Raw genomic sequence first — 117,751 nt, 5'->3', positions numbered from 1 at the left:
GTAGTGAGATCCTTAGTCTTGGTATGTTGATTTTCCAACTCTACTACCCCACTGGGCACAGACATCAACTGAACGTCTATTCCATGTTGGTTCAATGTACAGTTGAAGTCGGACGTTTACATACACCTTATCCAAATACATTTAAAAACTCAGTTTTTCACAATTCCTGACATTTAATCCTAGTAAAAATTCCCTGTCTTGGGTCAGTTAGGATCACCACTTTATTTTAAGAATGTGAAATGTCTGAATAATAGAAGAGAGAATGATTTAATTCAGCTTTTATTTCTTTCATCACATTCCCAGTGGGTCAGAAGTTGACATACAATACACTCAATTAGTATTTGGTAGCATTGTCTTTAAATTGTTTAACTTGAGTCAAACATTTCAGGTAGCCTTCCACAAGAAGTTGGGTGAATTTTGTCCCATTCCTCCTGACAGAGCTGGTGTAACTGAGTCAGGTTTGTAGGCCTCCTTGCTCGCACATGCCTTTTTCAGTTCTGCCCACACATTTTCTATAGGATTGAGGTCAGGGCTTTGTGATGGCCACTCCAATACCTTGACTTTGTTGTCCTTAATCCATTTTGCCACAACTTTGGAAGTATGCTTGGGGTCATTGCCCATTTAGAAGACCCATTTGCAACCAAGCTTTAACTTCCTGACTGATGTCTTGAGATGTTGCTTCAATATATGAAAATTAAAATTACGTGAAACGTTGATTCAACCACTGTGCCCAGTGGGACACTCCCACCTACTCCAATGTCCTCTTCAGTCCAAAGAATAACTTATAAGACTGAAGAGTTAAAACATTTAGGAATTTGTAGTTTTTGGAATTTGAGCTAAGTGACAGAACACTTGTGTGAGGAAACACATTTACAGAATAGATCACACCATTCCTTGGCTGCATTTAGACAGCCTGCCCAATTCTGGTATTTTCTTTTACACTAATTGGTCTTTTGACCAACCACCACAGATCTGATTGGTCAAAATATCAATTAGTGAAAAAATATATATCCGAATTGGGCTGCCTGTGTAAATGAAGCCCTTGACAGTTATGGTAACAGATACATGAAAATCACTTATGGCTTGTTGTACAATTCCCTGAGTTTACTAAGTTATACACCAACTTATTTACAGAATAAAGGTACTTTCATATACTCGTGATATAAAACTGTCTATTTTTTAGAGCATTATTTAAATATTTGTTGGTGTCCTTTCCCCAATATCAACTCCGCATGGACAGAGCCTCTGTAGCCACTCAGTGGCTGATTGACTGTACTCAATCCGTTTAGCGGAAATTCAGCTTTACAGCGCAATTGAAATTTAAAGGCAATGTTCCTGCGTTGTCGGCTCAAATCGGAAATGTACCTTTACAGCACGCAATCTGTAAAAACAGATTTGCGTCGAGTTCCCCATCTTATGTGCAATAGGAGAGCATTGAAAAACAGAAATAAGCAATAATGGTAATATGGACTACTTTTTATAGTATTGGAAAATCATTCTGGCTCTTCCAGTAGAATTTGAAGATGAGTGATGTGATTTTATATACACTTATGTTTGGTCTTGAGTGCTGATTTCAGTGCGAACTGTATCTGAACAAAATGTATGCATTTAATTTTTTTTAAATGTTTTTTTAAATGCAGTACTCCTATGAATAAATTGAATTACAATGGTTTATTTCTGAAAAATGCTTCAAGAGTCCAGTAGATATATTTATTAATTTAAATTTCCTTCATGCATTGTAAAGAAAAACATACTTGTTTTATCTCTAGACACAGTATTTTTTCATTGTAATTCACAGCATATATATTTTAGTAATAAAGCATGTATATTCATATGAAATACAATATATAAATGGCAACATACTCATTACTGGAATGGAATGAAAATGACTCCCTAGGAATACTTAAACTATAATCCTTCCAAAAAGTTTACTTACAATTTTTTTTTTTTTTTTTTTTTGAAAGATACTTCAGGATGTCAGTTTCAACATGACATTCAATGGCCTAAACCAGCCCAAGATGGACCCATGGAATAGGTTGATTACAAAGTAGCACAATACACTTTTTAAACAGCTTCAGGGACCGTTTCCTCCATTAAGATAACATACACTAGGCTAGGAATGAATGGCGATTCAGTTTGGATTCCCAGGCTAAACATACAAACATCAGTCGCTACAATCAGTGTTAGATCCAAAACAGCAGTGGGTTTACAATAAATATATTTTTCTATCTTCATTTACAGCAAAGATTGTTACGATTGGAGTGTAGTGTTAGGAGGTGCTGGCCATGCATAACCTTCTAATTAGAACCAATTTAAAAACTCATTATTGCACTGGTGCAATGTTTGAACAAAGTACTCTTGTTTAGTTTCACAAATGAATACAAAAGTGCAACAAAATGGCCTATTGATTATTGTTGATATAGCACCAAAACAGTGGCATGTCAAGTATTGATTTGGCAATGTCAAACCTAGTTGATATACTATCAATATGGAGTGGGAACCTCTTAAAGGAAAAAAGAAGAAAGACAAGTACAGTTGTAATAAAAGTCAATGTTGAACAGCAACACAGAGACACTGACATACCAATCCAGATTTGAACAAGGCAGGCCAAGCTCCCAGTTCTGATTGGCTGTAGAGGTACAGGTGGAGTTCATCACCCACAGAGCATATGAACAGTTATGGTCCTGAAGATAAGATGGCTACCCAAGAGGACATCACGGTAGCCTGTGTCGTCAGTACTCATTCAGCCACAGGTAGCCGTTTGACACAATGAAGTAAAGGCACCATCTTCAGTGGAGCAGCAACCGTTTTGGCTTTCAGTCCTGTCTGTACATCTGTCAGTGTATGCTTAAAAGGTCAGTGCAGAGAGGAAAAGTCAAAAATCGGCAAAGATCTCCTGTTGGTCTGCAGTGAGAAAGTAGGGTGTCTGTGGGGGGGTGAGTACTGGCTTGAGCTTTGTGAACTCCTCGTCAAAGTTACTGACGTCCCCCGGCGTCTTGATGCGCGGGAAGAACGGAGGAACCACTTTTTTGTGAAGCAAGGCTGCCCAGTCCACTCCCTGGGAACATTATACATCAAATGTACTATACCAAAATCTTGGTGATGCTCAACTGAAATTAAATGACACAAAAGCCCCAAATTAAGCTAGTTTTTACCTGGAAGAACCTGTGTTTCTTGACCTCGTTGGCATCCGGCTCTCCTGATCCCAGCCTTCTCTCAGGGTTCTTTTGTAGTAGCTGCAGCACAATAGGAAAGCCTGGCTCAGTCTATGCCCCCCCACTATGCATCTTTGTATGTTTTTTCCCACTCGTAGTTTTCATTTTGTGTACTTGCAATGCAGTTTGTTGTTGATTCAGACAACGTAATATGATTAAAAAAAATTATATAAAAAGAGGTAACCTGTATCCAGACCTGTACAAGGCAGTATACTGAGTGATGGCCCACATACCTTCTGGGTGATGGAGACAGACTCTGGAGAGAGGAACCTGGGGTAGCGCACCTCATCATTCACTATACTGTCAAACACCTCCTCCTCATCGTCACCAGGGAAGGGAGACTGCCACAGAGTCGAGAGACGAGAGAGAGAGCAACAAAAGCCCAACCAACCTCACTCTTTAGCATCCGAAAACATCTTAATTCTAGCAAGACCAATCATCAGAATAATACTTAATGGGATCCCAATATGATTGGACATTGTGAGCCAACTGACCAGAAACATCCTTTAGGTTTCTCTATTCATTTCTCTGGACCAAACACGTAAATTCAACCAAGACCTCAAAATACTTTCTAGATTCACCATAGGAGTGGACCTGTGAGCCAACTGACCAGAAAGATCCTCTAGGTTCCATTATTCATCTCTATTTTACTGACCTCTCCCACCAGCATCTCGTAGATGAGGACACCCAGGCCCCACCAGTCCACACAGCGGGTATAGTTGTTGTCTGTCAGCACCTCAGGGGCTAGGAACTCTGGCGTGCCGCAGAACGTGGAGGTGCGGTCTCCATGACCCATACCTGCACACACGACAGGGAAAGATAACTTTAACGGGATTGGAGGGGTGTGCATCAAGACAGCAAGCTTGACGCTGTTGTCCCACTTTTAATAGTGAGGCGTTGCTTAGCCCAGGGTTAAAAGCAAATGACTGAACTAAAGTGCAACCTAAACCTAATAACACTGACTGTTCATTTGATAAACCAAGTGAGTGGGTGGGACAGTGGGTCTCAATGGGAATGCCATAATGTACTGTACGTACCTTCCTTGCACAATCCAAAGTCTGCTATCCTCACATAGCCATCTGCGTCCATCAACAGGTTGTCTAGCTTCAGATCCCTGAAAGAGAAGAGAGATCAGTAACAGGTCGTTTAGCTTCAGATCCCTGAAAGAGAAGAGAGAGATTAGTAACAGGTCGTTTAGCTTCAGATCCCAGAGAGAGAAGAGAGAGATCAGTAACAGGTCGTTTAGCTTCAGACCCCAGAGAGAGAAGAGAGAGATCAGTAACAGGTCGTTTAGCTTCAGATCCCGGAGAGAGAAGAGAGAGATCAGTAACAGGTCATTTAGCTTCAGATCCCGGAGAGAGAAGAGAGATCAGTAACAGGTCATTTAGCTTCAGATCCCGGAGAGAGAAGAGAGATCAGTAACAGGTCGTTTAGCTTCAGATCCCGGAGAGAGAAGAGAGATCAGTAACAGGTCGTTTAGCTTCAGATCCCCGAGAGAGAGGTGAGAAACATGACAGGATGAAATGGAACAAGAATCAACTGAACCTGTATATAGCTTACTTACTTTCTTTCTTGTGTTATTATTTCTAGTGTGTTTTTGTTGTACTTGACTTAATGTTTTATAGTACTATTGATAACTGCATTGTCGGGAAAGAATGACCCACAGGTAGCTTCTTTGGTGTGTGAAGGCGGAGGGCTGGAAAGCAGTGCTGAGAGAACTTACTCACCGGTAAACTATCTTGTTCTGGTGCAGAAACTCTAGTCCCAGCAGCACGCAGGAGGCATAGAACCTAAATAAGGCACACATATAATGGTGAGTTTAGATACATCAACTCTAAAGCTCGTACTCATTACTGTACCCTTTTGTATGAGAATTAGACTAGCCTGAATTATCTATTTGTAGTCACCGGTAGGTACAGTTGAAGTCGGAAGTTTACATACACTTAGGTTGGCGTCATTAAAACTTGTTTTTCAACCACTCCACAAATTTCTTGTTAACAAACTATAGTTTTGGCAAGTCGGTTAGGACATCTACTTTGTTCATGACACAAGTAATTTTTCCAATAATTGTTTACAGACAGATTATTTCACTTATAATTCACTGTATCATAATTCCAGTGAGTCAGAAGATTACATACACTAAATTGACCGTGCCTTTAAACAGCTTGGAGAATTCCAGAAAATTATATCATGGCTTTAGAAGCTTCTGATAGGCTAATTGACATCATTTGAGTCAATTGGAGGTGTACCTGTGGATGTATTTCAAGGCCTACCTTCAAACTCAGTGCCTCTTTGCTTGACATCATGGGGAAATCAAAAGAAATCAGCCAAGACCTCAGGAAAAAAAAATTGTAGACCTCCACAAGTCTGTTTCATCCTTCGGAGCAATTTCCAAACGCCTGAAGGTACCACGTTCATCTGTACAAACAATAGTACGCAAGTAGAAACACCATGGGACCACACAGCCGTCATACCGCTCAGGAAGGAGACGCGTTCTGTCTCCTAGAGATGAACGTACTTTGGTGCGAAAAGTGCGTATCAATCCCAGAACAACAGCAAAGGACCATGTGAAGATACTGGAGGAAACAGGTACAAAAGTATCTATATGCACAGTAAAACGAGTCCTATATCGACATAACCTGAAAGGCCGCTCAGCAAGGAAGAAGCCAATGCTCAAAAACCGCCATAAAAAAAGCCAGACTACGGTTTGCAACTGCACATGGGGACGAAGATCGTAAGCCCTGACCTCAATCCCATAGAAAATGTGTGGGCAGAACTGAAAAAGCGTGTGCGAGCAAGGAGGCCTACAAACCTGACTCAGTTACACCAGCTCTGTCAGAAGGAATGGGACAAATTTCACCCAACTTATTGTGGGAAGCTTGTGGAAGGCTACCCAAAACGTTTGACCCAAGTTAAACAATTTAAAGGCAATGCTACCAAATAGTAATTGAGTGCATGTAAACTTCTGACCCACTAGAAATGTGATGAAAGAAATAAAAGCTGAAATAAATCATTCTCTCTACTATTATTCTGACATTTCACATTCTTAAAATAAAAAGTGGTGATCCTAACTGACCTAAGACAGGGAATTTTTACTAGGATAAAATGTCAGGAATTGTGAAAAACAGTTTAAATGTATTTGGCTAAGGTGTATGTAAACTTCCGACTTCAACTGTACATGTTCCTGTAGCAAATGTATACGACCCTTGCATATTTTGTTGCCTTACAGCCTGGAATTGCAATGCTTCACACTCGGGTCGCTGTCATAATGGGGCCTGTGTGTGTGTTGCGTAAGGCTTACTGAGCCTGTCTCTCAGTGAAGATGCTGGTGTGTATGTGGGTCATGAGGTCTCCCCCGGGGGAGTACTCCATTACAAAGCACACGTGGTCCACCGTCTGGAAACAGCCGTGCAGATTCACCAGGAAGGGATGGTGGGAGGAGTTGATCGTCTCGAAGATCCTCTTCTCACACATTAGACTAAAATCACAGACATGTGCACACGAAAGAACAAGCACAAAAAAAAAAAATATATATATAATAATAATAGTATATTTTAGGTGGAACGCAACTGCTAGTCTTTCTGATCCGGTTCCCTCAACCTGTGGTATGTCTGAATCCACTCACTGTGCTCTCTCACCTGTCCACTTCATCACGCGTCACGACGTCCCCTTTCTTCAAGGCTTTGATGGCATACAGTTTGCCTGACCTCTTGAACTCTGCCAGCAAGACCTTGGGGCAGTGGGGAGGAGGGAAGGATTTAGGTGCAACACATAGTGAGAAGGTTGTGAACACCGAACAGAAGAAAACAGGGAAGAACTACTTGGACTTTTTGTTTTTCTTTGCAAAACATTTTAATGAATACAACTCAGTGTAACTAAATAAAAGGTTCCATTCTTTAGGAATGAGGGCCTTGGGTTGTGAGTGTGACAGTACCTTTCCAAAGTGTCCACGCCCCAGAACCGAGATGCAGTTGAAATCTTCCATTTGCATCCCACCATTCACTTTCCTCCTGAACACAGAACAAACAAGGAGGGAACGTGAAAGAGGAGGAGGGAGGGGGGTTAGATAACTAGGTAACAAACATCACTTCCAGTCCTGACAGGGCTTAAACAATAAGTAGTGGATTTGGGTTACTGCTGTGTGTGTGTAGGTGGTGGTTATACTGAATGAGAGAGACATACTTAGGAGTGGGCTCAGATACAGTCTTTGGCATTGGCCTGTTATCCTCTGTTGAATGACCTTTGGAGGACTAAGGGAAGGGAGAACAAAAATAACCTGAAGACGGAGATATTTGATACTCCAAAAAAAACATGAAAGTGGACGAGCCCCTAAATGCTGTAGAACTGCAACGTCACTGTGAAAGTAAGACCATGGAAACAGAATGTCTAGAACACAATCCTATTCATATGAGTGAAACTATGAGCGGAGACTTTTGTAGTACTCATGAAACATATAATAGTTGTAAAAATATTTTATTAACGCAACCTTAAATAAAAATAAAAAGTCGTTTTTCCTGTTAGTCTCCTACCTGAGAGAGAGTGGTTTGCCACATGGATTCTGATGCGAGAGTTTTCCCCACATTGTTCTGCAGGGACTTGGTGGGGCGTTCCTCACTGAAGTCCAATTTCACCACAGCAGAATCTCTACAATGACAGAACTAGCCTTCAGAAAACATTTCCATTACTGTAATCAATACCAGTGTCAGAGTTTTATTGTCTCATGCACAAGTATAGTGAAATGCTTGACTTTCAAGCTGATCTAGGATCAGGCCCTCCCTGTCCATACTCCGGTCATTATGATCTTAAAGACAAAAGTGATCCTATACCAGCCCTCCTACTCTGAGACTATTTGTGAATGTGGGCCACAAAATCAATGTTACAGTTGGTCTTTCTTAAAAAGGGCGCCTGGGTGCACCCTCCAACTTACCTTAGCGGAGGGGGCCTGGGTGCACCCTCCAACTTACCTCAGCGGAGGGGGCCTGGGTGCACCCTCCAACTTACCTTAGAGGGGGGGTAGACTTGGCCATCTTCTCCATGGAGGGGGGCGAGGTGATGGCCGTGTCGGAGCCCACCAGTGGGGGGCTCATGGCCTGCAAGGAACCATTGCAGGGAGGCAGAACGCTCATCATCAGACGCCCCCACGTGGCAAAGTTCATGTTCATCTGGGCCGCCCGCAGGAAATTCTTCCCTGAGAAAACAGGATGTGATGTCAGAAGTAATTTACGGGGGGGGGGCATGTATGCACATATGACTGGATAAAAATGTCTGCTAAATGGCATGCATATTATTATATATAGCCAAAAGCTACGCTTATTGAGGTGTGTTGAAGCCAGGTTGTGGTACAGGGTAAAGGCAGCTAAAGACAGTTTGATCGGTTTCCAATGTCATGATATACTGAAAAATATCAGGAACATATACCTTTTTCTTTAGGGAATATGCGCTTCTGTCTCTGAAGTTTAGGATGCCACTCAATGACAGGGTTGATGAACGTCACCTACAATAAACAGTAAAACATAATCGTTAACTGAGGTTGTAGCATCAAGTAGAAAGTGCAGTGGTCAATGTTGTGGTCAGGTAACAATCTAGAAGAGATGGTATTGATTTAATATCAAACAGAACGCATATGGTGATTGTAACAATTATGACAAAGTCTAATGGCGATTGTGATATAAATAGGTGATTTAGACATTATGACCATTAGGGATTGTCACATGGTGATTGTAACATAATGTGTAATAGTGATTGTGACCATTTCTAATGGCGATTGTGAAATATTAGTGATTGTGACATTAGTAACATACACTCAGTGGTCAGTTTATTAGGTACACCACCCCGTTCACAAAAATGGTTTGCTCCTACAGACAGAGTCAAGTGGCCATGGCTTGCTATATAAAGCACGCAGACAGGCATCGAGGCATTCTGTTACTCTTCGACTGAACGTTAGAATGGGCAAAACGAGGGACCTAAGCGTCTTTGAACGTGGTATGATCGTCGGTGCCTGGCACGCCGGTAGCAGTTTACAGAGAATGGTGCGACAAACAAAAAACATCCAGTCAGCGGCAGTCCTGTTGGCGAAAACAGTTAGTTGATGAGAGGTCGAAATGTGCACGCTAACAGGCGGGCCACAAACCGGCAAATAACAGCTGAGCACAACAGTGGTGTGAGGAAAGGCATCTCGGAAAGCACAACTCGTCGGTCCTTGTCACAGATGGGCTATTGCAGCAGACGACCACACCGGGTTCCACTCCTATCGGCTAAAAACAAGAAGAAGCAGCTCCATTTACATAAGTATTCAGACCCTTTACTCAGTTGAAGCACCTTTGGCAGCGATTACATCCTCGAGTCTTCTTGGGTATGACGCTACACGCTTGGTACACCTGTATTTGGGAAGTTTCTCCCATTCTTCTCTGCAGTTCTTCTCAAGCTCTGTCAGATTGGATGAGGATTGTCACTGCACAGCTATTTTCAGGTCTCTCCAGAGTTGTTCGATCGGGTTCATGTCCGGGCTCTGGCTGGGCCACTCAAGGACATTAAGAGACTTGTTCCAAAGCCACTCCTGCATCGTCTTGGCTGTGTTCTTAGGGTTGTTGTTCTGTTGGAAGGTGAACCTTCCTGAGCGCTCTGGAGCAGGTTTTCAATCAAGGATCTCTGTACTTTGCTCCGTTCATCTTTCCCTTGATCCTGACTAGTCTCCCAGTCCCTGCCGCTGAAAAACATCCCCACAGCATGATGCTGCTACCACCATGCTTCACTATAGAGATGGTATTGGCCAGGTGATGAGTGGTGCCTGGTTTCATCCTTATTTCTCATGGTCAGAGTCCTTTAGGTGCCTTTTGGCAAACTCCAAGTGGGTTTGCCTTTTACTGAGGAGTGGCTTCCGTCTGGCCACTCTACCATAAAGGCCTGATTGGTGGAGCGCTGCAGAGATGGGAGAACCTTCCAGAATGACAACCATGTCCACAGAGGAACTCTAGACCTCTGTCAGAGTGACCATGGGGTTCTTGGTTGCCTCCCTGATCAAGGCCCTTCTCCCCCGATTGCTCAGTTTCACCAGGCGGCCAGCTGGTTCCAAACTTCTTCCATTTAAGAATGATGGAGGAACCTTTGGTACCCTTCCCCAGATCTGTGCCTTGACACAGTCCTGTCTCAGAGCTCTACGGACAATTCCTTTGACCTCATGGCTTGGTTTTTGCTCTGACATGCACTGTCAACTGTGGGACCTTATATAGACAGGTGTGTGCCTTTCCAAATCCATTGAACTTGACTCCAATCAAGTTGTAGAAACATCTCAAGGATGATCAATGGAAACAGGATGCACCTGAGCTTAATTTGAAGTCTCATAGCAAAGGGTCTGAATGCTTATGTAAATAAGGTATTTGTTTATAATAAATTTGCAAAAATATCTAAAAACTCGCTTTGTCATTATGGGGTATTGTGTTGATTGATGAGGAAAAATATAAATTTAATCCAATTAGAATAAGGCTGTAACGTAACAAAATGTGGAAAAAAGTCAAGGGTTCTGAATACTTTCCAAATGCACTGTAATGTCTAATGGTGAATATAATAGGGATCAATCAAATGTATTTCTGAAGCCCTTTTTACATCAGCAGATGTCACAAAGTGCTATACAGAAACCCTGCCTAAAACCCCAAACAGCAAGCAATGCAGATGTAGAAGCACGGTGCCTACGGAAAAACTCCCTAGAAAAGGCAGGAACTTAGGAAGAAACCTAGAGAGGAACCAGGGTCTAAGGGGTGGCCAGTCCTCTTCTGGCTGTGCCGGGTGGAGATTATAAGAGTACATGGCCATTAAGGCCAGAGATCGTGACATATTACTGATTGTGGCATATTTAATATTGACTGTGACAATGTCTTATTGTGATCGTGAAATAAGGGTGCTAGTTACCTCAGCGAATAGCATGCCCTGGGGCTCCAGGTAAAGACACATGCCGTGGCGCTGGTTGTCCAGGAAGTCCTCTAGACGTAGGAACTTGACCCCACACAGAGCCCTCCAGTCCCGCCAGTACACCCCAATCTCCAGCTCCCTGGACTGGAAACAGACTTTTAGTTAGTAATTTTTAGGGAAAGAAATGCAAATAAATTTGCAGGGAAAAGGGAAAATGTTTCCAGACTACAACACCTTATCTTCCACTTAATCTTGTTTATCTTTAAAAACGCTCCAGCCTGAGGCTTTCCGCAGCACAATCCAAAATACCAGTACAGCGCCACTCAGATGTGCCATTTTAAGACTCATAGTGGTCATCTATGAACATTTGAACATCTTGGCCATGTTCTGTTATAATCTCCACCCGGCACAGCCAGAAGAGGACTGGCCACCCCTCATAGCCTGGTTCCTCTCTAGGTTTCTTTCTAGGTTCTGGCCTTTCTAGGGTGTTTTTCCTAGCCCCTGTGCTTCTATACCTGCATTGCTTGCTGTTTGGGGTTTTAGGCTGGGTTTCTGTACAGCACTTTGTGACATCAGCTGATGTAAGAAGGGCTTTATAAATACATTTGATTGATTGATTGATTGAGAGGATGGGGACAAAGTAGTGTGTGCCCTTGAGCTAGGAGCTGAAAGTAGTCTTAGAGCTCAACCATTGCCTCCAAAAGCCTGGCATGGGGCTATGGTTGAGATTAGTGGAAAGTGTTAAAGGATTAGCAGTGGGATTACATCTGCAGAGTGGGAGTGGAGGCATGAGAGAGGGGCGATTGCTCACTGCCTTCCCAATAGCTGAGAGTTGTTAAAGCCAGCAGACTCTTGCTTTAAGCATCGATGAGACAAGAGTGCCATTGATAGATCAACTGTTTAGAAGTGGCGTACCGGTAACTTTGATTTTGAGATGTGTAGGGGGCAACTGAAGGCTGGGGGTCCTCCCCATAATTATTCTTGCAATCTAAAGCCAATTTCCTGCACTTCTACACTATTTAACATGACTCATGGCACCAATAGAGTGTTACTTTGAGAAAATACAGTTTCCATGCAAAGGAATAGAATGTGTGAACTGCTCCTACTGGTGTTAAACGAAACACTGACCCGCTCCAGCTCGATGCTGAAGCTCTGGTCCCAGGCGTCCTTGCTCAGGGCTCTCCAGTGTGTCCGGCCCACCATTCTGTTGTCCACCTTCAGCACCGCAATGATCTCCGCTGTGGACAGCATACAGTGGCACAGATAGACAGTCAGTACACCTCCACAGACACACACTAGCTGTCCCAGTCAGATATTGATAGGGATACTAAATTACCACAGCCAAAGATACTGAGTTTAATGATCATATGCCTCTCATTCCAAAGAGAATAGAGCCATATCCTTAAGCTACTTTTCAAGGTGAGGATTTCTGCTCTTAGTACAGGCTATCTGCAGGTTCCATGAATTTGAATGTAAGACTGACCTTTTTAAGTGCCACTTGCAATACAAATGTTTAGGTCTGCATGCACCACACACCTGCTAATATTCCTCTCCTAAAGTGAGCCCATATTGGCAATAAGTAGTATTTCAGGGCTGGTTATAGCCTACATGGCTCATATCAGGCAGGTGTGCTATTTTAGCAATTGGCATTCTTCTGTAGCCTAACGAATGTAGTAGCATAGTGGCTAGGCTATAGATGGCTGAATCATGAGGTTGCCCATCTGCATTTATTTAGGCTACCCATTAGCTAGATCACAAACTATGTTTTCAGAATTACCAATAATGTTATCAGCTTAGTATAACGATACTCAATACGATACCCCTGTGAAACAAATGCCTTCAAGTCAAATTTACAGAACTGTTACTCTATAAAACATGTGGTCAACTCTCCATCTGGAGAGCTAGGCCACTGGGTGTGCAGGCTTTTGATTCAGCACTGCTCAAACACACCCAAGTAAGCTTAACAAGGTCCCGTTGAGCAGTTGATTTGTAGAATCAAAAGTCTACACACCCAGTAGCTCGCTTGGGAGGTACCGTGCTAAAACTGACTGCAATCAAAAAGTAGAATTCAACAATTCCCTCATTCAGTGAATCAGGTATCAAAGAAGCTACAGTTGAAGTCGGAAGTTTACATACACTTAGGTTGGAGTCATTAAATCTCATTTTTCAACCACTCCACAAATTTCTTGTTAACAAACCATAGTTTTGGCAAGTCGGTTAGGACATCTACTTTGTGCATGACACAAGTCATTTTCCCAACAATTGTTTACAGACAGATTATTTCACTGTATCACAATTCCAGTGGGTCAGAAGTTTACATACACTAAGTTGACTGTGCCTTTAAACAACTTGGAAAATTCCAGAAAAATGATGTTATGTCTTTAGAAGCTTCTGATAGGCTAATTGACATAATTTGAGTCAATTGGAGGTGTACCTGTGGATGTATTTCAAGGCCTACCTTCAAACTTTGCTTGACATCATGGGAAAATCCAAAGAAATCAGCCAAGACCTCCACAAGTCTGTTTCATCCTTCGGAGCAATTTCCAAACGCCTGAAGGTACCACGTTCATCTGTACAAACAATAGTACGCAAGTAGAAACACCATGGGACCACACAGCCGTCATACCGCTCAGGAAGGAGACGCGTTCTGTCTCCTAGAGATGAACGAACTTTGGTGCGAAAAGTGCAAATCAATCCCAGAACAGCAGCAAAGGACCTTGTGAAAATGCTGGAGGAAACAGATACAAAAGTATCTATCCACAGTAAAACGAGTCCTATAATCAACATAACCTGAAAGGCCGCTCAGCAAGGAAGACGCCACTGCTCCAAAAGCGCCATAAAAAAGCCAGACTACGGTTTGCAACTGCACATGGGGATAAAGATCTTACTTTTTTTTGAAAAATAGAACTGTTTGGCCATAATGACCATTGTTATGTTTTGAGGAAAAAGGGGGTGGCTTGCAAGCTGAAGAACACCATCCCAACCATGAAGCAAGGGGGTGGCAGCGTCATGTGGGGGTGCTTTGCTGCAGGAGGGACTGGTGCACTTCACAAAATAGATGGCTTCATGAGGATGGAAAATTATGTGGATATGTTGAAGCAACATCTGAAGACATCAGTCAGGAAGTTAAAGCTTGGTCGCAAATGGGTCTTCCAAATGGACAATGACCGCAAGCATATTTCCAAAGTTGTGGCAAAATGGCTTAAGGACAACAAAGTCAAGGTATTGGAGTGGCCATCACAAAGCCCTGACCTCAAACCCATAGAAAACTTGTGGGCAGAACTGAAAAAGGCGTGTGCGAGCAAGGAGGCCTACAAACCTGACTCCAGCTCTGTCAGGAGGAATGGGACAAAATTCACTCAACTTATTGTGGGAAGCTTGTGGAAGGCTAACTGAAACGTTTGACCCAAGTTAAACAATTTAAAGGCAATGCTACCAAATACTAATTGAGTGTATGTAAACTTCTGACCCACTGGGAATGTGATAAAAGAAATAAAAGCTGAAATAAATCATTCTCTACTATTATTCTGACATTTCACATTCTTAAAATAAAGTGGTGATCCTAACTGACCCAAGACAGGGAATTTTTACTCGGATTAAATGTCAGGAATTGTGAAAAACTGAGTTTAAAAGGTGTATGTAAACTTCCGACTTCAACTGTAGCTATTTAATCCAACATGTTCAGGGACTCCAGAATTATCAGATATATTTTTGGGCTCTTTAGAGATTAATTTGCTTGCATGTTTTTGGTGCATATTGGCCAAGGCTATGCAACATAATTTACCACCTGAGGAAGTAGGAACTCAAAACATAAGCTACATTGCTAACTCTAAATATGATATTGTTGCTAGATTGCATGCAATTGATCAAACAGTAAATGTAATGTACTACAAAAACTTTTCTTTGGTAGACCTATATAGGCTACTTGATGTATTCACCACAAATGGCACGCTCAGTATCATCTCAATTACATCATTAGTAAAGTGGTGTCATTTCCCCTATATGGACTAACAGTAACAGTAGTTTTAAAAACGGACTTTCCCGTAATTACATTTGAAATGTTGCTCAACTGTCAGTATGCATCTTTCACTTCACTTCATGTGTAAAGGGGGGAGAAGGAGTGAGCACCAGCAGCAAAACAGGGACAGGGAGATACTTTCACTTCATGTGTAAAGGGGGGAGAAGGAGTGAGCACCAGCAGCAAAACAGGGACAGGGAGATACTTTCATTGCAGGAAGCAGGTTAATTAATGCACATTACTGTTGACCAAAGAATGGTTTTAGAACCAAAAAATCTGTAGAAACGTTGTGTAGCCCAATCACTGACGTAATCAAAATTGCTTCGGTAAAAAAGTCGTTGTCGGTAATTTTTGGTTTATCATCCCAGCTCTAGTTAGTCTATAAAATTGTACATGCTACCTAGCTCTTTCCTCTGGCAACAGCCTGACTCACACTGGCTCACGCACATGTACACACACAGAGACAGGTGGTTGGATAGTTCTCTAACATCTTGAAAGTGTGAAAGTATTAGAGGTTTTTCACTGTGGAAGAATTAAGCAGCAGCACAATATAACGGAAACACTGTAGTCATCTCTGTCGCAGACTTTAAAAACTCAATTTAAGACATTTTATAACTTAAGGCTTTTAAATCAGATAAAAGACTACGACTCAAGGACCTGTGGACACCCTGCTAGTAAGTAAATTACCACTCCTTGTTCCTGAACGATATAAAAGTACGAAACATTTGCATGTTTTCCATGACTTGTATTTTTATGGGAGTAATTAAAATGTAAAACAACATTTGCATAGGACTAGTGTAGACTCACTGGAGAGCTCATCGGTCTTGGTGATTTTGCCGTTGGTGCTGCGTCCGGAGAGACCGGCCCTCATCTTCAGGGACTTGGCCTCGGAGGGGCTGCCGGGGGTGGAGGTGATGCAGGCCATGCGGCACCGACCCGGCACTGACTCCTGCAGGTCCTGGCAGCCCATCAGACGCACCTCCAACCGACCTGGAGAGAGAGATGAGACAACATACAGGGAACATTAGTTCAGGCTTACTGCCCTGAGAAGGCAATTCAAACTCCATGTCCTTGGCAGAACTTTATACAAGGGCATACACACATTTTGTAACGGTCTTTTCATGCGAGTAATTTCCTTCAGGGTCACATCAATATACTATATGACAACAAAATATCAAAAACCATACAAAAATAACACAATGAGACCAAAAAGTACCACACACACATATTTTGAATAGTTAACTAAATCAGGCCGCTATAGCATAGAGTAACAACGCTGTCAGTTACCTGTGAGAGTGGCAGGTTTGAAAAAGGAGGACGACGAACAGGAAGAGGTGGAGTTGAGGCGCTCCAGCTGCAGACCCAGGGAGGGCGAGGAGGCACCCAGTGCGAGCTCCTCCTTGATAATGGACAATTTGGGGTGGTCCCCGGGGAGCTCGGCTAGACGGCGCTCCAGAGACAGACGCAGCAGGTCCAGCTTCTGGCACGACTCCTGCAACCTTGTCTGGGCCTGGGGGACACATATACAGTCAGATACATGAGAACAAACACACTTTTAGATTTTCCTTGTGACCCACCAGGTACACATAACTGTTTCCAGCCAGGAAAACATTAACCGGAATCCTTAACGGTGAAACTGCCACGTCCGTTTGCAATATTACAACAACAAAGAAGTTACTGCAAACAAATAACAATTTTTTCCTCCTCAGTCATCATTGCATAGAACGGCAATATAAGTACAGCATTTTTTTTATTTTTTTTACCTTGATGCACAATGCTCCCCACTTCTGCTTCGTCAAAAAAACTAAAACAATAACAATGTCTGTGGGACGGACAGTGGCGCCGTTTCCCCCTAATGCAGATTCCATCTTTAAGCTGCAACCCAAAAGGAATCAGACCTGTATTTACCAGATTTCCTCTAAAGACCTCAGCTATATCCTGGTGCCCTACCTCTGCCAGTGCGCGGCGGTCCTGCACCTTGCGCCCGCCCAGGTGCTTGACCACATTCTTGGCCCCCTCTGCCACGGCAGCCTCGATCTTCAGGTGGTGCCGTAGCTCAGCCACCCGCAGCTCTAGAGGACTGATAGTCTCAGTGGGACGGCCTGCAGGGAGGGAGGAGGAGGAATGGGTGAGCATTTGTTCACCAATGGACGAACAATCAAAAGAACGGCACTGGAAAAAACACTAAATGTACAGTAACACATGCACTACATGACCAAAAGTACGTGGAAACCTGCTCGAACATCTCATCCCAAAATCATGGCCATTAATATGGAGTTGGTCCCCCCTTTGCTGCCATAACAGCCTCCACTCTTCTGGGAAGGCTGCTTTCCACTAAATGTTGAAACATTGCTTCCATTCAGCCACAAAAGCATTAGTGAAGTCGGGCACTGTTGTTGAGCGATTAGGCCTGGCTCGCAGTCGGTGTTCGGTAGGATTGAGTTAAGGGCTCTGTGTAGGCCAGTCAAGTTCTTCCACACAGATCTCGACAAACCATTTCTGTATGGACTTTGCTTTGTGCACGGGGGCATTGTCATGCTGAAACAGGAAAGGGCCTTTCCCAAACTTGCCACAAAGTTGAAAGTCATTGTATGCTGTAAAGTTAAGATTTCCCTTCACTGGAACTAAGGGGCCTAGACCAAACCATGAAAAACAGCCCCAGACCATTATTCCTCCTCCACCAAACTTTACAGTTGGCACTATGCAGTCGGCAGGTAGCGTTCTCCTGGCAGCCACCAAACCCAGATTTGTCCGTCGGACTGCCAGATGGTAAAATGTGATTCATTAATCCAGAGAATGCGTTTCCACTGCTCCAGAGACCAATGGCGGCGAGCTTTACACCACTCTAGCCGACGCTTGGCATTGCGCATGGTGAACTTAGGCTTGTGGGCAGCTGTTCGGCCATGGAAACCCATTCCATGAAGCTCCCGACGAACAGTTCTTGTGCTGTCGTTGCTTCCAAAGGCAGTTTGGACCTTGGTAGTGAGTGTTGCAACCGAGTACAGACTATTATTACATGCTACCCGCTTCAGCACTCGGCGGTCCCATTCTGTGAGCTTGTGTGGCCTACCACTTCGCGGCTGAACCGTTGTTACTACAAGATGTTTCCACTTCACAATAACAGCACTAACAGTTGACCGGGGTAGCTCAAGCAGGGCAGAAATTTGACGAACTGACTTGTTGGAAAGGTGCCACATTGAAAGTCACTGAGCACTTCATTACGGGCCATTCTCCTCCCAATGTTTGTCTATGGAGGTTGCATGGCTGTGTGCTCGATCTGAAATAGCCAATTTGAAGGGGTGTCCACTAATTACATACTTTTGGCCATGTAGTGTATAACCAAGACAAAGACATGGCAAAGGACAAACAAGCTCACACACACAATCTGTGTGTGTGTATATATATCTCTCACCGTCTGTCTCTGTGGCTTCCCGCTCCCCCTCTCTAGCTTGGGTGACTTTGACAATCTGCATGCGGAGCAGCTCAATCTTGGTGCGGCTGTCCTGAAGCATCTGCTGGGCCATGGACAGCATCTTACGGTCCTTGGGAGGGGAGACCACACAAGACAGTTCTACCTCCAAAAATATCCAACTAGTGCACAAGTCAGCCATGTCCTGTACCTCACTTGTCCATGATACAGCAGCCCTTAACAGCATTGGCCACTTACAGCAGTCCTAGTGCCCTTGTTCATTGACATGCATGGTGCTATTTTTTATTTAACCTTTATTTAACTAGGCAAGTCAGTTAAGAACAAATTCTTATTTACAATGACAGTCTAGGAACAGTGGGTTAACTGCGTGTTCAGGGGCAGAACGACAAATTTACACCTTGTCAGCTCGGGGATTCGATCCAGCAACCTTTCAGTTACTGGCCCAATGCTCTAACTACTAGGCTACCTGCCACCCCGTACTAGCCAACACCCATCTCCACTAACACGCCTTCCCTCAAAGTCCACGACAGCATGATGAACGGGGCCCTCGAGAACTCTGCATTGCAAAGTTTTAATTGACAGCTCAGCCAACCCTTTACAAGCAGCACCATTCCTCTGATGTGAACACTCTCGGGAGGTGTCCCCATAGGATTTCCAAAGTAAAAGCAAGGTGGTGTAACCTAGCCAATCCTTTCATTCTCATGAATGGAGAAGATGGGGAAGGGAAGCGGTGTAGTTACCGCTTGGGTCAGATGCTGCGTTAGCAACAAACCAATCTAAATTGCAATTCAAGGCAGGAAAGTGTGACAGGTGATCAACCTACTAATAAAGAAGAGTCACTCGTCTGCTTGTGAAAGTGAGGTGCTCTCTGCAGCACCGCACCGTAGTTGTTAGTATGCAGATTTACTCACTGTTACAGTAAATCGTGCATACCTTACTCATTTTAGGAACCAAGCATTAACGTAGGCTTAAATTAAGTATAACATCTCATGCTGCAAATGTTAGAAATGAGCCCTCAGGTGTTTTACTGCATGGCTGGAACAAAAGCCTGCACCCACACATAAGCCCACTTTAACTCCTTTAAACAGTCACATTTCATTGGTAGCACATTTTTGCAAGAATTTTTCCCTTTACAAAAGTCCTAATTTATTAATGTCCTCAAGACCCTACGGGTCTAAAACCCTTAATTTTAGGATTACAGCTGGTAATTGGTTATGGCTAGTGTTACATTTTTAATCACATTCGTACAGAGTACATCGTTTCACAAGCCGCTCTCTGGCCTCACCTTTGAAATGCAAAGAGGTATAATGGGTTCACACTCAAAAAGATGTCGCATAAAGCTTACTTCGTTATTTTCACTGCATCAGGGATAGTGTACACAGACGTTTCGGCTTTATAGCCTTCAGTGTGTGTAGGCACAATTTTCTTTAATTCATAACAGCATTTGTAAAGAATATGCGATATGTTGTGAGAGAGAGAGAGAGTGAGAGAGAGACTGTGTGTGTGAGAGTGAGTGTGAGAGAGAGTGCGTGAGTGTGAGAGAGTGAGTGAGTGAGTGAGTGAGTGAGTGAGTGAGTGAGTGAGAGAGAGAGAGAGTGTGTGTGAGAGAGAGTGTGTGTGAGAGAGAGTGTGTGTGAGAGAGAGTGTGTGTGAGAGAGAGTGTGTGTGAGAGAGAGAGTGTGAGAGTGTGTGTGTGAGAGTGAGTGAGTGAGTGAGTGAGTGAGTGAGTGAGTGAGTGAGTGAGTGAGCGAGGGTGGTGTGCCTGAGTGTGTGTGTGTGTGTGTGTGTGTGTGTGTGTGTGTGTGAGTGAGAGAGAGTGAGTGTGAGAGAGAGAGAGTGTGTGAGTGAGCGAGCGTGGTGTGCCTGAGTGTGCTTGAGTGTGTGTGTGTGTGTGTGAGAGTGAGTGAGTGTGAGAGAAAGTGAGTGTGTGAGTGAGTGAGTGAGTGAGTGAGCGAGCGTGGTGTGCCTGAGTGTGCTTGTGTGTGTGCAGGTGGTGGGAACTCCATACACAAGCAGAGTCTGAAACGCACAGAGCAGTGGAGGCATAAATCACTAGCTGCCAGTGCAGTTCAACAGTGTGCCTAATGAACATTCAAAATGACAAAACAAATGGGAGCCTTGTGTCTAATATACAAGCCACTACATTAGACAGCATGATGTATTCTGCTCTTCAACAGAGTCAATATCACCCAAGGAGGACTTTAAAGGAGTGTGTGCGTCTTGGGGGGGGACAGAGTGCTAAAATCCTTCTGGCATTGGTCCAAAACAAAAGTGCTGAAGCACTATAATGCCTTAATTGAATTGGCTCTACGTTCATGTGGTGAGTATAGTGGATTCCCGAACATTGACCTTAGTGGCATGTGTTACATGGAAAGCTCATTTGACAGATGCATAGTGTAAATGTGTGTGCCAAACCTTGACGGAGCTGCTGACGTAAGTCTGGATGATGTTCTCGGCCCCCTGCTTCACCTTGGTCTCCATGGTGAGCTGTTTCTTCAGGGCACAGATGCGCCCGGCAAGTGGAGATGTCACCTCCTCCCAGCGACATGGGTCAGGCGATGTGCTGTCATCTGCTTTGACAGAGACACAAGCAGTGAGTGACAGGACAGAACGTTTGGGATACAGTTGCTGAAAAAGCCTATACAGTGATCTATTAGTCTTAGTCTATTCCATAGAAGTCAGCTTCACAGAAAACCCCAGATCTGAGAACAGTCATGATTATTACCTGTGGGGCTGTCCTTCTGGGGCTTGGGGGTGATGGCACGGGTGTTGAGCTCCTGCAGCTCCCAGTGCAGTTGCTCCAGCTTGCGGCTCGACGCCCTCAGCTGGCCCTCCACTTCGGCGGCGCTCTTACGGTTAGTAACGGCCCGCCGCAGCCGCTCGGCCGCCTCCTTGATCCTCAGCTCCCGCTGGATCTCCTGCCTCAGCAGGGTGCGTGCGTCCTCCAGCCGCTGCTGGAACTCCGGGTCCAGGATGTCCCCCTCCAACCGGCCCGCAGGCAGGTGCTTTGGGAGGGATGGAACTTTTGATGAATGGAATGTGGCAAGTTGGCAACGGTTTATATAAGAGCAAATTGCAACAACCGGGTCAATATAAGGCAATGGGTTGTGTTTGCATGTGGCACCAGTTTTTGTCCAATCAGAACACTTGTAGACGAAAGCTCTATAGAAGAACAACCCTCCCTGCCTAAAAGCTAAGGGAAACACTGAATCATCTGACCACATTTCTGACACACCCTGACATCCACCAGCCAAATCAGAATTAATACTGTAACTACTCATTTATGCTTTTTAGCACTGGATATTTCAAGAAAGGTACATTGTAGTGTTATGGATTGAGAAGTAGAGAACCCGAGAGTAGATATAACTCTCCGGCATGTCTGCCAATGGAGTTGATGGCTGGTTACAAGTGGAAAAAACCCTGTCTGACTGTCAACAGTAACACGAACCATTGAAACAAACAGGTTGATATAGTTTGCTAGCTACTTTGATATTTCCCAGGCTGCATTGTTGCATTATGAAAATGTAATTGATAAAAGCTAAGTGGGGAAACCAGTTTAACCAGAAACCCTCCATTGTCTGGTGCTATTCACAAGGATTTTTCACGAGACAGTGGTAGAAACACATCTTGATGAGAGAGAAACTATTGCAGATAGTAAATTGACGCTAGCAAGCTAGCCAACTGCTCAGCTAACTGAACCGATAACAAAAGTTGTGAAGTTAGCAACCCATTGCTTCTTTCTACTAGCTGAAGAACAGTTCGATAAAAGGCGCACAATTAGGCTAAATAAAACAATCTGTGCTTACCTGTAGTGTTAAACCTGCCATTGCAGACTCAAAATGTCTGAAACGCGATTATGGATTTCAAACTGGGAGGGTTGGGAAAATAGCCATACACTGACCACTGCTAAAGTAAGCGTCTCGTCCAGTTTCGCTCGAAAGAAACACAATTGAACAACTTTATAACCAGTTAAAATAACGTGAACAGATTTTTTTTTAGTTACCACGACCGACAACTAAAAGTTACAAAAAGTGACCAAAGCGCAGTCCATTGAATATATTTGGTGGCAAAAGCAAACTGTCTGGACTTCCTGGCATTACACACTGCTGATGGTTTGAATAAACATCGACTCCTCCCCTTCCAAAATGTCGATTGGCTGAATGTCCTGTCAACCAAAGCACAACCACAAGAATGTCCAATCAGACCGTCTCCCGTGCTATTTTGGATCATCCTTTTTGTGCACCTGCCAAGGTAACTATTTTTCTGAAAACAAAATTCTATTTACTCAAAACTGTTTACATCATAACAGATTTCCATTTAACAAAATAGTCCAAATGTGCTGGAAAAATGCAGTATTGTTTTCAATCAATAATTACTAACCTACTGGCACTGACAACTTGGATGGAAAATTACTTAGGATGGTATGGTAGCGGACTATATTGCCACTCAGCCGATCTGTCAGGCTGCTACCGACCGTAAACTTTTGGAAAATATTGTATTTGCCAGATACAGTGCTATTTCACAGAAAAAAATTAACAACTGACTTTCAGCACGCTTATAGTGAAGGACACTCAACTTGTACGGCACAAACAGAAATTACTGATTATTGTCTGAAATAAATTGATAAGATTGTGGGAGAGGTTTTGTTAGACTTCAGTGCAGCCTTTGACATTTTTTATCATAGTTTGCTTCTGAAAAAAACTTTTATGGCTTTACATCCTCTACCATATCGTGGATCGAGAATTAGCCTACCTACACTATATATACAAAAGTACGTGGACAGCCCTTCAAATGAGTGGATTTGGCTATTTCAGCCACACCCGTTGCTAACAGATGTATAGAATCACGCGCACAGCCAAGCAATCTCCAAAGACAATCACTGGCAGTAGAGTGGCCTTACTGAAGAGCTTAGTGACTTTCAATGTGGCATAAAATGCCACCTTTCCAACAAGTCAGTTTGTCAAATTTCTGCCCTGCTAGAACTGTCCTGGTCAAATGCTCAGCCGCAAAGTGGTAAGCCACACAAGCTCACAGAACGGGACCACCGAGTGCTAAAGTTGCAACAGTGCCTCTGGAAGTAATGTCAGCACAAGAACTGTTAGTCGGGAGCTTCATGAAATGGGTTTCCGTGGCTGAGCAGCCGCACACAAGCCTAAGATCAGTGATCACCATACACAATGCCAGCGTCGGCTGGAATGGTGGAAAGCTCGCCGCAAGTGGAAACGTGTTCTCTGGAGTGATGAATCACGCTTCACCATCTGTCAAACGGACGAATCTCGGTTTGGCAGATGCCAGGAGAACGCTACCTGCCCCAATGCATAGTGCCAACTGTAAAGTTTGGTTGACGAGGAATAATGGTCTGGGGCTGTTTCATGGGCCCCTTAGTTCCGGTGAAGGGAAATCTTAACGCTACAGCATACAATGACATTCTAGACGATTTTGTGCTTCCAACTTTATTGGCAACAGTTTGGGGAAGGCCCTTTCCTGTTTTAGCATGACAATGCCCCCGTGCACAAAGCGAGGTCCATACAGAAATTGTTTGTCGATATCGGTGTGAAAGAACTTGACTGACCTGCACAGAGCCCTGACCTCAACCCCATCGAATACCTTTGAGATTAATTGGAACGCTGACTGCGAGCCAGGCCTAATCGCAGCAATGTTCCAACATCTAGTGGAAAGCCTTCCCAGAATAGTGGAAGCTATTATAGCAGGAAAGGGGCGATCAACTCCATATTAATACCCATGATTTTAGAATGACATGTCGATGAGCATGTGTCCACATACTTTTGGCCATATAGTTTATCTAACATAACACAGAGATTGTTCCATTAAAGAACACCCTAACGTAAACCAGGTAGAGTTTGGCGTACTTCAAGATAGGTGTCTTGGACCTTTTAAAATATTTTTTACTAATGACCTAACACTAGCATTGAGTAAAGCCTGTGTGTCTATGTACGCTGATGACTATACACATCGGCTACCACAGTAAGTGAAATCCCTGCAACACTTAAGAGCTGCAGTCAGTTTTAGAATGGGTGGCAAGTAATAAAAAAAGCTAGTCCTAAATATATACAAACTAAGAGCATTGTACACTGAACAAAAATAGAAAAACGCAACATGTAAAGTGTTCATGAGTTTCAAAGTTTCATGAGCTGAAATAAAAGATCCCAGACATTTTCCAGAAGCACAAAAAGCTTATTTCTGTCAAATTTTGTGCACAAATTTGTTTACATCCCTGTTAGTGAGCATTTATCCTTTGCCAAGATAATCCATCCACCTGACAGGTGTAGCATGTCAAGAAGCTGATTAAACAGCATGATCATTACACAGGTGCACCTTGTGCTGGGGACAATAAAAGGCCACTGTAAAATATGCAGTTTTGTCACACAACGCCACACATGTCTCAAGTTTTGAGGGAGTGTGCAATTGGCATGCTGACTGCAGGAATGTCCACCAGAGCTGTTGCCAGAGAATTGAATGTTAATTTCTCTACCATAAGCTGCCTCCAATGTTGTTTTAGAGAATTTGTCAGTATGTCCAACTGGTCTCACAACCGTACACCGTGTGTATGGTGTCGTGTTGGCAAGCGGTTTGCTGATGTCAACGTGGTGAACAGGGTGCCCCATGGTGGCGGTGGGATTATGGTATGGGCAGGCATAAGCTACGGACGTCGTTCATTTCCCCCCTCATCTTTTCCCTTAAAGTTTCCTTAACTTTAAGTCAGTTGCACATAACTTTGTATGGGGAATTTCCCCCTTAAATGAAGTGAACAAGTTAAGGGTACCCATGAGGTCCCTTGCTCCTGAGTGGTGCGGTGGTTTAAGGCACTGAATCTCAGTGCTGGAGGCGTCACTAGGGTTCACTACAGACCCTGCCTGTATCACAACCGACCGTGATTGTCCCATAGGGTGGAGCACAATTGGCCCAGCGTTGTCTGGGTTAGGGGTTGGCCGGGGTAGGCCGTCATTGTAAATAACAATTTGTTCTTAACTGACTTGCCTAGTTAAATAAAGGTTAAATAAAAAATCAACTACTTCATTCAGTATGGATATCAATGTAAACAACATTTGTGGAGGTGAATGTTGCTTAATTCTACTCTGGTTACAAAAGGAAAACATCAATCAGCTAACTACTTAGCTAAACAATGGAAGGTGCACAAACCTTGGCTACAAAGCCAGCTTGCTAGTTAGCTATAGCTACTCTGTAAGCGAGCTTGATGTACTAGAATGTAATATAAACAAGTTGAGAGAAAAAAGTAGCAAGGAACATGGTTTATTATCTTCTTAAGTAATTTGGTTATCCTGTCTTGATTGTAGAAGTTCTATTTTGCTATCTCACAAAATGAAAGCCATCTCTTTTGATGTGACATTTAGTCAGTGAATCAAGCCGTCTCGATGGTAACCAGATACTCTTTCTGCCACACATGCCTTCAAAACTACCGTAAAAACCCCTTAAGCATGCCCTTACCTAAGGAAATATTTGAGAGGCTCTATGCAACGCCCTTAATAAATTCCCTTTAGGTAAGGGAAAATGATTCCGTAAGGGAAACACTTAAGATGCGTTATGCAACGGGCCCTGGCCCTTAAATGTACACGGATGGCTAATATCAGTAACATGCATGTCAAATCTCTCCTGGCTCAAAGTAGAGGAGAGATTGACTGCATCACTACTGGTCTTTATGAGTATTGATGTGTTGAAAGTACCGAACTGTCTGTTCAAACAGCTAACACACAGGTCAGACACCCATACCTAAATTCAGCTTAGGACCCTGTCTTTCAAAGATAATTAGTCAAAATCCAAAATCCAAACTTCACAGATCTTCATTGTGAAGGGTTTAAACACAGTTTCCCATGCTTTTTCAATGAACCATAAACAATTAATGAACATGCACCTGTGGAACGGTCGTTAAGACACTAACAGCTTACAGACGGTAGGCAATTAAGGTCACAGTTATGAAAACTTAGGACACTAAAGAGGCCCTTCTACTGACTCTGAAAAACACCAAAAGAAAGATGCCCAGGGTCCCTGCTCATCTGTGTGGTCCCGTGTGGCTCAGTTGGTAGAGCATGGCGCTTGCAACGCCAGGGTTGTGGGTTCATTCCCCACGGGGGGACCAGGATGAATATGTATGAACTTTCCAATTTGTAAGTCGCTCTGGATAAGAGCGTCTGCTAAATGACGTAAATGTGAACGTGCCTTAGGCATGCTGCAAGCAGGCAAGAGGACTGCAGATGTGGCCAGGGCAATGTCTGTACTGTGAGACGCCTAAGACAGCGAGACAGGACAGACAGCTGATTGTCCTCGCAGTGGCAGACCACGTGTAAAAACACCTGCACAGGATCGGTATATCCGAACATCACACCTGCGGAACAGGTACAGGATGTCAACAACAACTGCCCGAGTTACACCAGGAACGCACAATCCCTCCATCAGTGCTCAGACTGTCCGCAAAAGGCTGAGAGAGGCTGGACTGAGGGCTTGTAGGCCTGTTGTAAGGCAGGTTCTCACCAGACATCACTGGCAACAATGTCGCCTATGGGCACAAACCCACCATCGCAGGACCAGATAGGACTGGCAAAAAGTGCTCTTCACTGACGAGTCGCGGTTTTGTCTCACCAGGGGTGATGGTCGGATTCCCGTTTATCGTCGAAGGAATGAGCGTTACACTGAGGCCTGTACTCTGGAGCGGTATTGATTTGGAGGTGGAGGATCCGTCATGGTCTGGGGTGTCAGCATCATGTCATTAGAGCCATGAATACATGTAACTCTCTGCCATATCAAGTAACTCAAGTGAGTAGTATCAGATTTAAAAAACAGATAAAACACCAAGGCACAACGCGGACTGTGAAAAGACACACACACACACACGCTTATGCACACACTTTAACACACACTGTAGTTGTGGTATTTGTGGATTTTATATTGTACATTTGTAATAATAGAGTAATAAGGTAATGTCTTGTATGATGTATATTTTTAGACGTAGGCTGTTGTGTTTTGCTGTGATGTAATTTTATTTATTTTTTGGGGGGGGGGGGCATCCTCTTCTGGCTGACTGAGCATCATAACCACTGGGAACAGAGGCAGTCCAGAGACACAGCGACCCTGTCCGTAAACACCTCCCAACCACCATCCCCACTGGAAGGAACCGGTCAGTCACAAGCAACACAGCAAAATACCCAAGGTGGAGCCACCACTAAATCATCCACCCGCCCAACCAACACCCCCAGATCTACACAAGTGGCCCAAAGGCAGAGGCCAGGGGCTACCCTCAGACTGAGTCTATTATAGGGGTTTTCCATTACAGCACCACTGTGTTGCCAGTGATTATGTTAAGGTTTTTGGGGGGAACGGTTTTTCCATAGCTAGGGTTGACACTGAAGACTTATGAAGAGCAGAATCAACAACCTCTGCATCATCAACACAATTGCTTTGTGAGGTGTTAACAGTGGAAGGTGTTAGCCAATGATTTATATATACACTAGATGACTGATAGGGGGCACTGTATTGAAGCCACCTTGCCTCCATCTTGGCACTCCCCCACAATTGTAAAACATTTTGGAAGCTATAGAAATGAATTTATTCATGTCTACATTCATTTTTGACATGTTTATTCTATTACATACACCTTAATGCATACTTTAAAAGTATATGTGAGCTAGATTACTAATGTTACTGTCCCCACTACAACAAAAAAATACTGAAATACATGTAATTTTGTCCTTGAAACATTTAATTGAAATACTGTAGAATTCCATTCATTCCAAAGGAGGACTGCTCCTACTGGGGAGTGCCAATATGTCTGACCGGTGACTTCAAAGCCTCTCAACGGGAAATACATTGTTATGTAAATGCCAGCTGAAAAATACCAGTGCCCTTGCCTTGGTCCCAAGTCAGAGCAGGTCCACTGAGGCCATGGTCCAGAGCCGGGCTGTGGAAACACAAAAGTCTGAGCCTTTTTGGTAAAACAATGGGGTGAATCCCCATTATGTATCAGTAAGTTTAGAAATCACAATATATTTACATTTTCTCCCCTGTGCAAGATACACATTTGGAGATTGTATTTTGTACCATGCATGGCATATTCCCCTTAAATGATGTGTAAAGTTTGTGGAGGTGTAGGGCTGTGTGATGACTATCATCCCTTTGTCTTGAATTTGGTGGTCTTTCACAAGCCAGGTTGACCCATACTGACACCTATATGATATTCATAAGTACTGCAGGGTGTAGGCTCACTTTTCATAGAGATACCGGCTCTGCCAGTAGCTTTCATCTCCCCCACAAACACACCACAGCTGCCATCCTTGCGCAACAGTGACAAACAGAAGCAAAGTCTCTGTCTCACTGGAAATAGATTATTTAACTAATTTTCACTATGTTCTTCTCACTTCTATTGTCTGGGATACAATTTCTAAGCATTATAAAATATGTTGCAGGTGTCAAGTTTCATGTTCGGTCATGTTTTATCCCATTTGAAGTCTGTGCCTCCCTCTCCCACCATGTCAATGATGAGGCCTGGTTGGTACAGGCTGGGACAGTCATTGATCCTCCATTTGCTATGCAATATCTATGTATAGTGCTTAAGATGTGAAGTGATTCAGATGTGGTCAATTCAAACCAGGACTCAATACAAAATGTAATATTGAGTTACTTTAAAACATAAGCATGAATACATTTAGCTTTACATTCCTTCAACAAAGATGTATTATTCTACAAAAGGACAACAATTGTTTTCAATTACATATTTTTTCAATACTTTTCTAAATATAATCAGGATTTAGTCTGTATGTTTTGTAAAATATTTAGATACCAGGAATGAGCTGTTTTGATTCAAAAGAGACCATCTAAAAGACTAATATATAGATACTATACATTTCAGCCTAAAGCAATAAACGGGGGGACCATGTGCAGTGCATTTCAAGTTTACAAAAGCGACGAGTCCGATTGCCTGCTCGTCAATGCAAGAGAAGGAGCTACATTTCAGGCAGTATGGAGTGGTATCCTTAGTTGGAGTACAATACTAGACACAGCCTTTTCCATCCTCTTGTGGACAGAATATATGGATTCAGGCTCTGATATTTGCACTAAAGCAAAAGTGTAAAAGATAACTTATTTTTGTGGAGCTGTGCCAAGCAGAAAAAGCCTTTAGCCAAATATTGACAACCATGTGTCATCATGTTTATGCATATAATTTCCCCTTTATAAATACATGCAGTGAGGGGACAGTGAAGACTAGGGAAACTGACACTGCCTAGTGAACACTGGGAAACATTGACAGGGGGAATTATGAGAAAATGTGTTTTTCAGAACACTGAAAGCCCCAAACTACTAATTTCTCCCTGAGGATGGACAAAATAAATGACTTCTCTCTCCATCCTCTGAAAACTGAGTCCATGAATCAAAAAGTCAATTCATGGATCTCAGGTAAAATAAGGCCTTCAGCATACAGGACAAACAACTTTTGAGACATTAAGCCTTACAACAAATAACATATCAGCCTCGATTCATGCTCCATATAACACTTAAAAGGTCCAATGCAGCCATTTTTATCTCAATTTCAAATAAGTTCTGGGTAACAATTAAGTACCTTACTGGGATTGTTTTTAATTAAAATGATCAAAAATAAACAAAAATAGCTTCTTATCAAAGAGTAATTTCTCAAGCAAGAATTTCGCTAGGACTGTCTGGGAAAGGTCTGAGTTAGGAGGGGAAAACCAAAAATGTGCTGTTATGGGCGGAGAGGTTTGGAACTCTTTATTGGTCTATTAACTAATTTACCGCATGGTGATGTCACCATGGAAGGCCAAACTCCATCCCACCAAAACAAGCTGAAATTTCAGGCAGTCTTTTCAAACAGCTCCTATACTAAAGGTGCATTATAATTTTCACAATTTCACAGTATTATTCCAACGTCAGTGTGGAAATATACATATAAAACACAAGGAAATATTGTTTTTGACTGCACTGGGCCTTTAATATTAATCATTTCAGTCAAATGTATGATTACATTTGCAATCCCTCATTTGATTTCAGTAAAAAAAAAAAGATTCAAGTCTGGTTAAAGAAAGTTCAAGTTAAAGAAAATGACCTTAAAGTGCATTATTAAGTGTTTCTTGTTTAAGTGCATTGAGAGGAAGCATGGTGGTAGAAGTGTTTGCTCATTGCAGTTTAAATGTAATGGAGCAAAACGAGAGACCTCATGCACACAGGTCCTCATTCACACAGACCATTGCCCTGTCCCATTGCAGATATTTTTCTCCATTCTGCGGCACTGGGGACAGAGCACTCCCACACTTGCTGATGCGGTGTCTCCCACTGCACTGCACTTTGACTAAGGCTGCACTACGCCACCACGCCCTTACAGACTTATTGAAAAGGAACATGGAATATCCTGCACCCTGGAAATTCACACATTTACAGACTGTAGACTTCAGGTGCAGGGAAGGTCCGGAGGAACAAATGTCAAATCAGGACTTCCTGTCCGAAATGTTAAACAGGTAGTGACAACGTAACACCCCAAACCTTGATCAATAGGTAGGCTAATCATTGTGTGTTGCATCATAATTGCTAAATACAATATATAAACAGTTGCTGAATATGTTGTTATAGTATTGTAACTAAACTTATATGCTAGCAGCATCTATTATTTTAGTGCTGCCTGTACGGACCACATTTAAATAAATATCTGGTTACAATACGAAAATAAATTAGCATCAAGACACACACATCTTCTTACCAGCTGTTTTAAGACTAAGTGGACAATAAGACACTATGGGCATTCAACCTGTATCACCTTTTCAGTTCAAATCAGTTTAACATTCTTATCAAGTCAAACAATGAGAAAAAGGAAAACCACAGTTTGGATTTCTTTTGAATGGGGCAAAACAATACAGGAATGAATCAGTTAAACCAAAATTCTGAGTTGAGGTTTTTCTCTCTCGAGACAAATTTGCCACAGCTAGTGCCCTAATAGTTGCCGAATTGGGGAGTGCTGCGTTAAAGGGGAACAGATAATACATAAGAACATTTTAGATGACAATCAATAAAGCCCTTTGTCGTGAATTGGGCTTTGGTTGTCTTTCACAAGCCAGATAGGTTAACCAATACTGCCACCTATAGGATAGTACTATGGGACGAAGGGTCAAACATTTACTTGATATGTGTTCCCCCAGTTGATTTTGTCAGTCCCCAGTTCCCACAAACCTGCCACAATGCAACAGTCACGAACAAAAGCGGCTTCTTGGTCCCTAAATACATTATTATTAGCAAACTTCAAGCTGGTTGGAGAATGTTGGTGTTCCAGTGAAGAGATTGCTTTTTAGTTAACCTGGGTCTTCGTGTTTGATTTAAAAAAAAGCCAACAGTGGACTCATGGTGAAGTGCCTCTGGACTGATAACAAAATAACACATTAAATAATGATGATTAAAGGTTACATCTATGAGAGAGGATCCCCATACCTCCCTCCAAGTCACAGTGTCCATCCACATCCGTCCATCACTTCTTTTAGTCCAAAGTTCTCCAACCCTGTTCCTGGTGGGGGGGTTGGAGCTACCCTCCTGGAGTTTTTGCAGGACGGTAGCTCTCCAGGAACAGGGTTGGAGAACCCCGTTTTAGTTGTTAGTGTTGTAGTATATATCTCCCCCTTCCATCCACCTCGACCCACCTGTCCTCATAACATTCACAGAATGAGACAACGTTTCCAACAGTCCCAGCAACAACCCCTTCTTTCCTAGTCACCTGCTCCGCTGCTTGGAAACTCTTCTCACTCAGTCTCCTACTCCTCGCTCTCCTCTTTTTCTCTCCAAAAAGAAAAGCAAAAAAGAACCCTTTGGCTTTTAGGGGAGGAGCTCCCTCCCTTTCCTCCTGGTCATCACCGAGACACGACCCCCAAGCTTATCTTGAGGTTCTCGTAGACCACGTAGCTGATGCTGACTGCTGGAATGACCTTCATGAAGTTGGGGGCCAGGCCCCGGTAGAGTCCGAACACACCTTCAGTCTTCACGATGTGTTTAAACAGCCCTGACATGGTCATCTGGGGACCGCCCTCGATGGTGGCTGAGGGGACACAACATGAGAGGAAGATGGATGAGAGACAAGAAATACACATCAACACTAGGGGTGTACCGATCTGGAAAAGTCCCCCAAAAAATGTTGGACCTTTATTAAACCAGGTAAGCTAGTTGAGAACAAGTTCTCATTTACAACTGCGACCTGGCCAAGATAAAGCAAAGCAGTGCGACACAAACAACAACACAGAGTTACACATGGAATAAACAAGCGTACAGTCAATAACACAATAGGGGAAAAAAGAAAGTCTATATACAGTGTGTGCAAATGGCGTGAGGAGGTAAGGCAATAAATAGGCCATCGTAGCGAAGTAATTACAATTGATCAAATTAACACTGGAGTGATAGATGAGCAGATGGTGATGAAATACTGGTGTGCAAAAGAGCAGAAAAGTAAATAAAACAATATGGGGATGAGGTAGTTAGATTGGGTGGGCTATGTACAGCTGCAGCAATCGGTTAGCTGCTCAGATAACTGATGTTTAAAGTTAGTGAGGGAAATATAAGTCTCCAGCTTCAGCAATTTTTGCAATTCGTTCCAGTCATTGGCAGTAGAGAACTTGAAGGAAAGGCGGCCAAAGAAGGTGTTGGCTTTGGGGATGACCAGTGAGATATACCTGCTGAAGCGCGTGCTACGGGTGGGTGTTGTTATCGTGACCAGTGAACTGAGATAAAGCAGAGCTTTACCTAGCATAGACTTATAGATGACCTGGAGCCAGTGGGTCTGGCAACTAATATGTAGCGAGGGCCAGCTGACTAGAGCATACAGGTCGCAGTGGTGGGTGGTATAAGGGGCTTTGGTGACAAAATGGATGGCACTGTGATAGACTGCATCCAGTTTGCTGAGTAGAGTATTGGAAGCTATTTTGTAAATGACATCGCCGAAGTCGAGGATCGGTAGGATAGTAAGTTTTGTTTGGCGGCGTGAGTGAAGGAGGCTTTGTTGCGAAATAGGAAGCCGATTCTAGATTTAATTTTGGATTGGAGATGTTTAATATGAGTCTGGAAGGAGAGTTTACAGTCTAGCCAGACACCTAGGTATTTGTAGTTGTCCACATATTCTAAGTCAGAACCGTCTAGAGTAGTGATGCTAGTCGGGGCAGGCGGGTGCGGCTAGCGAACGGTTGAAAAGCATGTATTTGGTTTTACTAGCGTTCAAGAGCAGTTGGAGGCCACTGAAGGAGTGTTGTATGGCATTGAAGCTTGTTTGGGGGTTAGTTAACACTGTGTCCAAAGAAGGGCCAGATGTATACAGAATGGTGTCGCCTGCGTAGAGGTGGATCAGGGAATCACCCGCAGCAAGAGCAACATCGTTGATATATACAGAGAAAAGAGTCGGCCCGAGAATTGAGCCCTGTGGTACCCCCATAGAGACTGCCAGAGGTCCGGACAACAAGCCCTCCGACTTGACACACTGAACTCTGTCTGAGAAGTAGTTGGTGAACCAAGCGAGGCAGTCATTTGAGAAACCAAGGCTGTTGAGTCTGCCGATAAGAATACGGTGATTGACAGAGTCGAAAGCCTTTGGCCAGGTCGATGAAGACGGCTGCACAGTACTGTCTTTTATCGATGGCGGTTATGATATCGTTTAGGACCTTGATTGTGGCTGAGGTACACCCATGACCAGCTCTGAAACCAGATTGCATAGCGGAGAAGGTACGGTGGGATTCGAAATGGTCAGTGATCTGTTTATTAACTTGGCTTTCGAAGACTTTAGAAAGGCAGGGCAGGATGGATATAGGTCTATAACAGTTTGGGTTTAGAGTGTCACCCCTCTTCAAGAGGGGGATGACCGCGGCAGCTTTCCAATCTTTAGGCATCTCGGACGATATGAAAGAGAGGTTGAGCAGACTGGTAATAGGGGTTGCAACAATTTTGGCGGATCATTTTAGAAAGAGATGGTCCAGATTGTCTAGCCCAGCTGATTTGTACGAGTCCAGGTTTTGCAGCTCTTTCACAGAACATCTGCTATCTGGATTTGGGTGAAGGAGAAGCTGGGGAGGCTTGGGCAAGTAGCTGCGGAGCTGTTGACCGGGGTTGGGGTAGCCAGGAGGAAAGCATGGCCAGCCGTAGAGAAATTCTTATTGAAATTCTCGATTATCGTGGATTTAATGGTGGTGACAGTGTTACCTAGCCTCAGCGCAGTGGGCAGCTGGGAGGAGGTGCTCTTATTCTCCATGGACTTTACAGTGTCCCAAAACTTTTTGGAGTGAGAGCTACAGGATGCAAATTTCTGTTTGAAAAAGTTAGCCTTTGCTTTCCTGACTGACTGCGTGTATTGGTTCCTGACTTCCCTGAAAAGTTGCATATCGCGGGGACTATTCGATGCTAGTGCAGTCCGCCACAGGATGTTTTTGTGGTGGTCGAGGGCAGTCAGGTCTGGAGTGAACCAAGGGCTATATCTGTTCTTAGTTCAATTTTTTTTTAAAGGGGCATGCTTATTGAAGATGGTGAGGAAATTACTTTTTAAGAACGACCAGGCATCCTCGACTGACGGGATGAGGTCAATATCCTTCCAAGATACCCGGGCAAGGTCAATTAGAAAGGCCTGCTCGCAGAAGTGTTTTAGGGAGCGTTTGACAGTGATGAGGGGTGGTCGTTTGACCGCGGACCCATAGTGGATGCAGGCAATGAGGCAGTGATCGCTGAGATCCTGATTGAAAACAGCAGAGGTGTATTTGGAGGGCAAGTTGGTCAGGATAATATCTATGAGGGTGCCCATGTTTACAGATTTGGGGTTGTACCTGATGGGTTCCTTGATAATTTATGTGAGATTGAGGGCATCTAGCTTAGATTGTAGGACTGCCGGGGTGTTAAGCATATCCCAGTTTAGGTCACCTAACAGAACGAACTCTGAAGATAGATGGTGGGCAATCAATTCACATATGGTGACCAGGGCACGACGAGAGACTTATTTCTGGAGAGATACATTTTTAAAATTAGAAGCTCAAACTGTTTGGGCATAGACCTGGAAAGTATGACAGAACTTTGCAGTGTATCTCTGGAGTAGATTGCAACTCCTCCCCCTTTGGCAGTTCTATCTTGACAGAACATTTTGTTGTTGGGTATGGAAATCTCAGAATGTCGACAACTATCTGATATGGCAACTATATATAAAATACACTACCCCTGTACCCCTCTACCAGTACGGAGACAGACGTATTATGCATCCCCAATTAACACATTCCATTGTACCACCGATTATGGTTGGTCCATGAACCAACACTGTCAAAAATTAATTCTATGCAAGTGATCTAATGAAACTCCAAATAGAAATGGGCAGAGGGCGTACCTTGTGCCTGCATGCGGGTCCTGACCAGGGCCAGGGGGTAGCTAGCCAGCTGGCCACAGGTGCTGGAAGTGGTACCGCAGGCTAAAAGGACAAACACCCCCGGGTCTGCACTGTCTGTGGCGTAGCGCTGCAGCCACGAGTTCTTCAGAGTCTGGATGAAGGGAGGAGATGGGAGAAAGAAATAGACAATGACGTTAGTTGTAGAGAAAGTAGATGTGTGGTAGCAAGATATAAGAATGACAGTGAAACTAATAGTATTAAACAACTTCCTTTCAATTCCCTCCATTCACTCACTCACACCCACCCACCTCGTAGACGGCCAGGTCAATGCCAGCGTAGGGGATGATGCCTATCAAGTTGGGAATGTAGCCCTTGTAGAAGGCGGCCATGCCCTCCTTCCGGAAGATGTGTTTGGCGCAGTCAGCGATGCCAGAGAACTGTCCCGTCTTCCTCAGGGCTAGGCGGGTCTTTAACACCTCCATGGGGTAGATGCTGCTCTGAGCGATGGCTCCAGCCAGGGATCCAGCCACAAACCTCTCCAGGATGCCCAGGGTCTCCTGGTTGCTGCCTATCAACCGTTTGATCTGGACAACAACAACTATTGTTAGTGTCAGTTCTGAACAACTAGGACATGAGGACCTAGTTAAGACAAACTTGTTAACTTCTTTGTGATAGGGGGCAGCATTTTCACTTTTGGATGAATTGCGTGCCCATAGTGAACTGCCTCCTACTCTGTCCCAGATGCTAATATATGCATATTATTATTACTATTGGATAGAAAACACTCTGAAGTTTCTAAAACTGTTTGAATGATGTCTGTGAGTATAACAGAACTCATAATGCAGGTAATCCAAACAGGAAGTGAGAATTCTGAGAGTGGTCGATGTTAAAGTCATCGCCTATTCAATTCCCTGTAATATATGGATCTGTTTGCACTTCCTACACCTTCCACTAGATGTCAACAGTCAGTAGAACGTGGAATGAAGCTTATGCTGTGTTGTGGGACCGGATGGGAGGTGTTTGAGTCAGTGGTCTGGCAGAGTGCCAGTTCTTGGTCACGCACTTTCCTCATGATATCGCCATACGTTCCATTACTTATAGAGACTGAAAAGAATGCTCCGGTTGGAACGTTATTGGATATATATGATAACAACATCCTGAAGATTGATTCTCTACTAAGTTTGACCAGTTTATTCGACTTGTAATATAACTTTTTGAAGTTTTCGTCCGACGTTTGCCTGCATCTGCGTGAGCGTTTGGACACGTGTACTACACATGCTAGCAAAATTAGTTAATTGGACATAAGTAATGGACATTATCGAACAAAACAACAATTTATTGTGGAACTAGGATTCCTGGCACTGCATTCTGATGAAGATAATCAAAGGGAATATTTATGATGTAATTTCGTATTTCTGTTGACTCCAACATGGCGGAGAAATGTTGTTAAATCTGAGCGCCGTCTCAGATTATTGCATGGTGTGCTTTTTACGTAAAGTAATCTTTAATTATATGTAAAACATGTATCTCTCATCAAAGTTTATGATGAGTATTTCTGTTATTTGACGTGGCTCTCTGTAATTACTCCGGATATTTTGGAGGCATTTCTGAACATGGCGCCAATGTAAACCGAGATTTGTGGATATAAATATGCACATTATCGAACAAAACATAAATGTATTGTGTAACATGATGTCATATGAGTGTCATCTGATGATGTTCAAAGGTTAGTGATTCATTTTATCTCTATTTCTATTAGTTGCCCGAAGGATCGTAAACTACAGAGCTGTTGGCTTCAATTGACAACACTAGAAAGGGTCCCATCATGTCAAAGTAAGGGTGCTGAACGATAGGTTTACCTGCTCGTAAGCCATGAACTTGATGGCCGACTCTGGGGCAATCTTGATGACGTTCATGCCATTGCCTCGCCATAGCGACCTCATGCCGCCCTCACGGATCATGTGGGTGAAGCCGCCAGCGATGCACATGCTGTTGGTACGGGTGGCGTGAACCTGGAGAACAAGCAGAGAGACAATTTATTTAGTCAACACAAAATTCACATTATTCAAATCACCACGTTGCCTGTATACTCAAGTTATTGAACTGCATTGTAACAGGGAGGAACTGGATGCAACTTCACATCCTAAAATCCCCTTATAACATTGTTCATATTTTCATGTCTTTTGCCGTTATTGTACTTACCCTGCTTATGCTATAATGAATGAGAATTTCTCTCTGCTCATAAAAAAACTGGATGTGAGTGAAAAACCGAGGGATGAACAGATCGAGAAAGAGGGACAAACTCCGAGCTGTTATCTATGCCAGTTTGCTGTAAGGTTGAATAAAAAATGAAACGTGAGAAAGCTGAACTCTGCCTCCTACTCTGCCATGTCACCCATATGTGTCTCAATCCCTGGTGCATCATATCAGTGGAATTGCACTTGCTAGCAGAAACGGTGTCCTAAGGATAGACCTTATGCAATTGGCTCTCTGCCATAGACGGGTTAGCTGACAACATCAGAAGTCTGTGTTGTTGTGATTCTGGATGGCCAGATAGCTAGCAACAATGACAAGAAGCTGCCATGTAGGGAATCGTAGGTGGTTCGTTTCATATAGTTTTATCTTGTTCTTAATATCATATGTTGTTTTGAGGTGTTTTGACTGATGTCACATCTATGCTAATATGGCAAAAATTCACTAGCTAGCTAACCAACAACTGTCACGATGTAAGCGAGACAAGTGCTCATCGTGCAAATATATTTATGCTGTCAATAAACAATCTAAGCCAACCCCGTCTGTTTTGCGCCATAGTTGCGCACGCACCCGTCTATAGGACTAACACATAGATACGTGATATTACTACTGTTTATGGTAGAAGTAGGGTCTCAAGTTTGTTTTTAACGTGAGACAAAATCCTGACTGGCTGTTTAAAGTTAAAGTGAACTAAGAAGCGTTGCATTAAAGGGGATCTGGGTTCACTTGCAATGTGAACACAAAGAACCGAGTTATTGTCCCTTTTGTGTGAGGTCAGTTCTTGACATATCTTCTCAAAGGAAGTGTCCTTACCTGCATGAGCACTTTGAGCCGGTCCAGAGGTGCTGTGCAGGTTCGAGACACGGCGCCAGCTGCCCCTCCAGCCACTAGGTGTCGCCACCACATCCCAGTCTTCTTCTCCTCGGCGGTGAACTCATCTGGGACCATCAGACTCTCCCCAACATCGAAGATCTGACGGACAAACAAAGAGGTGCAGGTAAGATGACCGGTCAATGGAGTTTCTCCTCTGGCCTAAACTATATCAACAAAACTGTAGGCAAATCCATTTCAAAATGACCATGAACACTGTCAACGAAAATGTGTCTTGCGATGTTCGACAAGGCATGTAGGTATTTACATGGAAATAACATAAGCAAGTACAGTGTAATAATCACACACATTACAGTGCATGTACATTGTTGAGTAGTACCTCAACAGCTCTATCAGACGTCTGTATACTTTTAGAGGCTAAAACCAGAGGGGTATTATATGGGGCGGGGGGGTTTGATGTTTGTAAAAAAAAACGATACAATAATTATATTAGATACAGAGGCCCATTATCAGCAACCATCCCTCCTGTGTTCCAATGGTACGTTGTGTTAGCTAATCCAAGTTTTTAATTTTAAAAGGCTACTTGAAAACCCTTTCGCAATTATGTTAGCACACCTGAAAACTGTTGTCCTGATTAAAGAAGCAATAAACTGGCCTTTTTTAGACTAGTTTAGTATCTGGAGCATCAGCACTTGTGGGTTGAAGAGGCGACTCCGGGATGCTGGCCTTCTAGGCAGAGTTGCAAAGAAAAAGCCATATCTCAGACTGGCCAATAAAAAGAAAAGATTAAGATGGGCAAAAGAACACAGACACTGGACAGAGGAACTCTGCATAGAAGGCCATCATTTGATTTGTGAGACGTCTGTTTCTCAAACTAAACACTCTAATGTACTTGTCCTCTGGCTCGGTTGTGCACTGGGGCCTCTCGCTCTTTCTATTCTGGTTAGAGCCAGTTTGCGCTGTTCTTTGAAGGGAGTAGTACACAGCGTTGTATGAGATCTTCAGTTTCTTGGCATTTTCTCGCAAGGAATAGTTCTTTGTTTCTGGACATTTTGAGCCTGTAATCGAATCCACAAATGCTGATGCTCCAGATACCCAACTAGTCTAAAGGAAGGCCAGTTTTATTGCTTCTTTAATCAGAACTACAGTTTTCAGCTGTGCTAACATAATTGCAAAAGGGTTTTCTAATGACCAATTAGCCTTTTAAAATGATAAACTTGGATTAGCTAACACAACGTGCCATTGGAACACAGGAGTGATGGTTGCTGATAATGGACCTTTGTACGCCCATGTAGATATTCCATTGAAAATCTGCCGTTTCCAACTACAATAGTAATTTACAACATTAGCAATGTCTACACTGTATTTCTGATCAATTTGGTGTTATTTAAAAAATTTCAAAATCTTTAAAAAACAAGAACATTTCTAAGTGACCCCAAACTTTTGAACGGTAGTATAGATTGTATATCATATAGACTTGTCACAATTATCTCTACAAGTAATTTCTGGTCTTGTATCTGAACAATGTAACATTGCAAACATGATGCCCAAGACTATTGTCTGTGTGTACCATTTCAAGGCAATGATCATGACCTAATGACTGCTATGCCTTGAACTGGCAGCTCTGGGCCTTGACTGGGGCATTAGATGAGCATTGAAGCACCACATCCGGTCTGGGTAAGTTCTATAAGACTTTCTGGGACATGGGAGGGATAAGGAGCAGCACAGGCTGCTCTGACATGATAAGAGGGAGGGAAGTACGATGCATACACACACTTCCAGCGAGGTCCAATGATTGACATACAGAGTTGTTGGACTGGTGGGTCTGCTTTCCTTATTCTACCCTGTGACCAACAGTATTATGCAATCATCATCCAGAATGGGGTTGGACGGTATCCACATTTTCATACAGTTTCTGTACCATACTGGGGTATATGGTATTACTCAATGTGCACACAAGGGGCACTATTTCTTAAATTATATTTAAAATACTACTATTTAGGCAACAGGGATCTTGATCCAGGAGGGGATTGAATGTTTGTAATGTTTATTTGTGTGTCAATTAATCCCGTAAGGGATGGGTTGCCAACTGGCGATTTCTCTGCTGTAACCAAGAAGCTTGATTTTTCCACTTAGCTAACAAGTTAGTAAACCAAATGCACAGCTGGAGCCCTGAGCTGCATATCATTTATTTGACACATCTTAGATTCTTATAGTTATACTTAACTTCTAGTTAAGTTCTAAGCAGTGGCGTAGCACGGTATCATACCCCAGTATAAACGCTATTTAAATATATAAGCAAACGATTGGGAAATCTTTTAACTTTGTTGACAACTGTAGAGGGGGTTCCTCCAAGGAACGAACAGAAGCATCAGGGGTTTTTAGAAGAAGTTCCACCTCCTGCAGAGAATTAGCCAGTCGGTACCCTACAATCATTTAAACAGGAATGTCCCTTGAAATTAAGTTTGAGCTCTTAAAAAGGGGTGGGGGTCACGACAAATTGTGAAAACACCCACTGTATCTCAGCTGCAGAACCGCTTTTAACCCCTTCAAATCCCCTCAAGTTTAAGTCCACTTAGCGCTAGTCTTGTAATTTATACTGGTCCCCCAAGTGGGGCTCCCGAGTAGCGCAGCGGTGTAATACACCACTGACCCTGGTTCGATTCCAGGCTGTATCACAACTGGCCGTGACAGGGAGTCCCATAGGGCGGCGCACAATTGGCCCAGTGTTGTCCAGTCAGGGTTTGGCCGGGGTACGCCAACATAGTAAATGAGAATTTGTTCTCAACTGACTTACCTACTGTAGTTAAATAAATGTTAAATAAATGTTTTTTATCAAAATAAAAAATAAAAACATTTGTCACATGCAAACGTACCGTGATGGCAGGGCGAAACGACCAGGATATAAGATTCACCGTGATGGCGGGTCGAACCAACAAGGATATAAGATGCACAATGATAGCGTGTCTAACCGACCAGGATATAAGATTCCTTGTGATAGTAGTTAAAAGGCATCCTGCTCTAAACTCTAATTTACATATAAGTGACGGTACTCCTTATGGTCCAGTGTTTACCATATATACCACATACTGGGGTATTTGGAAATAGCCATGGGATCGTTTTTTAATACTGTCAATACCGTTGAAACTATTTATTTGAAGTGTTTTTTTAAAATATGTGAATATTTGTAGCTGCTTTTAAAGTAAATACCTGCAGTCAACTTGTGCAATATGTTAGCAGATAAAGAAGATTGCGTTCATTTCACCTGTCATGATTTTTCATTATGAAGCTTATCGGTAGTCCCCAGTCACGTGGTGTTTACAAGCACACAACGACGAGAGACCAGAGCCTTGGGAGTCACTCAGTGTTGTGCAGCAAGCGCCAGTTGTAAGATCTAATTACAGTATGGACTTGGGGTATCTGTCCTGCAAATAGTTTAGGTCAAACACCGTATAAAATGTTCACAAGGCGTCAGGATAAAAAGGTATGACAATCTGGATACCGCCTAAGCCTAGCTCCAGTATGTGGCTCGTTTTAAGAAACTAGGCGTATGTTGCACATCACTACTTCATAGGAGAGGCATTTGAAACCCACATTTTTATTTTTATTAAAATGCGTTTTTTGGCAGAAATGCCTTCTGGAACATGCAAACTTTCATGTGCCTTAATAACAAACTTGTATGCCATCTGTAAATATGAATAAATTATGAGACTAGTTTTAGCCGCGGAAAAAGATGGGAACTTTCCCGCTAGCCATGATTGGCTGGCATAATGGATAGGCTGGACATGTCGGGAGATGAGTTCAGATTGGTCTGCCATGTAGCATGCTTCTGTCTATAACATGAGCTGCTCAGTATGTGTAGGTAATCCTGTCTAACACAGCTTTTTTTTTTTAAGAAAGTCGTTTTCATTGAAAGTTAAAGCATACTGTTAGCTAGCTAACGTTATCTGGCTGACTCGCTAGCCAGAAACGAACAAAAACATTGTTTAGAAAGTTGCTTTTAGTTGCCTCATTTGCTAGATTGACTGGATGGACTTATTGGTGTTAAAATACACCAGTTATTCCATTTTGGACCACCAGGCTGCTGATGTCATGCAGCCTGTCGTTTTTGTGTTTATACTTTTTCATAACGACAATGACAAGTTTGATAGAATAGAATGTTCATAATGTCACTGCGACAACGGTCTACAGACATGTCGATAGACGTAGTATAAACCAGACTTTAGTCTTGAAATCTTTGGTTGTTTAGTACACTACCATACTCACTCTCTTTAGCACATGGCCTCATGTGAATCCTTCAAGAGATGGGTGGGGCTAAGGCTTAAGAGGGTGTGAACGATGCAGAATGGGCGTAGACAAAGAGCTCTCCACTAGGTGTTACAAAACATTCAAGGACCATTTTCTCAAAAGTGGGGTTACAAATGTATTAACTTTCAAAGGAGAATGACTTTCCCATTGTTCCTCAACTATAGTGTATGATATACAATTTTCTAGCTCTCAGTCCAATGTAAAAAACACAATTTCATATTTTGTGTTACATAAGACCAAATCAAGTAAGTCGGTCACATATGGACCACGAGTGTGTGAATGACGAGTGTGTGAACTGAATCTCCACTACGATCTTTGTCAGAGACTCCAGTCACCCAAGTTATAGACTGTTTTCTCTGCTACCGCACAGCAAGCAGTACCGGAGTGCCAAGTCTGGGACCAAAAGGCTCCTCAACAGTTTCTACACCCAAACCATTAGACTGCTGAACAATTCATAAAAATAGCCACCGGACAATTTACATTGACATATAGCCTCGTTATTGTTATTCTTATTGTGTTACTTTTTATTATTACTTTTTATTGTAGTCTACTTGGTAAATATTTTCTTCTTGAACTGCACTGTTGGTTAAGGGCTTGTAAGTAAGCATTTCACAGTAAAGTCTACACTTGTATTCGGCGCACGTGGCAAATAAGTTTGATTTGATCTACAGGTCTGACTGTCTGGCCTAACGGGATACGATAGCAGAAAGAGCAGCTTCTTGACGTCAGCAGTAGCTGCTTGGTTGATCTGGTCTGGTTAAGCAGGATCACAGTGACCCGTTTGGCTCCTCTAGGGAGACTTCCCGGGAACCCTGGTCAGGGCCTAGATGGCTAATATGGTTGGGGCATAGAGAATGTGTTTGTATCTGTGGGACTATTAATAATATATGAACACTACTCTGCTATTCAATTGGAAGAGAGGACATAAGACAAACGTGTCAACATACAGTCCTAGTAGTTTTAATATTGGTATAGCATGGCGTTCGCGCAGCCATACAGACGCTTTTATCCAATGCAAATTACAGTCATGCGTGCATTTTTACGAATGGGTGGCCCCGAGAATCGAACCCACAACTCTGGTGGTGCAAGCACCATGCTCTACCAACTGTGCCATACAGGACCACTAATTTTACTTAAATGAAAAACAAAATTTAAACAACCAATGAAAAACAAAATTTGCTTTTGAACAACCCTGAGAGGAAAACATACAGTTTTTCCATCTTACCGTAGAGTGTTTCCAGTACAGGATGATCTCAGGAATGTTATCAGCAGGGTGCAGCAGGTGGTAGTCTCTCCACTCGTTCCAGTCGATGGTCATCGTGCCGTTCTTGTCCATGCTGTTGACAGAGAAAACAGAAAAGACCAGAACCATTACAACATAGCTTTTTTACAGTGCCTCTTCTCTTTTGTTTCACCAGAACGTCTATGTGTGGGCGTGTGCCTGAATTCAGTGTCAGTAAGCTCACACATGCACAACTTTTTGATAAAATTATAAATGCTTTTAAGTGCTCCTTTTTTACTTTCCAAATTTAAGCATGCCATGGGCATTTTCTGTGTTGGGTTATGGGAGTCTTTCAGTAATCTTCTTAATTTTGGCTTTTTTTAAGCAATTAAAGGGCTGCCGGTTTTTGCGGTGGCTTTCTTTGTAACAATTAAATAAAACTTGAGAGGGCAGAAACAAAGAGTCAAATACGAAGCGAAGAAGACGATGTGCGTTTGTGAGGCAGGGCAAGCAGACGGAGATGATTCCATTACTTACTACATGATAGGGGCCCAGACAAGGCCCTTCCTTATTCTGAGACCAGCAAGAGGGCGAAAGAGAAGGGGAGAGAAAGGAGAGGGGAGGCACAGAAAGGGGGAGGGCAGGGACATGCACATAAACACACAATTAGAACGAGGGGGGCTCTGGTGGTGATGTCATAATGCTCACCCTAACTAACGCCTGAGGAAGAATCTTTCAAATGGATGGAATAAAACCAACTACTCTTAGTGATTTCATGATATCCATATTGGACGTGGTGAAAAATCGCTTAATATGTAACATGCAAGTAAAATAGATCTACTTCCTGGTATTAAAACAACTTCCCTGTCAGAAGGACATAACGCTAAGTTTATCTCAACTAGAGTAAATCATTGTAGTTTCCTCCGCTTATCAATATGCCTTGCACATATTAAACGTGTGGGTCCTTAGAACTGTAAAAGGCAGGGTTCTCCCCAAAGAATTTAAAAGGGGCGCTGCGCCACTATGTAAATAAAAAGTATATACAGAACCAGTTAAAAGTTTGGACACACCTACTTATTCCAGGGTAATTTCTTTATTTGTACTATTTTCTACATTGTAGAATAATAGTGAAGACATCAAAACTATGAAATAACAAATATGGAATCATGTAGTAATAAAAAAAAGTGTTCAACAAATCAAAACATATTTTATATTTGAGATTATTCAAAGTAGCCACCCTTTTCCTTGACAGCTTTGTACACTCTTGGCATTCTCTCAACCAGCTTCATGAGGTAGTCACCTGGAATGCATTTGACAGGTGTGCCTTGTTAAAAGTTAATTTGTGGAATTTCTTTCCTTCTTAATGCGTTTGAGCCAATAAGTTGTGTTGTGACAAGGTAGGGGTGGTATACAGAAGATAACCCTATATGGTAAAAGACCAAGTCCATATTATGACAAGAACAGCTCAAATAAGCAAAGAGAAACGACAGTCCATCATTACTTTAAGACATGAAGGTCAGTCAATGCGGTAAATTTCAAGAACTATTCAAGTTTCTTCAAGTGCAGTCGTAAAAAACCATCAAGCGCTACGATGAAACTGGCTCCCATGAGGACCACCACAGGAAAGAGAGAGACACCAGAGTTACCTCTGCTGCAGAGGATGAGTTCATTAGAGTTACCAGCCTCAGAAATTGCAACCCAAATAAATGCCTCAGAGTTCAAGTAACAGACACATCTCAACATCAACTGTTCAGAGGAGACTGCGTGAATCAGGCCTTCAAGGTCAAATTGCTGCAAAGAAACCAATAATAAGAAGACTTGCTTGGGCCAAGAATCACGAGAAATGGACATTAAACCAGTGGAAATCTATCCTTTGGTCGGATGAGTCCAAATGTAAGTTTTTTGGTTCCAACCGCCGTGTCTTTGAGACACAGAGTTGGTGAACGGATGATTTCTGCATGTGTGGTTCCCACCGTGAAGCATGGAGGAGGTGTGATGGTGTCTGTGATTTATTTAGAATTCAAGTCACACTTAACCAGCATGGCTACCATAGCATTCTGCAGCGATACGCCATCCCATCTAGTTTTAGCTTAGTGGGACTATCATATGTTTTTCAACAGGACAATGACCCAAAACACACCTCCAGGCTGTGTAAGGGCTATTTGACCAAGAAGGAGAGTGATGGAGTGCTGCATCAGATGACCTGCCCTCCACAATCACCGACCTCAACCCAAATGAGATGGTTTGGGATGAGTTGGACCGCAGAGTGAAGGAAAATCAGCCAACAAGTGCTCAGCATATGTAGCAACTCCTTCAAGACGGTTGGAAAAGTATTCCAGGTGAAGCTGGTCTGCAAAGCTGTCATCAAGGCAACTTTTACTTTGAAGAATCTAAAATATAAACAATATTTTGATTTGTTTAACACTTTTTTGGTTATTACATGATTCCATGTGTTATTTTATAGTTTTGAAGTAATACTTCTGTGGAATGTTCTGGTGGACTTGGGTTACCCAGTCGACCCAGGCAGTGGTAAATGGACGACACTGCCATTCGGGAATTAAAGATGAAATAGAGAAATGGGTAGAGAGGATTTCTCCCCAGAGGATCTTCAAATGAAGATTACACAGGTTCAACATCAGTAATGTTGAACCTGCATATATGATTATATGTACTATTATTACTCCTGAAATGAACTGTATTTCATTATCCTCATTGCATTGTACTGCATTTACTGAAATGCTGTACCACTATATTGCTGTGGCAAAATCTACAAATTGTATTTCAATATCCTGTATTTCAAAATTATTTCTGAATTTGAGAGGAGAGAGAAGTAGAGACAGTCAGAGACTAAATGCATTCTGGACACTACGAGCCATTAGTTTAGACAGGAATGTTGGTGAGACGGGAGACTCGTCAGCCCAGGTTGACAGCCTCACCTTTTGAGGATCTTCTCAGCCTGCTGCTCAGAGATGTTAACCCCCAGGTCTCGAAGGGACTGCATGATTTCCTGCGAGTCAATGTGACCTGTGGGGCAAAAGAGTAAACATCAACCACTCGCAATGTGCTTGAATTATGATGATATCATCTCATTGACCAGATATTATATCACTAAGCTTTTAATACCAGCTTATATAATAGTACATCAAATGTAATAGACCTAAATGCAGAATTTCCTCAGTTACAGTATGTCATTATGTATGCACAGCTTAACCCAATGCATAATTTTCCACCCAACTGCCCAAGTGATTAGTACGTTATAAACAGTGGTTTAAGTGTAACTGATAGTAATACAAGTAAACACAGGCAGTGGTTGTGTGGCTCCAGCCTGTGTTCCATCGTACCATCGTTCTTCTTGTCCAGGCTCTTGAAGACCAGCCGAAGCTTCTTCTCGTGGTCTCTCAGGTAGTGGACAAACTCCTCAAAGTCCAGCTGGCCGTCCAGGTCCTTGTCTCCCGCTTTCACTATTTTCTGTCAGATGAGAAAGAGGCATTTTACATTCAGATAAGGATTAAATATCAATTTACATACAGGTTGAAGACAAGACAGGTGAGTCAAGGACAAAAAATAAATAAATTGATTCTCGAGGAAAGGGGAAATTATAGCCTAAATTTAGTTAAAACTATGACAAAGGTGAGCCACGAGAAAGAGATGGACCGAGTGATTTGAGGACAGGCGTGTAGGTCAGTGAGGGGAAGGTGACAGCTACAAGCCATCTGGGTCTTGTTTGCTCCAGAGTGGTCATATAGTGGATATCACCTGATCCATTAGTGTGGAGTGTTTAGACCATCACAGCCACGTTGAACTCTAACTCAAGCCTGGCGGAAAGAGCACACAGGCTGCCCGAGCCATCGAGCTGAAGGCGTTGAGAAATGCATGTGGAGCTGACTGCATTTCAATCATTAACCCCTACCCCAATGGGCTCTGAGCCAAGGAGAAGCCTCTATTAAAAAGGTGAAGCTAGGCCTGGGAGTTCTTCTCAGCGATTTACAGTCAATCTTGACTCACAGTTATGAACTTTGGGTGAGGAGTTTATGAGTGGGTCTGGGCCAGCTGAATCTATGAGGACTGACTCACATGGTTGTGTGTGCATTTCCATGACTATAGGGGTGTGTGTATGGTTCTGTGCCTTTCCAAAAATATCTGAACTGCTGACCTTTGGGGGCCATGTTAGGGGACAGGTGAAAGAATAACCCTTTGTTACCTTAGTGTAACTCCTTATGTTAAACTTTTAGGTTATCACATCAGGTTTATAGAGTAGATTGCCTAAATACAGGTCCAATATATCGATATATTCTAGGACTATTGTGTTTCTAACAGTCCAGCCCCTTTTTAACTCCTACCTAGCCTCTGCCGTGTCCCCAACAACCGGATTCATCCGGTTTTCAGGGGAAATAGAAAGAGAGCCTGTGACGAGACTTCCGCTTTTGGACGTTAACAAGGTGACACTCCATCTTAACTCCTCCTCCACATTTACTGGATTGGTTGAACAGTGCAGAAGAGAACCTCCAAACAGTTATTTTTTTAATCTTCTGGTCAAGACCAGTATGTAGGGGGATCTAGTTTCAGGCGTTTCTTTTACGCCTGCTACGTTAGGTTAACTCCTACCAGTCCTTTCCTGAGAAGTGTGTGTGTGTGCGCGCACACATCTCCTCCTTATGATTCAATAAATAGAGCAAATCTTAGGTCTACTTGAGCAGTTGGCTGATGGCCAGCAGTGGCTTCTGGGTAAAACGCAGCCAACAGTTAAAGATAGATGATCTTTCGCTACCTAATGCCTCGTGCCACGCTAGAGTGCATGTGAAGTTCTTTAAGCCGGACACTAACCTGCCTACCAATATTCCTACTTTTGGGGACAACTGGGCCATCACTGGGGGAGGGGGAAAAGTGTCCTTCCCGTTGCAAACTAAGCATGATTCACGTGTCGTCATCAAGATAGGTCCAAAATTATTGGCACCCTTGATAAAGATGAGCCAAATGTACAAAAAAAAATACAAATACTGAGCTATATTGTATACTCAAAATGTGAAAATTATATTATTTTATACAATTGCTCAGAGAAAGATACTTTTTTTAAACAAGTAAAACTTTTTTCTCAAAAAGATAGGGGTGCCAATCATTTTGACCCCTGTTTTCAATAAAGGAAAGGGCTATACCTAGTCAGTTGTACAACTGAATGCCTTCAACTGAAATGTGTCTTCCGCATTTAACCCAACCCCTCTGAATCAGAAAGGTGCGGGGGTCTGCCATCAATACCTCACATTGCGAGGATAACGGCACTGAGCCTTTTTCTCAAATGTTTTATGAGATTGGAAAACACATTGGGAGGGGGATCTTAGACCAGGGTTTCCCTAACTAGATCCTGGGGCCCCCCCTGGGTGCACGTTTTGGTTTTTGTCCTAGCACTACACAGCTGATTCAAATAACCAACTCATCATCAAGCTTTGATTATTTGAATCAGCTGTGTCATGCTAGAGCAAAAAACTAAACTTGCAGCATGAGAGGGGGTCCCAGTACTGACTTTGGGAAACCCATTCCTCCATACAGAAACTTTCTAGATCCTTGATATCCTTCGTCTGCGCTTATGGACTGTCCTCTCCATTTCATATCACTGGTTTTTAGTGGGGTTCAAGTCTGGAGACAGATGGGCATTGCAAAATCTTGATTTTGTGGTCAATTAAGCATTTCTTTGTGGATTTTGGTGTGTGCTTGGGGAAGAAAGATTAGGCTGGAAGATCCATTTGCTGCCAAGTTTAAGCGTCCTGGTAGAGGCAACCAGGTTTTTGGCTAAAATGTCCTGGTACTGGGTAATGTTCATGATGCCGTTGACCTTAAAAAGGACCCCAGGACGCAAAATAGTCGATCTTCCAGCAAGACAATAACCCCAAGCACCAATCAAAATCCACAAAAATAAGCTTAATTGACCACAAAAATCTAAATTTTCAATGGCCATCTCAGTCTCTGGACTTGAACCCCATTGAAAACCTGTGGTTTGAATTGAAGAGGACAGTCCATAAGAACAAACAAATGATGAAGGATCTGAAAATATTCTGTATGGAGGAATGGTCTAAGATCCCTCCCAATGTGTTCTCCAATCTCAAAACATTTTAGAAAAGGCTCAGTGTCGTTATCCTCACAAGGTGAGGTATTGAAAACAGGGGTGCCAATCAATTTGACCACCATCTTTTTTTAGAATAAAAAACATTACATGTTAAACAACATTTATTTATTTGACACAGTATTTTTTATCATCTTTATTAAGGGTGACAATTTTGGACCAGACTATTTTTTTGAACATTAGGTTTTATACTGTATTGAACAGTCTGTTGTTGGTAGCAAAAAGGCGTCAAAGAGTGGATTATAGTGCCAAGTGGAAGTTGACTGCCATAAACTAAATCGAGTGACAGCAATTTGAGTATAGTATTATATAGAGATACTTTGAGAATAGGAGAATGCAAATAAAAAAAATCGAATAACCAGGGTCGGTCAGTAGACCCAGGAAACAAAGCTAATATGGGTGTTTGCGAACTCAGACGCAAGACCATGAGCAATCCTTTTAACAATGGTTTGTTTGCCCTCGAAAAGAAGGAGACAGCTTTGACTGAACATCCGATAAACTCAACCATGTGCACTAGCTGGCCATTTCTGCAAGCTGAAACCTAAAAACAGACCAGGAGCAATTGACCAAAGTTAAGGGTAAAACTGGACAGATGTCCACTAGTTTGTTTATAAAATAGTGAGTTTTACAGATAATAGTCTAATTATTGAGGAAGTACAGAATTTTTGGGCAATAACAGAAATTAGTTCAAAGTCCAGTCTTAAGAACTATAGTGCCATTTTCTCACTCATCCCTCAGAATACATTTAAATTAAGTTATTTTGACAACAAGCAAATATCAACCAAAGCATTAGCCTACATTCTAAGAATTTTTGACGTCACTAATCTGGGCTTTCTTAGATTTTCTAGACATTTCTAGACTCTTCGTTCCACAGGGAGCGTCTGAGCCTTCTTTCAAGGATACCTGCCAAACCACTGACTTAACCTTAAATGAATAATCTAAAGAACCAGTTCAGACTCAGAGTCAACAGTAGTCTAGCGTCGGCTCCCAGGCTTCACTCACATACAGAAGGTGAGGTCAAAGCCTGTGGCAGAGGCTAAATGAAGTCTGACTACATAGCCACTGGATAGAGTTTGGAAGAACATAAATTAAAGACAAACTCATGGTTATGAAATGAATTGTCTGAAATATTTTGTTGGCATAAATCATTAAGGCCATATTTGACCCCTATGAAAAAGCAAATGACAAAATAAGGACAGTGCATGAAGCACATTAAAAAGCTATATCCTAGGGGGTTCAAAGGACAATGCATTGCTGACAAATGTTCAGCAGAACGTTAGATTATATATAACAAGAAAGAGTTAATTAAAATTCTTATGAATTTACAATAATTTCCAAGTTATTATTCAGAGGCAGAGAGCCTGTCTACAGACTGGCCACTCACACAATCAATCAAGAAGCGCATTCTACAACTGTAGGGCTGTCTGCCAGTCTTGCCATATGAATGAAAGTGCTGAATGAAATAGCGAAATGCTAACTGGAATGCATTCAAGTGTTATTGCTATGATCACATAAACAGAATTATACAGCTATAAAAAGATTCCAGATTTAAAAACGACATATCTACCTTCCGCCAGTTTCGATATGTAGAAAATTCCTGAGAAGGAAGAAATATGCTCAGTTTGAAGAGAGACTTGAGTTCAGCTGGTAGTCCATTTGATTCAAAATACTCAAATTCAGTGTGTTCTGAGTTTGGAAAGGGCATGCACAGGCACACGCACAACATGCTTCTCTTAGGTAAGTGTAAAATACAAATAAATAAGTTACATAGAAGTAAAAAAAAAAAAAAAAAAGTTTGCCCGCTCTGCAGTGCAATGCTAAAATGCTGGTAGGCAGAAGACACATATGGGATAAAAGGACTCAAAAAGGTCCCTCCCACACAGAGGTTGCTAGGACCAAGGAGCAATCTCATTGGATGCCACAACATCCCGCCCTCTTACTATCTTTACTCCACAGGCTGTCAATATTTCAAGAGAACCAAACAAGACTACATTCCGACAAAGGAGCCCAACAAATAGCCCCCAACAAATGGCCCCTTCATGAAAAAAATGACTTGTGCACTTGAATGAAATTAAGGAACCAGATGTGAACTTTCCGGAAAACCCTTTAAAGCTCCTCTTTCTTTCAGTACAAATGCTTCTTATGTGTAATTAATTACAACGGCTTAAATACACAGGTCACCTCCTACCGTACTGGAATGTGACCAACTGTGGCAATATTAGGAATCTTCCTCTTCCTTACACAGAGGAAATGATGAGATCAGCATTACAAGGAATCAGATCTTGGGACCGAAACTGTGGTGCACTGTATGATCAACACCTTTAACTGGGTTATTACAGAGAAGTGTTACCCAACCCATTATATCAAGGGGGATTTGATAATTAAACTAGCTGAAGTTTGACAATGATGACCATCTCCTACAGTACAAGGTCATGCACAAAATCTGTGTTTCACTAAAGTGCAGTTGTAATTGTTGGGCAACTTTGAAACGTCTAACATCTTCCTTTCAAGAAATGTTACAATTTTTTATGTCTAACAAGATGGCTAATACACTGGATATTAGTCATCTTGTTAGAAAACTGGTTGAGGCCCACTGATGTGCTCAGGAACTTTGGCGACACACTACCACACCATTAGCATTGATGACATATTTTATGAGACTGACTGCAATAGACCATCCCAGCTAATACACTACCACTACGCTAATACTAACCCAAGGAGTACTAGCAGAAGCACAAATGCTAACCCAAAGTGTAGTCAAGAGGGATTACATTTGACATTTTAGTCATTTAGCAGACGCCCTTATCTAGAGCGACTTACAGGAGCAATTAGTGTTAAGTGCCTTGCTCAACTGTCGCATCGACTGATTCGAACCAGTGACCTTTCGATTACTGGCCCAATGCTCTTAACCACTAGGCTACCTGCCTCCCAAGGGATGAGGTTGGTGGATTTATTACGTTTAGCCTATTTGAACTTAGTAGCTTACTCTTGAAATGTATAAAGGTAGGCTTACAAATGGGCCCTTTAAGTAGAACACTTAAGTAAAAAGCAGCATGAAACTTCCCCTTCTGAAGAAAGAACATGTCCCTGTAGAATTAGGACTAAACGAGAGGTTACCATCATTCCAGACTGTATTGTGTGTCAGTAATAGAGACCACCATTGACGTAACAGTCTGCTCCAGTAAAGTGTCCTCTGTCAACGATAGAGGTGGTGAGAGTGAGGAGTGATTCAATTACAGGCACAGGAGATTGGAGAGTCCCAGAGACTGCCGGGTGCCTGACTGCAGCAAGCCTGTAGAACCCACGCACTTGTCCACTGCCTGCTAGAGGAACCACCTGTAAAGCTATCCCACTGAAGGGGTGGGGGTGGGGGGGCGCAGGTGAGTCAGAAGGGGGCATTTTCAGCCAAGCAACTCTTGGGTGACCGCCAGGTATCTAGCTCTCGGTCTTCCCATTTCACTTGGCCAGCTATTTCTGGGTGAGTCACTCGGCTGGAGTCCAAGGGTAAAGGAAGAATGGCCGCTGACGAGAGGGGTCTTGGTATGGGGGGTCTGTGTGTGTGTGTAGGTAGGTCAAATCCACGGTTCAAAATAACGTACGCACATCCAGGAGCTGTTACACGTGCATGCAAGGAGAATACCTGTACAGAGTTTAGATACTGCTAGATCTTTAGATCCTAAAACATGGTAGATTGCTCCTAGATTATAAAACATTGTAATATCCACTAAACCTAGTCATCCCTTTAGAGTTAGGCTATAGACATTTACAAACGTCTGGTCAAAGTCATTACGGCCATAAGGCCGTCAATGATTTGTAGGGTAAAACATTTCAGTCCCTTTTACTCTGCTTTGTCCAGAATTCACGTGGCTGAGATGTAAGGTAAGACTAATGCACCCTTTACACATAACACGCTAATTCAAAACCAATTCAAAACGTGCCAGTGGCCATCAAAGGTAAACATTTGCCCACTGAAGTCGGTTACGATGCCGAACTGCAGTCAGGCCAAGAAGCTGGTGAGGACGACGAGCACGCAGATGAGTTCCATGAGAAGGTTTCTTACAGTTTGTGCAGATATTCTTCAGTTGTGCAAACCCATAGTTTCATCAGTTGTCCGGGTGGCTGGTGTCAGATGATCCTGCAGGTGAAGAAGCCAGATGTGTAACCTTGCCAGCCGAGGACCTCCACGTGGTCTGCGGTTGCACGTACAGCCAAATTCTCTAAAACGACGTTGCAGGTAGGGCTGGGCGATATCGCAAAAACATAATTTCACAGTATTTTTTTTTTATTTAAAAAAAATGGACAGTATTTTATGTTTTCGAATAAGTTCTACATTTGCTTTATGAGTAGTGTGTGCCCCTTGGGTGGCAACACACATTCTAAGTGACTTCAATGGGTCTTTCTCCATTCTGATTGTTTTATACTGTTAAATGCAACTTCAACCTAAAATACTTTCAGCATTTAAAATTTTTGCATTTCCCGCACTCATTTGAGATTATTTTTACACTGCTACATAGGGGTGCACGATATGGTCACACAATCTAGGCCTTATTTTACCAAATGTTGCAATTGCAATTTGACTTGCAATTTACAGCAAAACACTTTGGAATAATGGAAATAAAAGGATTATTCTAATTATATAGTTCGAATATAATAGTGGGCACTGTCAATACAGTGTGGATGGACATGACAACGAATGAAAATGCCAGGGAGGAGGTATTGTGACAGGGTAGGAACCAAAGTGTTGATAAGTGTTTCCTAGGGCACCCTATAATCTTTGGCTACATTGAATGTTTTCTCAGCTACTTCATGTTGCAACGTTCATGCTTTGCGTATTCCTTTTTAATTGAGAAGATACTGTTTTACAAACATGCTGATTGAGGTCTACACTATCACTGGTATTATCAGGATGTATAGCTAATTAAGTTTGCTCAGACTCAGTACATTTATAAGATAGCTAGTATGCCAGCTAACTAACGATTAGCATTTGCGGCTAACAAGATTTAGGCCCAACTTGATAAGAAAAAACAACTAGCTTAAGCTGTTTGCAGATGTAAGAAACAAATTAAGTATAATTATAGAAGGCTAGTGGATTTATATTAAAACGCAAGTGTCTTGTGCTCGAGCAACAACAAAATGTGCCCATTGAGTGACAGGGGGCGGGGATAGGTCTGTGTGGATAGCAGCATGGAGTGAGAGAGAGATGACTCAAGTAGCCAAGTAAACGATAAAAATGGGATGTTACACACGGAGTATCACATTTAACAAACCAAACACTCAAATACCGTTTTAGAAGGTAAAGTAAAAAACCCAACCGGTCCGTCAATACCGGTATTACCATCAATACCAGTATTTAGTCAAATACGGTATACCGCCCAGCCCTCGTTGGAGGGGGTTTATGGTAGAGAAATGAACATACAATTCTCTGGCAACAGCTCTAGTGGACATTCCTGCAGTCAGTATGCCAATTGCACACTCCCTCAAAACTTGACACAATTTCTGCGATCTTTTATTTCAGCTCATGAAACATGGGACCAACACTTTACATGTTATGTTAATATTTTTGTTAAGTGTATTTACAGTATAACAAATGTGATTCCCTTGATATAAAGTTAAAGGAATATTAATTCAAAAATGTCATGCTCTGATCCAGTGGAAACGTCATAAAATAGGCCTACCTGATTACTTCTTATGGTACTGTTTATATTTAGGTGCAATAGCTACACAATACTTTTGAGCAAATATTCTATAAGAGGAACAGGAGCTCAAGCAGTAGAAAATGTGAGGTGCCAGTACTCCGCTCCGGTGAGCTCTTGCCCAAGTCAAACACTGCTTCTTAACCCTTGCGCAAATAGCTACAGTTGTGTCTGTCCCAAGCTCACTGGCGTGGGAAACTGAGGGCCTAGAATATTTTATACAAGTTCTCTAGTGCAAGCTTCAGGCCAGACCCAAGTTAATAGTTAATACAATACTCAAGTTTGTTGCAGACAGGCCATGCATAGCCAACGCGCTTTATATGCAACATTTTTAAAATGTTTAAATCAGGATATTTTCTAACTGCAGACTGCAATGTTTTTATGTAGGCAAAAAAAAAAATTATACATAGAATGGCAATTATTACTTTTTAGGTTTGTATAACTTTAGCCACATGACAATGATTTTGAGATAAATATGAAATTAATTATAAATGAATTATTATAAATAAAATTAATTATAAATCAATTATTATTATTATAAATGAAATGAAACTGTTCCATGAACATATGATCTGCGTTCCAGTTCGTTAGAAATGGTAAGATAAATTGGCATTCCATATGAGAAAGGTAGCCGACTCAGGAGAGTAATGGTAGAATCTGCGAAAGCCAGCAGGAGCGGTATGAGAATGGTTGAATGGCGCCCACAAGTCATTTGTGTCTTATTTCATCAAACAGTAAGCTTAAAGCATCACACATGCTCAATCATAATAGTTAATTTGATTAAAAACACATAGGGTGTGTGTCTATATATGGAAAAATACTAGTTAAACATTTCTGACCAATCGATTGGTCGAAGGAACACACGACTTTCGGTCAGCCAAGATTTTTTTTCCTTCCCGGGGACAGCTCTACCACTAGTTACCACAGCCACAAAGTCATGTGTAAGAATTCATTAACATTTTTGGTTTTATTTTTTTGTCTTAATTTAAGGTTAGGCATAAGGTTAGCAGTGTGGATAAGGTTAGAGTCAAGGTTAGGTTTAAAATCACATTTTAAGAAGATAAATTGTAGAAATAGGCAGGGTTTATGACTTTGTGGCTGTGGTAACTAGGGACGATCCTGGCAATGGGACATGGGGTCTTACAGCTGTAGGGTGTTCATTTGAGCCAGTTTGATACAGCAGGAAAATAATACTGCCGCAACAGGAAATGTGAATTATAATTAAATGTACATTTTTGTAGGGGTTGATACATTTTTTCATAAGGGAAAACCAAGTCTGAAATTTGTAAGTGGAAATAAACTTCAGAAGCCTTTTAAAACCTCAAAGTTCTCCTGAAACAGGGTGATCAAATTAAGATCCTACATCTGTGGGTAATGATAAGCACAACAGAAAAACATGTTTTTTTCCTTCTCCATTGAACATCTAATCAAATGGACACCCAGACTATTTGCATTGCTCACCTCCCCCCCCTCTTTTACACTGCTGCTACTCTCTGTTATTATCTATGCGTAGTCACTTTAATAACTCTACCTACATGTACATATTACCTCAATTACCTCGACTAACCTGTGCCCCCGCACATTGACTGTACCGGTACCCCCTGTATATAGCCTCTCTATTGTTATTTTACTGCTGCTGTTTGTTACTTTTATTGCTTTTTTTGTTGCATTTTTCTTAAAACTGTATTGTCGGTTAAGGGCTTGTAAGTAAGCATTTCACTGTAAGGTCTACCTACACCTGTTGAATTCGGCACATGTGACAAATAAAATTTGATTTGAATATAGGCCATATTGCGTTTACTCCCGCTCTATGCAATATACAACTTAGAAAAGGCCATAAACATATAGTTATCAGCATATCAGCAATCCCTCTCCAATACAGTCCCGTCATTAGGCCGGTCTGAAAGTTCTCAGATAATCAGTCCACAACAGTCCAAAGTGTCAAAACGCTTTTCTACAGCAAAAAAACATGCAGTCAGTCAGTACGTATTGTAGTGATATTTTTGCACTAGTTGGCTGTAACTGCACCAAAACACCCCAAAATGTTTTATTTATAGCTTGTTCCCGAACCTCTTTTAAAAATAGAGAGCCAATTGGGAACATTGAATAGCAATAAAATCACAGTATCAAATCACAATACATATAGAACCGTGAGAATCGCAATATATATCGTAACGGCACCTAAGTATTGTGATATTGTATCATGATGTTCCTGGCAATTCCCAGCCCTAATGTATTGTTGTGACTGGTGAAAGTCACAGGTTTGAATTATAGGTTTGCGGTTACAGCTGAGATAAAGTCTGTAACATGTGTGACACACGTACATGTGTCATGAACGATGTGTGTGTGTGTGTGGGGCTCACTCCATAAAGACACACATCTAAAAATGGCAGTGCAACTTTGCCAGGCCTAAATGTCCTGTCGTTAAGAAACCTATTAGGATGGGATTGGGGACTAGTAGTCTAAATGGAGGCGGTATCTAGATTTTCATATTGTCAAACAGTACAGTCCTTCTCTCATCCCAGGATTTAAGGTATTACTGTCTTAGTACACAAAGAATCCGCAAAAACAGCCCATTGGGCATCTATTACCAGAATGCTAACAAAACTTGCACATAGCGTATTTCCATAGCATATCTAGCTAGCAGCCTCTAACGAGCGCAAAACGAAAACTAATTGCAAAGACAGGCAATCCAGCTCAAAGTTATACAAGTATACGTAGTAGCTACCGAATGTCATTTTTGGAGAGTTTGGACATTTACAACCGAATGTGAATGAGAGACATTGTGCAAATGAACAAAGTTGACAAATTCTTGTCTGAAGGAAGAAGAGCACTGGTTCTGGAGCAGCATGTGTACACGCTGTGTCTGTGTGGAGTCGCTAGAATAACACAGGGCTCTACGCTGGCCTTCTTTACAAGGAGCACGTGTGCGCCTAAGCTGAGAAATGTAGGCGCACACAAAGACATTTAGAGTACAATGAAAAATATGGGAGGCAACAAAGCTAGAATCTTACATTTTTATAGAGACTCACTGGTGCTCTTAAATAAAAATTCCAGGTCGCACAGAAAAATATTTAGGCGCATATGTAGAGGCCTGCCTGCTCTGCTCGGAGAAGAGCAGACTGAGGGGCCGAAAACGGAGAGGCGAGCAAGACGCAAGGAAATCAAGATAGCAGTGGCAGAAGCCTTTTTGAACACAATGTTCTGAACCCACCTGATAACTTGAGTACCACCACTGCACATGGTAACCCTTAAGTGACCCTGAAGAGGACAGCACTTAAACAAATGCTCATCGCACCACAGAGGACAATCACGAGCCAATTTCTAAAGACTTCTAAAGTTGTTTGTGCATGTTCACTGGAATTAGGTATTTTGGCTGTGAAATGGACATGCAGTACCTGTGACATCTCTCAGAAACTTCTCCTCTCTGAAAGGGTGGCACTATAGTTCAGTGTCAGCCTGTGGACACAGCGTGAACTTTGAAAGACGTGCCAAGTTTGTCAGATCACCAAAGAAGACATGCTCCCTGTACTCTCTATATTCTGTCCTAGAACATTACAGAATTTAGCCTACAAACTGTTGAAATACTCAAAAATGACCTTTTCCAAATTGAACCACACTTTTCAGTGTCTTAATTACTGTAACTTCAAATGTGCTCACCCACCATGCAAAGGAGATAGCCAGTAAATGGCCAGTTCAATCCCTCCACCTGCCACCCCCCCACACATACAAAGTGGTTGTTTCCGTCCCTGCGGTACCTGTTGAAAGCCATCAGGGGGCACCACCATGATTAACACTGTGGTCTTCTTCGCAGGTGCACCATCACTCCTGCCCTTGTCATCCCTGGCAGATGTGTCAAGGTCTCCCTCGAGTCCAGTTTCCTTGGCAGTCTTTCCACTGACGGCAACCTCTGCTTCGCTCTCCTCCGGTGACTGGGTTCCCACGGGCTCACACTCTGTCCTTCCCACAAACCATTGGCATAGGGAAGTCCACACACTCTGCAGCATCCTCGTCTCTAGACTGATGCTCGTCTGGGTGCTGAAAAGCCGGTGCCAACACACAATTAGAAAGGTGGGTGTCAGCCGAGGTAAGAGTGCTGCGCCGGTAGAAAGAGAATTCACAGCGAGGGCAGGTGAGGACAACCGCAGAATGCAAAAGAGGGTCCTTCAAGTTTCTTCCGCGTCACTGCTTCAGCTCCAAAAGCCCCTTTTCCTGTGTGCACTCAGCTGTGCTCCTCCCGTCATCATCCTTCCTCAGATGTATTAGTTGCACTTTTCTTTCTTTCAATCAACGCACACCGTAAGTTCTACTCTCCCCAAACAAAATCATTAATTTAGCTGTAGCTTTACTGCAGCCAAATATGCAGGACTAACCTGTTCCAATCAAAACGATTGAATGGACAAACTCTTAAACCACTAACATGTAACTTCTGTTAAAGACTAAAGAATGATGCACCTGCAACTGATATCTTGAGTTTAGTTCGATACTACCTTGGCTGCATCTCTGCTGCATATCATCTACTGAGAGGTTAAGACTGAGACAGGAGCTACAGTGAGATTGTGCCGGTTAGCTGGCTCAGTATCGACGGACAGAGTAATGCAGTAAAAAAGAAGAGGCTCTTGAAACCTGCATTCTCACTGCAGCGCTGCATCAGCCAATCACGGCAGCCCACACTGATAGGTCCAACTGGAGATTCCACAGAGCTGGACTCCACAACCAATTAGAATAGAGGATAAAACGAAGCAACTAATTTATGACTTGTCATCCTGAATCGAATGGGTTTGTAAGGGTTGGGGAAAGTCTCTCTACTCTCGGAAAAACCTGCTGACTGTTCTTTCCCCTCCTCCTCTTCGATTCTCTCCATCAGAATGTCAGTATCACCGTGGCAACCTCACCCAGCTCTGCATGCTCTTTTCCACTAACACATACTGATCAGCAAAACCTCTTCAACTCTCCATCTTTTCTGTCTTCAAAAGCCTATATCACAACCTGCCGTGATTGGCAGTCCCATAGGGCGGCGCACAATTGGCCCAGCGTCGTCCGGGTTTGGCCAGTGTAGGCCATCATTGTAAATAAGAATTTGTTCACTAACTTGCCTAGTTAAATTAAAGGTTATACATTTTTTTTTTTTTAAAGACTGCTCCATCCAAGACACTGTTCTGAATGAGCTTCCACGTCTGAGTATCAGTTTGAATTTGTATTTTTCTTTTCAACTTGAAATTGAAGCGTAGAACCGATTACAGCTGAATCCTACCATTACTGATTTTATTACGATGTCTCCAACAGGGTTGGAGTCAATTCCATTTATCACTCAAGGATGTCTCATTCAGTGAATGATTTGGAATGTTGCCCATTAGCTTCAATCTTGCCAATACTTTTTTTTAAACATTTAAATCAATTGAATTCTGGTCATTTTCTGAGCAGACTTAACCTTGGTGTCCAGACTTCCCCATGTTGACCTTTTGGCCAGGAAATGCATATTTGTTTCCTTCAACACTAGCTGATTGTGCATTGGGATTTTATTCAGAGATAACAGAAGATCATTGCAAAGGTCAGCGAGTGCTCCTCATGTCTAGGGACATGTCCACATAAAGGAAATCAGTCAATTGAAATGAATTCATTAGGCCCTAATCTATTGATTTCACATAACTGGGAATACAGATATGCATCTGATGGTCACAGATACCTTTAAAAAAGGTAGGGGCGTGGATCAGAAAACCAGTCAGTATCTGGTGTGACCACCTTTAACCTCATGCAGTGTGATACATTTGTATTTGTATTTATAAGGGATCCAAAACAAAAGATAAAACAGTACATCATATAACAGTATTAAGCCACAATATACCTACAATACAAAATGTATAAACCACCCACCATACAACAATATTACAATGTACGTGTGTGTGTAGAGTGCGTGTGGTAGTGTGTGTGCGTGTATACAGTACCGATAAAAAGTTTGGACACACCTACTCATTCAAGGGTTTTTCATTTTTTAAGCTATTTTCTACATTGTAGAATAATAGTGATGACATCAAAACTATAAAATAACACATGGAATCAGGGAGTAGCCCCAAAAAACTGCTAAACAAATCAAAATATTTTTTATATTTGAGATTCTTCAAAGTAGCCACCCTTTGCCTCGATGACAACTTTGCACACTCTTAGCAAGACTAAATATGGAGCTGCACAATATTACAGCTGCAGTTTAACCTACCGACTACGTGTAGACAACTGCTGTGAAAGTATTGATATATTTATTTTTTTATCCCCTCAGATTTGGTTTGGCCTTACTTATGTCTGCAGCCCTGCTGTGCTGGCAACAATTAAGACCAGACTATTCACCTCACCCTTGACAGAACTGATTTGAGGCCTGACTAGGGCTGGCACAATTACCGTATAATAGTATAACCAACGATTATGGATGAAGACCGTCATGAAAATAAAATGTCTGTCATAAACGTTTAACCATTTTTGTGGAATGAACAGCTGACTGAAGACAGGACAGCCTGGCATTCGTGCAGTTGAGTTTGTGGACGCTTTACAACAAGCAAGGTGTTGTAGCAAACGGTCATTTGGCTGACCAATAACAGTTTCCAAAATTCCATGACCGTTACAGCACTAGGCCTGACCTGTTAATAACAGAAAGAAATAACTGTATTGACAGAATACTACTGCTTCATCACCACATAATCAAATTGTACCTCCCTCATAATTACAGTCCTGATCATATAAAAAAATATGAATAATAATTCTAAATGTCATAGATGTTCCAGGTGTAAATTATATACATAATGCTTATATTCTGACGAAAGGCTGTATGTCCCTGCTTTCAATAAAATAAAGAGTCAGAGGTGGGGCATCCCCTGCTGGACAATATAAGAAGTATTTTCATCAGGAAGACAGTAGCCTGGCTGACAGGACTCGCTCTGGACAGGAGTTTGTTGGAAATGCAGTATTCGCTCAGAAATTGGCTGAGCTTTGATCTCACGTTGTTTGGATTTGAAAATCCAACAGTTGTATTGGAAGAGGGCACGCTCGGGGGCTGTGTGTGGTTGTCCATCTGGTTGTTTGAGTGTGAAAGAGAGGAGAACCAATTCAGTAAAAAAATAACAGCCCCCTTTATTATCAACACTTCGTGTCTTCAATATCAGGAAGACTTGGGAGTTTGGTGTTAGCCAGAATACAAGACAAGAGCCACAAGTCATGAACTCATGGTGAGGGAATGCTGTGAAATCCCATTGACACCCACAGAGATGGAGTGGCTAATGGAGTGAGCTTAGAGGTTGGCAGAATGATGTCTATGGGTGAAGTTTACCTCAGGGAGAATCGCCATGCTTCCTTCCACAATGATCCCTTCAGCCCAAATCTCATTACTGTGAAGGTTAGGCTCATTACTGTGAAGGTTAGCCTAAGTGTTGAAACCATTAGCCGTTTCCTGGGCTTTCACCAATTCTCCATTGAATTAAAGATGCACTATACAATAGGATGCCCTCCATGTTTGCCTCTAGGGGCGCTCGTGAGCCAGAAAGGGTCCCTGAAATTAAACCGCATTGATACACACAGCATAACGCTGTAAAGTGGGCCACGTACCCTACTACGGAAAACAATGGGGTCTTGCCATTCCATATAAGCCTAACTTCACATCAGGTCAATAATGCTTATGAATACGTGATAATAATGTTGTGTTCTAAATAGGCTAACAATCCTGTTTAGAATGGCCATAAGAATACATTTGACTGTTATTGCAATCAACCAACTTAGCAGTTACCCTTGAGGTTGGACGGTCGTGGCATTCGCCTTGAGATCATGTCTTCACGAACAATCGTTTCACTCAATCATCCCCTAGTCATTTGAATAAAGGGTATAACTGACTAGGTATCCCCCATTCCCTTTCATTGGAGTTTGACCAAGGCAAAATTTAGGAAGAAATTATATAATTTTTATGGCAGGTAAAATGCATCATAATGTACAGTAAATGGAGGGACAAGGACATGCAGTATATGAGAAGCATCAAAGACTTTTCTCAAACCCATTTTGAGATCAAACCCCTTGCCTGACCTTCGGAGGCACTCCAGTTACATTTACAGTAGAGCAGCTAAGCAAAAAACTAGCTAATTGGACAAGAAAAGTGCATAGGACAGTGGACTTGTCTCAGACTCTGCAGCAGTGAAGGGAGTATTTGTATTGTCCATGCTTGTAATGATTGGTTATTGTGCACCATTGTTTGTGTTATCGTCAAGATGATAAACTGTAGAGAATGCGTACAAGTAATTTTAAAGCACTAGAGCTTTACCTTTCTTCCAAAAGTCACTGGATATCAGAATGATGACATTTGCAAATTGCCCAGCAGGCATTTGTACATAATTTACCTTGCAAAGGATCAAATGGCGTCGGAGAAGAAGGCTGACGTTTTACATGTCCCCAACCGATTGTGTTTTTTTTGTTCGTTTATTTGCGTTGAACTTATTTTGTACATTATGTGGCCGCTACCGTCTCTTTTGACCGAAAATAATTTCTGGACACCAGGATTGTGATTACTCACCACGGACTGTCAGAATCTGTCTGACAGAGTCTGATGAGCCCGACGCTAACGATATACTGCTTTCTCGGGGACAGGCCCAGATCCCCGTGAAGAGGAGGTGGAGAAAAAGGGGCCAAAGGGCGGGCTGCCTTCTGAGAATTCGTAGGCGATCGAATAAACCCCCACTTCCTTCCATTCTGCTAGCAAATGTGAAATCTTTGGAGAATAAAATCAATGACCTACGCGGAAGATTAAACTACAATGGGACATTCAAAACTGTAATATCTTATGCTTCACGGAGTCGTGGCTGAACGACGACACCATCAACATACAGCTGGCTGGTTATACGCTGTACCGGCAGGATAGAACAGCGGCGTCTGGTAAGACAAGGGGCGCGGGACTATGTATTTTTGTAAATAACAGCTGGTGCACGGTATCTAAGGAAGTGTCGAGCTATTGCTCGCCTGAGGTAGAGTATCTCATGATAAGCTGTAGACCACACTATTTACCTAGAGAGTTTATCTATATTTTTCGTAGCTGTTTTACATACCACCACAGACTGAGGCTGGCACTAAGGCAGCATTGAATGAGCTGTGTTCCGCCATAAGCAAACAAGGAAACGCTCACCCAGAGGCGGCGCTCCTAGTAGCTGGGGACTTCAATGCAGGGAAACGTAAACCCGTTTTACCAAATTTCTATCAGCATGTTAAATGTGCAACCAGAGGATAAAATAAATAATAATAAATGAATAAATAAAAAACTCTGGACCACCTTTACTCCACACACAGACACGCATACAAAGCTCTCCCTCCATTGGCAAATCTGACAATAATTCTATCCTCCTTACAAGCAAAAATTAAAGCAGGAAGCACCCGTGACTAGATCAATAAAAAAGGAGGTCAGATGAAGCAGATGCTAATCTACAGGACTGTTTTGCTAGCACAGACTGGAATATGTTCCAGGATTCCTCCGGTGGCATTGAGGAGTACACCACATCAGTCATTGGCTTCATCAATAAGTGCATCGATGACATCATCCCCACAATGACCGTACATACATACCCCAACCAGAAGCCATGGATTACAGGCAACATCTGCACTGAGCTAAAAGCTAGAGCTGCCGCTTTCAAGGAGCAAAGCGTCAATACAGGACTAAGATCGAAACGTACTACACCGGCTCTGACGCTCGTCGGATGTGGCAGGGCTTGCAAACCATTACAGACTACAAAAGGGAAGCACAGCCGAGAGCTGCCCAGTGACACAAGCCTGCCTAAACTACTTCTATGCTCGCTTCGAGGCAAATAACACTGAAACATGCATGAGAGCACCAGCTGTTCCAGAAGACTGTGTGATCATGCTCTCCGCACCCGATGTAAGTAAGACCTTTAAACAGGTCAACATTCACAAGGCCGCAGGGCCAGACTGATTACCAGGACATGTACTGCGAGCATGCATTGACCAACTGGCAAGTGTCTTCACTGACATTTTCAACCTCTCCCTGTCTGAGTCTGTAATGCCAACATGTTTTAAGCATACCTGTGCCCAAGAACACTAAGGCAACCTGCCTAAATGGCTACAGACCCGTAGCACTCATGTCTGTAGCCATGAAGTGCTTTGAAAGGCTGGTCATGGCTCACATCAACACCATCATCCCAGAAACCCTAGACCCACTCCAATTTGCATACTGCCCCAACATTGGCTACAGCACAGCGTTCAACACCATAGTTTAATTCAATTTAATTTAATTGTAATTTTTTTTTTTTATATAGCCCTTCGTACATCAGCTAATATCTCGAAGTGCTGTACAGACACCCAGCCTAAAACCCCAAACAGCTAGTAATGCAGGTGTAGAAGCACGGTGGCTAGGAAAAACTCCCTAGAAAGGCCAAAACCTAGGAAGAAACCTAGAGAGGAACCAGGCTATGAGGGGTGGCCAGTCCTCTTCTGGCTGTGCCGGGTGGAGATTATAACAGAACTATGCCAAGATGTTCAAAAAACTCAGTCAAAACAGAAAATATGTGTCAGTCTGTCTCTTGTGAAAACAGTGAACAACTTGTGAACATTTCTGAATTATAATATATACTGTGGAGACTATAGTGCCCTCAAAGCTCATCAATAAGCTAAGGACCCTGGGGTAGGTAACAACACATCCTCAACACAGGGGCCCCTCAAGGGTGCGTGCTCAGTCCCCTCCTGTACTCCCTGTTCACTCATGACTGCACGGCCAGGCACGACTCTTACACAATCATTAAGTTTGCCGATGACAACAGTGCCTGATCACCGACAAGACAGCCTATGGGGAGGAGGTCAGAGACCTGGCTGTGTGGTGCCAGGACAACAACCTCTCCCTCAACATGATCAAGACAAAGGACATGATTGTGGACTACAGGAAAAAGAGAACCGAGCACTAGAGGGGCTGCAGTGGAGCAGGTTGAGAGCTTCAAGTTCCTTGGTGTCCATATCACCAACAAACTAACATGGTTCAAAAGCACACCAGTCGTGAAGACTGGCACGGCAAAACCTATTCCTCCTCAGGAGACTGAAAATATTTGGCATGGGTCCTTAGATCCTCAAAGGGTTCTACAGCTGCACCATCAAGAGCATCCTGACTGGTTGCATCACCGCCTGGTATGGCAACTGCTCGGACTCCGACCGCAAGGCACTACAGAGTGGAGGTCGACCGATTATGATTTTTCAACGCCGATACCGACTTTTGGAAGACCCAAAAAAGCCAATACCGATTAATCGGCCGATTTTTTTTGTTGTTGTTGTAATAATGACAATTACAACAATACTGAATGAACACTTATTTTAACTTAATATAATACATCAATAAAATCAATTTAGCCTCAAATAAATAATCAAACATGTTCAATTTGGTTTAAATAATGCAAAAACAAAGTTTTGGAGAAGAAAGTAAAAGTGCAATATGTGCCATGTAAGAAAGCTAACGTTTAAGTTCCTTGCTCAGAACATGAGAACATATGAAAGCTGGTGGTTCCTTTTAACATGAGTCTTCAATATTCCCAGGTAAGAAGTTTTAGGTTATAGTTATTATAGGAATTATAGGACTATTTCTCTCTATACGATTTGTATTTCATATACCTTTGACTATTGGATGTTCTTATAGGCACTTTAGTATTGCCAGTGTAACAGTATAGCTTCCATCCCTCTCCTCGCCACTACCTGGGCTCGAATCAGGAACACATCAACAACAGTCAACCTCAAAGCAGCGTTACCCATGCAGAGCAAGGGGAACAACTACTCCAAGTCTCAGAGCGAGTGACGTTTGAAACGCTATTAGCGCGCACCCCGCTAACTAGCTAGCCATTTCACATCGGTTACACCAGCCTAATCTCGGGAGTTGATAGGCATAAAAATAAATAGCAGAGCTGCTGGCAAAACGCACGAAAGTGCTGTTTGAATGAATGCTTATGAGCCTGCTGGTGCCCACCATCGCTCAGTCAGACTGCTCTATCAAATCATAGACTTAATTATAACATAATAACACACAGAAATACGAGCCTTAGGTCATTAATATGGTCGAATCCGGAAACTATCATCTGGAAAACAAAACATTTATTCTTTCAGTGAAATACGGAACCGTTCCGTATTTTATCGGACGGGTGGCATCCCTATGTCTAAATATTCCTGTTACATTGCACAACCGTCAATGTGATGTCATAATTACGTAAAATTCTGGCAAATTAGTTCGCAATGAGCCAGGCGGCCCAAACTGTTGCATATAACCTGACTCTGCGTGCAATGAACGCACGAGAAGTGACAAAATTTCACCTGGTTAATATTGCCTGCTAACCTGGATTTCTTTTAGCTAAATATGCAGGTTTAAAAATATATACTTCTGTGTATTGATTTTAAGAAAGGCATTGATGTTTATGGTTAGGTACACGTTGGAGCAACAGTCCTTTTTCGCGAATGCGCACTGCATCGATTATATACAACGCAGGATACGCTAGATAAACTAGTAATATCATCAACCATGTGCAGTTATAACTAGTGATTATGATTGATTGATTGTTTTTTTATAAGATAAGTTTAATGCTAGCTAGCAACTTACCATGGCTTCTTACTGCATTCGCGTGACAGGCGGGCTCCTCGTGAGGCAGGTGGTTAGAGCGTTGGACTAGTTAACCGTAAGGTTGCAAGATTGAATCCCTGAGCTGACAAGGTAAAAATCTGTCGTTCTGCCACTGAACAAGGCAGTTAACCCACCGTTCCTAGGCCGTCATTGAAAATAAGAATGTGTTCTTAACTGACTTGCCTAAATAAATAAAGGTGTAAAAAAAAAATTGGGGGGCAAAATCGGCACCCAAAATTACCGATTTCCGAATGTTATGAAAACTTGAAATCGGCCCTAATTAATCAGGCCATTCCGATTAATCGGTCGACCTCTCCTACAGAGGGTAGTGCGAACGGCCCAGTACATCACTGAGGCCAATCTTCCTGCCATCCAGGACCTCTATATTAGGCGCTGTCAGACGAAGGCCCTAAAAATTGTCAAAGACTCCAGCCACCTTAGTCATAGACTGTTCTCTCTGCTACCGCATGGCAAACGGTAACAGAGCGCCAATTCTAGGTTCAAGAGGCTTCTAAACAGATTCTACCCCCAAGCCATGAGACTCCTGAACATCTAATCAAAATGGCTACCCAGACTATTTTCATTGCCCCCCTCTCTCTTTTACACCGCTGCTACTCTCTGTTGTTATCATCTATGCATTTTCACTTTAAGAACTCTACCTACATATAACCTCAACTAACCGGTGCCCCTGCACATTGACTCTGTACCGGTACCCCCCTGTATATAGTCTCGCTATTGTTATTTTACTGCTGCTCTTTAATTACTTGTTACTTTTATTTCTTATTCATATTAAATTATTTTATTAATTAATTAATTCAAATTGCATTGTTGGTTAGGGGCTCGCAAGCATTTCACTGTAAGGTGAATACCTGTTGTATTCGGTGCATGTGACTAATAAAATTTTATTTGAAATATGAATCACAACCTGACTAGACAGCCAAACCACCAAAACAAATTGCAGAGCAAATAAATATTTTGGGTCAAAAGCAAATCCATATTCAAAACAGTTTTATCTAAAAGAGGCCAAGGAGGTGGTTAACCTTGGGTCAACAAATGCAGGTTTACTAAGGCTAATATTAAACCAAATGTTTCAGAAGATAGTCAGGAACTGAAAACAAGTTATTGGGCTCCATTTTGAAGAGGAACAAAAAGAGCATGACTTTGCTTCTTTTCTATGTGAAAGTGTGAGACAAGATCATAGATAAAGTGGATGTCACAGGCAGCAAACTGAGCGCAGTGTTAAAAATATGCCCCCATGACCTTTGCCTATCTGCAGCCAATAGAGTGGGCAAGCATATCCATGTGGTTGTTCTGGAAAGTGCCACTGCTCTCTGAACAATGGGGAAAAGTACTAGACAATTGTAAGCCTTCACGTGCCGAATCAGTCTGGCAAATGCTCAAAACCCACCAGGAACCCAGGATTATATCTCCAATATCAACTATTTCACCCATACAATACAAAACACAGTAGGGCAGGTCTAACAAACAGTGCACAATAGCCTCCATGAAATATAGCGTAAGCTATTCTATATATACACCGAACCAAAATATAAAACGGAATAACTTTTAAACTGAGTTACAGTTCATATAAGGAAATCAGTCAATAGAAATAAATGAATTAGGCCCTAATCTATGGATTTCACATGAATGGGCAGGGTGCAGTCATGGGTGGGCCTCCCACTGGGGAGCCAGGCCCAGTCAATCAGAATGAGTTTCTCCCCACAAAAGGGCTTTATTACAGACAGAAACACTTCTCAGTTTTATCAGCTGTCCAGGTGGCTGGTCTCTGACGATCCCGCAGATAAAGAAGCCGGATGTGGAGGTCCTGGACTGGCATGGTTACACGTGGTCTGTGGTTGTGAGGCCGGTTGGAAGTACTGCCAAATTCTCTCAATCTTGCAACCTTACAGTTAACTAGTCCAACGCAATAACGACCTGCCTCTCTCTCGTTGCACTCAACAAGGAGACTGCCTGTTACGCGAATGCAGTAAGCCAAGGTAAGTTGCTAGCTAGCATTAAACTTATCTTATAAAAAAACAATGAATCATAACCACTAGTTAACTACACATGGTTGATGATATTAGTAGATATTATCTAGTGTGTCCTGCTTTGCATATAATCTGACTGAGCATACAAGTATCTAAGTATCTGACTGAGCGGTGGTAGGCAGAAGCAGGCGCGTAAACATTCATTCAAACAGCACTTTCGTGCGTTTTGCCAGCAGCTCTTCGTTGTGCGTCAAGCATTGCGCTGTTTATGACTTCAAGCCTATCAACTCCCGAGATGAGGCTGGTGTAACCGAAGTGAAATAGCTAGCTAGTTAGCGTACGCTAATAGCGTTTCAAACGTTACAAAAGGGTTTTCTTTCAAAAACAAGGACATTTCTAAGTGACCCCAAACTTTTGAAGCGTACATTTAAAATTACAACCCACCTAGTATTTTCTCTCGCCTTCAAATGGTATGGGTATGTGGCAGTATGGTTTGACTACTACCAAACAGAGGCCTGACACCACATGCTGATCATGACTGATCACAGGTTGTGACTTGCTTTGTATCGCTCTGGTATAAGTAGGCCACATTCTGGGCTCTCTCGTATACCTAAAAGCATTTCCGAGGTATTTATGGGTTTCAAATTCATACTGCCAGTGCCTAGGAGTGCAGTGACTAAATGCCTCTTGGGTCATTCGTGTGGTATTTGGCTTTATTCAGGGGGCAATACAGCAACACAATCAGGTCATTTTTTGTTCTCTAACATTTTAATGACACTCTCTCATCCTCACACACACACACACACACACAACACTGGAGTCTATTAGCCCCATATACTACCCACCACTGCGACCTGTACGCTCTCGTTGGCTTGCCCTCGCTTCATACTCGTCGCTAAACCCACTGGCTCCAGGTCATCTACAAGACCCTGCTAGGTAAAGTCCCCCCTTATCTCAGCTCGCTGGTCACCATAGCAGCACCCACCTGTAGCACGCGCTCCAGCAGGTATATCTCTCTGGTCACCCCCAAAACCAATTCTTCCTTTGGCCGCCTCTCCTTCCAGTTCTCTTCTGCCAATGACTGGAACGAACTACAAAAATCTCTGAAACTGGAAACACTTATCTCCCTCACTAGCTTTAAGCACCAGCTGTCAGAGCAGCTCACAGATTACTGCACCTGTACATAGCCCATCTATAATTTAGCCCAAACAACTACCTCTTTCCCTACTGCATTTATTTATTTTGCTCCTTTGCACCCCATTATTTCTATCTCTACTTTGCACATTCTTCCACTGCAAATCTACCATTCCAGTGTTTTACTTGCTATATTGTATTTACTTTGCCACCATGGCCTTTTTTTGCCTTCACCTCCCTTATCTCACCTCACTTGCTCACATTGTATATAGACTTATTTTTGTACTGTATTATTGACTGTATGTTTGTTTTACTCCATGTGTAACTCTGTGTTGTTGTATGTGTCGAACTGCTTTGCTTTATCTTGGCCAGGTCGCAATTGTAAATGAGAACTTGTTCTCAACTTGCCTACCTGGTTAAATAAAGGTGAAATAAAAAATAAAAAAATTGTACCCTCCTGTTCATCTTCCCCTCGTATTTCCTACTCTCTGCTTCTCCCGTGTGATTATCTCCTAGCACCTGACTTGTTTCTGCCCACCCCAGTCCCCATCTCAGCACCAGATCCATATGAATAACATGAGTTATGACAGGCTGCCAGTGTCAACTCCCTAGTTCTGTACTTAATTAATGGCCAGATATGGACATTTATAGCATGTGCATGCATGTAGGAGGAAAAATATATTTTTGGAAATGTTACGTTAGATGGCATCTTTATCTTAGACTAAAGTCACTAAACCCTGGCAGGGATGACATTCTTGAAGAAATAAAATGCGAGCTCATTGCTTGTTTTTGTGTTAGTAGCTTAGGCTAGACACAACAATGGGAGTCTGTTTGGTATAGATATCCACATCAGCAGACTGACACAAATACCAAATGAAAAAGTTTAATCCTCTGGCTTTAACAGGAAGAATACAATAACAACAACCCGGGAATAATCGCTAAAGCAGTATTAAGGTTCAAATATGGGAATGTGGTTGGAAAATAAGAGTCACCTAATTTAAAGAGGTGTGTCAATAAATAGTTGGGCTGTACGAGACCTTGGTAATTCAGTGGGTATTACTACTTTACTCATGCTTTTCAGAGTTTACTCATGTAAACCACAGCAACAATGTGGGGTGTTTTCTTTAACATATTATTAAAGGGACAGTCACATGAAAGTGATGCTCCAGAGTTTTTGCATAATTTCAGCTAGTAGATTTGAAAGTAGTGCTCATGAGCCAAAATGGGTCCTTGAAAATTGTGCCCAAATATGTACTGTCATCCATGTTATATCCTGAAATTTGCATAACATTTTACACATTTGTAAGCGCTTAAGATCCCCGACTGCATCTTTAAGGTACTTAAGGGACATGCACTGTATAAGAACAACTGAGTGGGAACCTACAGAAATGGAAAAAACACATTTTTCACAACATTCCATATTAGACACTAATTTTAAATCAAAGACATCTGTTATAGGACTTTATGGGCTAGAAAACTCATTTCCCACCAACTCAAAAATGTAAAAAACACTTAACCAGGGAGTCAACATAAACGGTTTATCCTGTCACAGTAATAAATAGCTTGCTTGAACTCACTGCTTTTCACCTACTCCTTCACAATAAGTTATTTATTTACTCTATAGCGAGATATGAACCCTCACACTTACCATAAGCTCGAGCTCAGTGCGATGAACCCCCAGTTTCTTGAGCCCAATGGACAGGTCGTTGACGCAGATGCCCCCATCACCATTCACGTCCAGGACTTGAAACAGCACTTTTAGTCTATGGTCCTGCTCGGGTCCACCACAAAGTTCGCATGGGTATGATGGCTCACAGGAGTCATCACAGGAACCTGTGATCTCTACTGACAACGGACGCTCCCGAGTTAGAGGTGAGGATGTGAAAGATGATGAGGATGCGCCCCCAGCACCCCCGACCCCTCCACCGGGGTCAGAACGGTGGGCCTCCTCTGTTCGGCATTGACAAAAGACCCCGCTGAGCAAGGGTGACACAAAAGTCCCTTGCTGGTGCATCATACGGATGGAACCAACAATGTCAAACTACTACAATCAATGACGATATTTTACAATTTCGAAATTTAAGGTGACGTGTGGTAGCTTTGCTAGCTGTCTATTTTAGCCACCATGTCACGTGCGGTATAACCCCAAATTGTTAAGGATTGCTAAAGTAGTAGCTACAGACAAAACAGTTAAATGTTGTAGACTTTGCAATGTAACTTTCTTATTCCACTGTTATGCCTGTTTAGTCTAAAACGGTTGACTTATTATCTGCTAACTCAGTTGGTTTACTAGCAACTGGCATATTAGCCAGCTAACGTTAGCTACAGCTGAGGAATTAGGAGGTGGATGCTGAGCCGCACGCGGATTAAAATGTAACGTTAGTCAATTTAGACAAGTTTCAGTGCCACGAAAATCACTTCAGAGATACCTTCTACTGGTCGTGAAGAGGTCCACTTTCCTGTCTTGACTAAGGCACCGGCGAAATCCTCCCGTTTGAATTGGCGGTCGGTTTGATAGTGATGACACAAAATAAACCGGTATCGTAAGAGGGCTGTTCCTGCCACAAATTGGGCCAGTTCGTTTTGCATGGCCCGATTCCCCGAGTTTGTGGTGAGTTTGCCACTTGACCAATGGAATCACAGATAGAACCAGATATGAGCCAGATATTTCACCGGATGTATAAATGTGACGCATTCGGTTGCTGTTTCCGCTCACTACCAAATATGGTGATGAAAGGACGCCCAGTGGCCAGCAATGGGAGAAGATGGAGCGTGATGGATTTTGGCAGACATTCTGCTCATTTTCTCATTGATGAAACATTTGATCTCCATACTGTTTTCTGTTTCCAAAACTAGAATTTGTAACAAACAGAGTGGACTGTGTTTTGTAGACTTTCTAAAAATGGCGTTGTTTAGAAGAATTGCAAGGGGCGAATTTAGTTATTGCACATGCGCACTTCACAGAGCAAGTTCCCTAATGGAAATATGCAAATAAACGCTAGAACTTGCCAATAGAATCTCACTAGCTCGTGCTTGGCTTTTACATTTTTTTTTTAATTATTGAACCTTCATTTAACTAGGCAAGTCAGTTAAGAACAAATTCTTATTTACAATGACGGCCTACCAAAAGGCAAAAGGCCTCCTGCGGGGACGGGAGCCTTGGATAAAAAATAAATACAATATAAATATAGGACAAAACACACATTACAACAAGAGAGACAACACAACACTATATAAAGAGAGACCTAAGACAAAAACATAGCAAGGCAGCAACACATGACAACACAGCATGGTAGCAGCACAAAACATGGTTCAAACATTATTGGCCACAGACAACAGCACAAAGGACAAGAAGGTAGAGACAACAATACATCACACAAAGCAGCCACAACTGTCAGTAAGAGTGTCCATGATTGAGTCTTTGAATGAAGAGATTGAGATAAAACTGTTCAGTTTGAGTGTTTGTTGCAGCTCGTTCCAGTCACTAGCTGCAGCGAACTGAAAAGAGGAGCGACCCAGGGATGTGTGTGCTTTGAGGACCTTTAACAGAATGTGACTGGCAGAACGGGTGTTGTATGTATAGGATGAGGGCTGCAGTAGACATCTCAAATAGGGGGGAGTGAGGCCTAAGAGGGTTTTATAAATAAGCATCAACCAGTGGGTCTTGCGACGGGTATACAGAGATGACCAGTTTACAGAGGAGTATAGAGTGCAGTGATGTGTCCTATAAGGAGCATTGGTGGCAAATCTGATGGCCGATTGGTAAAGAACATCTAGCCGCTCAAGAGCACCCTTACCTGCCGATCTATAAATTATGTCTCCGTAATCTAGCATGGGTAGGATGGTCATCTGAATCAGGGATAGTTTGGCAGCTGGGGTGAAAGAGAAGCGATTACGATAGAGGAAACCAAGTCTAGATTTAACTTTAGCCTGCAGCTTTGATATGTGCTGAGAGAAAGACCGTCTATCCATACTCCCAAGTACTTGTATGAGGTGACTACCTCAAGCTCTAAACCCTCAGAGGTAGTAATAACACCTGTGGGAAGAAGGGCGTTCTTCTTACCAAACCACATTACCTTTGTTTTGGAGGTGTTCAGAACAAGGTTAAGTGTAGAGAAAGCTTGTTGGACACCAAGAAAGCTTTGTTGTAGAGAATTTAACACAAAATCCGGGGAGGGGCCAGCTGAGTATAAGACGGATGAGAGCTTTCTACTGCCTGAGCTATGTTGTTGATGTAAATTGAGAAGAGCGTGGGGCCTAACATTGAGCCTTGGGGTACTCCCTTGGTGACAGGCAGTGGCTGAGATAGCAGATTTTCTGACTTTATACACTGCACTCTTTGAGAGAGGTAGTTAGCAAACCAGGCCAAAGACCTCTCAGAGACACCAATACTCCTTAGCCGGCCCACAAGAATGGAATGGTCTACCGCATCAAAAGCTTTGGCCAAGTCAATAAAAATAGCAGCACAATATTGCTTAGAATCAAGAGCAATGATGACATCATTGAGGACCTTTAAGGTTGCAGTGACATCCATAACCGTGTCAGACAAGGATTTTTCTTCTTTGCCTATAACCCCAAGCAAACCTCCAGATCTCCCGGGTGGCGCAGTGGTCTAGGGCACTGCATCGCAGTGCTAGCTGCGCCACCAGAGTCTCTGGGTTCGCGCCCAGGCTGTGCTGGGTTCGCGCCCAGGCTCTGTCGCAGCCGGCCGCAACCGGGAGATCCGTGGGGCGACGCACAATTGGCATAGCGTCGTCCGGGTTAGGGAGGGTTTGGCCGGTAGGGATATCCTTGTCTCAGTATGTAATTATTATTATTTTTTATTAAAAAAATAAAAATACAAAATAAATATGTTATAAAATGTATGCACTCTACTGTAAGTCGCTCTGGATAAGAGCGTCTGCTAAATGACTAAAATGTAAAAAAAATTATGTTTGAACTGGGCCAAGATGCCGCTGCCAATAATGATGTTATCGCCACTCTTTCTAGGCTCATCAATGCAAGGTCCTTAGAGAAAATGGAATGCAATGAAAATCGAGGGCTTAAAAAAAAATGTTGACTTTGCATGCATGTAAATCAAGGATGCTAAGAAGAAGGTCGCCCACATCGAAAAGCGTGTCGAAAAGGAGGAGGGAAAGATGGACTTGTGCCAAAGAAGAATCACGGAACTCGAAAGCTACACCAGACGGTGGAATCTGAGACTGTATGGAGTTCCCGAGGCAGATGAGGAGAACGTGCGGCAAGAGACCATCAAAGTCTGCCAAGCTATCCTACCTGTGAAGAAGGCTAAGATAACAGATGTTGTCGACACTGTACATCGCCTCGGCACGAGAAGGCTCCAAGCCCAGAGGTGTCATTCTCCAGTTCACATCACGGATCTACGGGGATGCTATTTGGAAAGCAGCCAAGAAATCTACTTTCCTACGCGATAAAACTCTGTGGTTTGCTGAAGACCTCTCGAAAGCAGACAGAGAACGGAGAGAGAAACTGTGGCCAGCTGTGGAAAAAGCATGAAAAGAAGGGAAAGCGGCTTACTTCATCGGAGGTCGCGCTTTCATCAACGGATCCGAAATCAACCTTCCTCCTTGAGAACTGTCATAAGTTGTGCCTGGTGGTCAACATAGGCTACCTATAGATAGCTACCTCTGATGTGAGCAGATCCCACTCCCGGCTCTAAGGTGATTTAACCTTCGATCTTACTGCACAGGACTACTGGAGTAATGGATATTTACTATTTTATTTGTTCTCTCACTTCTGATATTTTTACATGCAGTATAGGCAGTGAGCAAGCTCCTTCTTGTTTCTTGTTCTGGCAGTTAGCTTTGTTATGCTAAACTACTCACTCAATCATTTATATCTACAGTTGAAGTCGGAAGTTTACATACACTTAGGTTGGAGTCATTAAAACTAGTTTTTCAACCACTCCACAAATGTCTTGTTAACAAACTATAGTTTTGGCAAGTCGGTTAGGACATGTACTTTGTGCATGACACAAGTCATTTTTCCAACAATTGTTTACAGACAGATTATTTCACTTATAATTCACTGTATCACAATTCCAGTGGGTCAGAAGTTTACATACACTAAGTTGACTGTGCCTTTAAACAACTTGGAAAATTCCAGAAAATGATGTCATGGCTTTAGAAGCTTCTGATAGGCTAATTGATATAATTTGATTCAATTGGAGGTGTACCTGTGGATGTATTTCAAGGCCTACCTTCAAACTCAGTGCCTCTTTGCTTGACATCATGAGAAAATCAAAAGAAATCAGCCAAGACTTCAGAAAAAAAATTGGAGACTTCCGCAAGCCTGGTTCATCCTTGGGAGCAATTTCCAAACTCCTGAAGGTACCACGTTCGTCTGTACAAACAATAGTACGCAAGTATAAAAACCATGGGACCACGCAGCTGTCATAGCACTCAGGAAGGAGACGCGTTCTGTCTCCTAGAGATGAACGTACTTTGGTGCGAAAAGTGCAAATCAATCCCAGAACAACAGCAAAGAACCTTGTGAAGATGCTGGAGGGAACAGGTACAAAAGTATCTATATCCACAGTAAAACGAGTCCTATATTGACATAATGTGAAAGGCCGCTCAGCAAGGAAGAAGCCACTGCTCCAAAACCGCCATAAAAAAGCCAGACTACGGTTTGCAACTACACATGGGGACAAAGATCGTACTTTTTGGAGAAACGTCCTCTGGTCTGATGAAACAAAAGTAGAACTGTTTGGTCATAATGACCATTGTTATGTTTGGAGGAGAAAAGTGGACGCTTGCAAGCCGAAGAACACCATTCCAACCGTGAAGCACGGGGGTGGCAGCATCATGTTGTGGGGGTGTTTTGCTGCAGGAGAGACTGGTGCACTTCACAATATAGATGGCATCATGAGGGAGGAAAATGATGTGGATATATTGAAGCAACATATCAAGACATCAGTCAGGAAGTTAAAGCTTGGTCGCAAATGGGTCTTCCAAATGGACAATGACCCCAAGCATACTTCCAAAGTTGTGGCAAAATGGTTTAAGGACAACAAAGTCAAGGTATTGGAGTGGCCATCACAAAGCCCTGACCTCAATCCCATAGAAAAATTGTGGGCAGAACTGAAAAAGCGTGTGCGAGCAAGGAGGCCTACAAACCTGACTCAGTTACACCAGCTCTGTCAGGAGGAATGTGCCAAAATTCACCCAACTTATTGTGGGAAGCTTGTGGAAGGCTACCCGAAACATTTGACCCAAGTTAAACAATTTAAAGGCAATGCTACCAAATACTAATTGAGTGTATGTAAACTTCTGACCCACTGGGAATGTGATAAAAGAAATAAAAGCTGAAATAAATAATTCTCTCTACTATTATTCTGACATTTCACATTCTTAAAATAAAGTGGTGATCCTAACTGACCTAAGACAGTCAATTTTTACTCGTATTAAATGTCAGGAATTGTGAAAAACTGAGTTTAAATGTATTTGGCTAAGGTGTATGTAAACTTCCGACTTCAACTGTATATGGTGTGCAACGCTGGTTTCCTTTCATTCTTATTTGATTTGCGATTGTTGTTTAGCTCATAGTACTTTGTTCTATATTCCACGTTGTCGTTGTCTATAGTTTCACTCAATGCTAGGGGGTTAAGAAATAATGTCAAGTGCAAAGCCTCATTTTTATTTGCCAAACAGCTTAAAACAGATTGATGTTTTTTTCAAGAGTCTCATTCAGTTGCTACCGACATCAGCTTCTGGAGATCTCAGTGGGGTAAATGATGTATGGCTCTCTCATGGTTCTGAACTCTCTGCTGGAGTTATCACTCTAAAGAATAACTTCAAAGGAAGTATTTTGCACTCCGACTGTGACCCTTTTGGTCACTTTCTTTGTCTTGTTATCAACTGTAACAACATCATCGTTATTATTACCAACATTTATGGGTACAATTCCAAACTTGAAAATGATCACTTACTTGAATCCTTAGAAAAGCGTATTCTCCATTGGCTAACCAAGTTCCCTAATGCTTTACTTATAGTATGTGGGGATTTTAATATTTCTCGAATAATTTAATTTATAGATGGCCGCTGGGAAAGTCCACTTCTATGAATACAAGTTTGAGGCAGTTTATGGAAAGGTTTGATATTATAGATATTTGGAGAGTTAAGTTTCCTAATGACAAGTCTTTCACAGGGAGTAATAAGGCATGCTCCAGACAATCCCACATAGATTTTTGGCTGGTGTCTATAATGTTTTGATAAACAGGGTATTTCTGTTAACATCCTTGCCACTCCCCTTACTGATCATAGAGCTATTTATATTGACATTAAACTTTTTATCACTGATAATGGCCTTGGCAGAGAATCCTACTGGAAGCTTAATATCTCTATATTAAAACATGAGTTGATCAAGATTTGAGATAAACAATTTAATTACACACTTTTGGAACAAAGCTATAAATGACAATTCATACAGTAATAACTGGGAGATATTTAAATATGAAGTTGGAAAATATTTAAGAAAATATGGGAGTAGTCTTGCCAAAAGCCTGTTGAAAGTCTCTCAGAGGAGGACAAATCTGTTCTGTTTGAGCTACGAAACAGTTGGACGATATGTGTAAACTGAAAGCAGAGGGAGCCTTTGTCAGATCTAGGAAGAAGTAGCTAAAAGAGGGTGAACAAAATTCCTCTTTTTTTTCAGGTTAGAAAAATACCACTCTAAAAATAATACAATTCAACAATTAAATATTAATGGTCTCATCACAGATGATCCCAAATTAATCTCTAACTTTAGTTGCAACTTTTACAGGAATTTATATAGTTCTAAGTATTGTGAGGTTTCCTCAACTCTTTTTTTTTACTCTCTGGGGGATGTGAAATCAATTGGGGAGGCTGAGAGGGAATACAGCGTGATTACCCTATTATAGTTGAAGAGATCATTTATTCTATTGAACACCTTAAAAATAATAAGTCTCCTGGGACTGATGGTATATCTGCTGAGTTTTACATAACCTTTTCTCAACAGTTAGCCCTGTTTCTGTTGGTCTTTTCTGAAAGCATTGCAAATAATAGTCTCCCTCCCAGTTTGACTGTCACGTTCGTCATAAGGAGTAGACCAAGATGCAGCGTGGTATGTTTCCATCCTTTATTATGGAATAGAAAACTTCAAATAACAAAACAACAAAACGAACAAACGAAACGTGACGCTATAATAATGCTCACAGGCAACTAAACATAGACAAGATCCCACAAAGCACAATGGGAAAAATGGCTACCTAAATATGATCCCCAATCAGAGACAACGATAAACAGCTGCCTCTGATTGGGAACCATACTAGGCCAACATAGACATACAATTCCCCTAGATAACTCACCCTTAATCACACCCCGACCTAACCAACCTAGAGAATAAAAGCTCTCTATGGTCAGGGCGTGACATTGACTCAAGGTCTGATTACATTAATACCTAAGCCCAAGAAAGACTTGCTTCTCCTCGATAATTGGCGTCCAATCTGTCTGCTCAATAATGACTACAAAATATTAGCCTCTATATTTGCAAAAAGAATGAAGGCAGTATTGGACTCAATTATAGAAGAGGCCCAATCTGGATTCATGAGGAATAGACACATCTCTAATAATATCCAACTGGTGTTAGACCTTATTGACTATTCTGATCTAATCCTCGAAGATAGATTTATTGTCTTCTTAGACTTTTATAAAGCCTTCAATACAGTGGAACATGAGTTTCTATTTCTCTCCCTTGAGAAATTTGGTTTTGGGAAATTATTTTGTAGTAAATCAAATCAAATGTATTTATATAGCCCTTCTTACATCAGAGAGAGAGAGAGAGAGAGAGAGAGAGAGAGAGAGAGAGAGAGAGAGAGAGAGAGAGAGAGAGAGAGAGAGAGAGAGAGAGAGAGAGAGAGAGAGAGAGAGAGAGAGAGAGAGAGAGAGAGAGAGAGAGAGAGAGAGAGAGAGAGAGAGAGAGAGAGAGAGAGAGAGAGAGAGAGAGAGAGAGAGAGAGAGAGAGAGAGAGAGAGAGAGAGAGAGAGAGAGAATACTTAAATTCACATAGGACACTGGATAAGACAGGAGAAATACTCCAGATATAACAGACTGACCCTAGCCCCCCGACACATAAACTACTGCAGCATAAATACTGGAGGCTGAGACAGGAGGGGTCAGGAGACACTGTGGCCCCATCCGATGATACCCCCGGACAGGGCCAAACAGACAGGATATAACCCCACCCACTTTTCCAAAGCACAGCTCCCACACTACTAGAGGGATATCTTCAACCACCAACTTACCATCCTGAAACAAGGCCGAGTATAGGCCACAAAGATCTCCGCCACAGCACAACCCAAGGGGGGTGCCAACCCAGACAGGAAGACCACGTCAGTGACTCAACCCACTCAAGTGACGCACCCCTCCTAGTACTATTTAAACTCTTTATATGAATGGGAACAGTTCCATTAAATTAAAGCATGGCACTTCTCCTAGATTTGATTTGAAAAGAGGAATTAGGCAAGGCCCAATTTCGCCTTACCTCTTCCTGCTTGCAACCCAACTTCTTACAAGTTCTGTTAAATCCAGCGATATAAAAGGCTGACAGAGATATTATCATAAGTCAGTTTGCAAATGACACCACCCTCTTTTTGAAAGATGCTGATCAGATTACTAGGGTAATCGATGTGGTAAATATATTTTCCAAAGCATCTTGTCTTTGCCTAAACCTTAATAAGTGTGAATTGTTTGCTGTTAAAGACTGTGTGATACCCTCTATATGCAATATTCCAGTCAAGGGAAAAGTAACATACTTGGGATTACCATATTTAAGGATCAACAGGAAAGATGCTCATTCAATTTCATACCTATTATTTTTTTAAACAAAAAGAAGTTGAACCATTGATTGCAGAGGGATTTATCCTTGAAAGGTTGAGTATTTATTTCTAAAGCTGAAGGTATTTCCAGACTTACTTATACAGCCTAGTCCCTACATGTTGACAACAAAATAGGTAAAGCAGTTGACCAGGTTCTTTTCAACTTCATCTGGAATAATCGTACACATTATATTAGGAAATCTGTCGTTATGAACTCATACGAATATAGTGGTGTCAATTTTTTTGATTTTCCTACTTTGAATAATACTTTTAAGATAAATTGGGCTAAACATTTCTTAAAGAATCCAACTTCAATTTGGAATCTCATCCCTCATTGTATCTTCCCCCGTTTTGGTGGCCTCAATTTTATGTTACTTTGTAACTAAAACATTGATAAGATTCCTACAAAATTATCTGCTTTTCATAGACAAGTATTCTTAGTGTGGTCGTTAATATATAAACATAATTTTTCCCCGCATAGGTATTTCATTTGGAACAATAAGGATATTTTGCATAGAAACAAGTCTTTATTTTTTTAAGAACTGGTTTAATAATTATATCCTGCTGGTGAGTAAATTTTTTAATGCAGAAGGATTGTTACTCAATTATGAGGATTTTTTAACATCTCGTTACAATATCCCTGTTACACCTAGAGACTTCGCCATAGTATTTGATGCTATTCCATCTGGAACTCTCATGTTGTTTTAGAGGTGTAGCCAGACCTCACCTTCTTGACCTACCCTCGCTTAATCCAGTTGACTCACCAATAGGAAAAATGGGTTTCTCTTTGCTCCCTCAAAACAACAGATCTATAAGTGCTTTATTTCAAAGGGATATTGTATCCATTCCCTATGTCACAACTTACTGGAATACATTGGTCACTAATATCTGTCGGGAAAAAAGTATGGTTATTACCACACAAATACCTGCTTCTTAACAAGGTCAAATAGGTCTCTTTCAGAATGATCCATAAGTATTACCCTGCGAATCATTACCTGAAGAAACTTTAAAAAGACATTAACATTGATGTAAAACAATTATGGAAAGATATTCAGTTTTATAATTGTTAATATTCTTGATGACTTTTGTTTTTTTAATGGGAGAATGTGCTGCTCGGTTTCCTTAACCATAATAAGGATAAAGAAAAACAATTTTACCTCATTACCTGAAGAAACTTTAAAAAGACATTAACATTGATGTAAAACAATTATGGAAAGATATTCAGTTTTATAATTGTTAATATTCTTGATGACTTTTGTTTTTTTAATGGGAGAATGTGCTGCTCGGTTTCCATAACCATAATAAGGATAAAGAAAAACAATTTTACCTCATAAATCTAATTGTGCTAATGGCAAGATTTCATATTCATAAATGTAAATTCAATAATAAAAAAACACTCTTCTGTGTTTTCTATAAAATCAAATCAAATTTTATTTGTCACATACACATGGTTAGCAGATGTTAATGCGAGTGTAGCGAAATGCTTGTGATTCTAGTTCCGACAATGCAGTAATATCCAACAAGTAATCTAACCTAACAATTTCACAACAATTACCTTATACACACAAGTGTAAAGGAATGAATAAGAATATGTACATAAAAATATATGAATGAGTGATGGTATAGAACGGCATAGGCTAGATGCAGTGGATGGTATAGAGTACAGTATATACATATGAGATGAGTAATGTAGGGTATGTAAACATATAAAAGTGGCATTGTTTAAAGTGGCTAGTGATACATTACATCAGGATGGCAAGATGCAATAGATGGTATAGAGTACAGTATATACATATGGGATGAGTAATGTAGGGTATGTAAACATTATATGAAGTGGCATTGTTTAAAGTGGCTAGTGATACATTTATTACATCAATTTTTCCAGTGGCTGGAGTTGAGTCAGTATGTTGGCAGCAGCCACTCAATGTTAGTGATGGCTGTTTAACAGTCTCATGGCCTTGAGATAGAAGCTGTTTTTCAGTCTCTCGGTCCCTGCTTTGATGCACCTGTACTGACCTCGCCTTCTGGATGATAGCGGGGTGAACAGGCAGTGGCTCGGGTGGTTGTTGTCCTTGATGATCTTTTTTGGCCTTCCTGTGACATCGGGTGGTGTAGCCTTACGGTTATGGGCGGAGCAGTTGCCGTACCAGGCAGTGATACAGCCCGACAGGATGTTCTCGATTGTGCATCTGTAAAAGTTTGTGAGTGTTTTTGGTGACAAGCATAATTTCTTCAGCCTCCTGAGGTTGAAGAGGCCCTGCTGCGCCTTCTTCACCACGCTGTCTGTGTGATTGGACCATTTCAGTTTGCCCGTGATGTGTACGCCGAGGAACTTAAAACTTTCTCGAGCAGTACATTAAGACCATTCAACATTCTTCTAATAAGAAAGCTGTTGAAACAATTTTTAAAAAGTCAACCATAACCTGAGCGGAAACCAGATTGCATACCCGAGAGAATACTATAGACATCAAGAAAGCCAGTCAGTTGATTATTGACAAGTTTTTCCAACACTTTTGATAAACAGGGCAAAATAGAAATAGGTCTGCCCACCTCCTTGCTTTTTCTGCCCACTATGACAAATGTGTTCCATTCGATAATGACAGGCACTGGTCTATCTTGAGTTAGTTATAAAAATCTTTGATGGCATGGTCTAAAATGAAAAACTCCTCTCCTCTGTGGCACCGGGCCATGCAAAACGAACTCGTTCAACGAGTGACTGGAGAAGCGCGACGTCTGAATGGGGAGGGGTGTTGGAATACGCATGATGGATAGGTCCAGTAGCCAATCACCATTGTTAAATGTACATTTGTCAGACCTACAAGGAAACCGGTGAATTTAAATACGTGGATGAAAACATAATGGCTAGACTCACCATCTCATGACAAAACATCCACATCACAACATAGCCTATTGTATATATTAATGCAATGTTGCCATTTTATCAATTTGTTGTTTTAAATAAAGAAAAACATCGTTTTATGAGGATTAACGATTGGCATTTGGTTTAGCCAACGGCAGCAGGTAAAACTGGATAGACCCTCAGAATGTAACCAATCATGGTGCTACATTGGTAGGTTGGGCGGAGATCTAAGCACAACGAACGTAAGCGTTGTTTGTAGGAAGAAGAAGAAGAAGCCGATTCTGGAAGCCATTACGTTGCGCAGATCAATTGAGTAAATCCTACTATTTTTGCGTACAATACGCACAATTGTATTTTAAAAACAGGAATTTATTCAAATATGGCATCGAATACCAAAAAAAGAAAAATGAATTTTTCAGAGAGGGAGGTCGAAATTATTGTGGAGGAAATAGAGAAACAAAAGCACACACTCGTTAACCACTTCAATGCTGGAGTCACTCACATAGCAAAGAATAACGCGTGGATAGAAATTCTGAAGAAGGTGAACGCTGTAACAACATGCCCAAGAGAGTTGGCTGAAGTCAAGAAGAAGTGGTCGGATATGAAGACCGAGGTGAGGCGCAAAGTGGCCCAGGCTAGGGCGGCAATTGAGGAGACCACTACCGACTGCACTCCTGTTCCCGTCATCCTCACTGCTATGCAGCAGCGTATTTGTAACCTTCTGGGAGAGGCGACTATCATCAGTTTACCTACTGGAGACCCAGATGCTGAGATAACTTTACCTGTTACTATGAGTTCAGCCACCACCGTGACACTCACAGAGAGTACGTTTTTCACATGTTTTTAACCCGACTGTAATGAAATTGGCAAAAAGAGCAAGAGTGAATTACTCTTCGTCAGCTCCAATGTTACACACTAATAGTGTGAAGATATGTAAATAATGTTATTTATGTCGCAATAGCCATTTATTCAGATTGCCACACAAAATTTAAAGGACAAAACATTGCTTCAATACATTGCTTAATCTATTCAAAACACTTTTTTCTTTACAATTTCCTCTCCTGACCTTTTCTTTCTCTGATATGTATAGGCCTTCAGACAACTTCAGCATCATGCGAGGAGACTAAATTAGATGGTAAGTAGTTTATTCCAAGGTTTGAAATGTTTGGTATTATAATTTATTTTGAATTAATTTCACACTTTACTTGAGGTGAACGACAGGGTGTGCAGGCTTTCCCCAACCACAGCACTAATACATTTACATTTCAGTCATTTAACAGATGCTGTTATCTAGAGCAACTTACAGTACTGAGTGCATACATTTTCATATTTTTCGGCCTGGTCCCCCATGGGAATCAAACCCACACCCCTAGTGTTGGAAGTACCATGCTCTACCAACAGAGCCACATTGGACTCAGTCTGATTCTCAGGCTGAATCATTCTGCTAATCAAGGGTCTTGATGAATAGTTGAATCAGCCTGTATATCTCCAAGACCGGTAATGAATAATCCTATACTTACGGGCAAAACCGTCTTTCTTTCCACCAGCCGAGACCACATACCACACACTGGAGGAAGGCGGTGTGGTGGAGTACTGCACCACCACTGAAGCCACGCCCACCGTGGTGACCGCTGTGGAGTCGCATCCGGTGGAGATGCTGACGTCAGTGTCGTCTTCTCCGCCACACAGCCAGGCCAAGCCCCAGGAGCTGAAGAGCCGCATCGCCCTCAACTCAGCCCGGCTCCTCCAAGAACAGCGGGTTACCAATGTGCACGTGAGGCAGATTGCCCAGCACCTGGAGGGCCAGAACGAGCTGCTGCAGATGATCCGGAGATCCCAGGAAGCGCAGGCCTACGCCCAGGAGAGGCAGGCCCAGGCCCTGGAGGGAACCCAGGCAGCCCTGCTGGCCCTGGTTCAGATGATGAGGCCTGCTCTCAAGGACCTGAGGAAGTTCCTGCAGAGCGGGACTGACAACTCCAACAACAGCGCTGGGGCTGCTGCAGAGGGTTCAGAACAGAGGCCCAAGACCCCGCCTCCACAGCCAGCAGATGAAGGCTAATAAAGACTCAGTGTGTGTGTATGTTTGTTTGTTTGCGTGTGAGAGAGAATGAGAAAGTGTGTGTGTGCGTGCGTGCGTGAATGAGAGGGTGTATGAAATGCATTTGTGAGCTTGCTCATGTTTGTGAGAGAGAATTGTAATGAGTTGAATTAGAACAAGCATTTAGGTTTAGTGTTGTAGTTCTAGAAATACATATCTAGATAGAGATAAATTGCTGTATTGGTTGTAAAATGAAGTTGACATTTTCTGCTATTGATTGCTGTAATTGACCCTAGCCATACTGACTAAAAAGAGTATACCGGATTGTCAAAACCCTTTTTCTTCTTAGTCAGCATGGCTAGATTGACCCAGTTAATATTCTTTATCATATGATTTTGGAATGAAATACTTTTTTTCTTTACAGCCAGTGGGCCATAGTTACATCACATTTTTACCTCTGTGCAGAATTTGCTCGTTATTTTCCAAATCAATGCAACAAAAATAAACTCTTTCTTTAAATACCATAAAATATTAGTTTTTCCTTTAGTCTTTTTCAACCTGTTCTCTATGTTTTATGGTACTCTACGGCATCCCAAGCAGCGTCCAGAGAGCATGTGCAGACCAGCTGGCTGGAGTGTTTCTGGACATATTCAATCTCCCTTTCCCAGTCTGTTCTCACTTGCTTCAAAATGTCCACCATTGTTCCTGTACCCAAGAAAGTTAGGTAACTGAACTAAATGACCCACTCCATAGCCCTCACTTCTGTCATCATGAAGTGTTCATATCACCTCCACCTACACTACAATTTGCATACCGTACCAACAGATCCACCGACGACGCAATCGCCATTGCACTGCACACTGCCCTATCCCACCTGGAAAAGAGGAATACCTATGTAAGAATGCTGTTCATCAACTACAGCTCAACCTTCAACACCATAGTGCCCTCCAAGCTCATCACTTAGCTCAGGGTCCTGTGTCTGAACCCACCCCCGTGCAACTGTCCTAGACTTCTTGACGAGCTGACCCAGAGATGATGAAGGTAGGCAACAGCCCATCCCGCCACGCTGATGATCCTCAACATGTGGGCCAAACGAGTGTGTGCCCCTCCCGTAGTCAATTTCAATTTAAGGGCTTTATTGGCATGGGAAACATAAATTCAGCAAAAAAAGAAACGTCCTCTCACTGTCAACTGCATTTATTTTCAGCAAACTTAACCTGTGTAAATATTTGTATGAACATAACAAGATTCAACAACTGAGACCTAAACTGAACATGTTCCACAGACGTGACTAACAGAAATTGAATAATGTAACAAAGGGCGGGGTCAAAATCAAAAGTAACAGTCAGTATCTGGTGTGGCCACCATCTGCATTAGGTACTGCTGTGCATCTCCTCCTCATGGACTGCACCAGATTTGCCAGTTCTTGCTGTGAGATGTTACCCCACTCTTCCACCAAGTCACCTGCAAGTTCCCGGACATTTCTGGGGGGAATGGCCCTAGCCCTCACTCTCCGATCCAACAGGTCCCAGACATGCTCAATGGGATTGAGATCCGGGCTCTTCGCTGGCCATGGCAGAACACTGACATTCCTGTCTTGCAGGAAATCACGCACAGAATGAGCAGTATGGCTGGTGGCATTGTTATGCTGGAGGGTCATGTCAGGATGAGCCTGCAGGAAGGGTACCACATGAGGGAGGAGGATGTCTTCCCTGTAACGCACAGCGTTGAGATTGCCTGCAATGACAACAAGCGCAGTCCGATGATGCTGTGACACACCGCCCCAGACCATGACGGACCCTCCACCTCCAAATCGATCCCGCTCCAGATTGTGGGATTGTGTGTTCCTGGTATAACTCGGGCAGTTGTTGTTGCCATCCTGTACCTGTCCCGCAGGTGTGATGTTCGGATGTACCGATCCTGTGCAGGTGTTGTTACACGTGGTCTGCCACTGCGAGGACGAGCAGCTGTCTGTCCTGTCTCCCTGTAGCGCTGTCTTAGGCATCTCACAGTACGGACATTGTAATTATTGCCCTGGCCACATCTGCAGTTCTCATGCCTCCTTGCAGCATGCTTAAGGCACGTTCACGCAGATGAGCAAAGACCCTGGGCATCTTTCTTTTGGTGTTTTTCAGAGTCAGTAGAAAGGCCTCTTTAGTGTCCTAAGTTTTCATAACTGTGACCTTAATTGCCTACCGTCTGTAAGCTGTTAGTGTCTTAATGACCGTTCCACAGGTGCATGTTCATTAATTGTTTATGGTTTATTGAACAAGCATGGGAAACAGTGTTTAAACTCTTTACAATGAAGATCTGTGAAGTTATTTGGATTTTTAGCAATTATCTTTGAAAGACAGGGTCCTGAAAAAGGGACATTTCTTTTTTTGCTGAGTTTATGTTTACATTGCCAAAGCAAGTGAAATAGATAATAAACAAAAGTGAAATAAACAATACTAAATTAACAGTAAACATTACAAAAAAGTTCCGAAAGAATAAAGACATTTCAAATGTCATATGTATATATACAGGGTTGCAATGATGTGCAAATAGTTAAAGTACAAAAGGGAAAATAAATAAACATAAATATAGGTTGTATTTACAATGGTGTTTGTTCCTCACTGTTTGCCCTTTTCTTGTGGCAGCAAGTCACAAATCTTGCTGCTGTGATTGCACACTGTGGTATTTCACCCAATAGATATGGGAGTTTTTTAAATTCTTTGTGTGTCTGTAATCTGAGGGAAACGTGTCTGTAATATGGTGATACGTTTGGCAGGAGGTTAGGAAGTGCAGCTCAGTTTCCACCTCATTTTGTGGGCAGTGTGCACATAGCCTGTCTTCTCTTGAGAGCCATGTCTGCCTTCGGGGGGCTTTCTCAATAGCAACGCTATGCTCACTGAGTCTGTCAAATATTTCCTTAATTTTGGGTCAGTCACAGTGATCAGGTATTCTGCCACTGTGTACTCTCTGTTTAGGGCCAAGTTTGCTCAGTTTTTTTTGTAAATTCTTTCCAATGTGTCAAGTAATTGCCTTTTTCTTTTCTCATGATTTGGTTGGGTTTGATGGGAAAATACAGTTAGCTGGCACTGACACGACTGACTGTAAAATGTAGGCTAACACTGACTCAATAAAAATGAGGATGCAACGTCAATGTTACAATTACCAGCAGATGGCGCTCTATGTCAAGATTGAACCAATCACAATTTGACATGACAGTGTGAAGGTTATTTATTTTAGACGAGTATTCTGCACATTAACGTACTTTGATGTTTTCAGATATTGATAATAGGCCAGTAGAAGAACATGATAATTTTCTCCTCATAAAATGTGGATTTATGAGTACTAATGAACTGAAAATTATATAACTTTTGGGTGGTTAAAAGAAATTGATTATAATGTCTAAGACGTTTATGTTTGTGGATACTGTCTATCAATTCAGGTTATTTATTATACATAATGCAAAAAGTAATCTACACGATTCTCTGAGCCGAAGGCGGTGCTTAGCATCTCGATTTATATTTAGAAGATAGGAGGGACTAGAGTCAAGAACAGCCCACAATGGTTCAAAGTAAAGTATGAATGTCAGTGTTGCTGGACTGTGAGGAGATGTCACGTTGTCCTCTTTGAATATGAGGTAAAACTATTACTTTCTTTGACATATTTGAGTGTCTTAGTTGTAATTGTGTCTGTATACTTTCTGTTAATTCACCTCGTTCTCTGGTTGACATGCGCTTGTGTTTGCGTGGAGGGTTGGCAAGAAATACTTGGTACGATTCATATAATGCAGAAGAATCGAATAGATCATGGGTGGAACTATCCTTTCCTTTTTGTATCTACTTTACTGACGCCGAATACCTACAAATCACCAGTTGCGAATTAACGTGTGGTTTGGGGAATGGTGTAGATACTTTATAATGTCTAAATCCCATAACTAACACAGGGTGTAAAGAAAAGCCAAGAGAACATCTTAACAAAGCATGTGTTCGTGTGTAGGATATGCCTTCAAACTATTTTCTCTGAAGTTGCCCTGATTGAATATAAGTATAATAATCGGCTATGAATATCACTACAATAATCTGTTTGTTATATATATTTCATGAAAGGCTTTTAACCTATATGTGAGAAAAATTAGGGATAACCAATAAGATGTGTTTGCACACTTCAGTATATGATCGTAAAGCACCTGTTATTTTTTCCCTGCTACAGGTCCGAATCAAGACTGGGTCATCAGAGATGCTGAGCCAAAACATCAAGGACTTGCCAGCTCCTGATTTAAAAACGAAATTAATACTTTGTTTCATTTCTAATCCTTTTTGTTGGTCAATCCCAAAGGTTTAATTTCGGACTATTTCTGCTGAATAAACCTGTCAACATATTCCAGTTCACCTGTTTCAACCGTCTCAATGGCGTTTTTAATGAAAAAGAAGAGGTTCAAGTTTCAAATCCATTTTACATTGGACGAGCTCACGGCCGTACCGTTTGTCAATGGTGTACTTTTTTGCAAGATCCGATTGTTGGACGGTGGGGACTTTGCCGTCTCATCATCCAGGTAAAAACGATTCTCATTTATTTTTTCACTGCATTTTGTGCATGGGGTAGGCTATTGCTAGCCTGTGTACCAGTCTGTTTAGCTATCATTCCACTCCTTGCCACTCCTTATCATGTTTTGCAGAAACAGACTGGCACCCAGTCTAGGCTATTGCCTGAATGTCCTGAAAGCTTGATTTGATCAACATAATAGATGACAGATTGATCACACCTTTCAGGATTGTAAACAGAGGATTATTAGGTCGTTTTTATAAGCAAGATCAGTTTTCTAAACATCATACACTCTTAGAAAAAAAGGTTCCAAAAGGGTTCTTAAGCTGTCTGTGGAAAGGGTTCTACATAGAACCAAAAAGGGTTCTACCTGGCACCAAAAGGGTTTTTACCTGGAACCAAAACTAGTTCTTTAAAGGGTTCTCCTATGAGTACAGCCAAAGAACCATTTTAGGTTCTAGATAGCACATTTTTTTCCTAAGTGTATATTATCTAAGAGAATAAATGGATCTCCCGCTCTGTGAATTGGCTGCTTGGATCCCCGCCAAAAATGTAGTCAGGGCTTGTGCCTTATTTGTTTCTTTGTTGCAGATTTGTCACGCTTTGCCTGTTTCTGATCCTTTGCTGTGTGCAGACACCAAATAAGAATTCTAGCAGTTTGATCAATGGAATGATACGGGGATATGTCCATTTTATCCCGTGTCATATTGTGACAGATGCATTGTTTCTATACCACACATAGTAATAACTCAGTAATATCACAGTTTCTACAACAAAACCTTTTCAGGGTACTTTTTAAACTTGCCATTTGACACCAATGGTTTCCAAGACATTATGAATAAGTACCTGCAGGTAGGTAAATTCCACAGATGGTTATATCAGTGTATTGCTTTTCAAAGGCTTGCTGTGATTGTGTGTGTGTTCCTATCGTTTGCCTCTCACACTTAGCATTCAAGTTGGCACACAGTGGTGCCAGTGACCTTTTCCAAACAACTCTTGCCCTACTCATTTGTTTTGAGTTAAATGTCAAATGTAGACCGACAAGATGCTGGTGGACAGTTAGACTTCCTAGGCTTGGTTCATTTAAATGAATTGCATTCCTACACTCTTCTTACACCATGTGGGTGTCTCCGTGTTTTATTGTGTGATACATTGAAATGCAGTGATTTATATCACAGGTGTGGGGGATATGTTGAAATCCATAGATACCTCTGGAACTCCAGAGCCTAACATTCCTTCTCATCTGGATAACAGCTGTAAACTCCCGTAGAGGGTCTGATATATGTCACCCAGACAGGGTGGCCTATATGTTAATGGATTTCTGCTCCCTGTATATAGCCATGATATTTTCTGCTCCCTGTATATAGCCATGATATTTTCTGCTCCCTGTATATAGCCATGATATTTTCTGCTCCCTGTATATAGCCATGATATTTTCTGCTCCCTGTATATAGCCATGTTATTTTCTGCTCCCTGTATATAGCCATGTTATTTTCTACTCCCTGTATATAGCCATGTTATTTTCTACTCCCTGTATATAGCCATGTTATTTTCTACTCCCTGTATATAGCCATGTGACTTTCTACTTCCTGTATATAGCCATTGTTATTCATTATTCATTGTGTATTTCGTCCTCGTGTCACAATTTTTATTTTTGTTTCAATTATTTTTATCTTTAACTCTGCATTGTTGGAAAAGGACCTGTAAGCATTTCACTGTTAGCCTACACCTGTTGTCTACTAAGCATGTGAGAAATAAAATGTGATTTGATTTATAGTAGTGGCCTGTTAAGTAGTGGTGACACAACAACAGTGATAAGCAGTCTGTTGATCATCCCCTCCATTTACCCTAATGTAACCCCTGTGACTATAGCCCTACACTAGCCCAAGTCCATTTACCCTAATGTAACCCCTGTGACTATAGCCCTACACTAGCCCAAGTCCATTTACCCTAATGTAACCCCTGTGACTATAGCCCTGCGCTAGCCTAAGTCCATTTACCCTAATGTAACCCCTGTGTCTGTAGCTCTACACTAGCCCAAGTCCATTTACCCTAACCCCTCACCATATCCCCTCACCGTAGCCCCTCACCATAGCCCCTCACCGTAGCCCCTCACCATAGCCCCTCACCGTAACCCCTCACCGTAGCCCCTCACCGTAGCCCCTCACCGTAGCCCCTCACCGTAGCCCCTCACCATAGCCCCTCACCATAGCCCCTCACCATAGCCCCTCACCGTAACCCCTCACCGTAGCCCCTCACCGTAGCCCCTCACCGTAGCCCCTCACCGTAGCCCCTCACCATAGCCCCTCACCATAGCCCCTCACCATAGCCCCTCACCATAGCCCCTCACCATAGCCCCTCACCATAGCCCCTCACCGTAGCCCCTCACCATAGCCCCTCACCATAGCCCCTCACCATAGCCCCTCACCATAGCCCCTCACCGTAACCCCTCACCGTAGCCCCTCACCATAGCCCCTCACCATAACACCTCACCATAGCCCCTCACCGTAGCCCCTCACCATAGCCCCTCACTAGCTACAGCCCTATAATCCTAGTCCTCTGCTGTTGTTGTTTTGTTTCCTTCCCCCTCTCATCCCATGTTGCTTGACTGTATGATCTCATCCACCACTATCTCCCCTAACATGACTGTCTTATGAAGACACCAGGGTCTAGTTAGCCTCTGCAGAGAGAGAGAGACACAGAGAGAGAGATCTGTCAGGGCATTATGCAGTTCTGTCTCCCCAGTGCCCCCCCCCCCCCATTTCCCCCGGGTGGGCCTTTGCCTTGCTTAATGGAGAACTCTGTCATCAACGCACTTCATGTAATATTGTCCGGGGTGTAGGGTTGAAACAGTGGATTAGATACATGGCTAAATACTACAGAACTGGCCAATGTTATTGCCATCCCTCAGGGACTGTGTTTAAAGGGTTGTTGTTGCATCGCTGATTCTCGGGCCTATGTTGCTTGTATGAAAGGGCCTGAATTGAAAAAGAGACGTTGATGTGTGTCTCGACTCTGGAAGAGACTGAGTTGGCAACTTGGCAGCAACGAGGAGATGTTGCTGTAATGTTGTCAAGGCAACACTGAATCGAAGGACTCCGACCTAACGTTGCTTCTCTTTGATTGTCAGCTCTGCAAACCAACCAACCTCATTTGTAGTCTGGGTGTAAACTGTAAATGTGTCAAAGGCAAAGCACCTAACTGCCATATACAATAGATACAAAGTCATACGTCAAAGTCATTGTAGTAGTATTAGTAGAGGTCTTGGTGTCATAATTTACATCCTTGACCCTATGAACTCTTCAAAGCACAACAAAGGATTTGTCACTGGTAAAGAAGGTCAGTTGAACTCTACTCTAAGTAGAAGACAGATGTCTCACCGTATGCCACTACTAGCGACCCGGTGTGTGGCGCCTATATATAACACTTTAAGCTCTCTGACACACACAGGTGTCAATGGCTGTCCTGTTGTAGCCGGTTGTGGTGGCTGGTTTTGCATAGATAATGAGGTTGAAGACTGGGGTTTTGCATTGTCTGGTATTGTCTGGTATTTTCTGGTCTGGTATTATCTGGTCTAGTAATGTCTGGTATTGTCTGGTCTGGTATTGTCTGGTCTGGTATTGTCTGGTATTGTCTGGTCTGGTATTGTTTGGTATTGTCTGGTCTAGTAATGTCTGGTATTGTCTGGTCTGGTATTGTCTGGTCTGGTATTGTCTGGTCTGGTGTTGTCTGGTCTGGTATTGTCTTGTATTGTCTGGTCTGGTATTGTCTGGTCTGGTATTGACTGGTATTGTCTGGTCTGGTATTGTCTGGTATTGTCTGGTCTGGTATTGTCTGGTCTGGTGTTGTCTGGTATTGTCTGGTCTGGTATTGACTGGTATTGTCTGGTCTGGTATTGTCTGGTCTGGTATTGTCTGGTCTGGTATTGTCTGGTCTGGTATTGTCTGGTATTGTCTGGTCTGGTATTGTCTGGTATTGTCTGGTCTGGTATTGACTGGTATTGTCTGGTCTGGTATTGTCTGGTATTGTCTGGTCTGGTATTGTCTGGTCTGGTGTTGTCTGGTATTGTCTGGTCTGGTATTGACTGGTATTGTCTGGTCTGGTATTGTCTGGTATTGTCTGGTCTGGTATTGTCTGGTCTGGTATTGTCTGGTATTGTCTGGTCTGGTATTGTCTGGCCTGGTATTGTCTGGTATTGACTGGTATTGTCTGGTCTGGTGTTGTCTGGTATTGTCTGGTGTTGTCTGGTATTGACTGGTATTGTCTGGCCTGGTATTGACTGGTATTGTCTGGTATTGACTGGTATTGTCTGGTCTGGTATTGTCTGGTATTGACTGGTATTGTCTGGCCTGGTATTGACTGGTATTGACTGGTATTGTCTGGTCTGGTATTGTCTGGTGTTGTCTGGTATTGTCTGGTGTTGTCTGGTATTGACTGGTATTGTCTGGTATTGACTGGTATTGTCTGGTCTGGTATTGTCTGGTTTGGTATTGTCTGGTCTGCATGTTTGAGCACAGTGACCAGAGCTGTACTGACCAATACCATGGTTAAACTTTATGGCTGTTCACAGTATACATATTCCTTGTGTACACACAGGAACTTGGAACTCAAACACACTTCTCAAACTAGGTTATTTAACATGGGTATAGCTGTGTGCTTCAAAGGGTTTTTCCAGAACTGTGTGAGCAAACGAGTTGGCACTATGTTTTTCATAGTTCCATGGTGGCGTTGGCTCAATCTCCTTGTACCAGGCAATCCTTGGTCTCAACAACTGTGTGTGTGTGTATGTGTGTACAGGGACAAGGGGTGGCGCTGGGTGTTATGTAATAAATGTCCCAGAACATTACTACTCTGTATTCTCTCGCTCTCTCTCTCCCACCCACCCACCCTCACTCTCACTCTCGTCTCTTTTGACAGTGCAGTGAATCGCAGAAAGACAATAGCTCAATGTCCTTTTGAGGGGAATCACACACTACTCTCCATGTATCTTGTTGTTTTGTTTGTGTTTTATACTCAAATGCTTTGGTGAATATGTACCTCAAATGCAATTTTATTAGTCACATGCACCGAATACAACTGGTGTAAAATTTACTGTGAAATGCTTACTTATGAGCCCTTCCCAACTAAGCAGAGTTTAAAAATAAACAGTTGGAATAAAATAGATACACAAAGAGTTAAATAAAATACACGAGAATGGAGCTCCATACAGAATACCAGTACCAGATCAATGTGGAGCTCCATATAGGGAGTACCAGTACCAGTACCAGATCAATGTGGAGTTACTGTATATACAGGGAGTACTAGTACCAGATCAATGTGGAGCTCCATACAGAGTACCAGTACCAGATCAATGTGGAGCTCCATACAGAATACCAGTACCAGATCAATGTGGAGCTCCATACAGAATACCAGTACCAGATCAATGTGGAGCTCCATACAGAATACCAGTACCAGATCAATGTGGAGCTCCATACAGGGAATACCAGTACCAGATCAATGTGGAGCTCCATACAGAATACCAGTACCAGATCAATGTGGAGCTCCATACAGGGAGTACCAGTACCAGATCAATGTGGAGCTCCATACAGAATACCAGTACCAGATCAATCCGTCTTTCGGATGGGACGTTAAACGGGTGTCCTGACTCTCTGAGGTCATTAAAGATCCCATGGCACTTATCGTAAGAGTAGGGGTGTTAACCCCGGTGTCCTGGCTAAATTCCCAATCTGGCCCTCAACCATCACGGTCACCTAATAATCCCCAGTTTACAATTGGCTCATTCATCCCCCTCCTCTCCCCTGTAACTATTCCCCAGGTCGTTGCTGCAAATGAGAACGTGTTCTCAGTCAACTTACCTGGTAAAATAACGGTAAAATAAAAAAATAAATCAATGTGGAGCTCCATACAGAATACCAGTACCAGATCAATGTGGAGCTACATACAGGGAGTATCAGTACCAGATCAATGTGGATCTCCATACAGAATACCAGTACCAGATCAATGTGGAGCTCCATACAGAATACCAGTACCAGATCAATGTGGAGCTCCATACAGAATACCAGTACCAGATCAATGTGGAGCTCCATACAGGGAATACCAGTACCAGATCAATGTGGAGCTCCATACAGAATACCAGTACCAGATCAATGTGGAGCTCCATACAGGGAATACCAGTACCAGATCAATGTGGAGCTATAAACAGGGAGTAACAGTACCAGATCAATGTGGAGCTCCATACAGAATACCAGTACCAGATTAATGTGGAGCTCCATACAGGGAATACCAGTACCAGATCAATGTGGAGCTCCATACAGAATACCAGTACCAGATCAATGTGGAGCTCCATACAGGGAATACCAGTACCAGATCAATGTGGAGCTATATACAGGGAGTAACAGTACCAGATCAATGTGGAGCTCCATACAGAATACCAGTACCAGATCAATGTGGAGCTACATACAGGGAATACCAGATCAATGTGGAGCTCCATACAGGGAATACCAGTACCAGATCAATGTGGAGCTCCATACAGGGAATACCAGTACCAGATCAATGTGGAGCTACATAGAGGGAATACCAGTACCAGATCAATGTGGAGCTCCATATAGGGAGTACCAGTACCAGTACCAGATCAATGTGGAGTTACTGTATATACAGGGAGTACCAGTACCAGATCAATGTGGAGCTCCATACAAGGAATATCAGTACCAGATCAATGTGGAGCTCCATACAGGGAGTATCAGTACCAGATCAATGTGGAGCTCCATACAGGGAGTATCAGTACCAGATCAATGTGGAGCTACATAGAGGGAGTACCAGTACCAGATCAATGTGGAGTTACTGTATATACAGGGAGTACCAGTACCAGATCAATGTGGAGCTCCATACAGGGAATATCAGTACCAGATCAATGTGGAGCTCCATACAGGGAGTATCAGTACCAGATCAATGTGGAGCTACATAGAGGGAGTACCAGTACCAGATCAATGTGGAGTTACTGTATATACAGGGAGTACCAGTACCAGATCAATGTGGAGCTACATACAGGGAGTACCAGTACCAGATCAATGTGGAGCTCCATACAGGGAATACCAGTACCAGATCAATGTGGAGCTCCATACAGGGAATACCAGTACCAGATCAATGTGGAGCTCCATACAGGGAATACCAGATCAATGTGGAGCTCCATACAGGGAATACCAGTACCAGATCAATGTGGAGCTACATAGAGGGAATATCAGTACCAGATCAATGTGGAGCTACATAGAGGGAATACCAGTACCAGATCAATGTGGAGCTCCATACAGGGAATACCAGTACCAGATCAATGTGGAGCTCCATACAGAATACCAGTACCAGATCAATGTGGAGCTACATAGAGGGAATACCAGTACCAGATCAATGTGGAGCTCCATACAGGGAATACCAGTACCAGATCAATGTGGAACTACATAGAGGGAATATCAGTACCAGATCAATGTGGAGCTACATACAGGGAATACCAGATCAATGTGGAGCTACATAGAGGGAATACCAGTACCAGATCAATGTGGAGCTACATACAAGGAGTATCAGTACCAGATCAATGTGGAGCTACATACAGGGAATACCAGTACCAGATCAATGTGGAGCTACATACAGGGAGTACCAGTTCCAGATCAATATGGAGCTCCATACAGGGAATACCAGTACCAGATCAATGTGGAGCTACATACAGGGAATACCAGATCAATGTGGAGCTACATAGAGGGAATACCAGTACCAGATCAATGTGGAGCTTACTATTTGTATCAATTAGTATTTGGTAGCATTGCCTTAAAATTGTTTAACTTGGGTCAAACGTTTCGGGTAGCCTTCCACAAGTTTCCCACAATAAGTTGGGTGAATTTTGGCCCATTCCTCCTGACAGAGCTGGTGTAACTGAGTCAGGTTTGTAGGCCTCCTTGCTCGCACACGCTTTTTCAGTTCTGCCCACAAATTTCCTATGGAATTGAGGTCAGGGCTTTGTGATGGCCACTCCAATACCTTGACTTTGTTGTCCTTAAGCCATTTTGCCACAACTTTGGAAGTATGCTTGGGGTCATTGTCCATTTAGAAGACTCATTTGCGACCACGTTTTAACTTCCTGACTAATGTCTTGAGATGTTGCTTCAATATATCCACATAATTTTCCATCCTCATGATGCCATCTATTTTGTGAAGTTCACCTGTCCCTCCTGCAGCAAAGCACCCTCACAACATGATGCTGCCACCCCCGTGGGATGGTGTTCTTCGGCTTGCAAGCCACCCCCTTTTTCCTCCAAACATAACAATGGTCATTATGGCCAAACAGTTCTATTTTTGTTTCATCAGACCAGGGGACATTTCTCTAAAAAGTACTATCTTTGTCCCCATGTGCAGTTGCAAACCGTAGTCTGGCTTTTTTATGGCGGTTTTGGAGCAGTGGCTTCTTCCTTGCTGAGCGGCCTTTCACATTATGTCAATATAGGACTCGTTTTACTGTGGATATAGATACTTTTGTACCTGTTTCCTCCAGCATCTTCACACGGTCCTTTGCTGTTGTTTTGGGATTGATTTGCACTTTTCGCACCAAAGTACATTCATCTCTAGGAGACAGAACGCGTCTCCTTCCTGAGCGGTATGACGGCTGCGTGGTCCCATGGTGTTTATACTTGCGTACTATTGTTTGTACAGATGAACGTGGTATCTTCAGGCGTTTGGAAATTGCTCCCAAGGATGAACCAGACTTGTGGAGGTCTACAAAATCTTGGCTGATTTCTTTTGATTTTCCCATGATGTCAAGCAAAGAGGCACTGATTTTGAAGGTAGGCCTTGAAATACATCCACAGGTACACCTCCAATTGACTAAAATGATGTCAATTAGCCTATCAGAAGCTTCTAAAGCCATTACATAATTTTCTGGAATTTTTCAAGCTGTTTAAAGGCACAGTCAACTTAATGTATGTACATTTCTCACCCACTGGAATTGTGAAACAGTGAATTATAAGTGAAACAATCTGTCTGTAAACAATTGTTGGAAAAATGACTTGTGTCATGCACACAGTAGATGTCCTGACCGACTTGCCAAAACTATAGTTTGTTAACAAGAAGTTTGTGGAGTGGTTGAAAAACGAGTTTTAATGACACAACCTAAGTGTATGTAAGCTTCCTACTTCAACTGTATGTACATGAAGGCAGGGTAAAGTGACTAGGCATCAGGATAGATAATAATAAGGTATTTGCGATAGATATGTACATGAAGGCAGGGTAACGTGACTAGGCATCAGGATAGATAATAATATGTTATTTGAGGTAGATATGTACATGAAGGCAGGGTAACGTGACTAGGCATCAGAATAGATAATAATAAGGTATTTGAGGTAGATATGTACATGAAGGCAGGGTAACGTGACTAGGCATCAGGATAGATAATAATATGGTATTTGAGGTAGATATGTACATGAAGGCAGGGTAACGTGACTAGGCATCAGGATAGATAATAATATGTTATTTGAGGTAGATATGTACATGAAGGCAGGGTAACGTGACTAGGCATCAGGATAGATAATAATATGGTATTTGAGGTAGATATTTACATGAAGGCAGGGTAACGTGACTAGGCATCAGGATAGATAATAATAAGAGTAAAATAAACAGAGTAGCAGCAGCAAATGATGAGTGTAAAAGTGTGTGAGTGTAATATGTTTGTGTTGTGTCTGTATGCGTGTGTGTGTGCGTATGTAGTGTATGTGAATGTGTGTTGGTTTTTTGTGGTAGTGTCAATGTAGTGTGTGTGAATGTGTATAAGTTGTCTATATATACAGTGGCAAAAAAAATGTGTAAACCCTTTGGAATTACCTGGATTTCTGCATAAATTTTACATCAAATTTGGTCTGATCTTCATCTAAGTCACAACAATAGACAAACACAGTGTGCTTAAACTAATAACACACACATTATTGTATTTGTCTTGTCTATATTGAATACATCATTTAAAAATTCACAGTGTAGGTTGGAAAAAGTATGTGAACCGCTAGGCTAATGGCTAATGAGTCAGGAGTCAACTAACCTGGAGTCGAATCAATGAGACGAGTTTGGAGATTTTGGTTAGAGCTGCCCTGCCCCATAAAAACACTCACAAAATTTGAGGTTGCTATTCACAAGAGCCTGATGTGAACCATGCCTCAAACGAAAGAGATCTCAGAAGACCTAAGATTAAGAATAGTTGACTTGCATAATGCTGGAAAAGGTTACAAAAGTATCTCTAAAAGTCAGTCCCGGTAAGACAAATTGTCTATAAATGGAGAAATTTCAGCACTGTTGCTACTCTCCCTAGGAGTGGCCGTCCTGCAAAGAATACTGCAAGAGCACAGCGCAGAATGCTCAATGAGGTTAAGAAGAATCCTAGTGTCAGCTAGGAAATCTCTGGAAGATGCTAACATCTCTGTTGACGAGTCTACGATACGTAAAACACTGAACAAGAATGGTGTTAATCGGAGGACACCATAGAAGAAGCCACTGCTGTCCAAAAAAAAACATTGCTGCACGTCTGAAATTCGCACATGAATGTATAGGTGTATATAACTTATGGTGCTGAAACGGCACTGTAAACGTTAGATGTATATAACTTATGGTGCTGAAACGGCACTGTAAACGTTAGATGTATATAACTTATGGTGCTGAAACGGCACTGTAAACGTTAGATGTATATAACTTATGGTGCTGAAACGGCACTGTAAACGTTAGATGTATATAACTTATGGTGCTGAAACGGCACTGTAAACGTTAGATGTATATAACTTATGGTGCTGAAACTACACTGCAAACATTGCATGTGTATCGAGACTCTTGATTCATATAATAACGTGATTATGCCCCTGGCTGTTGATCATGTTTGTTGTTACCCAGTATGCTTGATGTTGTGTTTGGGTCGATGGGGGTAAGTTACCATGGAGACACCTGTGGAGTTTCGTTGTCACTCTACCGGGCCCGAAATCTCCTCTACCTCCCGTTCTCTCTCGTTCTTTCCCCTCTCTGTGTGTTTGTCTTTCTTTCACTCTCTGACTCTTTCCTCCACTCTCACAGCTAAATCATTTTTCCAGCTTGAGTGGGGGGAAAAACAGCCAAAACAATGTTTTCCCATGTCATATAACTGGCATCCATCCAAGATGGAATAGTTCAGATTGTGTTAAATTTATAGCTACATTGCACTCATATTACAAAAACCAAGTCACATGTATCGGATGCATGTGTTTGTTGTGGTACAAGCTATCGCTGGGGGAGCATGTGTTGCACCTTCTATGTCCTCATTCCACTTAGAAAGCACCTGAGAACCTGTTCCCACCAATAAGTTGTCAGTAAGTTCTATAAATCTAGAATGAGTGTCGGAAAGACCTCATGGGGCAAGGGAAGTTATTTACACGCATACCATGTACAAACATACCATGAGTAATCTGACTAATTATTTAGCATTTTGACATTGAATATTTTGCTTAACAGTGTGTGTGTGTGTGTGTGTGTGTGTGTGTGTGTGTGTGTGTGTGTGTGTGTGTGTGTGTGTGTGTGTGTGTGTGTGTGTGTGTGTGTGTGTGTGTGTGTGTGTGTGTGTGTGTGTGTGTGTGTGTCCAGTGACATGCCATGGCAGGGTCATCAAACTGGCGGCCCGCAGGCCAAATGTGGCCGTGGATGGTTTTATTTCCCCCCCAAGTTTTCTGAGCAAAAAACTTTTTTGGGGGGGAGACATAAAAGACTGTAAAAACACCAGGAAATCAGCATTTTAATTTGAGAAATCCGTTCCCTAGTATTCCCACGCATAGTAGAGAGGCATGTGATTGTATACAAATGTAAGCAAGGTTTGTAATGATTATGTTTGTGACAATGTTGCTTTAGGAGGTAGGTGAAGGAGTCAGGCGCAGGAGAGCAGAGATGTCTGAGAAGCGTACTTTAATAGGCAAGTCCACCAATTACAGGTATGGCACAATCCAAAAGTAAAACGCTCTCGACAACAGAGAACCCGTACTCACGCATGGAGGAACAAACAAAGCTCCGACAATAACACTCTTCTTAAATCCGTGAAAACAAGAAATAGGGCATAACCTCACCGAGCTACATCACAATAAAAAAATAATCCCACACAAACCTAGGCAGGCAACAGGGTAAATATATATACACAGAAATGAAGGCAAATTAAACCAGGTGTGAAAGAACCAAAGACAAAACAAACAGAAAAGGAAAAAGGGATCGATGATGGCTAGTAGACCGGCGATGCCGACCGCCGAGCGCTGCCCGAACAGGGAGAGGAACTACCTTCGGTGGAATGTTTTAGTCTAATAACCACTTCCGGCGCCGACAGAGATGGCCGCCTCGCTTCACGTTCCTAGGAAACTATGCAATATTTTGTTTTTTTATGTATTATTATTTCTTACATTGTTACCCCAGGAAAACGTACGTTTTATTACATACAGCCGGGAGGAACTATTGGATATAAGAGCAACGTCTACTTACCAACATTACGACCAGGAATACGACTTTCCCGAAGCGGATCCTCTGTTTGGTCCACCACCCAGGACAGTGGATCGGATCCCATCCGGCGACCCAAAACAACTGTGCCGCAGAAGGGGCAGACGGAGCGGTCTTCTGGTCAGGCTCCGTAGACGGGCACATCGCGCACCGCTCCCGAGTATACTACTCGCCAATGTCCAGTCTCTTGACAACAAGGTAGACAAAATCCGAGCAAGGGTTGCCTTCCAGAGAGACATCAGAGATTGTAACTTTCTTTGTTTCATGCAAACATGGCTCACTCGGGATACGTTATCAGAGTCTGTACAGCCACCTGGTTTCTTCACGCATCGGGCCGACAGAAACACACACACTCTCTGGTAAGAAGAAGGGCGGGGGTGTATGCCTTATTATTAACGAGACGTGTTGTGATCATAACAACATACAGGAACTCAAGTCCTTTTGTTCACCTGACCTAGAATTCCTTACAATCAAATGCCGACCGCATTATCTACCAAGAGAATTCTCTTAGACTATAATCACAGTCGTGTTTATCCCCCCCAAGCAGACACATCGACGGCCCTGAAAGAACTTCATTGGACTCTATGTAAACTGGAAAACACATATCCTGAGGCTGCATTTATTGTAGCTGGGGATTTTAACAAGGCTAATCTGAAAACAAGGCTCCCTAAATGTTATCAGCATATCGAATGCGCGACCCGGGCTGGTAAAACCTGGGATCATTGTTACTCTAAGTTCCGCGACGCATACAAAGCCTTCCCCCGCCCACCTTTCAGCAAATCTGACCACGACTCCATTTTGTTGCTCCCAGCCTATAGACAGAAACTAAAACAGGAAACGCCCGTGCTCAGGTCTGTTCAACGCTGGTCCGACCAATCGGATTCCACGCTTCAAAATTGCTTCGATCACGTGGACTGGAATATGTTCCGCATAGCGTCGGACAATAACATTGATGAATTCGCTGATTTGGTGAGCGAGTTTATTAGCAAGTGCATCGGTGATGTTGTACCCACAGCGACTATTAAAACCTTCCACAACCAGAAACTGTGGATTGATGGCAGCATTCGTGCAAAACTGAAGGCGCGAACCACTGCTTTTACTCAGGGCAAGGCGACCGGAAACATGACCGAATACAAATAGTGTAGCTATTCCCTCCGCAAGGCAATCAAACAAGCTAAGCATCAGTATAGAGACAAAGTAGAGTCGCAATTCAACGGCTCAGACACGAGAGGTATGTGGCAGGGTCTACAGTCAATGAGAGTCACCAGCCCCGTCGCGGACCACGATGTCTTGCTCCCAGACAAACTAAACAACTTCTTTGCTCGCTTTGAGGACAATACAGTGCCACCGACATGGCCTGTTACCAAAACCTGCGGGCTCTCCTTCACTGCAGCCAACGTGAGTAAAACATTTAAACGTGTTAACCCTCGCAAGGCTGCCGGCCCAGACGGCATCCCTAGCCGCATCCTCAGAGCATGCGAAGACTAGCTGGCTGGTGTGTTTACGGACATATTCAATCTATCCTTATCCCAGTCTGCTGTTCCCACATGCTTCAAGAGGGCCACCATTGTTCCTGTTCCCAAGAAAGCTAAGGTAACTGAGCTAAACGACTATCGCCGCGTAGCACTCATTTCCGTCATCATGAAGTGCTTGGAGAGACTAGTCAAGGATTATATCATCTCCACCCTACCTGACACCCTAGACCCACTCCAATTTGCTTACCGCCCCAATAGGTCCACAGACGACGCAATCGCAATCACACTGCACACTGCCCTAACCCAACTGGACAAGAGGAATACCTATGTAAGAATGCTTTTCATCGACTACAGCTCAGCATTTAACACCATAGTACCCTCCAAACCCTCCAGACCCTGGATCTCGTCCCCACCCTGTGCAACTGGGTCCTAGACTTCCTGACGGGCCGCCCCAGGTGGTGAGGGTAGGAAACAACATCTCCACCCCGCTGATCCTCAACACTGGGGCCCCACAAGGGTGCGTTCTCAGCCCTCTCCTGTACTCCCTGTTCACCCATGACTGTGTGGCCATGCACGCCTCCAACTCAATCATCAAGTTTGCAGACGACACTACAGTGGTAGGCTTGATTACCAACAACAACGAGACGGCCTACAGGGAGGAGGTGAGGGCCCTCACCTAGTGGAGAAGGAGAAGGTAGTGGAGAAGTAGTGGAGAAGGTGGAAAGTTTTAAGTTCCTTGGCGCACACATCACGGACAAACTGAAGTGGTCCACCCACACAGACAGCGTTGTGAAGAAGGCGCAGCAGCGCCTCTTCAACCTCAGGAGGCTGAAGAAATTTGTCTTGTCACCAAAAACACTCACAAGCTTTTACAGATGCACAATCGAGAGCATTCTGTCGGGCTGTATCACCGCCTGGTACGGCAACTGTTCCGCCGACAACCATAAGGCTCTCCAGAGGGTGGTGAAGTCTGCACAACGCATCACCGGGGGCAAACTACCTGCCCTCCAGGACACCTACACCACCCGATGTCACAGGAAGGCCAAAAAGATCATCAAGGTCAACAACCACCCGAGACACTGCCTGTTCACCCCGCTATCATCCAGAAGGCGAGGTCAGTACAGGTGCATCAAAGCTGGGACCGAAAGACTGAAAAACAGCTTCTATCTCAAGGCCATGAGACTGTTAAACAGCCATCACTAACATTGAGTGGCTGCTGCCAACATACTGACTCAAATCTCTAGCCACTTTAATAATAAAAAATTGGATGTAATAAATGTATCCACTGGCCACTATAAACAATGCCACTTTATATAATGTTTACATACCCTACATTACTTATCTCATATGTATATACTGTACTCTATACCATCTACTGCATCTTGCCTATACCGTTCGGCCATCGCTCATCCATATAAGGTAGTTGTTGTGAAATTGTTAGATTACTTGTTAGATATTACTGCATGGTCAGAACTAGAAGCACAAGCATTTCGCTACACTCACATTAACATCTGCTAACCATGTGTATGTGACAAATAAAATGTGATTTAATATTATATATGTTTGTCAGATGATTTGTAATTATGTTCCAGCCCCCCGACCATCCGCTCCAGATAAATTGGCCCGAGGCTGAATCTAGTTGATGATCCCTGCTCTATGGGTTGTCTCTGATCTGCTGTAATCATCATCATCGTTGTGTGCTTGTTGCTCAGCTTTCTTTCCTGCCCTGTTCCTCTCACTAAACACACACACACAATCACAGTCACACACAAAGTCACACACACACACACACACACACACACACTGACTCGCGATTAACCCAGTTCATTGCAGACACGCAATGCAAATAGGAAAATGGCTCAACCATTTCCTCCACAATGACATTACAGTTGAATTAGTAGAAAAAGATCATATCCACACATTAATTGAATGGTCCCAAAGTTGAACAGCATCTTTTTAATCACCAAGACTCTGCATGGAACAGTTGTTGCCTATTAGCCGTATCATAAACACCTGAAGGAAGCACCACAGTGGCAGTCTACTGGCTCCATTAGTATCCCACCATGCCTTCTGGCAGCCCAAGCCCACACAGGTAGAAGACACAGCAGGTGGCACGTTAGCATATTCATGATCCGCTCGTGCATAATTCATTAGGTCTCCTGGTGGGAAGTTGGCAGGTTAGTCACGTGTTGCCTTACCTCTGGGGTACGCCAGTGAGACTAGGTGGCTGGGCCTCTAATTGGTTGGGGTTTCGGAGGAGATATCGAGACACACACACACAATGCACACACAACTTTATCTGTGAGTGTGTGTGTGTGTGTGTGTGTGTGTGTGTGTGTGTGTGTGTGTGTGTGTGTGTGTGTGTGTGTGTGTGTGTGTGTGTGTGTGTGTGTGTGTGTGTGTGTGTGTGTGTGTGTGTGTGTGTGGCAGGCCCAGAGTGTATAGCAGCAGCCTGCCAAGCCTCATTCCACAGATTCCTCTGCAAGAAAAAAATAATCTGGGAGAGAAAGAGAGAGGGAGAGATGCAGCCAGGGACACGAGACAGGGAATGGAGCCAGCAAAAGAAAGGGGCCAGAGGGAGGCCTTGGTTTGAAAAAGTAGGAGAGTTAGAGAGTAGGAGAGTTGGAGAGTGGGAGAGTTGGAGAGTTGGAGACTAGTAGAGTAGGAGAGTTGGAGACTAGTAGAGTAGGAGAGTTGGAGAGTAGGAGAGTTGGAGAGTAGGAGAGTTGGAGAGTTGGAGACTAGTAGAGTAGGAGAGTTGGAGAGTAGGAGAGTTGGAGAGTAGGAGAGTTGGAGAGTAGGAGAGTAGGAGAGTAGGAGAGTTGGAGACTAGTAGAGTAGGAGAGTTGGAGAGTAGGAGAGTTTGAGAGTAGGAGAGTTGGAGAGTAGGAGAGTTGGAGAGTAGGAGAGTTGGAGAGTAGGAGAGTTGGAGACTAGGAGAGTAGGAGAGTTGGAGAGTTGAAGAGTAGGAGAGTTGGAGAGTAGCAGAGTTGGAGAGTAGGAGAGTTGGAGAGTAGGAGAGTTGGAGAGTAGGAGAGTAGGAGAGTAGGAGAGTAGGAGAGTTGGAGAGTAGGAGAGTTGAAGAGTAGGAGAGTAGGAGAGTTGGAGAGTTGAAGAGTAGGAGATTAGGAGATTAGGAGAGTTGGAGAGTAGGAGATTAGGAGAGTTGGAGAGTAGGAGAGTTGGAGAGTTGAAGAGTAGGAGATTAGGAGAGTTGGAGAGTAGAAGAGTTGGAGAGTTGGAGCACTAGCTTTTGTTTCAGCTGTTTCAACTGACCAGGCTGTTGTTGTATTAGAATGTATTGACTTGCCTGGTTAAATCAACTGACCAGGCTGTTGTTGTATTAGAATGTATTGACTTGCCTGGTTAAATCAACTGACCAGGCTGTTGTTGTATTATAATGTATTGACTTGCCTGGTTAAATCAACTGACCAGGCTGTTGTTGTATTATAATGTATTGACTTGCCTGGTTAAATCAACTGACCAGGCTGTTGTTGTATTAGAATGTATTGACTTGCCTGGTTAAATCAACTGACCAGGCTGTTGTTGTATTAGAATGTATTGACTTGCCTGGTTAAATCAACTGACCACAGCCTGGTCTCGATAACAGCCTGGTCAATAACCATTTCAAATGTCAGTTGCTTAAGACTTCTGGTGAGTTAGACCACCCTGGCTTTAAGACTTCTGGTGAGTTAAACCACCCTGGCTTTAAGACTTCTGGTGAGTTAGACCACCCTGGCTTTAAGACTTCTGGTGAGTTAGACCACCCTGGCTTTAAGACTTCTGGTGAGTTAGACCACCCTGGCTTTAAGACTTCTGGTGAGTTAGACCACCCTGGCTACAGCTGAGTGAGTGAAGTGTTTGTGTGTGTGTGTCTGTCTGCCTCAGTAGGGTGAGAGAGAAAGAGATTAGGAAACTGTTAGTGCTTTTTAATTAATGCTGATGTGTAAACAGCATTTCTATCTCATATTTTACTGTATGTTGATTTCTTAATTAACATCAGAATTACAGATTGTGTGTAGTGCCCTCCCTCCCTCCCTCCCTCCCTCCCTCCCTCCCTCCCTCCCTCCCTCCCTCCCTCCCTGCCTCCCTCCCTCCCTCCCTCCCTCCCTCCCTCCCTCCCTCCCTCCCTCCCTCCCTCCCTCCCTCCCTCCCTCCCTCTTGCAGGTCTTGTTGATGGGTGCCTGTGTAGAGTTTAGCTTGGCAGTGTGTCTGCCAAAGATATTTGCACATTTTAGCCTATTGCCCCATTTCCTTGCTGCACTCCTCCTGCGGTGTGTGTGTGTGTGTGGGGGGGGGGGGGGGGGCTGGCACGCATGCTCAAGAGATGTGGCTCTGCCACTCGACTGCCAGTTTGCACGGCACAGAGAGCTGTCTGGTTTTCATGTTTCTGCGAAGGAAGCACTTACAAGTGAAGGAATAAATGATGTGGTTATTTTACCAGGCATGTCAATGCAGCTGTTATTTTCTTTTTTGTCCTATCCAAGTACACTAAAGACAAAAAAATAATTGCATAATTTATAAGTACTGCATAACTGCACTTACTAGTGAACTTTAGGGTAATTGGGTTATTCCACAGCGTGTTATTTGTTTTATTTACAACATACACATGAATATTCATTATGTAGTGGCATCTCTTTGTCCCTATTGGCTGTCACTAACCTGTGATCTGGAGGTGACATAACCAGTGGAATGACATCAGCTGATTAGTCAGTGTCTCTTTGTCCCGTGGCATGTGGCTCCTTATTAGAGAACACTGTGACCTACACTGGAACCTAGCCAGGGAATATTGATGTTGTATTATTTCACTGTTGTGTGTGTAGAATGGAACGGCTCTCACAGAGAAAATCAATAGGGGCTGCAGCGAGGGAGGTGTGTGTGTGTGTGTCCATGCATATAAGTCCATGCGCATGCGTCCATAGGCACCCAAGCACATGTCAATTTAAAGCATCATTAAATTGGGTCCAGGTGGGTGAGGGTGAGGTTTGGTGTGCAGCTCTACCATGTGTTCTACCATTAGTAAATTGCCACTCAACCTGCATATTGATGACTGTAAGAACTCTCTCCCAGGCCAGCTGTTACGTGTGTGTGTTTGATTTGATTTATTAGGATCCTCATTAGCCAACGCCAATGGAGACAGCTAGTCTTCCTGGGCTCCGACACATAACGATAAAGACATTACTGAGAAAACACTTTACAATTTACATACATTTAGAAACACTGGTCTATAGAGACACACACACACACACACACACACACACACACACACACACACACACACACACACACACACACACACACACACACACACACACACACACACACACACACACACACACACACACACACACACACACACACACACACACACTGCATTCAGTTCAGTGATGCAGTGTAGTGACTTCTCTGAGTTCTCTCTATAGACCAGTGTTTTTCAATCCCTTATTGATCGTTTGAGAAACTAAAAACATAGCTGTTTTCTGATGCACAGACTGAATGAATGCATAGAGGATGAGGCTTCCAGTGAGCCTTCCAGTGAGCCTTCCAGTGAGCCTTCCAGTGAGCCTTCCAGTGAGCCTTCCAGTGAGTCTTCCAGTGAGCCTTCCAGTGAGCCTCTGGAAACAGCTGTTTTGGGTGTGTAACTCCCTCCATCTTTCTTAGCATCGAGGAGGGGGGTGGTGCCGGGGGCCCGGGAACTTTGGGAGTGGAAGAAGAAGGGATGAAGAAGATGAAAGGGTCGCCACGTCATTCACAGGGCAGAAAAGAGGAAGAGATGAAACGTGGGAGAATAAACATACACAAATAGGAAGGAAGTAGGACTGATGAAATGTGTGTGTGTGTGTGTATCTCAGTAGGGTGTGTATGGCAATTAAACAATATTTTCTCTCCTGTCTGAAATGAGGTGTTCTCACCCCCCCCTCTCAACCCCACCCCCCAGGGGACAGGTGTGTGTTTATGTCTGTGATTGATTACCTCACCATTGCTCATTGTAGACAAAGATCCATGCCAGCCTTTTGTGTCTAACAAATATTTGTTTTGGAATATGGAAGCTCAGTTATGTCCTCAAACTTTCTTCTCCACTTGTCTCTGCCTCTCTCTCTGCCTCTCTCTCTCTCTCTCTCTCTCTGAGCGCTGGGGGAAGCAGCATTGGCCTTTTGGGAGAGGCAGATGAAAGAGAAAGACTGATAAAGTTGGAGTGGTGGAGAGGAGAGGTGGTAGTGAGAGGAGAGGTGGTAGTGAGAGGAGAGGTGGTAGTGAGAGGAGAGGTGGTAGTGAGAGGAGAGCTGGTAGTGAGAGGAGAGGTGGTAGTGAGAGGAGAGGTGGTAGTGAGAGGAGAGGTGGTAGTGAGAGGAGAGGTGGTAGTGAGAGGAGAGGTGGTAGTGAGAGGAGAGGTGGTAGTGAGAGGAGAGGTGGTAGTGAGAGGAGAGGTGGTAGTGAGAGGAGAGGTGGTAGTGAGAGGAGAGCTGGTAGTGAGAGGAGAGGTGGTAGTGAGAGGAGAGCTGGTAGTGAGAGGAGAGCTGGTAGTGAGAGGAGAGGTGGTAGTGAGAGGAGAGCTGGTAGTGAGAGGAGAGCTGGTAGTGAGAGGAGAGCTGGTAGTGAGAGGAGAGCTGGTAGTGAGAGGAGAGGTGGTAGTGAGAGGAGAGGTGGTAGTGAGAGGAGAGGTGGTAGTGAGAGGAGAGGTGGTAGTGAGAGGAGGTAGTGAGAGGAGAGCTGGTAGTGAGAGGAGAGCTGGTAGTGTGTTGTGTTCCACTAAGAAGTAGGTTAAATTAAGCCCCTGGGAGAGAAGGGAAGAGTTACGACTTCAAACACACAGACACACACAGCACACTCTTGGCACACACGAAAACTAATCACAGAAACCAAGTGTTTCCCTCAGAGCAACCTTATGGCAACCTCATTTGATTCGCTCCACTCACTCCTGTGAATCACAGGAGGTTGGTGACACTTTAATTGGGGAGGACAGACTCATGGTAATGGCTGGAGTGGAATTAGTGGAACGGTATCAAATATGGTTTCCATGTGTTTGATGCTTTTCCATTTTCTCGGTTCCAGACATTATTATGAGCCGTCCTCCCCTCAGCAGCCTCCACTGAATTGTGAATCCATTCTCTCAGAATGTGAGGAGTGGCTGTGTGCTTCCCTACCTCTCCCTGCTTTAGGTCTATATTAGCTGAGTCATTGTGGCTTCATGGGCTTCTCCCTGTCTGCTCTGTTGTTTAGTCTGGGAGTTTTCAGGTTGTGAAGGAGTGGAGGTTTCCTGGTGTTGCCCAGCTGCTCTGCGTCAGCCCTCATTCCTCCTCAGAGTCCAGAAACTACCCCTAGCAGACTCTTCCCCCCGAGGCACTTCAAGTATGTCTGAAAGGAATTTGATTGGTATAAGGCAATACATAGCCTCCTATGGGCCAATAACCTAGGCCCAGGAACTTCAATCTGTAATTTAGACCTGTGACTAGGTCTAGTTACTAATCAATGTGGTAGTACTGTAGATCTACCTTTCCCCTGGCTTGGCTAGGTGGAATGTTTTCCATATTGTATGTACCCATCTAATCCTTTCAGATCTACACAAGTGCCTAGGGAATAGGGGCTATGGGGTAGGGGCTAAGGAGTAGGGGCTATGGAGTAGGGACTAAGGAGTAGGGGCTAAGGAGTAGGGACTATGGAGTAGGGGCTAAGGAGTAGGGACCATGGAGTAGGGACTAAGGAGTAGGGACTATGGAGTAGGGGCTAAGGAGTAGGGACTATGGAGTAGGGACTAAGGAGTAGGGACTAAGGAGTAGGGACTATGGAGTAGGGGCTAAGGAGTAGGGACTATGGAGTAGGGACTAAGGAGTAGGGGCTATGGGGTAGGGGCTATGGGGTAGGGGCTAAGGGGTAGGGGCTAAGGAGTAGGGGCTAGGAGTAGGGACTCAGGAGTAGGGACTAAGGAGTAGGGACTATGGAGTAGGGGCTAAGGAGTAGGGACTATGGAGTAGGGACTAAGGAGTAGGGACTATGGAGTAGGGACTATGGAGTAGGGGCTAAGGAGTAGGGACTATGGGGTAGGGGCTAAGGAGTAGGGACCAAGGAGTAGGGGCTATGGGGTAGGGGCTATGGAGTAGGGGCTAAGGAGTAGGGACTATGGAGTAGGGACTATGGAGTAGGGGCTAAGGAGTAGGGACTATGGAGTAGGGGCTAAGGAGTAGGGACTATGGAGTAGGGACTAAGGAGTAGGGACTATGGAGTAGGGACTATGGAGTAGGGGCTAAGGAGTAGGGACTATGGAGTAGGGACTATGGGGTAGGGGCTATGGGGTAGGGGCTATGGAGTAGGGGCTAAGGAGTAGTGGCTAGGAGTTTTTAGTGGATGGGGCTTTTGTCTGAGCTCTGCTGGTTTCACTCAGTCACAGATCAAAGGTCAAAGGTGCACAGGTGAGGTGGTCAGCCAGCACCACTGTGTGTACAGTCTGTCCCGTTGTCACTGGTGAGGTGGTAATGTATACAAGTGGGAATGTCCAGTCTCTGTGTGTGGTAATGTGCAGTGTGTGTTTTTTTGTGTCTGTCGTTATGATGACTTGGAGAATTCTACAGGTCGGCCTCCATCTCTCGCTTCCCTCCTCTGTTCTCCTTCCCCTGTCCACTCTTTTCACTTGACTGCATAAACACACACTCCCATTTACTTACGAAGTGCCAAGCTATCAACTTTCTGTCTGCACTTCACTCTTTTTTACAGTTAGCCCATTGAAGCTACGTGAGGTATTTCGTTTACTTGGTATTTTTCCTGGATTACTTGAAATTCAGTGAAGGAACCACTGTCGTATTCTAGATAGGAATACCTGTCTATGTTTGTGTTGTGTAACAAAAAGTGTTTGTTAAGCGTTGATAGAGGTTCCATCGTTGCCATGATGCCAGAATAGCAGCCTAAACTAGAGCTCCTGTAAATTTGTAAATATTTAATCATTTTTAAGTACTTTTGATTGCATTTTTGTTTTTGTTAGCTAATGTGTTAGGTATCAGCATGGCATGACTGGCAAGTCAGTTGGTTTTGCCAAACTAATGTGCCACTGTCATCAAGAAGCTCAGCTAGCTAACGTCCTAGAAAAGTAGCTAGCTAGCTATGTTTTGATTCACAGTAAGGGGATGGTGTTTGGAGATGGCAGGCTCGTTGAAGATGCTGAAGTTTAAGTTTTGGACAGTTTTCTCCAGTTGTTAGCTTCAAGGCGGACTATTCTGGACTGATGTGCAGTTTGCTTTTCTGGCACCTTCGCGGCTGCTGAGTCTTCACCCAGGTGGGTGCTACACATGGGTAGTGGGGGAGTTCTACCCATGGTGTCTGACTTCAGAGACTACTACTGACAAGCGCTGCTTCAGCGACGGTGAGGTGCCATGAATGGCCATTAACTATTTGTGTTAGTTTAAAAAACGTGCATGTTTTTTTGTTGTTGCTTAAAGCGCTTTGAGATTGTAATGAAAATAGTTATATAAAAGTTAAATGTACTATTACTGTTATTGTTAAACTGACACAGTCAAAATGATAGCTCTTTTCTAACAGTTGGAGGAGAGGAAAATGGACTGTGACGACTGGGCAGTTTACACAGCTCCTAAAACAACAGGCCTGCTGGGAAATGGGAATTGTGCGCCTCCTCCTCCTCTGCAACTTCCCAAGCTGACTGACTGGCTTCTTCAAGGTGTACATGGGGACATTAGGCACCCTTGCCTTATGCCCCCAGGTCAGAGTTGAGTTAATGAACAGACTGTCTGTGTTAGTTCTCAACATGAAGGTGGCCTCTTATCTGTCAACTGACAAATGACAAATGGATTACATAAACATTCAGTTTGTTTGTTATGTGGTTTATCGTGAGTTTGCCCCATTCATGTTTGCAATATTCACATGGAGACAAAGGCCTTCCTAAGTAACTATAACCAGAAGTAGGATTCCCGTTTCTTTCAACTCTCTGAACCTTTGTGTTGTCTCCTTTCCTTCCATGCTCTTTCCATTTCTTCCTTTCAGTGGATCTGAGATGTCTCTCTGTCTCCTGATCTTTTTCAATCTTATGTTTACTAAAACACTTAGAGCCTCACTCTGTTCCGCCGTTCCGGACCTCTCTCCGACCCCGTTCCCAGTCAGTTAGAACCGGCACGCTCCTGTTCCCATCCCTGGGCTTATCTGTCCTCCAGGCAGCTCGGAATGCCATTTCCCACTCCAAAGTGGGCTGTTTTCATGGACATTACTGGCTATAAGTGGACTTGAATTGGAAAGGTCAGGTTAGACTCAGGACTGTGCAGATAGTTAATGCATTACTAAATAGTTAAACACATTTATTACACATAGAAAGTAAAATTATAGACTCAAATTAAATGAGTCATATATGGACTCAACCCAGAGGTCACCTGCTGTCACTTGACTCATGCGTGTGCGTGCACACACACACAAAAATATACACACGCATACAGTACACACACAAAAATATACACACGCATACAGTACACACACAAAAATATACACACGCATACAGTACACACACAAAAATATACACACGCATACAGTACACACACAAAAATATACACACGCATACAGTACACACACATAAATATACACACGCATACAGTACACACACAAAAATATACACACGCATACAGTACACACACAAAAATATACACACGCATACAGTACACACACAAAAATATACACACGCATACAGTACACACACATAAACAGAGTTTGACTGATGCCTGATGCTCCACGTTCCACTAGCGATGTTCCCGTTAAACTAGAGGCTTCCCTCTGTCATTACTAAGGAATCCACCAACGCAGGCTCCGGCAGGAATATTGTATTTAAAGACGGTAATGTTGGGCCTGCCTCTCTGCCTGGTCCAGCCCGTCTCCTAGGGAAAGTGTGATTTAAGAGGACCTAATTTAACGTGGGGCGTAGGATACAGGAATGTGGCGTAGGACACAGGAATGTGGCGTAGGACACAGGAATGGGGCGTAGGACACAGGAATGGGGTGTAGGATACAGGAATCGGGCGACGGACACATGAATGGGGCGTAGGGGTGTGTGTTACTATGTGCTTATTCATTCACAGACTAGGGAAGGGTTCCCAAATCTAAATTTTGAATCCAAATAATCTGAATATTTGAACTATATAAATACTGTAAGTAAGCAAGTTAGGGGTGCACCTCTCTCTCTAACAATATTTTGAAATATAATTAGTTTTTCCATAGCCTTATACTTCTACATTATTGCTGCATGGGACTTTTACTTAAATGTAGTAATTCCGGAAACTAACCACACTCTTGAGCTTTCCACACTGAAAACTCCCTATTCACTGGTGGAATAGATATTTTCAATCGCTACATTGGCTTGCGTTGAAATGTAATCAGAGTAAAGGGTAGGCCTAAAC

The 117,751-nt window shown here is 42.8% G+C and overlaps 3 protein-coding genes and 1 pseudogene across 7 annotated transcripts in view; 2 read left to right on the top strand and 2 right to left on the bottom strand.

Annotated features, from left to right (window-relative positions):
* Positions 1-1,696: 1,696 nt before the first annotated feature.
* LOC139544267 (serine/threonine-protein kinase N2-like) lies at positions 1,697-22,691 on the bottom strand (annotated as a pseudogene).
* Positions 22,692-29,186: 6,495 nt separating this feature from the next.
* Positions 29,187-74,704, bottom strand: slc25a25b (solute carrier family 25 member 25b). 5 transcript variants are annotated; one of them, XM_071351831.1, is made up of 10 exons: positions 73,739-74,704; positions 47,883-48,009; positions 47,478-47,565; positions 45,079-45,114; positions 44,545-44,656; positions 38,994-39,152; positions 37,787-37,939; positions 36,236-36,511; positions 35,928-36,078; positions 29,187-32,624 (listed from the first exon to the last, which is right to left on the bottom strand). In XM_071351831.1, the coding sequence occupies exons 1-10, from the start codon at positions 74,105-74,107 to the stop codon at positions 32,440-32,442; spliced, it is 1,656 nt and encodes a 551-aa protein (XP_071207932.1). In that variant the 5' UTR covers positions 74,108-74,704; the 3' UTR covers positions 29,187-32,439. The 5 variants fall into 5 exon arrangements, with proteins under 5 accessions (XP_071207932.1, XP_071207936.1, XP_071207933.1 ...); XM_071351835.1 differs by lacking the exon at positions 73,739-74,704 and adding an exon at positions 60,108-60,944; XM_071351832.1 differs by lacking the exon at positions 73,739-74,704 and adding an exon at positions 52,224-52,489.
* An 11,349-nt stretch (positions 74,705-86,053) lies between these two features.
* On the top strand, positions 86,054-88,372 carry LOC139544266 (nuclear apoptosis-inducing factor 1-like). Its single transcript, XM_071351192.1, has 3 exons — positions 86,054-86,629; positions 86,896-86,940; positions 87,353-88,372. Exons 1-3 carry the CDS (start codon positions 86,185-86,187, stop codon positions 87,862-87,864), a joined length of 1,002 nt encoding a protein of 333 aa, XP_071207293.1. The 5' UTR covers positions 86,054-86,184; the 3' UTR covers positions 87,865-88,372.
* A 3,003-nt stretch (positions 88,373-91,375) lies between these two features.
* LOC139544265 (early estrogen-induced gene 1 protein-like) overlaps positions 91,376-117,751 on the top strand; it is a 76,081-nt gene continuing 49,705 nt past the window's right edge. Inside the window, exons 1-2 of the mRNA XM_071351191.1 lie at positions 91,376-91,471; positions 92,044-92,386. Of these exons, the coding sequence (XP_071207292.1) occupies positions 92,241-92,386 (146 nt within the window). The 5' untranslated portion in view covers positions 91,376-91,471; positions 92,044-92,240. The remainder of the gene's footprint in view (positions 91,472-92,043; positions 92,387-117,751) is intronic.

This window comes from Salvelinus alpinus, chromosome 18 (assembly GCF_045679555.1).
Source record: "Salvelinus alpinus chromosome 18, SLU_Salpinus.1, whole genome shotgun sequence".
Lineage (NCBI taxonomy): Eukaryota > Metazoa > Chordata > Actinopteri > Salmoniformes > Salmonidae > Salvelinus > Salvelinus alpinus.
Note: the sequence above shows the minus strand (reverse complement) of the source record. Positions and strands in the feature narration are given on the sequence as shown.

Bases quoted from the DNA above. Each gene is read 5' to 3' on its own strand.
- slc25a25b (XM_071351831.1), bottom strand. From the start codon at position 74,107: ATGATGCACCAGCAAGGGACTTTTGTGTCACCCTTGCTCAGCGGGGTC. The intron at 39,153-44,544 runs GTAAGATGGAAA...TTTGTCCGTCAG, and splicing joins TGTACTGGAAACACTCTACG to ATCTTCGATGTTGGGGAGAG. The intron at 36,512-37,786 runs GTAAACCTATCG...GTTGTTGTCCAG, and splicing joins AGTTCATGGCTTACGAGCAG to ATCAAACGGTTGATAGGCAG.
- LOC139544266 (XM_071351192.1), top strand. From the start codon at position 86,185: ATGGCATCGAATACCAAAAAAAGAAAAATGAATTTTTCAGAGAGGGAG. The intron at 86,630-86,895 runs GTACGTTTTTCA...TGATATGTATAG, and splicing joins CACCGTGACACTCACAGAGA to GCCTTCAGACAACTTCAGCA. The intron at 86,941-87,352 runs GTAAGTAGTTTA...TCTTTCCACCAG, and splicing joins CGAGGAGACTAAATTAGATG to CCGAGACCACATACCACACA.